This window comes from Toxotes jaculatrix, chromosome 1, assembly GCF_017976425.1.
Source record: "Toxotes jaculatrix isolate fToxJac2 chromosome 1, fToxJac2.pri, whole genome shotgun sequence".
NCBI classification, from domain to species: Eukaryota; Metazoa; Chordata; class Actinopteri; family Toxotidae; genus Toxotes; species Toxotes jaculatrix.
Genome location: NC_054394.1, coordinates 26,574,552 through 26,680,372, shown reverse-complemented (window position 1 = coordinate 26,680,372; position 105,821 = coordinate 26,574,552). Strand labels below are relative to the sequence as shown.

General features: G+C 40.5%; 2 protein-coding genes across 5 annotated transcripts; both read right to left on the bottom strand.

Moving 5' to 3' along the window:
* Positions 1-438: 438 nt before the first annotated feature.
* gramd2aa (GRAM domain containing 2Aa) lies at positions 439-23,289 on the bottom strand. Of its 3 annotated transcripts, none has more exons than XM_041044406.1 (12): positions 23,044-23,289; positions 17,322-17,426; positions 11,572-11,629; positions 9,682-10,000; positions 8,348-8,451; positions 7,676-7,774; positions 5,935-6,006; positions 5,778-5,834; positions 4,791-4,968; positions 2,894-2,987; positions 2,132-2,236; positions 439-2,054 (listed from the first exon to the last, which is right to left on the bottom strand). In XM_041044406.1, the coding sequence occupies exons 2-12, from the start codon at positions 17,414-17,416 to the stop codon at positions 2,051-2,053; spliced, it is 1,185 nt and encodes a 394-aa protein (XP_040900340.1). In that variant the 5' UTR covers positions 17,417-17,426; positions 23,044-23,289; the 3' UTR covers positions 439-2,050. The 3 variants fall into 3 exon arrangements, with proteins under 3 accessions (XP_040900340.1, XP_040900349.1, XP_040900357.1); XM_041044415.1 differs by lacking the exon at positions 23,044-23,289 and adding an exon at positions 18,552-18,590; XM_041044423.1 differs by having other exon boundaries at positions 441-2,054; positions 9,682-9,754.
* A 4,253-nt stretch (positions 23,290-27,542) lies between these two features.
* LOC121183196 (zinc finger protein 609-like) lies at positions 27,543-97,494 on the bottom strand. Of its 2 annotated transcripts, none has more exons than XM_041040139.1 (8): positions 97,088-97,494; positions 75,484-76,369; positions 50,151-50,376; positions 38,034-38,121; positions 33,663-35,973; positions 33,157-33,526; positions 31,522-31,899; positions 27,543-30,472 (listed from the first exon to the last, which is right to left on the bottom strand). In XM_041040139.1, exons 2-8 carry the CDS (start codon positions 76,240-76,242, stop codon positions 30,429-30,431), a joined length of 4,176 nt encoding a protein of 1,391 aa, XP_040896073.1. In that variant the 5' UTR covers positions 76,243-76,369; positions 97,088-97,494; the 3' UTR covers positions 27,543-30,428. The 2 variants fall into 2 exon arrangements, with proteins under 2 accessions (XP_040896073.1, XP_040896082.1); XM_041040148.1 differs by having other exon boundaries at positions 33,157-33,523.
* Positions 97,495-105,821: the final 8,327 nt, after the last annotated feature.

Sequence of the window (105,821 nt, the reverse complement as noted above, 5' to 3'; positions counted from 1 at the left end):
CAAACTAAAAATGATATTAAATGAGATTTTAACAGACTTTTAGAAAAAAAAAAAGCTGATTGATGAATGAATTTTTCAGGTAAATAAAAGGGGGGAACTATATGTTTAGGAGTTCTTCCCAGCAGTCGCTCATTGTGTTACTCAAGTGTTGCTCTGTTCAAAAGCATGACAGTTTTGATCGTGACTGAACTGTAGCGTGGAAACAGTGTGAACTGACTCTGTCTAAGGTTATTTAGCCAGTCTGGGCTGCAGATGTCCTTTCAAATCAGACTGTATTTGTCAGGAAAAGGGACTGATCCAGAAAATTTGATCCATAAACTTTCTCTCATGCATTTTCACACCTCTCGCTTTCTCTCTTAGCCTGAGTATTTTACAGTTTCCTTTATTTTAAAAATGAGACAGGGCCCAAGCCCAGGGTCCAATGTCAACAGTTATCACAGTCTTACTCAAATACTTTCTCCAGTTTCTTGAGTTTATGGTGCCTTTTCAGGCCCCATCAGATAACATCAAACATGTATTTGTATCCATGTATTCATTGGCTAAAGTCAAGGTTGGTGGAAAACAAACATTTTTAACCTATGAAAACTGTGACAGGTTTATAAGTTTAAACTGAGACATCTGACATAAAGCCAATGCCACTGGTGTACAGCCAACGCTCCATGTGTAAGTTGTTGAGCACTCTGTGCGTCTGCCAACATTATGTTCCAGTTTCATAATTTATCCCGAGTTGTGCAGGTTACTAAAATTTGATGTGCTGCTGGGACTCATTCCTTTTCACGGTGGTCCTGTATGTAATGCCAATATGATAGGACAGAACTTTGGACAGTAAAACCTTAGAAACCAAAAGGACCCATAAAGAAATTAAAAGCCACAAACATTTTTTTTTGTTTGCCTATATTTTGTTGCCAATTTAATTCATAGGGATCACACTAGTCTATGACTACATTTCGCCCATCTTTGCAAAATTAGTAAAATATCTTCCAGCAACCATAGTACATCATGAACACTCAGAACCTCGACACTTCATTTTTGAGTCTTTGGTGACTTCATTTGAAATGTATAAAAGAAAGAAAATACCCTGGGCTTTCCTTTCAGACAGCAGATTAGTACAACTAAAAACTAAAAGTATGCATGTCATCTAATAATCTCATTCACATTATAGTTAACACCCATGAGTGGTGTTATTGCTCCAGTATATTACAGTTTAATGACAGGTAGCTTCAATCAGTCAAGAGTCTGTAGTCAAAACATGACTTCCTTCCATAAATACTTTCAAAAATGACAACTGAGTACCTATTAACAAGAAAAAAAATAGATCTAAACTCTTAAAACAGTTACAAACATTTGAAATAATGTGAGACATATTTAAAAAAGTGCATTGTCACAGCTAGTTTTAGCCGTCCTACTGAAAGCTATGGCAAGATCTCACCAGGAAGAAAAACATTTGGTTCAGTCCACTTGTTGAGAGTCAGAATATGTTGACGAGAATATTAATTGATGAGTCATGACTGCTAACACCACGACTCACCTGAAATGTCTTTTGCTATCAGTCTTTTCAAGTAATTAATGTGTTGAATTATCGCTTACCTTTCCATCGTCCAACACCAGCCTCACCTCTAGTCTCTCTCATCGCTTCTAAACTTCATCAGTGCTACAAACAGCAGGTTCAACTGTTATCTGCTCACTATTTCAGGATGTCTTTACACTGCAGCATCACGTAGTTAAAGATGAAATGTCTGTGAGAGGGACAGGCCATGGTAAACAATCATTATCTAAAGTAAAACCTACTTTATATTCAAAAATAAATAGACAGTCTGTTTGCATAGTCTGGAAGTGATCAGTGAACAGGAACTCATTCCGTGGTAGGATGGTCCGTACGATTTCCCGGAGTTGGGTTGATGCTGCTCCTTCGTGTGTTGCAGCTGGTGTAGAGTTGATCTGTTCTGGGCTTTAAGCTGTTCCTGGATCTGTGCAGGAGGGCATCAACAACTCCAAGTATGAGAAGAGTAAAAGAGCAGGCAATCCGATAGGTCACAGCTGAGAGCAGTGGTTACCTGGACGAGAAGAAAGCAGCCGGGTTAGTGGACTCTCATATTATAAAGTACTGAGGGTTTAGCTGATGCTGTGTTACCTCTCTCTCAGGGGCAGAGTCGGGTTACTGAGGAAGGACAGTTGTTGCTCCAGACTGCACACGCGAAAGGCCAAGTAGCACGATGACAGGATGAGGAGAATAATACTGAGGAAAGAGGAGGAGACAGTTAAAAGGTTCAGGACGATTATGACATTAGAATCCTCTGTTGTGGAGGAGGAAAGCTGCAGTGTCGCTGGCTGAACACTGGGAGGCAATGTTTGACTTTCTGTCAACATGTCATGCTGCTACACTGTCCTTGAACAACCCAGTTTGAATATGTGTTAAAGGACCATGTCTGTGTTTTTGCAAAAACTAAAATCAATCAATGAGCTGAAACCTTCACATAGTTTTCATTGTAATTAATGTGGTTTATAATCTGTAATATACCAGACAGAACTTTGTCTTTTCTCAGGAATAAACAGGGAGGGAGGGAGTCACTGCTCTCTCAAGGTCACTTCAGCAGAGCGGCTTCATGCCCTCTGGGTGAAGGACAGTCACCCTGCCATGCCTGAGGGCAGACGGACTGAGAAGAGCATGACAGGCAACTTCTCTACATAAAAACTCAAACTAAAAAGTCTTTTAATAGCTCTGATCCCCTTTGTTCAGTCTGAAGGGACCGAATCGCCCAGTGTTTCTTTCTCCATGTTAGCATGCACAGTGTGTGTGTGTGTGTGTGTGTGCGCGTGTGTGTAGGTGTGAGTCAGCTGTAGGAGGAGGTGAAGGTGGTGTTGTTGGTGCCTGTGTGTCCCTCTGTGTACTCACAGCAGGGTGAAGAACTTGAGCAGCTGGTACTCCATCTGGCCCAGCTCTGCCACTGGCTCTGATAAAAAACCTCTGTCTGTCTGCAGGGCTCGCTCTGTAACACACACACACACACACACACACACACACACACACACACACACACACACACACACACACACACACACACACACACACACACACACACACAAACATAAAACCATTAACAGTGCTCGGCTTCACTGCGCTACATGTTTCACTTTTAATAGCGCTGACCCACCTGTTACATCAGCTTCAACACACTTGGACTCAAACAAGCACAAAGCGCTCACTCGCAGCTAATGTTGTGGCAATTTGCACTTTGGAGTTCAAGAATGAATCAAGGTATTAAGTCAGTCTTATCAATCACACCTTCCAAAGGGTAACAGTGCAGTTATATCATATTAATTAACACTGTGAACTGTCGGAGACCTCAGCTGCTGCCTGCATGCTGATTTTACAAAGAATTAAACTTTGTCGTTGTCATGGGGTAAAAAAATATTAACCAGCTGAAGAGTCTGAAGACTCTTATGTTGTTTTTTACTAAAAAATATTGCAAACACTGACGAGTGTGTTGTCTATATAATACAGCTAATTACTTTGCTTCCCCACTTTCCAGGTGATGATAATGTACACAAAAGCTGACAATGATCAAATATCCAACGACATTAATGTCGGCTATTATTTAGAAATGATCTAAAGCCTGTCAGCACACAGCCGTTAAACTGTCCTCAGACAACTCTGACAGCAGACATTGTTTGTTTGATAATCTCTATTTAATCTGCATCCGCCCAAAGCTTTTTAATACAAGCCCCCACATGATTTAATCTCCATTTGGAGCTTAATGTGTCGTTGCGTAAGGGGGCGCGTTGCCATCCAAAAGCAATTACTCTGTCTATTGCTATCTCTCGCTCTCTCTCTCACACACACAGGCAAACAAAATTCAAATGAAATGAAATATTTTTAAAAAACCACACACACGCACGTGTGCGCGCACACACACATACAAACATTTGCATCCAGACAACTTCACTACTCGTGTCTCACAGCATAAGTATGATGTGACAACAGCAAACATTCACGATATTATCCTACTATAATGTAAATGACATTTTGAAGATGCAAAGCTGATTTTGTCCACAGTTCACTGACTTCCTGTTTCATCTAGGTCAGACTACAAACTGTTACTTATTACCTATTAAACTTGTTATGGATTAACACCTCATTCCTGGGAATAACTCTTTTATCTTTCATTGTCTTTTATTATCTATTATCTTTCTTTTCTTCCTTCCTTTTTTAACATTGTATTGAGACACTATTTGATTTTACACTCACAATAATCTTACTTACTTACATTTCGGTGCACAGTAACAAAAATGCTCATGTGGACTTTCTGATCAGATGAAGAGAGAGCAGATGTCTCTTCAAATTGGCGACTGAATACAGCCTTGCAGGGTGAAAGATATTCCGTTGAAAACTGCAGTATCTACATATGACAAATGACTTAAACTATTTAAGTGAAAATATTTCTTATCAAACAATGAAGGATTTTTGTTATATAACTTTTCTTTCTACTTCCATGATGCCACGTATTTCAGCAAAGTGTTAACCACGGAGAAAAAAAACACATTCAAAACTGCTTTTGAATTTGAATGAACTACTCTAGAGGTACAGATTGATTTGCCTCTCTATCCACAGACAGTAATAACCAGCGATGTGAATAATTCTCTTAATAGACATAAGCCACGTCAGCAACTTTCTGCAAACTACGTGCAACCTTGAGCCAGTCAGTTCCAACAAGCAACTGAAAATGTGTGACCTTGGATAAAGCCTTGGACTTCGTAACCATACAGTGACATTGTATGGATAGTTTTATCACCTTCCAGCAGCTGCTCTGATTTGAAGGGTGTGTCTGTGGCGCTCAGGCTGCTGGTGGAGTTCCCCAGGAGGTCAGGCAGGGAGGAGGACACAGACACCACTGAGGGTTTCCTTCTCCACTTTAACACTGATGGGAATTCATCAACCACTGGGAATTCGTCTGGAGCTGGGAACTCATCCTGTGGTACAGCGGAAAGAGGAGAATATATTGGAAACACGGGACAGGGATCCAAATGAAAAGGTGTCTGAACATTTCAGCAGGCAGGAGATGAGTAACTCACACATGTAAAACCTCTCACATTGTTTGATTTGAATAATTTAGAGTTCATCAAACATGAAATTTTCCTGCATTTAGCAAGAAGAAAAAAGCAAAATTTTGAAAAAGCAAAAAAATAAATAAAACTACTGTGTGAAAGTGTTTTTTTCCTTTGTCTTTCTCATCACAGTCACTCGGGGCTAGCTGGCTTTTCTTTGTATGGTATTAGCAAAACTCCCGAAAAACCTTCAGCATAATATACGGGCAACATGAACAAACCCCTTTTTTTTTCTTTGAATACTGTCAGTATAGATAAGAACATGATCAAGGACGGGGCATGTTAACAGAACTTAATTATTCCTTAATACAAAAGCTGATCTGTTGCCGAGTGGCCTGGGGTATACACACACAGAAACAGACACACACAAGGTGACTTCATAGAGCTCTTTGATAGCATCTTGCCGACTCAGGGGATGATTCACTGCAAGGCTGCAGCTATAATAGAATGATCTATTGATCCTGTCTGTGTAAGAAGGGAAGTCGGCCTTCGGGTCAGGGGCAGTTGTAAGTGAGAGTTATCAGGCCAACATGAAACACGACTAGGAAATGTTAAAGTGATTTTAATAGCAGTGGATTACCAAATGTTGACGTTCCACCCACTTTAATCTTCACAATTATATGATTTTTATCATGATTTATGAAAAGGTGTTTGAAAGACAAGTTGTCACTGACCAACGATAAGGTCGGCTCCTCCATGAACTGCTTCAAGCTCAGGCTCTTTCCATTGACCTGGAAGAGGGAAAGGAAGTCACCTCTTTAACAGACATGTACACCACACAGAAAATAGACTGAATGAATAGTATGCATGTATGTGTGTGTGTCCTCTGACCTGTAGGTGTGTGCAGATCCTGCGAAGGACGTCATATACACTGTCTCTTGATAGCAAAGACACAAAGACATACTGGGGAAATAAAAAAAGAGAAGCAGTGGTGTAAATATCAGCATATACAGAAGTAGAAATAAATAAATAAACAAACAAACAAAACAATCTCTTGAACCTAAAACATTAACATTGGTGGGCAAGAGTTAAAAATTTGCTAGAAATCCTTTGAGGCGAATAACACGTCCGGGATTCAAAAGCTTTAATCTGGGGCACAAAGAGGATATTTCTCTAATCACATTTCTGTTCCAGTTTATTCTTTCATGAATAATGATGAATGACAGGTCAGTGACAGCTTACCCAAATATCTCTCTGACCTGGATAAACATCACTGTTACCAAAAAAGTGCTTTTAAATTTATTTGTGAACGTTTGAAACACTGTGTGTTACTGTGTGTGCACTTTATCAGTTGTTTTTGTCCATGTCAGGTCATAAACAGCCCTGTTGTATCTCTCCTGACGCAGTCATGTGGGTAAATGAGCAGAAAAAAACTCAAATGAGCCTGAGCTTTGTTGTTGCAGACGCAAGATGCAAATGTTTTATCTCATAAACAGACGAACCAGCTGCAGTCATTTTTCAAACATGCAGTATACCTTCACTGTACAGGGGCATGTATGTATGTGTGCATGGTTATGTAACACATATTACATAAATATGCAGACATATAAGGATGGAGATATTTGTCCTTGTACTGTATGAAACATTATGTCTCACATGCTTAGACAAAGGTGATTTTGTTGGGAAGTTGCTGCTCTGACCTGCTGTGTTCGCCGGTGGATCAGATTCTCTGCAGTTCGGGCTATGGCTTTGACTACGGCGGTGTAATATTTCACTTCTGAGGTGATTTATTTGCTCCTTTTATAGCAGCAATATCCCAACCTCAGACCAATTTATTAATAGTGTTTTAGGATGTAAGCAACTGTCTTTCACTGCTGGGTGGAGGTTTAACTACCTGAGTTAACATGTAACCTCGATTAGAGAAAGGGAGGGGAAGCATGTGACCACGTGAAGGTGAATACAGACACATTTATGTGGAAAACTACGTGTTATCTAATGCACATATAGTAGACCTCAGAGCTGACAGTGTTAGAAATGTCAGAAATTAAACTTTTTCTTTTGCATTTATCTGGTAAAAAAAAAATCAGCCCAATCATTCTTTTGATTAATAATTAATTCAGTTAAAACTTAATTAATTTAGTTCATTAAAAATTGCTAAAATGCTAACATGCCTGTGTTTTTGAAGTTCTGAGTGGTGGAGGTGGGTGGTTTTGGATAAATAATAGCTTCAAATGACTTGTTTGTGTGCTTAATATTGTTATTTTAGCAAATTGTGTTTTCAATTCACTTAATTTCTCCTCTCTTTTCTCTCTTGCATTTGAGCGAACAGTTCATTTTAAAAAAATGTCATCCTTTGGGATACATTAAGACTAGACTAGACTTTACCACATGCTAATGTTGTTTACTGACTAACATTATTCATGGGTTGTTGAGGCCAGAACAGAGGCGGAAAGGCACATTATGTCTTTGAACACTGCTGCACTCTCTTGTCCTACCAGGCTGGGACTCCACTCTGCTGCTATCTATAGTGCGGTGTTGTTTCTTCCATCACACCTCGCCTGGAAAATACACCCATGCTGCGCTAATCAGCATAAGTATTTTAATTCACAGCAACTGCGATGGAACTGTTTACCTTCTGGCCGGTGTCTGTGGTGATAGCCAAGCCATTGGGCACAAGGCCCGCTGTTTTGTGCTTTTTCACCAGCCTCACGGAAGCGACGGGGATAGCCACCTAGAGACCATGGAAAAAATAAAAATAACATTTGAAAGGAGACGCTCAGAGCTCAGGAAGCAAACTTAAAAGCAAGACGATGAGAATATGCTAGGTTGGCTGAAAACACCAGTATGATTTAAGTAAACGGTGACAGGGAAGACAGACATTGAAGTACACTCAGGGAAAGCTCCTGATGAAAATCAGCAGAGGACATGAAACGTGTCTTATTTCAGTCAGAATGTAAGGAATGCAGCCTGAATAAGTAGCTTATTGTCACTAAGATGTCAGGAGAGGTTTGGTTTCAAGGAAATGAAGGAAAAGGAACAATTCACAACATATCAAAGAGAAAATCACATACTTAGCTGAGGTTAAAGGTTCGGGAAGCCTACCTGTTCTTGGTACACAATTTCGCATTCCAAACATACAGAGAGAGGCATTTTCTCTGTGGGGGACTTAAGACTGTGACACCGAAAGTCGGGCCATAATAATCCTGACTGACTTTCAGTCAAATAATTTGTCAAGTTGTCCAATCAGCTTGTCAGACTGTCACGGGAAGTTTGTGACTGGTTCAAGTTTGTCAATCATTTGTACCTTGATGTCTTTGCCAAAGAGGTTGGCATAGAAACACAACCAGTTTCTGGAAATGTAGAGCCGGCCTTGTAGAAGGATGTCTCTGAGAAGAGCACAGGAGTACACTGAGAAGAGAAGAGGAAATAAAAAAAAAAAAAACATTTCTATTACTCGTTCAACAACTTTAAACTGGATAAAGAAGAACAAACAGGTTTAATAAAGCAATGTCTCTGAACCCTCACACTGCTTCCTTGGGAATCATTAATCTTTAAAGTTTCACATCATAGGTTTTATCTTGATGGGCTGCACACAGCATCAAAGTTTATGGTAAAGCAGGCTGAACTATGCAAATAGAGGAGTTGATACTGTGCAGAAGAAATTAGTCAAACTGAAATCTGACAGGCCAAGTGTTTCTGAGATTAACCAGATGGCAGACCTGAAGCTAGAAGAATCAAAGCTGGATACAGTATCAAGATAGACACTTAAAGACGAATTAAAAGTGGAACAAAAGCATAATTACAAAAAAACCATAGCCAAACCAAATCAATATGGCTTTTGGTACACAGATGAGTACCAACACACTGAAGGATTATTGAACCTTTTCATGTAAGATCTTGAAATTTTACTCTTGCCAAGGTGGACAGACTTCTTATAATCCAAACCCTGACAGGACACTTCAACAGCAGTTTTTTTAAAGATACTGTTTTATGATACAATCTTCATCTGCTGTTTTTCTTCATGTTCCGAAAAACTCTGGCATACCTGAAATATTTGCAAGAAATAAGTGGAAAAGAAGATTTAACAAGACTTTTTCTTTTATGTAGCTTCCTTCATGTCAGCATTTGTGCACCGCAACTAATGACTAACGATTTATTATTGAGAATATTTGTGACAAAGTTAAAGTTAATCAGTGAGAAAATCTCAGTTTTTATTGAAATGAAACAGAAAAGCAATAAATCCCCCACGTCTGTAAAGAAGAGGGATTTTGTTTGATAAATGACTTGATGATTAGTTAGATGATCAGTTATCAAAACTGTCCCGCAATTAATCTCTGTCGACTGACCAACTGATTAACCGGTTCATCATTTCAACTCTCGATCACATCAACGACCAATATTTAATATTCATTAAAAGGCTAATATCAGTCTCATGTTGCATTCGCAGCTTGCAAGAAGAGCTAAATGGAGTAGAATCAAAACAGGCTGAGTGGATCAGAAAAAAAGAAGCAATACAAATGCATAACAGGCAAATGACTGAAATGAAATGAGTGAAGCTGAAGAATGACACGTCCAGGAATATTAACAAGCTGAATAATAAAACAGAGGCTGCAGTAAAACAAACTTAAAGTACCGTACCTTTCATGAGTATCTCATCCTTGGGCACGCCCTGGAACAGTTTGTGGTACTGCGAGTTGTACTTGCTGACAGTCTGTGCAGAGGGACAGGGCAGAGTCATGAGCAGCTCCTTGGCGGACCGGCCTGCCTGCACAGCACTAGCACCACCGGCACCACCGGCCACTCCGCCACCACCGGCCACTCTGGCTCCGCTCGCCGCAGACACCACCCTCTCCCTCAAAGGACGCGAGCTCTGCACCAGGCTCAGCACGTTGGCACCGTACACACACACACACTCGCGCACATCCAGGGCCTGGAGCAACCCGCTGCAAGACACACACTGTTCCCCTGTCGCTGGTCAGTACAGGGCAGAGATGGAGGAGGACTGCCTCCGTGCAACTACCTCTAGTCTACATGCACGTACAAACACACACCTGGCTCTAATGTGTACACCTACACACACACACACACGCACGCACATAGACTACTACAGAGTTACAGCAGCAACGCCTCAGTTTACAGCCACTGAGCTCTTTCTCAGAAACTACAAGGCTCTCTTTCTCTGTCTCAAATACACCTCCAGTGACTCTACACTTTGCAGCACCCAGCTGACACCCTCCCTCTCCTTCTCCCTGCTCTACACACATACACACACTCTGCCCTTCATCATTCTGAGCTGAAAAAAACAACACACACACATGCACACACACACACACTGGCACACACAGGTACTTCTCACTACTCTCAGTTGAAATCCTTTTCTTTCTCTGCCTTTGCCTTTCCCTCCCTCCCTCTGTCAGTTTCTCCTCCTGTCTGTGGTGTCAGTCTGTGAAACCTAAAAAATCCTCACTTTTCAAGGAAAATCATACATTTTTTCTCCCTGAACACACAAGAGGTCTCATTCATTCCCTGCTCTCCTCCCTTGCTGCTCAAACTCACCTCCAGTTCTTGATATTTTTCTGCCACCAAACTACGTCTCCCTATCTATCTTTCCTCCGACTCGTGTCTGCTCAGTTTGCTGTTGTCTGCCGCTCCTGTTTTTGTCTTTCTATTAATAGCTCATGCTCGAGCAGCTTCTGTCCTCAGTGATATGGTGCTTACAGTAGCTTACAGTAATGCAGAGGACTCGATCACCATTGGAGGAAAGCCCAGAGATAATGTTGGCTACTAAACATTTGCTAAATGAATTCATAAGTGAAATGGTATCGGATGATATTGGATTTTTTTTGGTGTGTTTGTATTATTTGTACTCGAAGGTGATGCTGTTTTGTGGTTTATGTCAAGGCTGCAATTTTGAAAAAGTCTTGAGAACAGAAAATGATGGAATTCTTAGTTGTTGAAACTATGGGACAATTTGGCACCTTAACCATATTACTTAATTACTCATGAAATAAAATTCTGAGAATCTTCGAGAATTTGTTTTCTGCTTTCTGTTTTCTGACAGGTGATGATATATGAGAAAATTACTGGTAACCCATAGAAAACAAGGTAAATCATGCAGAGCTTCTATATATATATTACAGTATGAGACAATAACCAGATAGTAGTGCATGGGTATAAAAAGCACTGCTGAGCTATTGTCAGTAATATCTTGTTCTCCTTTCAGCTTCAGAAGTTGAGTCTAAAACATTACAGATAATTGAGCTTGAGAAATCTCACATCAGTGTGAGAGTGAAAGCTAATATTTATTATGGCAGCATGTTAGTTTTTCTGGATTGTTAGTATGCCATCAGATATGATTTCCTAAAAATAAATAAATAAAATATTGATCAAATTGCAGTCAGACTGTGGCATACTGGTTGCCACCTTTTATTACAGATTAAATATTTAGGTAAAAATAAATACAACTGGTTGGGCTCAGTCTAGTCGCAGACACACTAACAATTAGCATCAAAGAGAGATTAGACTCACCGAGCCCCTGTAACATTTCTTCACATCTTCATAGGACAGGTCTTCAATCAGCTGAAACCTGTGACCAAAGGAAAAACACACTTCACTTCATATGTGTGTTGACGACTCTGCTGTATGCAAATTATAGCATCAATGTGCCACTAGGAACCAAAAAAGTCTTTAAAAAATAAAGTATAATTCAATATATTCATATATTTGAAGGCAGATTAATATGTTCATCTGGCCCAAAGACGGCGAAAACAATTCTTGGCAGCATAACAAATGGTGGTTAGCTTGTGTGCATGTGCACAGTGCATCTGTGTGTATCTGTGTATCTGTGTACATTGCATGAAAATCTCAGCTGAGTCAAAGCTTCCACATGACAAGTTAATCATCAGTGTGTGCATAACTGCAGGGAGACGAAGGCTGTCACAAAACAACATAATCAAAGATAAATACTGAGTTATTTAGTGACCATGCCAGGAGATTATCCATGTTGTTCTTTTTATAGTCAGAATGCATAAACACACACACACACACACACACATCACTGGCATCACGCTCGCCTTGGGAGGAATATTCAGAGCAGTGCAGCAGATGTCACAGCACGATACCCAGATCTATTGCTAATGCAGACAGAACCTCCCAGCAGATAAAATACAGTATAATCAGCCCTTTAAAGCAAATGTCATTGAAATGAGCTGCTGTCACAGTTAAGACGCTTTGAAGAAGGAGACATGTATGCAACAATACAGTCTGAAAGGCATGACGTTTCTCAGGGATTATTCCCTTAGACGCTCCCCTTTCTTCCCGTATCTTTCAGGGAGCGCAGGGTGATTGACAGCGAGGACAACGTACAGAGGACAGCACAATGCAACGCTGATACGAAAACACTCCTGCTCAAGGAGGCACTGATAAAACAGAATCCCTGGCAGACCCGAACTGCAGCTTCATGTGTGCTGTGATGTATTATCTCATTCTGTCGAAGCCATTTTTCAAAGACAGAGAGCCATCAAAACAGGGAGGAAAGTCAGAGAGAGAAGAGAGTGCAGAGCCTAACAGGAATAATGTGACAGAGACAGGAAGACTGTGGTGTTTGTCACACGCACTGATTAGCCTTCATCCTCCAAGCCTTTTGTTTTGTAATGACAAAAGTGAAAACATGCTAGAAAATACAAGAATGCAAGCAGCCAAGATATATTGGTCGGACACAGCTTTCCTTAACACACTTAGAATCATTACTTAAGTACTTTACTTATAATAATTTATACTTATATAAATTAATAAAATTGAAATCATCTTCTTGTTAAATAAGATAAAATAAAGTTTTAACAAATTTGAAAGTGGTTTTCAAACTTTATTAAGGGTTTAGCTAGGATGTCTATTACCCAGTCACAGCAATAAGAGAAGCAAAAAAAATGGAGAATTGATCACTGCGTAAGCTTCCCTTAATGCCTTAATTAGGAATTGGACACAAACTTATATTGCTAACGATCGCTGATAAAATCTGGCAGAGACAGGTCTCGTGTAAGCCATCAAAATCAACTTTCATTGGCTACAAATGAGAAGCCTGCCTTCGTTTAAGTTAAGTTTTGTAAATCCATTTTTCAACATGGCTGATTCAGCAAGAGACTGTAACATGATATTATAACAGCATGACATTTGTATTCTCTTTGAACAATGTCCTTTACTGTATAGAGCGAGGTGCCATTATGTTAAAATACCCGCCAGTGCTGCTGTTGTAGCAGCAGGACTGTCAGAGTCCTTGCTCTGATGAGAGATTGTCCTCTGGGTAAGAAGATAGCGTGACCTATGTCCCCAAACAACCCTCCCTGACTCTGCTGCTTTTTTCCACATTGCTCACAGCACAGTGGAAATGAGTCTGTCATGTTGACACCTGGATAATTATGTCAGGGAAATGCTGCTTTCTCTGTCAGAGTGCAAGTGATGGTCAATGTTCATTTAAGTCCTGTTGTTCATCAATTAATTTCAAATGGAAACTCGTAGTGACCTCATCAGGTGATGCCAGTCTTAAATACACAACACAAGTCATGGCAATGTAGTAAAAATGAATCTTAAATAATTATTTGAATATCAATATGAGGCAACAGCCGCTAAAACAACGATTAAAAATGTCGCATGCATTGTACTGAACGGAGACTAACTTTACAAATTCACTTATTCTCAGATATGCAAATGCACCAATTCTTTGCATCACCGTAATATAATTCCCATGAAGGTGGCCAACAAAAAAATTTAATTATAGCCGAGCCTTATGTCAGTGTGTGTAGTGTTGAAGCCGACAGGGCAGCAATTTCTATCTTAACTGGAAAGTGAAAAGAAGGAGAGAGTGAGACTAAAAAAAAACATGGTAAGATGAGGGTGAGAGCAGCAGCTGTGAGAAAGAGTGATGTGTGTGTGTGTGTGTGTGTGTGTGTGTGTGTGTGTGTGTGTGGTGGCAGGAGAGGATAATAAGCTGTTAGATTCTTCACCTGCTGCTATAAGACAAAAAAAAAAAAAAAAAACGCAACACACTGCACACATGATGCAACTGCACTATGTCCAACATGCAGGAGTTTGAGAAACTGATCTCACCCTGAGGTCCACTCCATAGTACCAACTTTCAACTGTATGACATGGTCTTTGTCAGTAGAGAGTTTGCTCAGGTGTTGCTGTTATTGTTTTCAACAACTGTATGAAATGTACACAGAACTACACCGGAAACTTCATTGTGCCCCAGTGAACATTTCTTCAGTCATTAGATCATTAATTCTGTTGTCTCCCAACTCTGGGCTGGAAAAAGACCCGAGAAGGGTTAAAGTGGCAGAGAGCAGAGGAGGTTGACAGATGCTATGGCTGCCCGCCGTGTGTGTATATATATATATGTGTGTGTGTGTGTGTGTGTGTGTGTGTGTGTGTGTGTGTGTGTGTGTGTGTGTGTGCATGTGTCAGATCAGGATGAGGCAGTTGTTTACAGCAGAGCAGTGCAGCTGTGAAAGAGCTGCCAGCTCTCCTGCTGGATCGGCTGAAAACCTTACAGACACTTAAAGTGATACAGCACTCAGTTTACATCACATATTACCTTCAAAACAGCAGTAAGGAAATTCATCCTGCGCCCATCCAAAACCCCCCAAATGACCAAGCTGTCTTTTCCCTGCTGTTAAAAGTAAAAAGTGAAAATATTCCTCATGCTGTTTTACCTGTTTCACATTTAATACCTTTTGTTTTAACATCATATTGTGGAGTAAGTAAAAAATAGTTTTCAAAATACATATGAGATGTGTACCTGTATAGGTCAGAATTCCTAGACAATTTCAGTGCTGTTAAAATAAATTTAGAAAACAGGCCATCTAATAATTAATCCATTACCAAACTAAATTACAGCAGAAATCAGGTCATTAGAGCAGTGAAAAACTAGCCCCTGTTTAACCTCTAATTATTTTATGTCGCTTGTCCTAAATGTGCAAATTCATCCTTTTCCCTATTAAAATCACCCTCCTAGAAAAGACATCCCATTAGCTTGTGACCATGTTATGAACAATAGTGCATGTGTGCTGCTCTTCCTGCCTGCTGGTTGCTGCCTATAAATAGGATCCACAGTGGCTCTGCATTCCCAGGTGGAGAGAAGTGAGTGATTATTAAAAACACAGGCGGCTCTGTGGGGACTAACTGGCTCTCTAGTCCTCGCTCTCACTCTCCATCTGTCTCTCTCTTTTACACAGGATCCAGGTCTTAATCAATACTGCTGGTGCATGTAGGTGAGCGTATAAAGAAAACTGCTACAGGCAATTCCCCTCGTGGCGTTAGGAGAGCTGTGAACGTGGTGTGTCAGGGTAAAGCGTTTTTTTACACTGGGTATAAGTAAGGTCATGCTGGGATGATATGTGGAAAACTGATAGACAGTTCTAAAAGGTACAATAGTGAAATCAGCCTAAACGTAGTGTCACTGACATTATTCACATTATTCAGCAGGTTTCGAAATTGATTCACAAGCCCAGGAGGAATCAGCTGAGGTAAAAGCATGAAAATCACTAAAGAAGGTCTTGTAAGGTTTTCACACAGCAATAAAATATGCAGCCCTCTGTGGACCGTGGATCCCATTGTGTGAACCTCTCTGAGTCCTGCACATAAGGTATAATAAGGCAGAATAACCTAAAAATCCTCACAAAGCAAAAACAATTCCCTGCTGTCCTTTCAGAACTTGTGGCTCGGAGATGAAACTAAACCTGTGTATCAGATTATATCTCTTATGAGCAAAGCGAAATGTTGCCTGCCATGAGTGTGTGTGTGTGTGTGTTTCCTGTACACGCATGCGCTGTGTATTTCAGTGCCCTTGGCTGTGAGGCTGAATGGTGAAACTAATTACTGCCTCAAAGAATCCTAAATTGAATCCCAAATTAGAAAGCGAACACCTCCCATCGGTGGCCGGTGTAGCAGTGGACTCCCAGTCAATAATTTAACTGGAGGAGAAGAAATTGGGACTGAGAGTACTGAGAGAAGTGGATAGACTCCCTATGAGACTGTGAGAAAGATAAGAAAGAAGCAGAAGAAATATTCAAATAGTCTCTTGAGTTTGAAATCAAACCATCACATCCATAGATCAGACTTCTCTTTGGGAACAGATCTTATTTTTAAAGAAAGAGTTCATGCAAATGTGAAAATGACGTCATCCTTTCATCTCCCCCGTGTCTGTTGATGTTTTGTTTGTACAGCCAAATGACACATACTGAGTGAACACCTGTCACTTCATCTCAGCCTTAAACTACAAAAGATACAGACATAAAGGACAGAGGTGAATCTTTTGCAGCATTATCCAAGGTTTTATGGTCAAATACTGAAACACTGTACATTTTTTGCCTCTTTTAGCTCATAGTTTTGGTTTTACAGCACATTTAGTTTATGCTTAGTCTTAGCCTGTATCTCTCTGATGCCGGTACACCACCGGCATCAGAGAGATACAAACAGAGATACAAACAGCAGACAGACAAAAGTTAAATAAAGTAAACATAAGTTGGTGGAGACCAAAACAGAACTAAATAGTGAATATTACACTCATCAGTCAGCCAGATACATGATTCAGAGTTAACGTTAGCGTTGCTTCATGTGTACTGGATGTGTAAATGATCACTAAAACAAGTCACTAAAGGCACTGGGGGGGGGGGGGGGGGGGGGGGGGGGGGGCAAAATTACACATTGCTTGCTAAGTGCGTGCCTAAAGCACTCGAGTCCCCTCCCATTCTCTGGATCTACCAGCATACACCATGCTTCAGGGCTAAATCCCATCCCAGGACAGATTCTCAGGATTACACTGCTGCTGCCTCGAATCCTTCTTATATAACATACAAGTATACACACATACACTCTGTCTGCAGACATAAACAGACATTGTGCATATGAATCCATTACAAAAAAAAATTTTTGAAATTGATTAAAACACTTTATTACTAGTATAACTGCAGCAATTTACATTTACCATCCGCATTGATTTTTCCCCAGGCCTTTGGAGGAAAAGAAAAACCAACCTTTGTAAATCGCTGTTTGCGGTCTCTTTGTGTGCATGTGTGCTCACATTTGACCATTGTTTGACATCAAATACAGCTGAAATAAAAGCACAAAATAAGTGCTGTGAAAACAAATGTCCTAGGGCAGTAACCCATGACCATGCACAGGATACAGATGGTGTGGGGCAAAAAAGAGACTGGAAAGACAGCAAGTGTTGCAGAGCAGCATGTGTTTGTGTACGTGTATGTGTGTGTGTGTGTGAGATTTGCCTGAAGTGGCCGTGTGTGTCGTCGTCCTTGGAGGGGTCCAGGTCCTGAGTTGAGAGCAGGCCTGTTTCTTCGCTCTGCTCCTGCTGCTCAGTCATGCTCCTGACCCTGAATACACAAACACACAGCTCTGTGTTAACAGCAGGCACCTCTCCGCTGGACTTTCATGTGCACTTGTAAAAAAAAAAAAAGAAAAAAGAAAAAAAAAAGATGTTTGTGTTTGTCTCCAGGTTTGGCTTCAAATAGAGCTCTTCCCCAGAAAGTTTACAGGGCGAACAAGTGGACTCTGTCTTCAAAAAATCAACACAGCGGTGATGCAACATTCAAAGTCTGATCCTGCTGGTTTACACTACATTAAAAATATCAACTCAGCAAAATGAAGCTGTGTTCTCGTGCTTGTGTAAATGGGGTCAGTGTCTGCACAGATGTCCACAAAGAAACCGAGCACCTGAGAGGTCGTGCAGATGGCTGACCTGATGTGCTGCTGTGAGCTGACTCTAACGTTTTTAAAAATGTTTTACACTTCACACTGAAATTTTACAGGACCAAGTGAACTGCTACGAAACCCAAAAGAAAAAGGACACGGGAACAATTCAGGTGAACGTCTGAGGGAACCAAATCACAGCTTTGTGTTTACTGTGATGGATTATCTGGCTCTGGGGTTTGTTGACGCTATTTTGCATACAGTTTGAAATGGCAGCAAATGACTTCTCGTGGGAGGGAAAACAAGCCTAACCCTTCTACAATGAGGCCTTAAAGTCAGTGGAAAAACACATAGATCACTTGACCAGACCAGATAACCTTTTTTGTTTGATGTACCCCCACATGAGCTCAAGTGCCCCCTTAACCAACGCCATGTCCGTTTTTATTTGTGCTCTGTTTAACGGATTTTAAACTGGATGTCATGTAATAAAACTGTTTACATAAAAGTGGATTTTGTTCAAATATTTTTTCATACAATTGAATTGTTAATGTTTGCTTACTGTTAGCTAACAATCTCAACTGCTTATTCATTACATTTTAAGCTACTCTCACCTGTGCATTAAATGTTTCTTTCTTTTTAAAATGCACAGACAAACACACACCTGCCCTGTGCCATATTTTCCTCTGGGAGAGGGGAAGTCGTTACCACCTGTTCTGGTGTAATTACAGGTGCTGATGGAAGTAGGCTCCCGCATGCAGTTTCCAGTGTATTATCTCTAATTGGGCAGAAGCTTTACGTCAGCCACTTACCTGTTCAAACAACAGGGGCTTCCTGAAGCTAGAGGTTACATCTGACTGGTTATCTGTGATCACAGAGGGTTGAATGGGAGATGAAGGGCCTGTTGTAATAGATAAGGAAAATGTTTGTGGGGTCTTTTCACCTTAAGCCTAAGGTTAAGTGATTCAGGAGGGGTATGTGTTCCCAGATGTGGGCCTAAGGGCAAAATGGAGGCTTGTGGTACTGCTGCGGTTCCCTTGAATACAATGTTCAAAGAAAACCTTGTAGTTGTGTTTGACTACTCTTTGAAAGGAAATGGTTTGGTTCTAGTAAAGAGATTCAGTAGATCACTGGCGTTTGATATGAAGAGAATATAGCCCTTAAAACTGTACTTCATTAATCCCTTAATCGCTTCAAGTGCTCTCATTTAGATTGTAGAAAAACCCTTTAGCTTTAGGTCGTGCATTTTCTAATAAATACAAATCCTGATTGAATTTACATGTAAACATGCAAAATGTAAATAAGTCGATATTTTATTGAAGTTCAAGCCATTGATTTTACAAATTTGAGACCATCAACCAAAGGTTTTAGATTGCTGCTGCCCATTTTCAAAAGCAAAGATTAAAAAAAAAACCATTATGACTGAGATCTGGCCTGCTAGACAGCTATTTGTTAACCTTTATTTACTCAAATATGAAAACCAGCTTACAGAGACATAAATCCTCAGAGAGACTGTGGACAGTTTGTCACCTTATTTTTAGTTTAGGTAGAGAGAAAAAAAAAACCTCTTCATGACCTTTTACCTGACAGCTGGGAATTTTTTTTTCACCAGACTGTGTTCTTGTCTGGGAGAGGGAACAGACTTTGTCTCTTTGGTTACCTCATTTGCAAAATGTTTGCTTTCAGTCTAAAGAAACTTATGAAACACATCCCAGACCTGATCACTGACACAATTGACACAAACAGCCTTTGGATTAGCGTTCTCATTATATCACTGCAGTCATCTAAATTGGGTCTTATATAGTCTGTGTGAGTTTCCTGGAACTGGAATTAAACACCTGATGAAAAAATAAACAATGAATGTTGCCTCACCTACACCATAACCTGCAATTTTCTCTCCGTCATCTGACTATATTAACAAGACTGAGACAGAACCTCACAAGGTAAATAAGCAGTGAGAGACGCTCGTGCATTATACTTCATGCAATGGACAAACAACCTCATTTGCAGGTTGATCTTATTTGATACTGAATGATTTAGTTAGCAAACTGTTCAGCACAGGAGACTGCTTCCTATCTGGCTATTTGATTAGAAAGTTACACGGAACCAAGTTTCTCTGAGTCAACAAGCAAATGGTTTGACCCTCACGGTTCCCCTTAAAAACTGGTGTTTAATAACAAAAATTAAAATTCCCGGGAGGGCAGGTGTGTGAGCTCTTGTGCTGCCATTTCCTGGGAAAAAAACACCTGTGAGAAGTTGAGACATATCAAAATGGCTGCATGTGATAGATATTCCTTTCCTGCCACTGCATGAATAAAAACCCCCAAGTCATATCTTTAAAGATGACCTGATCCTCCCATAGAACAATACAGATACCAAATAATAAGTAAATGGCTGGGAATGGGTTTTTTTTCCAGTTCAATTATTGTGTATTTTTAGGAATAAGTTTGTTTCCACAAATATTATTTCCATACAATCTAACAAACATATAAGAATAACTTTGGAAAAGTAGCATGCCTGTCATCTTATGATTGTTCATCTTTCTGTTTTTAAAATAAAACTTAATCTGTGTTTACATCCTGGGAAAATGGCGACATATTCCAGTGAAAGAGTAATCATGAGATCACAGAAAAACCTTCGTCTCTAACTGGAGTTCATTCCATCTCGGGTCTTGAAATGATCGACCACAGAGTGTATGGAATGACGGGGCGGTGGGGCCATCTTAATCCTGTCAACCTCTCATACCTCCCCCTCTCACCTTACTCTTGAAACAGTCCATGGCCCCAGATTTGCTGTGCCATATTTTCATTAAACACAAAGTAATATAGGAATATGCACCATGTAAGCAAAATATCAGCACAATGTTCATTAATCTGTCATCTTAACAGTCCTAGCACACCGTGGACACAGATTTTATATTTGCCTTATATCATTTCATATGAGTTTTTCCCATGGCAACACTCACAATACATGTGTGACCCAGTGTGACACACTATGGCAGCACTGTCACGGTTTTCCAAAACAAACAAGTACAATGTCTGTGCTTTGGAACAAACAGGTCAGTGCGCTAAACTACAAATGAACAGCACTGATGGCCCTACCTCCAGATCTGTTTTGCTCAGGTCTAACTTTTCTTTCATGAATGTAAACTGAAAATCCCCAACGTCTCCACCTCTCCTCCTCCATGTCCTTCTTTGTCTCTGGAGACAAACATTTTGTGGTGTCACAAGACGTCCTCCAATCCAATAAACTGTAATCTTGTTACGGTTGCTAGTCACTGGGATAGTTGCTGGAGAATCACTGCACTCTCTCTGCGTCTGGTCGCTCATTTCCTGAAGCCCTTTGCCACTAAGTTGTTGTTACCTAAAGTCAAGTCCATTTTTCAGCCAACACCCTTCTATATGAATTATAAATGTGATGCCTCCCAGTTCGTGTACACATACAGTACAAGCTACTATCACAGGTGCTATTGTGTCAGTTTAACAGAGGGTATCCACATCACAGAAAAAATAGACTAAATCACACATTACAAAAACTGAGATGAGTCTCCATTAACTCAGGCAAGGTCACTAAAGGCCAGTGGCTTTGTTTTGTACAGGACTGTCATGTCTGTCCCCAGGAAGAAAGCAGGCAAACAGCTTCGTAAGCAATGTGGACTTGCTTTGTTTATCTGAAACATTTAAGATGTCTCAGTCTTAGGTGCAGTCCACAAAGGAGGTTTTCCTCACGTGCGTGGGTTAAAACTTAGATGACTGTGCCTTAGGCCTTTTGCCACTTTTGCGTCTAATGTAAATAATTTTCAGACCTTTGTCACATCACTTGGGACCATTATGAGTTTTATCCCCTGGTGCTAGTCAACCCTGGATTTTCCTTATTGTTGTACATTAACGTTATCTGGTCTTTCACAGACACAGACACAGTCTGTGGCACGGCAACAGAAGCACAGCCTTTGGACTCTGAGATACTCTGCTTGAGACCTCCTGAAATAGCCTCCCCATTGTGCAAGTATGTCAAAACAGCCTTTGATGACAGATGTGTGCTTGTAAGCCGGCACAAGGCTCTAAATGTTCTTCTTATTGAAGGCCACATGGAGCACAATAATTGCTGTTTGGTGTGAAATCCAGATAGGATTTTAGGGGGAAAGGAAAATTAATAGTTTTGTTAAAAGCCAATTTCTTGTTGAGTGTTTTTGTTGTCACATAAAGACACTATAGACATAAAGAAACTATAAAGCCATTTGTCTATTCTTAAAATATATTACACTTCTAATGGGAAATAACAGGATCTATATCACTTTTAGTTTCAGTAACATGACTGACATAAACTACAGTACTGCCAATAAGTGTCAAAAAGCAATGCTGGGCAAAAGTCATTACATTTTACTAAGTTAAACGTGACTACACACATTTTTTTCTGGAGGCACAGATGCATCTGTAGCACTTTCCTTTTTAAATATGCCTTTTAATCATCAAAACCAGCAACAGTGTCAAGTTTGTCGAGAGAAGGCAGGTGGAAATTGGAACAGAGGCAATTCTTCAAGTTAAGAGTGGAAAATGGTTTCACTTATAGTACAGAGTCTACAGTGCAACAAGGGGCAACACAAAAATGATTCCTGTTGAGTCACACTTCACATATAATGGAATGGCTGATGAGAGAAAATGTACAGTTCTACTCTGGTGTAATTTATTACTGACATATTTTACAGCACTCTCTATGTTTACCAATTTAAGTATGAAGCCACATCACACCGGCATTTGGTTTGAATATGTTTCAGGTAGAACTGCTTAAAAATGAAGATATAACAAGGTCTGACGTAAGAAAGAGCAGGTAAATGTCAAAATTATTTTCAGTTTTATGTCTTTACTTGATATTTGTGTGCATTCACCACACAGCTCTTCCTGACACTACTAGAAGAGCTGCAACCAACAATAACCTTTATTATCAATTTATCTAATGATTATTTTATCGAGTAACTGACTAATTATGCAATCCAATGTGACTTAACGAAAAGAAACAAAAGACTAAATAAACCAGCAAGCCTTTACAACTGAGAAGCTGAATCTTGAGCATTTTACTAAACAATCATGCAAATGGTTGCTGATAAATTTCCAGCCCATTTACTAATTATTGATTTAGCTCTAGTCACTAAACGTAATGTCCCACTTATTAAAAAATAAAACACATTTTCATGCCTCTTCTGCTCCGTGACACCCAGAATTAATCGTTAGTGCTTTTATTTTGAAATCTTTATCGGAAGCCCCCGCTCTCCCTCGCGCTGACCTGACACCGGCTACCGTCTCCTACCTGTAGCTCACGAGCTGCTGCTACTTTTTCCGTTGTTTTGTCGCCTTTTGGCTCCACGAAACTCCTCAGGTGTGCGCGCCATTCCTCGGTGAAATCATTTTTACGTTATTTATCCACGAAGCACGGACGAAGAAAAAAAAAAAAACCCACACACACAAAACAGCTCGGAACAAACGATTAAAGCTGAAGCAGAGAGTCGCGCTGGCGGAGCTGTAACCTCCTCAGAAGCGTGTCCGACTGTGAAGAGGTGGGGTTGAGCTTACCTCCAGCCCAGTGTGGGCTGTTGAAACACTGCCGGGGGATTAAACGGTGGCTATTTTCTCCCCACGGCTTCTCAGAATAACCTAACGACCGCTCATTAACCAGGGAAAAAATACGGCTGCTCAGGTGTTACTACAGAAAGGCTCCATTGGTTTTACGGTGTTACGTGTCCGGTTTTTGATTTATTTTTTGTCATACTTTTCAAGTCGAGGATTTTGTAAATTATTTATCTCTAAACGTTTGTTAAAAAAAAAAAAAAGAACAAATTCTGAAATGAAGGAAACATCTCAGTATTTGAAGTGGTGTAAAGTAACTGACAAAGCTGTACTTAAGTATTTCAGTCCTCTGCTCCTATTTCTACTCTATCACTTTATATTATATTACACTTTTTACATTAAAAACCTCTAATAAACTCATAAAGCACAACAAAGATTAACCTGCCTACCTGGTTTTCTTTCATATAAGTAATTCAATAACAGCAAATATTAGAGAAACGTCTAAAAACAAAAAACTGAAAAGAGATTTGTGTATCAGAACTTTTTTTCCTTTCTCATCAATCATCTCACAATCACCCAGGTTTATATGACCATTACATTGGGAACCACTGAACTAAACTACCTAACTGTATATGTACAGTAGTTAAAACTACCTCCATATACAGCACCAACTGATGAATGTTGCTCACAGACAATTGGATGATGGATTATTAAAGTAGTAGGTGGATTATTAAAGTAGTAAACCCAATAAACTATTCAAGTCTGGGTTGTTGTGATAAAATATACCAAACTACTGATAAATACACACAGATGCTGCTGGCTGACATGCTCACCCAGCATGACCCACCTCTGCAGTGCTAATTCAGTCCCTTCACTGCCTCCTCCGTTGTTTCTCACTCACTTTTCAAAGTGAGTGAGCCTGCCTCTCATCCTTGTACCCATCTGATACTCAAAAATCACTCAAACTGTTTGTCCCAACTCATATTGTTTATAAAATAATACAATATCACTTAGGGGCCAAGTATCTCCCTGCGTATTTCTGTTGTTTTTAATTTAATTTTTTTGCATTTAAATGATAAGTCTTTGTTTTTATATACACTGAATGTATATATAAAAAAGAAAGATGTCTTCCTGATATTAAGGTTTGCAGAATCCACATCCCACCTGGCCCAGTTTAAACCTGCTCCTCTGAAACATCTGACTCACATCCTCCACATCTCCTCCTCTGTGATTGGCCGTTAACTAAGCATCAGTCGCCTTTTATCTGGATTCACCTTGTCAGTGTAATTCATAATGAAGCACAGCAGATACTCAGCACCTTCTGAGCTCCTCGTGCATGCTGTTGACTGACCTGGCTCTGCTGGCTGCTATCCTCTGGCTGCAGTTACCATGAGGCTGGCGGTAGTTGGGGAGCTGGTAGTATCTGTCCTGGCCTGGGGGCTCGTCCGCGGGCAGGGCCTTAGGGCTGGCTGCGTAGATAGTGCATCCCATGAACACCTCCTGGAAGTCAACCTTAATGTCCTACAGCGAGCGGAGGAGAGTCGTCCTCAAGGTATCCTTCCTCTGAGCGGCCTGTCCTGTCCTGATGCCAGCCAGCTGCTCTGTGGAAAAGCCACTGGCTCAGCACATTGCTGTCTTAACCCCTCCTTCCTTGTGAATCTGTGCTCCAGCCAACCTCGTCCTCTCTCTCTCCCTCTCTCTCTCTTTCGATCTCTCTGCCTCCCCCCCCCCGGCCCTCCTCCCTTTGCAGGGCTGAGAGCAGAGAGGATAATCAGATTTCACATTTACACTCAACAAAATCATCCCCAGCGTAATCACTCGCTGTCACTGATGTTGCATTGTGCTAATGCACAGAGCGTACTCTCAGTTCAGGAGCATTAGGGGCAGTTAAAAATATCCTAACTGCCTGATAGAAGTGAATGCCACAGCAGAGGCAGATAAAGTTGTGTACGTTAAGTGATGAACTGTTGACAGGCAATAATGCTACAGCTACAACTAATGATGGTTTTATTTTTCAGTCTGTTATTGTCTAAAAATGGTCATGACTTAGCGAACAGTGCTAACCGTAATTTTCCAGTGTCTAAGGTAATCTTGAAATTGCTTATTGTGATAAACAGTCCAAAGCTCGACTAGGATACAGTATTCAATTTTAAAATTATAAAGAGCAAAACAAAAAAAAAAAGCAGCAAACATCACATTTGAGGAGCTTGTGCCAGCAAATGTCAGAAATGTTACATGTTTCTGCAGGATTGCCGACTTAAAGATTCCCCAGTCACAGTCACATTTCAAGAAATAAAATATTACATTCAATCCTCAGCTTTAAATAATAATAAAGACTTGTCTCATAGGGTTTTCCCAAAAATAAATAAATGAAATCAATCACTAAACTACTTACATATTCTTCAAATTACACAGACTCCTTCTCCCTAATTGTAAAATCCAAAATCTACGAACGACGACTGGCACAAAATCCTGCTGCTGTGTTCACGTGTTAAACTCGAGATTTAAACTGAGCACAGACAAAACTTCCCCCTTCAGTGCATGAATATGAAAACAGCCCTCTAGTGTTAAACTCTTAACATACATCACTCTGTACAGTGAAGGTCAAACATCCACGTGAAGTAACAATAAGTTGTTGTTTTTTTTTTTTAGAGGAATCGAGTGACTTTAAGTGATTAGTTGATGATCAAGTTAATTCTGTTTCCTGTCAATCAACTTGTGGTTTCAGCTCCACAAACTGCCTCCTACAAGCTCACAGGGAGGCACTAATATTTCCTCAGCAGCATATAAGTTGTATAATGTCACATTTGTACTGTGTTAAACTCCTCAACCACTGTAAGCTATTTAGCAATTAAACTCCCTAAAACAGACATTTGCACTAGTTAGGACAGACTGAGGCCTCTTCAGAGACACTGCTCTCCTGTGGCCAAAACCCTCAGTGCAGTTTCCATTTCTTAATATAAATTTCTAACATTAACTGTTAGAAATTTGTGTATTTTGGACTCATACTTTCTGGTGACTTTTTTGTATTCTATGAAATAATGATGAAAATATAGAATAAAAACTCTAAATCAGTTTAATGTCCACGACCCACTCAACAGAAACTGACACTCTAAACTTCACAAAAGACAAACTCATTATTTAAAATAAAAATTTCTGCAAAGTAGAATCATTGTTCCATGACAACTTATACTTTTTTTCCCCTTGGGCTTTCAATGTGAAGATAACACCACTACAAACATGCTGGGATGTTGAAGAGCAGTTGATCGTCTTTAAATATGTAGATTTGTAAACATCTTCATTTTCATGGTAGCGTTTTTGAAAAGAGGAAAATTAGAGGATAGGATAGAGGATAATTACCTTTGCCAAGGAGGCTATGTTTCCACCCATGTCTGTTTGTGAGTTTGTTTATTTATCAGCAAGATTACACAAAAACTACTGAGCTTGGTGTAAAACAGGGATGGGACATGGGCCAGAGAAGAAGCCATTAAATATTGGTGTGGATCCAGGAATTACTTTGTCACTTGTGAAGAAAATGCTTAATCCGTGCGACACGCACTATATTTCATGGCAAATAAGTCATATATGTTATCAGACTACATCTTTTTCCCTTTTATTTTTCTATTGTAAGAGCCAAACAATCCAACGTGTGTAGGATTGTTTGGCCTTTGCAGAGGTATGAATGCCATTCTTGTTTCACAGTGTTATCTTAACTCCGCAGCACTGATAGAGCAGGAGCCATTGAGCAGTTCCCAGGACAGATAGTCTCATAAAAAGATTTATTTTTTTTTTCCAGCCCAAATTTACAAAGGCAAGTTACAGAGTATTGTATAAAAAAGAACCATGGTAATGTACACTTTACACAAACTCCTGAAGGGAAGGAGAAAGGAGGAGAGGGGGAAGAGTTCTGAATTTCTCACACAGAAAGAAAATGAAGACATTGTAAACATCCTTGCAAGCACCAGTACTGGTACTTTGGGAGGGGGGAGAAGGAGGGGAGAGGGGGGTGGGTTTGTGTGACAGTAGGTGGGTCAGGAAAGGACAAACGAGCAAGTGTCTCTGTGTTTTCACAGAAGAATGTTCAACTAGGCACCAATTGAGACAACTGCTGGCCAATAAATATACTCTTCACCATGAAACAAATACAGTCCTGCAAAATACAAGAGCCAAGCACTTTCCAATATGTTGATAGCAAACATTACTTTTCTGGCTTTTCATACACTTTAGTATATATGATTTTCACTGGGCTTTGCTTACTACTGAGATAACATTACTACTCTCAGAGAGAGAACAAATGCACTTGTCACAACCATTGTCTGATAAAACTATATGTATGCAGTCTGCTGGTACTAAAACCCACTGACTTTAATGACAACATCACAGCTGCCTAGATTACCCTTACAGATTAAGTACAAGTCAAACACCACCACATTCATCTTATTCATGTCAGCCATTCTTCTTTTAAAAATGCGCAAAAAGTCAAAAGATGAACTATCTCGCAAAAATTCGTGGGACGAGAAACTGGCAACTTATTTACTTGGAATGTCCAAGAACCTCAAAATGAAGAGCTGCAGTTTCATGATCATGAGTAGTGTCTCAACAACCGGCTAACATCAGACTTCAGAGGGCGTTAGACATGAGATTAACTGGTGGCGTGATCACGTACAGTGTTAAATGAAAAAAGAAAAAAAAAACTACAACGATGGGAACATTAAAACCAAAAATCAATAAAATTAAATTTAATGACAACACGGTCAATATTCTATTCTCATTATAATGCTTTAGAGGAACGTAAAGACTGTTCACAACCCACAACAGTGTGGTAACAATTCCCTGTCCTGAGCCAATTTGTCATTTCTGAATGAACCACTGCAGCACACCCAGCTCAGAGCGGAAAATGTGCTTTTCTCACACCCATAAACAGAAGCCCTCTCAAATCAATGCAAATAGCGTATGGATAGAATTTCACTTACAACCCCTGAGGTATAGGAGAACTGTAATTTAAGAGGGACCTCTGGTAGAACAGGCCGCGCCGACAGTCGCTCTTTGTGTAGATTTAAAGTTAACCAGACGCGGTTTAACTTTTACACAGTGGCACCAACAGTTTGAGATCCAAAGGAAACCCCAGAGCAACGTGCTTCTGTTCAGCGCTGATGGGAAAACTTCCTGCTTCAGTCGTGTGCGACGATCGAGGTCCCACCTCGCGCGTTTTACCATGTTGGCTTTTGCTCCAAGCTTTTCACTGGCTCGCCCTTCCTTTTTCAATTAAGTTTATTGTCTGCATCGGATTGGTTCATGTTTGTTCTGTAAGAGTAACAGCAGAAAAGAGTTTTTTTTTTTTTTTTTTTTGGGGGGGGGGGGGGGGGGGGGGGGTGTCATTTCATGCACTTTTGTTTAACGTGCCAGTGGTTGACCTTACAGCACAGGCAGCAACTGAACAAAAGCAAACTGATGTCTGAGGTATCAGACTCACTGGCCCAGTTTTTTGGACTGATCCAAAGGATAAAAAAAAAAACAACCATGCTAAAAACTGAGGTGAATGTGTGTTATGGTGAAGTCACACAAGCAAGCGAAGCACCAAGCCAAATTTTTTGGCGTTTTGACAGTGCACAATACCCTAAAAATCAGACTGATTCACCACTTTGCTTTCTCGTAATCTGACTGAATTATCACTGTGAGTTGTCACTGAATCGCTGAAAAAGATCTGAGATGTGGACAGAGGCTCAGAGGTCTGGAGGAACCAGTCTAATCGCACACTGCATGTTGAGATGAATGGAGCGGGTGATGTGTTAAAAAAAAATGAATAATATAATAAAAAATGTTTAAAAAAAAAAAAAAAAAAATCTGCAGCAAGACGACCGAAACCGGCGCAAACAAGAAGCACACCGAGATGTCCAAGAAATCTGCAACAGCAATGATTCTGAGCACAAAGTGTTAAACGCTATGAAGGCCGAAAGCTATTTAACAGTGACAGTTTTTAAACAGTTGCGTGCTGGGATAAATATAAACATTTATGCACATAAAAGTAGGCTAAAAGTCTATATTACAGCAGAAAAATACATGAGTTGAATGAAATTTCACATTGTTTACAGAAAACGATCAAACTTGATGAGCTGAATGAGCAATCTTACAGTAAAAACACCCAAAAAAAACAAAAACCAAAACACCCACAAGTGGCCTAATGCAGTGATGACAAGCCCTGTGAATTCATTGCTTGCTGATGTGGCTTCACCGTTTGAGTGAGCGTGAGGACAGATGTGACCCTTCCAATGAGAGGAAAAAACAGGACTAATACCAGCATCAGACACATTCAAAGATGAACACAATGATATGGAGTAGAACTAAAAGTATTACTGAGAAAAGAAAACATGAATAGTGTTTATTCTCCGTTGAGGTGTACGCGGTCCCTTCGCAAAACATGACAACATCATCCCTGAAACAAGAACTGAGGGTTCAAAGAGGATGGGAATTAACAATGACGATGGAAAATGAAAAACTTCAGTCTCAGGCTCTAAAGTCTCTGAAGAAAGCAGCTGTTGCCATATTCCCTCTCCCCACAAAATATAGCCAAACATTTGTCAAGTTAAGGATATACTGTTGTTTCACGGCATACAGGAAGCCAAAGACATAGAGTTGAAATCATTTCAATATGATTCACTTTTTTTTTGTCAGTCTTTAATTTAGTTTGACTCCCCTTTCCCATCAGCCACCCAAATCCCCAAAATCACTGCCAATTTCTTTCTGCGTGCGACAAAAACAATGCAGTCAAAGGAAAAAAAAAAATAGGAAGAAAAAAAAAAACACAACCAAAAAAGCTGTTCTGGCAGTCCAATAGTCTCTTTTTGCATTGTATTTGTTGACAGTGCAAAGACTAAATAATCAGCGGGTTGGTGTTTCCTCTGCATGATGGAGCAGAGTGATGGCTTTGAACCTGGGTTATTATCAGTCCTGTTACAGTCCAAGGTTTGGAGAATTTGGGGCAGGAGGGGGGATTTACGAGGGGAGGAGAAAAAAAAAACGACAATCTGCCTTGCCTTTTGGCAGAAGAAATAAAAATATAGATAGAAACACCATTCAACTGATGTCTAAAAGGTAACACCCAGGAGATCTTCTTCTCATGTGAGCCAGTCACATGAATCTTTGCAGGGTTGAGGTGTGACGGTCAGGTTTCCCTGCAAAAGACACAAAGGAAACACTTATTTATTGCCACATTATTTATATAAAACACAGACTCAAAAAGAAAAAGGTTTAATAAACACTTTGCACACTTGTGTAACTCTTCTCCATGTGAGGTAGGCAGTGGTGGAACGTAAGAACATGTACGCAGGTGATGTACCTAAGTACGATTCTCAGGTGTTTGCATTTTAACATTTCAGGTTTTATAATACTTGTAGTTCAGAACATTTCAGAGCACATGACTGTACTTTGTGTTTTAACTTTCTTACATTAATTTGAAAACCACATTTACTTTGAAGATTAGTTTATTACTTTTAAGCAAAAACTGAACCTTTTAACCGTCATGAATGTAGGATTTATTGCAGGACCGTTGCGTTGGACTGCATTAGTTTCAGCTGTCATGCATTTATTTATCAGTTGTAATATAAAAGAGCTCCCACTAGATGTCAGTGCAGCCTGCAGCGGCTTTGTGTCTTGGCGGGCTCCTTCCATGTCTCTATTATCGACATTGTGATCCACTTGTCCTCAGAGGACCCACTTAGAATGGATGAGCTGAGGGGCTAAATGCTGCACTGCATATTGTACTAGATTGCAGCAGAGCAATAAGGGTTTTCTTTGGCCAGGACTTGTTTTCTTTACAGGTTGCTGCCTCTGAGCCTGCAACATAAATGTAATAAAGAGGAGAGCAGGGTGTTTTTTTTTTTCTTTTCACTTCAAATCCAGGACAAAGAAACATAAGGTTTTATTTGTACACGATGTTCTACATCTGTGCCAGTGCTCATAACTCATTGACTAAATATTTTTAACTACAGCTACGTGCATTGTTTATGTGAAGAAGCGTGTTGACCACCTGCATTTGTCAGATTTGCAAACACAGCTCTAAGTTTACCTATGTGTCTCTGTGGGCTTGTGTTTTGTTTCATTGTTAGTCTTTTGCATGTCCCTGCTGCTAAGGGGATTTGTTTGGTATGTGAAGTAAGGATGGTATAACATCTAGCACAGTGAATCCTCTGTCAAACAGGAGAGATGGGACTGGCTGACTGACCTGTGGTGTAGGACAGGTCATATTGCCCTGAGAGCAGGGGGTATCCCAGGTGGTGGTGAGAGGGCATGATGCGCTGAGAGGGGGAGGAGCGCGGCCGGTCCACGTCTCTTTCTCGTTCCCTCTCGCGCTCCCTTTCCCGGTCTCTGTCTCCAGCAGCTCCTCTGTCCTGCTCCCTCTCCCTGTCGTGGGGTGGCTTGTCACCTACTGTGGGGGATTTGCTCTTGTATTGACTGGCGTGCTGATGCAGGATATCAAGGGCTTTGGAGTCTGTTGCCGTTTTGGTGACAGTAGGGCTAGCGCGAGATTTGTCGCTGCCTTCCTCACCTCCTATTTTACTTCCGTACGGAGAAAACGGATAACCTCCGGGTAGGTAAGAACCTGAGAGTGATGAAGAAAATTGGTGGTTCAAATTTAGGCTCATACAGAACACAAACGTGACAGCAAATGACTGATTAGTCTTAATTAATGCTCACGTCTATCAAACTTAACAGTCACCAACCAGTCCATTTCGACTTTCACATCATTCAGTTAATAGGTCTATATCCAGGTACTGACAGTTTAGTTCCAGCATATGTTTTTATACATGAGATCATTTTGTTCTCATAAATTAAAACATACACTGTAAATATTGCATAAATATTGACCAGATTGAGCCCAAATGCAAAATATGGGGTTTCTGTTTCATTTACATAGGAAAGTGCCTTAAGCGTCGTGCCCACATGAATGTTGTATGTACGGTGTTAGTAGTACAGCTGCTGTGTCTATTGGGTAGTTATCAGGATTGTTGGTATTACACATTTACTAAACACGTTACATGACTAGATTCTTTGGGCTACACATTTCAGATCCTCCGGGGATTTGTGGATTAACACAAAATTCAGCCACTCCCAGCAGTATTTATAAGAACATGCAACTTTGCCAACCCCTTCGATATTTCCGATAAAAAAAAAAAAATTCTTAAGAATGACAGAACGCCTGCGGTTGTTTTTACTATGTGTCATTTCCCACAAATAACAATCCTATTCAGAACCACTAAATGTTGGCCAAACCAAATCAATCCTTGATTGACTTGACCCGTCAAGTAACTTCCCATGCTGTGTTTTGCCCCCGACAACCTCCACCAAACGATCGCAATCATTTCAAGCTGCTTTAAACATTAACGCACAAAAATTGCTGCAAATTACATCAGACCTTTTCATGCAGAAAATTCATTCAGTTCCGAATGAAATTATTACAAAAGCACTTGGAGATCTTGCTGAGACAGGTAGATACAGATTTGACAGAAAATCTAAAGCTACCCTAACAATTCTCTACAGCCATTGTGTTTTTAAAAAGCAAGACCATTAAGTCCTTTAAGACATGTTGATTATGTTGCCTTGTCATCTCATTTAATAGCCATCATACACAACAACGCAGGTAGGGCCAACAGCTTAATCACTACTCTGAATCAAAGCTCATGTTAGTCTTCATGTATTTAACCAAAAGAAACCATGGGAACCACTGATGACAAGCACCAAAGCCAAGCCAAAAGAATATTACGAACTCTGTCACTAATTTAATAAGGGTGTGAGAAAATTATTTTAACTAATAGTGTGTTAAAAACCTCTAACATTCACAAGTGCTCTAATGTCATACCTGGGTAATTCTGCATCATGACTGAGGGCATGCCCCTGTACCCTGGGTGGTTGGGGTCATAGCCTTGTCCATAGGGGTAACCATGCATGTAGGGCATGTAGCCTTGGTGCTGCGCTAGTGGTGATGAAAACTGCATGTGGGGATTAGAACGAGAGTCTTTGCTCATAGCCCGGTGGTCCTCAGAAGTGATTCTGGGATCGCTGCCCTCTTTGCTGTCCTCCTTGGGCCCACTTTGACTGTCCTTGGGCCTTGGTCTGTCATCCTTTAATTTACGATCACGTTCCCGTTCTCTATCCCTTTCGTCTTTCCATCGAGGCTGTTGTTGCTGGTGTTCGTCCTCTGCTTGGGGCTTCTGGCTCTCGGGGTACTGCTGAGGGGTGGAAAGAAGGTCATAATCAGCAAAGAAAAATTTTTTTTTTTTTTTAATTGAAATAACTCTAAAACATTCTCACAACAGATTCATAATGTATATATATCTAGCAATGCTATACTACATTGGTATTTACCTGTCTGTACCATATGGCCTGCTCAATCCCTGCCTGACCTCTAGACTCCAGTGTTTGCTTGGAGTCTTCCTTTCCATGGTGGCCCCCTTCAGTCAGCTTCATTTTTAGCCCCTCAGCTTGCTGGGACTTCTGGTCCTCCACCTTTATGCTTCCAATGGATTTCAAGGAGGGCTCAGAGGGCGAGTCCCTGGATTTTCCTTGGGGCTGCGAAGTCTTTCCGAGGTCTGACTGACTAGGGGCTTTGGAGAGGCTTGGTGGCATTGGGCTCTTTTGTTTCCACTCCTCCTTCATGGAGGCTTCTCGTTCTTTTATGGCTACATCTGACTTCTTCTCAGCAGCACGATGTTGTTCAGCCATCTGTCGCTGCCGCTCCTCGTACTGTTGCCGGTAGGCTGGGTTGGTGTTCATTAAGTGGTTATGGTAGGCTTGATCGGGATGGTAAGCATATGGGGGGACATAAGCATACTGGTTGTAGTAAAGAGGTTGCATGTACATGTTGGATCGCTGTTGAATGACTGAGGGTTGCTGTTGCGGCTGCTGGCCAGGAGCACTGCTGTCAGGTTTGCGGTCTTCATGAACTTCAACCTTGACTTTCTCCTCACCTTGGTCCTGGTCATCATCCCTTTTGATCTTAACCTGACCTTCAGCCACTGGAGCGCCTGGATTGGGTCCACTGGGACTAGGGTTGACGTAGTTGGGTGAGTAATACGTCTCATAGCCGGCATAGTACGGGGAATCTTTGCTAGGTGTCTGGTTTGGAAAGAGTGCTTTTTTGACACTTTCCCTAATGGCTTGGTCCTCTGTCCTGACTTTTACACCTTCTAGTTTCCCTTCACCATCCTCACCAGCATCTGAAATGTCTGAATATGCTGGGCTATTAGTTTTGACTGAAGAATTGTCAGCACCATTCTGGTTCACGACATGAAGTGGCGTGAGGGGCTGCGGCATCCCACTACCATCTATCCGACTGGCTACACCAATGGAAGGGCTCGGGGCATTGTCAGAAAAGCTGTAAATCTTGTCAGCTTCAGCCTTGATACTGGCCAAGCGACTCTGATGAGGATCTGAGGAACCATTGAGGAGTCCTTCCCCCTTATTTCCTTGATCAGAAGGCTCAGGGTATGCAAGCTTTCCTTCCTCAAGTTTCCCTCCTTTTCCTGGAGGCTTGGGGCTGTCAGCCTCTTTCCCGCCATCTTTCTTCTTCTTGTCTTTCTTCTTCTTGTCTTTGGAGCTACTTGAGGCAGGATCTCCAATGGCAGGGGGTTTAGGCTGTGTGCCTTTCATTTGTGGACTCTTGGGGATACCTTGTATCATTGGGGTAAGCCCTGGGGAGGAATTTGGGTTTCCAGGAGGAAAAGAGTACATCTGCTGGGATGCTGTAGAGCCAGGGCCAATAGGCCGTGGTGACTTCATATTTTTCTGGGCCATTTTATCAGCCTTTGTGCCAGTCCCAGCCTTTTTGGACTTGTCTGATCCTCTTTTATCATCTATACCATCGTTACTGGCCTCATCAGTGAGGCATGGCCCATCCTCACACCCATCCATCGGTGTACCTCCCGTTTCTGGATCTGTCTCAGCAATTTTCTTTTTGCTCTGCTTTGAACCAAACTTGCCAGGAGATGGGGAAGGACTTTGAGCATCAAAGTTCCTGCCTTTTGGAGTAACTGAACGTGCTGGAGACAAGGATCCCTTCTGAGAGATAGATGCTCCATTACAGTTCCCTGGTTCAGGGTGGAGAGTTGAGTCCTCTCCATATTCACTGTCTCCATCTAAGTCCAACTTTATGTCATCATCATTGTGGGCACGGGCTTGGTGGTACTTGAGACCATTGATGTGCTTGTACTTCTTGTTGCAGTTAGGGTGTGGGCAGTCAATAAGAACTGGAGAGGGGCAGCTGCGATCAAGGGGAGGTGGAAGTGGCTCAGTCTTAATAGAAGGGATAGGCAGACCTGTTGGCCCCACCCCTCCACTGTTGGAGTTTGTCCGCATACGTTTGTTGCCTTTGGTGTCCTCTGAGCTGGAATTCGGTTCCATGTCTGAGGCTGGTTTGGTCTTGCGTTTTCCAGCAGAGGAAGGACTGGCCTTGATGTCCTCTGTGTTGCTGTTAGGCGGGGTGCGGCGCTCTGATGGCGTCTGGCTGCCCCTCCGGCCCTTACTGTTAGAGGCAGCACGTGTTTTGTTGTTGGTAGTGCCCTTGTTGTCTGATGAGTTGCTGTTCTCGTTGATAGGGGTGTTGCTGTTCGGCCTCATTCTCTTGCCTCGACCACGGCCATTCCTCATCTCCAGATCACTTGTAGGGGATTCGCAAAACCTGTAGCAGTGTAGAAAATCACATGTAAGAATTTGTGGTGTCACAGCATCAATGGTTGATTTCAATACAGATAATGGAAATGCCACGACTCATTAATTTTGAAATTACCATAGCTGTGGGGACTGAGTAGTACACTGGCAATAAGAACTATTTGCCCCACTTGGACATTTTCGTTTTTGTTAATTTAGCACATTAAATCGCTGTGGATATAATAGGCTTTGACAATAATCAACAGTCTTTCATGAAGAATGACAACACATTTCTACAACTGATGTCAATAGGAGCAAAGATAAAACAAAACTAAGTGTTTAAATGAAAAAAAAGGACAGGTTTGGAAATTGTAGTGCTCTCCAAAGGCCTTTTGTAAAATACCTATGCTTCTGAAGACATTATTGTTGACATCTATTCAAAATGTATGTACAGGATTTCTGTGGTTGGTAATACCCTTTCTAAAGCTGATTCGTTATACAGAGGGTTTGGGTATATTTTTACTAAGAATCTCACATATTCTGTTATTTACTGTATTGGCATGCCAAATAACATGCTACACTCCCACATTATCTCATGGGAAATTCATAAAACAGAAAATAATTCACAACAGTAATACCAGTGATGACAATGCTAGGGAGTTTAAATCCTTTTGAGTCCCAAACCCAAAATAAACAGCAAAGGCGATGATGGCAAGAATATGTACACAAATGTTCTGTCCCTGTCCTACGTAACAATCTGATATTTTGCGCACTATAAGTGAGTAAGCACTTTAGAGAAAGCCACGACTTTCCAAACGACGACGTAAACATCATTTGAAAAGACAGCAGTGAACATTCAAGCTGCTTTGTAATCAAAACATACATCCATTCAAATACTTAAAATAGCAGTTTGGCCTTATCTCTCCATAACAGTAATGTAATTATCTTTCTGCACAGCAGTGAAGGTTAGCAATCTGTGACAAAGAGAGACATGGGGCTGGTATGACTCACAGCTTCCTCTACAAGTCTCTCCAAACAATTTTAGCCCCAGCAGGGGATGTGAATACATCCGTAGTCTGACAGTGGTAGAGGAATTTAGACTCATTACAAGCCCAAGTTTATATTCAGTCCGTTGAAAGGTTTCTGAATTATTCATGGTGTGTCCCTAATGTAGTCGTGCTGCAAACTGTAAGACTATGTTGGTGCAAATACAGCCCAGCAAACCTCACTTACTGTGCAAACCTCACTTACTGAACATTATTGTGTTATACTGTGATACATTAGTGTGATACAGCCTCTCCTTGTTTTCCATTAGCACTGCTTTAATCTTGATTTTTTTTTTTCTATTGCACTTAACCGTGCATTTCAAATATAGATTTATATTTACATTTAGACACAGTGCTGGAGTTCTACATCAAAGCAAGTGCCTGGAAATATATTTTACCCAACCTGTGCATTTTGCATAACAAAGGCAAATATCCAGAAATTACAAACACCTTAAGCTCTTACCGCCCACATAACACTGATCTAAGAAATTGCAGCCTTTGTGATAGAGAATGTTATTCAGTGTTGAGGAAAAGCTATTAGTCCAATAACTGGATTCTGCAATCTGGCTTGTTAGAGTAGCTTTCTATTTCCACTACTACCTCCTGGGACGTCAGCTGTTTGCCAGTGAATCTTGTTTCCCCAGGCTTGAGATAAGGACTAACATGGACTTGGAAGGTCCAGCTGCACACAGGCAAGTTGGTGCATTCAGTTATATATCCTTTTGGCTGATTCTGCTGCAGCAGATTCATATCACACGGAATATGAAAAGGTTAAGAGACCGAGTGCAGCTCAGATAGAGAGACTGCATCAATGATTCATAGTAATCATGAATCTTTTCTTCCTCAACATTTACAACTACCATGTGTGACAGTAAATCCTTTGTAAAGTGCAAATAATATGCAAAATCTGTGCACGTAGCCTTAGATTTAACTACACCAAACAAGTGATATATCATTAACATAACAAGTGCAGATTAGATTATGCATATTTAAATATCACTGTGCCTCCCTGCATTCTGCAGTGAAAATAAAAAAGATCTCTTACCTGGGGGGAGCCCAGTCATGCCGTGTACAGTCCAACAGGGTGCCCACATATGTCTTGTTTCTCCAAGTAACATTGACCACCAGCATGCCTGTGAGACAAAGAATCATAGAGCTCATTTACTTTGTTAACTATGACAATAATGCAAATTACACAGGAAATAAAAATACAGTTCATTTACAGAACACAACAGAGAATGTTTTACAGTGAGATTCATATATAACTGTCTGCACAATGTGAGCATGAAGTGCTTCGTGTCTGCTGCATCCATATGTGTCGATCTTTGCTAAAGGGCGTCATATGCAAGACAATTATACAAGTCAAAGATCCTGTTTTAATCTTCTTCACACAGTAAAGCCGCAGGTGAAGGACTAACTGATATCCTCTAAATGACTTGGAACAGACTCAACTGCAGTCAGTATTGTAAAGCCTGTGTAAAATACTGGCAGAAGGTCTCACTAAGAATGATTATACCGAGGTTACCAGGGAATACTCACTCACAGAACACCCTCTCCATTTAAATAAGCCATCTCATAGCACAGGAGATCTCCCTGAAGGAGAATTATTTGGAGGCAAATATTATTTTGCAGTGCTCTGTCTCACTTTGCAGCCCAGAAATCTGCTACTTAGGGTATAATATGGATCTACTACTACAGCTTCTTGAAAACAAGCAACACGCTCCTGGGTGGTTGGTTTAACATTTCAATGGGAATGGTTCAGTTTGACAGTCTGTAACTGAGTGTGCAAGAAAAGCTCAGTGACTTCACTGGAATTGCTGCAATCTGTCACACTTAGAAGCTTATGTGTTGTCATTTGGCTAGTGTGAATTTGGTAGCACTCAGTGTGAGCTACACAATCTGACCTGTGCTGAGTGTGATACCTGACCTTGCATTTAAAATCTAAAATTAGTTCCAGACGATCACACGACTCTCTCTGTATGTTTCTCCTTAAGAAACCGCATAGTCTTCATTTGGCAACAGCTCGCATGCCATCGAAATGTCACGAGTATGCAGATTTGTACATTACGAAGCTAAACCCTGCACTTTGTACATTTAAGTGCAAAAAATACAAATCACGTTAATGCAAATAAAAAGGACGCCACCGAGTGCAGATCTTTTGCCCATAAATTCCAAAGTAAATCATCGACCAAACAGCTTCGGGGGATTAAGAGCAACGGCCGTGCGGAAAAAACACTGTGAATTTATTGCCCCCCACCATCCCCCTCACTCCCCCGGTGGTGACCTCAGCTTGCCACTTCAGCACTGCAGAGAAACTGGAGGCTGCAGTGAGCTAACTTATCTAATGGCACAGGAATGCTGGCTGGCAGCTTCCATCCCTCCAAGCATTTTATTAGCTTAGGAAACCTCTCTTGCTCACCCTATTTTCCCTCTCTCCTTCACCCTCATTTCCTCTTTTCAATGGTATAACCATCCCTGACTTACAATCTTTTTCCCTCCCACACACAAGTCACAGTTCAGACCTCATTTTTCTTTTGCTGCCTCTGGCATAGAGCAGCGAGTGTATAAGGTATTTATATATGTTTACAGGAACCTGCTGACACTTGGCCACAAGTCTCTTCCTTCACTTTAGGCCTAAAAACATGAGTGCTTGGTCAAGGCCAGATCCAACTGCAAATGTCGTTTGTGTGTGCGCAGGGTAGTGGAGAGGTCCTCGAGTTCAGATTTTCTGTCACATTAAAAGAACCCAGACCTTTTCTAAAACGCCTTCAACAGCCCGCCCCCCTAAGCTCTCCAAACACTCCAACACAAAATGGCTCTGGCAGCTGGTCGTGGCAGGATGTAAATCAAGGCAGGGGCAAATGAATGACTAGCCTTTCATGATGTGCTTTCTCTAGTGAGGGGTTTAGAAATGATATCATGAGTTGTTAAAAGTCTTTAGTGATTTTAAATTTGTTAGAAGGTCTCTTCACTACAGTAGCTGTGACACTGGATGAGCATGAAAGGGATTTTAGTATTAATGTTGAAAGTAGTACTCAAAACGTTTTACAAGAAACAGTTGAACATTTTGGGACATTTGTATATTTGCTATTTTTTCATCTGTCGATTAATTATGCCGGCGAAAGGTGAGGTACCCCCTTCACAGTTCACCTGTCTATCACAGGGCAACCGTTCATGGTCACATTCACACCTACAGCGAATGTTTTTTGTTTTTTTTCCTAGAGTCACCAATTAACCAACCCTGCATGTGTTTGGACTGTGGGAGGAAGCCGGGGGAAACCCAGAGGAAAGGGAGAACAAAAATCATGCAAACTCCACCCAGAAACGTCCCACTGCATGGCAGGTTCAAACCCAGAACCTGCTTGCTGTGAGGCAACAGTGCCAACCGCTGCACCATTGATACCACTCATATATATATATATATATATATATTTTTTTTTTTTAATCTCTGCCACAGTCTGACATCATGGAAGCTTTGTATTGGGTACACTTAGGAATTTCCCTGTATTTCCCTTAAGTACAACTCTCAGGTATCTGCCAGGAAAAATCAGCCCACAGCATAAAGCTGCAGACACTTTGCTTCCTAAAAGCGACAGCTGATGAGAAGAGGTGAACATACACTATAAACACGCTATGCTATGCAAAATGAAAACCAATTTGCAGATTTTAACAACACAGTTGTTTGTCCATCTATCGCTATTGGCTACACAATGTTTTATTGTTGGTGCAGGAGGTAAAAACAACTTATATAAATTTGTCTTTCAAGCATATAAACAAATTATATCAGTTTCTAAAAATGTACAGCTGAACTAAGGACATTATAATTATTATATTGCCGCTCTTTTCCACTGTGGCTTCCTGTTAACTGATCGAATTAATGGATAGGACATGCTGCCAGTGTTTGTGTTCTCTCTCCACTGGGGTCTGTTCGGGTCGACCACGTTTTGGATCGGGTCTAACAATCCCTTGGTCTGTTCTGGCTGAGTCCCACTTGGATTGGGTCTCTGTTCTGAAAGTTAATTTATGAAGGTCAGGGTCTGGTAGGTTTTCCACAAGTCTGTTTAAGAGCCTTATTTCCAAATTGAAATGTACTAAAATATACTGCTAGCATACATACAAATCCACCACCACTAATAAATATGATTCAGAAGATCTTGTAATACTTAACATTACAGGCCAATAGCTCAATTTTCACTTCATCAATTTCTTCGCTTCAAGCTCAGACTCTCTGACATGCCTTTTTGCAGACTCTTGCTGGCTGCTGTGTTGTTTTTTTGGCTTCCCTCTGGCCACCCTCCCATGCTGAAGCCAAGGAACTCTGTAATCCTGTCAGAGTAGCCCTTGGCCTCTGGGTCACCTCAGATCTTTGCCTCTAAGATACTTTGTGTGACTGTTAATGAAGCAGTTCCTTTGAAGTTATGTGGGACATCTCAAGGACATTCAAAGAAAATTGGAAGCATTTTAACTCAAATGGGAATGGTGCTAAAAAAAATTAAAATAGTTACTGACTCAAAATATTGCTGCAGTTCATGTTTAATTTATTTTAAAGTTTATGCTGTTTAAGGCTTTCAGTGTGTATGCGCTGTATTGGCTTACAGAAACGGAAAATGACAGGCCAAGTTATTATCTCATACTCCTCATCTCGGGGTGTAAGTGAAAAGGATTTTCATTGCTGACACATAGGAAGTTGCATCAGAGCTCTGAAATTAAATTTCCATGCCACACAGTTTAACTCTGAAAAGTCTGAGGTAAATACAGACTGCATTGCTCTAAACTAGCAGCCATAATGACAGATATTTAAGAATAATTTTACATCATTTTCCTCAATTCACACTGATTATTTTATGGAGATAATAATTCATTCTGAGCACAGCATCAGTTCTACCCTACTGCATTAGCAGTACCTTGTATAGTTTCTCTGCATTAAACCGCCATTATTGTGTTGGTACCGATTTGTTAAATGAAATATGTTTATTACTCAACCATTAGACTGTTTGGAAAAAAAAAGAAGAATGGTTGGCAGTTTAAAATGATGTGATGCTTTGGCTATGCTCACTTAAATGCTGCAGTGGCCCAAATCCAATTTTTTGGCCTCAGGGTTTCTCAGATCTGATTTTTTCAGAGAACTGTGAAGAAATCAAATCTGATTTATTTTTTTTTCATATCACATCCAGGCCACTTGCAAATGTGGTCCTAGATCTGATTCATATCCAGTCTGTGGCTATGCAGCCGCCGTCAAGACAGTCAGATTTGACATAAATCACAACACAGTGTTTTCACTGGACTGTTTAAGTCATAGAACTATGATAAAAATATGCTCAAGGATACACAAAAAGATCAAGATTAAGTTTCGGTGCTAAAAGCCATCTGAATTACTCTGTACACTTTCATCCTAGGAATAATTTTCAAGCCATCGAGACAAAGATGTCAAGCCAGCCTAAACATGGAAAGCCCTTGACAAAACAACCCAAACAAATTTCCCTGTGGCAGAAAGCAAATTACACAAGAAAGTGAGATGACTTTCCATGCATGATCATTTGTTTATACACAGGGAATTACATATTTTGTTTTTGTTTTGTTTGTGAGCCACGACTTCTCTGTTTACTCACTGGATCTGCTTCAGGAGATGAAACAGGCTGGAGTTCAAAGATCGAAAAATAAAACTTGCTCTTCGGAAGTGCAGTTCGTTTGGGGATTTGTTCGCTAGGGGAGTGTTGCTGCGAGGTGAAGGAAAGGGGTCGGAGTGATTTGGAGCAAACCCAGTACCCCCCACCCCTCCGCCCATTCCCCCTTTTGTGACAGCCTTATTAGGGTCACTCAGGAAAACTGAGTGAAGCCCACATTAATGAGAGGAATTGGCCTGTAATTTTACCACTCATTTCCTTTCAGTGCTGTCGAACAACAAATGGCAGCCCTCCTTAGGCGCCAAACTCCACTGCGTACTTGTGTAGGATTACTTGAACAAGAGGGTAACGTAAGGGGGGAAATTAAGTCTGGAGAAGGTTGTCTGCTGCATGGGTGACTGCCCCCCTTCGGCCCTCAAACTCCCCTCCTCCCTCCTTAACACATTTCATTAGGCCAAAAATATCAGGTCCTCCACTGCTGGTGAGGGCCATGGGTTCACTGGCTGACCTCTGCTCTGCTCCAGCTCAACAGGAATTCAGTGGGGTTAATGGCATTTTCACTGACTGACCCTGTCAAAATGCCTTTTGTTATCTTTGAAAACGGCAGATCACTTCTGTGTAATGACCGAGTGAGACATTATATGACTGTTCTCACAGATATCAAATTAAAAGGTTTCTATTCGTCTTTAAATATTTCCGATATTTTGGAGTAAAAGCAGGCTTGGAAAAAAAACAATTATGTGAACAATTAACAGCGCATTATCATCTTTTTTACAAAGTCAGATGCTAATGTAGTTATTGACAGATTTTACAACCCTTGTTGTATCCTGCTGGAAAACAGCTCTTTTCCCATCCCCATTTTCTCTGCTCTAAAAGCACCACTCATCAAGGTTGCATGCAGACAAGAAAGTGAGAACAATGAGAAAAATAGTGTCAGTATTCATTATGGAGAGAAGATAAAAGATAGCCGGGTGCTGCCACGAGCAATAACTGTAACATTGATAAATGAAGCGTTTGAGCATTCAAGTGTCTGAGCATGTTTCCAACAGTCCATTTTAAGAGCGTTTCTGCACTCATGGTGCATAAAATGAAGCCGAGCTTGTCCGGTTATGTCAGCGTCCTGACTGACCTTATCCGAAATCCTGGCCAGACAGGAATTTAGTACGAATTGTACGAGCCACTAATAACACCGGAGTGGTTACATAGTGGAATGTACTATTTGTAGTATTTTAAGTACCGTGTTGATTTACAAGTAACAGTGAAACTTATAATGCTAAAACGATAAGTTGATTAACTAATTAGTTGATCAACATAAGTTTGACCAGCAACTGTTTTTATTTACAGAGTGACTAAACCCTAAAATCCTGCTAAAACACTCTCTCTCTACGTCGCCATGTGGTCTCATGCCGACGTAGTGTGAGAAACTGACCACCGCTCAGTGTGGATGGATGGTGATGTAGTGTTAGTTGGAGTTAGCCAGAAACACAGGGAGTATGGTGGAGCGATGACAGTCTCTCGGAGCACATTTATAGTCTTTGAGAGAGAGAGAGTGTCACTTTGTAGGTACCTGTGTTATAGCTGGGACTCCACTATGAGAGGCACTGCGGTGTGTGTCTCTGTGTCAGTGCATACCCATAACCCTGTGGTTTATGATGATTAACATTACTGTTCGTCGGCCCTTAATATCTTTCAATGCTTGGAATGCAGCACAGTTACTGGAGGACCTGCGTGTGGTGTTTCCTGCCACTGAAGGAATAAATCGTGCATCTAAATGTGTGGTTCATGTACAATGTTGTTTTCCCACCTGCATTTATCAGGTTTGCTGATGCTACTGATACCAGCCATGTGTGAGAGACGCAAACTAGAGCTAAAGTTAGCCAGTGCTGCGCTTTGCGTGCTTGACACATGGTAGCTGACAAGCAACACACACTTAGAGATAGATGATGGATGCATTATATACACTGGATACTGGACTCAAACACAACACCCACTGACTTTAATGAAAAGTGCTCGTCTGGTGCATGAGAACGAAAAACGTTTTCTAGCTTCCACGTTTGCTTCCGTGTTGTGCAGCTTGCTGCACATGTGCTATAGTGTTTCCCCGCTGGCCCCTGTCTGAGCAGCTCGTAGATGATGATGCAATGGTTACACCATATCCACACAGACACACACACATATATACACACACACACACACAGCCACCAGCAGTTACTTCAGTCGAACATTCTGCTGCTATAGAAACCACTGCTGCATCTGCCATTTTGTGACCAAGCAAATACTGACAGAAAAATTTTATCTACTCCCCAAATTACCTCAGCTGTTTTGAGATTGTTGTATTTGTTAGTGTTAAGGATCAGTTCACCGCTAACCAAGCTAGCCCTTACACTAGCTGTCCAAGGCTAATATGTTGCTAATACCACATTCTCAGCAAGTGTTTTAATTCTTGGGCTACCTGTTCTGTATTTTACTCTTACTCTATATTATTATTTTTATTATTATCGATTTTTATAAATTTCTCGTTTTATCTTTATTCTTACCATTGTGAGAATAAAGATAATTGGGAGTGTTCAGCTCACTGCACAGCTGTGCACATAGTTAGGGAAAAAACGGTAAATTGCGATTGCTACTTTTAACCATTTCCTGACATTTTAATGCAAAATGATTAATCTATTAATCTAGAAAAATATATTGGCAGAGTACTTCATAATAAAAAATACTCAATTAGTTGCACCCCGGTGACACTGAGGTTTACCAATAACCAGAAAATGAGACAAGGGTATGGTCGATGATTTTATTTTTGAATTTTAGGGCATTCGAGTGAGCGCTATCTGAAAAGTTCAGGCTGCATCCCGGTTCATAAGAGGTAAATGTGCAAAGTCACTCTCACTGACAAGAATAACAGCCTGTGAGAAGGTCAATTCTCTCATACCACTGAGAGGCAAAGGAAGGGAGCATTAGTATGCTTTCCACATCGAAGCAGCATTATCAGCCGTATGCAGCAGCTTCTCCCTCCACAAAATCAGTACATGTTTACTCTTACAGTGGGAGTAGATCACAAAGCAGCAGCCATGCATGTAATGGCCTAAAAATAAATATTTGACATCTCAACCAACTTTACTTGCATTTATTACTGTAAGAAATTTGTAGTGAGGCAAGGAGCCATTTCCTTAAATGTCACCTGAGTAAATCTGCAATCTCTCTGTTAAAACAAACCCTGTGGTGTTTTTCCTTAAAGAAGATGGTGCTGAGATTATGAGACAAGTCTGCCAAAGGCGCATTACTCAAGCTCTCGTTGACGTGTATATAGCAAACATGATATCTTATGACAACCACTGGCAAAGCTTACAGTTCCTCCAGGCATATGATTTACGTTTCAAAACCATTTAAGCGCTTGAAAAAAAATGTAGTTTTTGGCCAGTATGAATAAGAACCAAGTTTCTCTTAGGAGATTTTATTCACTCAGGTGCCATCTTGGTAACACCGCCCGGGGACAACATTTGTAACTGTCAGGACAAGCCTCCTGCCGTAAAGAATGGTGATACATCTATATCTTAGGTTCCTTACAGGGTTTTATTTCAACCACATGTTTAGGAGCCCTGGTGAATTCTTTAGAACATGGGAGTGTTCACTGGCGGCTTCCACTCATGCACACTGAACACTGATGAGGGTAAAGATTGGCTTGGTAGGGTGGAAAGTAAATGTGGCTAAGGAACTGGCAAATGAAAATCCACAGAGTGCGAGCTGGAGAAAGACGGAGGCATATCACTCTTTGTTCTTTTCTTTGCGAAATGTCCTCCGCTGTTATCAGAAGTTGGTCCTTTGTGATTGATTTTTCACTCCATCTTCTTCTTGATCATTGGCCTGGCAGAGAGCTACAGGCCTCCTGACAATGCTCGCTCTTATTTCAAGGACAGTTTCTATGGCAAGTTCACAGAGAGCAGCCACCGCTCGCCTTTGTAAAAACATTTCAATGAGGCCACTGACAGGTGGTCTCCAAAAGAGCAAGGAAGCATAGCTGGCAAGTGAGCTACAGACCCAAGTGCTCCTTTCATACAATATTCCCCTTCTCAACTCCATGACAGGCTTGGAGAAATAAAGAAAAAAGAAAAAAAAAAAAACATCTCTCAAATGTTTATACAGGAATATCCGTTTCACACTGACCTCTCCTCTATTCAGATGTCTAACAGCTTTTAACTCCTGTGCTAAAGCCAATTCTCGCAATGCTACAATGATGTAATGTGTGTTGCATAAATAATCCATGAGACAAACATTTATCACAAACAGCCTGTATTATTTATCTATTAGGGAGCTTAAGAAGCTGTGGGACCTGCTTGGGGAATAGCCTGCTGTGTACAGTAGGGTCGTGTGTATGAGGCTGGGGTGGGGGGGGGGGGGGGCGCTACTGGCATGGAGCTGCAGTGTTTGGCCAAAGGGGCCCCCTCTGTGTTCCCTCTACCCTGGAGCAGGAGCCAAGGCGTTCTGGGCTGTGTTTCAAGAGCAATAAACTTCTCCAGCATTTTAGAGATGACATTTGGAGGTATCAGCATGCTAAGCCTGGGAGGGGTTGGCCCATCGCTCTGCCGACACGACCCTGGGAGCTGCCACTGCCTTGTCTGCGCTGAGGGGATTTGTGTCAGTGCCGGGCCTTAAAATACCACAGCTCAGCCCCCCACCCCTCCTTACTTCTGTCTATGCTCCACTCACTCCTAAACTGACTGAGTGACACTGACTCACTTTCCCTCACCTCATATTATCCTTTTTTTTTTTCCTCCTACACCGAACTAAATGCATTAAAATTGTACGCTTTTTAAATTGCAAAAGGTTATTTTGTTCATTCAGCAATCCACATATACAGACCACTTTCCCATCCACTTGAATAGGAAAGTGGTCTCAGACTTCTGGACCCCACTGTACAGTCAGGCTGCTAATTAAATCCTGCCATTACGAAGATTCGGCTGAAAGGGCTGCTACATCTGTGCTCAGATTACACAGGATGAAAAATTTATGCGGCCTCATCAGCCAAGATTCTTGTCAGCTCTGACCAAAGGTGCAGCTTCTGTGATCGCATTTTGTTGGGTGTCGCTTGCTTCCTCCTCATCTGTTTCTTTCCCTGGCACTCAGCGAGTCGGGTGAGGCACAGACAATTACTGGGAGCCTGTTGTTCATTTACTCCCACAAGGCCGAAAGGCGGAGGTGATGAAGCAGCTGTTGGTTGGCATGCTAAATGAAACGCGCACACACGCAGTGCATGCCTAAACAGCTCTATATGAGACTTGTCATGCAGAGAAGAGGGGGACTGCTCAACTTCAATGCTAATCAGGATGCCTCTGCTATGTCTTTGGGGCCTGTGTTTGTTTCTCTTCCCTGGTACTCTGCCTGGATTTGCTTGATTTCCTCATTTGGTTCTCATTTGTTCAGTTGCCCCACAATGAGAGAAGCCTGCTCTCATAGGTCTCTTAGGGAAAAACGGCAGAATGGCAGTGCAGTTTGATGTGAGCGGCATCTGTGTCTCTTTCATTTTAAGACTAGCCAGTGGGTTGTTAGGGGCTTTAACCATTAAAATGATGTAGAAGGAATACACATCTTTGTGTTGTTTAATGTAGTGTGCAAAATCCAATACAACAGAGGCCATTGAGAAATGCCTCCTTAGAAACCCAGTCCATATTCACTCCTGTCTCCCGCTACACTGATGGCTGTATAAAACATAAAACTGTATATAAAACTGACGACTGCATTTCTAGTAAAGATTTCTAGTCACAGCAGCCTTTCACTTTAAACACAACACCGTAGCTCATCTTTTCAGCAATTAGCAAGCTGTGATATCTTCAAACAGCATAATAAATTCATAAAAGACAGAAAGCCAAACAAAGAATAAAGGTGTATCTCAACACAATGTGAGACACAACTGAGGGCCACTTCATAGTTGCAGTTATCAAATATATCTCTTCACCCTTTATCGCATGATTTTCTGCCCTGGCTGTGTCTACTTGATACAGGTTTTGTCTGAGATAAAAGACAAAAAAAAACAGGCTTCAAAGAGAGCAAAGGGGGTTGGATTCTGGAAACCCTGCTGGTCTCTACAGCTCCGATGGCCATAACAACCTGTACACTACACCTGCAGAGCGCCCCCCCCACCAAAACACACACACACACGCCCCTACCTTTCCTCTCCACCATACCACTTTTAAAACCACTCAAAAGCTCCCACCAGCCTCCACCCCGCTGAGCCAGATAGAGTAGAATCAGAAGAAAACACAGCTCCATCAGGCCAAACCACTACCTCTTTCAGCCAAAATAGCAGCTTAGAGAGACTGAGTGCAGGCAAAGGACAGACTTGGATGGTGAAAGGGAAGGGGGCAGGGCGAGGGGGAGGGTCAATCACTCTGTGGGAGGCAGAGAATGAGGGAGCACAAACATAGTACTGGTGTTGGCTCTGAGCCATGTTTGTGTCACTAACAGAAGTAGCCTTGTCTATCTCCCCCCCCTCCCGCCCCAACCCCTCGCCTTGCACTCGCTCTCTCCCAGTTTGCTTGGAAACAGAGTCAAGGGGTGACTGGGTGGATGCTTGGTAACAGAAAAGAGCTGCAACAGAGAGGAGAACAGGGGTGAATCAGACACAGCCCAGGGCTGAGCAAAAATCAAAAAGGGTTGGGAGGGGGGTGGGGGTGCCACTCAATAGCAGGGACTGTGCTTTGGGAATGTTGATGAGGCAGGGACCTTTTCTGTTCAGTTCCTCCAAGTGAACCAACAAGCAGCACTGTGGATGTGTGGGCGATTTGTACTCAGCATGCCCGCAGAGCGACTGAGCGTGAGCTGCTTTGAAGATTAGGTGTTTGCATTATTTCACATGCACAACAGAAAAAGAGGGCAGTTTTTCAGACCCAGCAGAACCTGATAGCGCGAGTGATACATCTTAAAATTAAGCAAGCTGAATGCGGTTTCGATCAAAGGGAGGAAAACCGAGAGGGTCTAAGATTTCACTCGGACTGCGCTGCAGGAAAGAAGCCAACTCTATTCCCAACTGGCAGGCTTGCAAAAAAAAAAAAAAAAAGTGCTTTGTGTTATAAGGCATGTTGTTGTTCAGAGCAGATATCTCTGTGCAACAAACCCCCGTCTGCATACTCCCGAGGAAAAAAATAAAAACAAATCAAGGCCACCTAAGAACTGCCTGCCAACTACTACTCTTGTTGGCAATATTATGCAGCATGTGTGCTGTTAAAGCACACATTAGTACCATCACCAGCTCCTGAGGCAGTCAGGGCATATCCAATTACATTTTAACAGGCAAAATATGTATGATAATGACAGCAAGATGATGATTTTTTTTTAAACGACAGAGACTTCACTCGAAAAACCAATATCTCTTTGATGTCTTAATGGAATCACACAGGCTATGTAAATAAAATAAAATGAAAAAAAAAAAAAAACAGCAACCCCATATGTGTGATGCTTTTTTTTTTTTTCTGCCAACATCCAGGACTCATTTGTCTCACAGGGAAGAGATTTCCCGAAAAAGCATGTTAAACCACTTCACTCACCGTCCTCGGTTTCCTGCCACACAATGCCTTCGAGATTGACACTGGTACCAGGCTCGCAGGGCCCCAAGCACTCAGGTTCGGTAGCCAGGGCCACATCGGATGTGTTCACTGCCACCGAGCGTGTACGCACCATTATCTGCTCACACGGTGAGGCAATCTCACTGTTGCCCACTGTGGCCAGGAGGTGGAGGGGGGGAGGGGCTGGCGTGGAGACAGGAGATTCCATCTGTGAAGAAAGAAGTGGGGGTTGAGAGAGAAAGAAACACATGAGACACTTCAGAACCACTGTATAAACATGTACCGAGCAGATGTTGAGATACAGCCAACGGATGCTAGAATGAGAGGAAGTGAAAAAAGCGCTGAGCGCATGAAAGACATTCTGGTATTTCAGTGGTCTTTAAAAAGGGTGATGCAGCAGTTAGTGTTTTAAGCTTGCCACTTTGTCTTTGCTCAACCTTAGAGGTGATTAGCAGACAGGGATAGCCGGGAGGGACATGTGAACCGCTCTGACGGTCTCTGTGGAAGGACAGAATTAGTTATGCAGGGTGGGTCAAACAATTCCTCCCCCAACTTTCTTCCCTCGCACACAGCTGAGCGAGATCCATGACACCAAATTATCTCACAGACTGATCACTCATTAATTCCCTCAATTAAAGAGCTAGTTGTGGCAGGGAGCAGGCTGCTGAGGGTCAGTAATTGATTCCACCTGTTCTGACACACTGTGACAGCAATGAAGAGAAAGTGGGCCTACGTGGAAAAACGAAAATGAAAAGGACAGGAAGGGAGGGAGACGAGGAGAGCAAAGTGAGGGGAAGCGCGAGAGAGAACAGGAGGTAGAAAAGCGTGTAGGCGGAAAAGAGAGAGAGAGGAAGACTGATGGTGATTTAAGGGCCACAGTGACACCAGGCTTAGTGCTCTTTATTCAAGGCAGTCGACATAAAAGCGCTCCAAGTCATTAGCACTGAACTGCGGGAGGAATGCCACGATGCAGCCAACACCACACATTTATTAATTGGGCATAAACCACTCAGTGCTCGGGAATATGCTGCCAATTCCGGATCCAATTAGACTTAGAAGACAAAATAACAATTGACACGTTGGATTATAAGCCTGTACAACCTTTAAATAATTGTTCTAATCTACGTACTGCTCCAAAGTATAATGTGGAGAACTAAAACTGCTTATCACTGCAGATATCGAAGTCGCAGCTTAATTTTGATTCATCTAGGGATGGAAATGTAGGCCTGTCGCTAGGCTGGTACATCCATCACTGAGTTCCAAACTGAAATTTCTCAACTATTAGCACAGTAGCTTTTTATGCACAGAGAATCACTCCTAAGGATTTTGCTGATCCCCTGACTTGTTTTTTTCCTTATACTGAGAAATACCTCAACATCAAATTTTATATTCGTGGTTCCCAGATGACGAAACCAACTTTTGATCTGTCCAGCACTCACTTTTGACCAAATACCTACAAAGCTAATTACATTCCCAACAGTCTCAGCTGTATTCAGTGCTAATTAACAAATGTTCTCCACAAATCACCATGGTGACATGTTACTGCTAAATTTAAATTATATTTTTTCCTGCTTTTCCTTCTTTTTTTGCCAGGAATCCATCCAGTGTTTTGGGATTTCACGATTGCAAGACTCAAAGTCACCTTTCGCAAGCAGGCTTAGCAAAGCCTTGCTATAAATAATTTAAAAAATAAAAACATGACCTATATATGTGTTGTTATTCTCATTACATCTTGTTCAAGGTGGAAAAACATTTTTGATGGTATATTAACTAACGATTATTTGAGATTAATAAAAATGCTATAATTGATCATGATTAATAAAACTAATCATTTGAAAGTATTAGCACCATAAATTATTCCATGTGAGACGTTTCAGATCAATCACTGAATGGGAAATCTCAATCACTGATGGACTGAGTGCTTCGAAAACCAAACATCAGTCCCTGGTGAAATTTAATATTAGCTCAAGACTTGTCATCACAGAAGCTTCATATTTCATGGTTTACTGAAATGAGCGTGGATAGCCCATTTCTCCCGGTGCTCAGAGGAAGAGCAAATTAATGTGTGCAGAGAGCAACAGAGAGTCAGGCCTAACGACATCGTAATCACCGTCTGTCAGTTTCTGATGCATGATGTGGCCAAGCTGCAGGCTGGCTGAGTGAATGAGACAGGACAGGTAATCACCCGAGCTGTCACCACACACTGTTCCTGGGCCTTATGGAGACACAGAGGGCTGCAGACAAGACCACACAACCGGCCCTCCTTCAGAGTGACAGCAAACGGTGAGAGGTGCAAACAGGCTCATGCAGAGCCTCCTCTAAATTGACTCGACTCTTCAAACTGTTTGTGTCGACATTTTGGGAACTGACATTTTGGGTATTTTTGTGGCCAAGATTCGGTGACAGAGTAATGGCCTGAAAATAACCTCCCTTTACACAATAAAATCCTGGAGGAATCCTAAGCTGATTTTTATTACACTCACATTATCAATTACCTTCTTTCTTTTGTGCTTATTAAACTAAGGGACCCACGTTTTTAAGTGCTCACAGTGGGTTGTTGCCTCTGTTGAGCTACCTTTTGCCTTGTTGTCTTTTGCTGAAAGTTGTTAAGCCGGAGACCTCCGGAGATCCTCCGGAGATCCTCCTCAGATTTGTTTCCTTTTTTTTAACAAACTACAAACAACAAAACCAGCCAGCCTTCAACTTCTTTCCTTCAGCTAGTACTATTTTCTTTCACTCAGACAACTGCACATTTTAGCCTAGACCAGAACTGCAAATAAAGATGATTTTGATTACAGATTCATCTGTAGACCATTTTCGTCAATAAAAACACAGGTTGAGGTCGATCAACAATTTCAATTAACAGTTGCTCTTGCCTACACACTGCCAAAGAACCAACTGTCCGTCCTTCTCAGAACAAAATACATTTGTGATAACCTTGTGATAAGCAGTAAACTTCAATTTAAAATGACAGGAGGCTAATAACACTTGGATGAATTAAGGAAAAATGACAGGTTAGGTGTGAAGGTAAAGTTCAAGGATTCCTCTGGTTTGCAAGGGTCTTAATTTAAGAAGATTTTTTCCCTCTAATTGTTGTTTTTAAAACACTGAACACTGGTGATTCCCAGAACATTTCCATCCTATATTCCTGGGGTTAATCATTTTTAGTAATCAAATCATTTGAATGAATTTCACAGCGCTGTCTTAAATTTCCAGATTGACTATGACCATGTCTGGTTGAGTTTTAACTTTATTTTTCCACTTAATTCTTGTTACCAAGCAAGGAATTATTTTGTTTCAGTTGTCACAAATAAAAGTGACAAGCCAGACTAGTGCCACTCCACGACAAAGGCACCATTTACTATGTAATGGTATAAACTAATTAGAAAATAATCAAAATGGAAATGGGACCAGTTTACAAAGTGCATGAACAATGCCGCTCCATGTCCAAGTTCTATCAATGGATTGGGTGAACAAAAGGACTTTTTCTCTAGGGCTGCAGAATGTGAACCCACATAGTGAAATGCCAGACGTTGTGTCCGGGGGTTCAAAAAACCACATGCGACTGAGCTACACAACTTGTCAGATTACACAAGGCTCTGCCCGACACTCAGCCGATGCCAAATTCTAAGATTTCTTCCCTCATTGCAAGACTTTACAGACAGATTTTGAAATCTCCCCCAAAACCACAATGATTGACTGTCACGCAAACCTTTTCTTAACTAAAACCCCATGCCAGCTCCTCGAGAAAGCCACACTGGCAAGAGTATTGTTTAACTGTTGGACAAAAAATTCCTCTGAATCTTGGACTGGTGTTGAGCATAACTTACAGTGCTGACACAGGGGGAACTCTGCCTGGATTTCCAGTGATCACACAATAATTTGCCCGTGGCAGACGGACGCGTGCTGCACTTTTTACTGGACACATTAACTTCAGCTTTAACTTGTTTATTAGAGTTAGGATTAAGAAACTGAGCACTGAGCTTGGGTGAGGATTAAGAAAGGATTACACTGTAGTGTCATACTGAGACACCTGTCTAGGCTAAATGCATGTGGGCGGTGTGGGGCTTGAATACAGTTGACCAAATTAAGCTTTGAATCTTTTATTGTACAGTATACTCAAGTCAGGAATACGAGTGCCTTAACTGGACTTTCAAAAATTAACAGAATACGAAGAAGTAACAGTTCTAATGTTATGTCAAAGACATCTATGTGTTGTGTTGCAAACATATCTACTGAAGTTAGCATGCTAACCAGCTAGCCACAGCCAGTCCCTGCCTCGTAATACCACTTTGTACCTCATGAGGCGATAGTGAGTCACTGTAGCGGTAATCTCCAAAGAAGTTCTCTGGAAAGAACCATATAATTTGCCTCCAATTCCAGCTTCCAATTATTTATTACAACATGAGCTGGCACAACGTTGATATATTTATTCAGAGGATAGCAGGTGAGCATGACGCAAAATGTGTACAATAATAAAAATGAATAAATAATAAATTAATGAGTGATAAATATTCAAATGGGTTTAAATGGGGCAGTTTCTTTTATGGAAATTTCTCTGGTAATCAATAATAAACCCCACATAACTAACAGAACAAACTAATATTATAGTCCCAAACAGTACCAAAGCACTGAACCAGGAGACTTTCACCTGTAAAATAAAGCATACACAGTTTGTTTTGTAAATTCATTTGATCTGGTAGAATTTGTTCACTGCACAAATACTGAGCAGTGAAAAACAAAATCACGTGATCTTGTGATGTGTGACACAGATATTATTGTTTGTAAAATTGTTATAGGCAGAAAGCCAACATTCAATCTTATAAATGGACCAAAGTAATATCACTTTCATGTACAAACCACATGTTGAACACGGGATTATGAATTTATGTTCTGGTCATGGTTTAGCCATTCATTCGAGACTACTGTTACAGGTCTCAGAGAATTGTGCACACAGCCGTGGTTCAATACACATCACTGCTAAACCATAGAATTGAGTTTTTTTCTTGTGCTTCTTCTGCATTAGCGCCTGTAATAAAATAAACACCATGAGCAGTTTCTCCACAGCCTTACTTGATTGTTTGCCCCCGCTCATGCCATTTGTGTTTATCTTGCACTTTTTTAAAGTCCTGTTTGGTAATCGGTTACAATGCTGTTTAAAGACAGATACCCATGTCTGATACAATTCTGTGTTCACCCTTTCAGACCTGTATTTAACCCTAGCTGGAGGTAATGTAGGATTCTGAAGTCAGGTCAGATAACACACACCAGGTCAGTCGGATTGACCCCAGATGTGGGTTTATCGTCTCTGTGTCTGACCATGAAGTGTAAATAATTCACAACCATAATGCAGGTAAGCTACCTTGAAAGCAATGGAGCATGTCATTGACTCAAGCTGCCTGTTAACATACTTCTGTTGTATTGAGAAGTGAGAATGCACATAAATTCATTGGTATCACTTTGTTTTGAGAATGAACTTTTTATAAATGGTTTATGACACATTATAATGTAGTTGCATGCATCATGTACATGGACATTTTTAAAGTGTTTATTATTTTTAAGTATTTTTAAGTATTTTAAGGATTTGTCAACAATTTAACTTCTCTTATGAGGACGTATTTTATATATATTATTACAACTGTGTTTTACTACACTGTCATTATCTGTTTAAACAACAGCCTCCAGTTATGGGAGCCCTCAGGAGGAGTTACAAATAATTACTAAACATTAATCTCTCCATCCAACTACTTTATTGTGTGATACACATCGTTTATTAAATGTTTATGTGCTCCCTGTAAATATGAAATAGGGGAATTAAAGTGCAGTGTGTGCCCTATGTTATTGTGATGTGGAACTGAAATGATAAGTCAATTAATCGATTAGTTCATTGAGTTCATGCGCCAGCATTTTGACAATCAAATAATTGTTGGAGTCATTTATTTAGTTAAAATTCCAAAACTTTTCACGTTTCCACTCCTGCAATGTAAGGATTTTCTGTTCTTTTCTGTTTTCATCTTTGACAGGATAACTGATAATGAAAATGACTGTTAGCTGCAGCCTTGTGGTGAATGTTGTCAAACAGTAAAAGTCACAAAATCAAAAACAACACACTGAGAATCGTTTGGCAATCAAATCAAAGTGTAATCAAAAGGTGATGGTGTGTAGAGTTTTCCAACCCCAGTCTGAAAAGACTATAATTGATTTAAACCGGCACCAGTTGATTGAGTAACCATTGAACAGTATAGATTTCCCAGTTTGATAAAGCATGGGAAATTCAACACCATTTTCAACATCAAAAGAGAGAAAACATCGGTCTTGAAAAGAGAAAATCTAATTCTTCCTGACACAAAGGTGCATAATTACATAAAAAAGGATTCCTTCCAGAAGTGCTATTAGTTGGCCGAGTTCAGTGTTCCCGCTTCAATATGTAATTCTTTTTTACTCCAGGGGAAAAGCCTGTGAACATCTTTGGTGAGTTACGCAGGTCAGAGGCCAGCGGAGATTACGCTTCTTGCTGGCTCTGGTCGGTGCCTCTTTCAGCACCACTGACACCCAGTTAAGAAATGTTAGAGAAAAAAAAAAAAAAGAGCTGAGACCCTTTATTTGGCTGTCATACAAACAATATGGGCACTGGTAATCTTGCTGAATCCACATAACGAATTTAAGAACAGCAGCATTTAAATTCTAACCAGTCGAGACAATTGCAACGCACAGTCTCGTTATCAGCGTACAATCACATCACTGGGTAGCTTTTAAAGTGAGCTGCATTATTGAGGGCACTGAAGTAACATGGTTATTAGCATAAAGCTACAATTGAAAACAAATGCACAAGCCTCATCTAATTTGATTACAAAAATGTTCAAATCTGCCAAGGGACATGAAAAAACAAAAAAACACATAAAATGACTGGATTTCCTTTGAAGTCCTGAAAGCCCACTCGACTGTTTTCAAACACTGCACAATGGCCTAATTCCTTTACTAAAACCACACTGTCATTCTCTTTGAAGCTCAGAATAATCACAGAAACTGAAAGAGAAAACACAAACAGGAACACCTGACATCTATTGTAGACCACCAGCTGGCAAAAGGCGCTCAGTTTCTAGGCAACTCTTCTCAGTTGCTAATTGTGCTTTCAGGAAAGCATAACCACACATTAATAATACAGAGGGGAAACTGAGCTGTGATGAAGTCGGTCACCCGTGGCCTACAATCTCTTAATGAGTAAGCCAGATTTCTCTATAACTCTAAAACAGTTATTGTCAGACAAAGAACTTGTTTGCCATATGACTCCTTAACATTACAATTTTTCATATGGCAGACTATGGGATTTAAAATGAAGATAGTTTTAAGGTAATACATATCTGTATTTTATCTCAAAAGCCTCAAAAAAAACAAACAAAAAAAAACAAAAACAACAACCTTTACACAACATCTCATTTTTAAATGTCTCCAGGAAATACTGATTAGTATTTGCCCACGTTTTGACACTTAACTTCACAGCTCGTTTTTTATGATACAACACAACCTCCAGGTTCGGAAATAGAAAAGATAAGAGAAAGAGACATAAACATGAAAAACTTCTGTAAAAGCAGCAGCCTCATATGCAGCACAGAGTAAACTTTCATTTCACAATCTGTGGCAATAGCTGTGAATTACAGCCTAACAGTTACAAAGACAAGTAATGCTTTCACATTTGCTGTAAATTTCTGTAGTAATCAAATGTGATATATTTTTTTTTCAGTGACACATTATATAGCTGTATGCCGCAAATCAGAGCCACTGTTCTACCAAGGCCTTTGACTATACCAAAGCAAAAAGGTACACAAAGCTGTTTCAAAGAGAAACCTCTTCAGAGAGCATGAGAAGCTTTACCTGTGGAGACATCTGCACTCCCAGATGAAAGGACAACAAACATTAGTCAAGAGACAACTCCTACAGCTACCAGCAACATGATGGGAAGTAAAAGTGATATAAAAAGACAGAAGGCACAGGGGACCGCAGGGTAGAGGACTGAGCCAAGAGAAGTGGAGCTTACCAATTTGCTCACTTATGAAGCAGTGGCCTAATTTTCCTATTAAAGCAAAGTCACACAGAGGAAAAACTCCTCTCCGTTTACTACTACTACTTCTCCTGCTACGACTACTATCAAACAGCTAAAGCAAATCTAGACCAATATTTAGTAAAACCGGGGGTTTGTTTAAACCCCCTCTGACTCCTTGTATATTTTGTGCTGCTGGCAAAGTCGCTGCGTCCCCAGATTTTCGTAATAAACTCTGTGAGGAAAATATAAAAACTGCAAAAATAAAACCCAAGCAATAAAAATCCTGAATTTGCTTTTAATGCTTTTTGTGTGAATGGTAAAAATTCTCAAGTGTTAAAGAGCAACTTAACACCTTGTTTTAGCTTGAGCATGCCCCCCCCCCCTTTAGATATTTACCACGATCACGTCCTAGTTTAGCATCTTAGGACAGAATAATTGCCACATCTAAAAACAAGCACAGCTGAGATGCAGAGGAATTTGAGAGGAATCATTAGTTTTGTACAAAATTTAACGGCCATCCATTTGATAACAGTTGAGTCATTTTACTCAAAGGGACAAATGTCAACCTCATAGTGGCACTGATACATCTTCTGGGGACCATAAATATCTGTACCAAACTTTCTGGCAATCATGGATTTACTTTAGTATTAAGTTACACTGTCATGTTACCTGTTATTCGTAACCTGCGCAGTCATTAGCTCATGAAACTATCCATTTTAGCAAACACTTTGTGTGTCCAGTAAAGCAGGTGTAAAGCTAATGACAAGCAAGTTAACTTCTCAGTATTTCTTGTAAGCTCAGCTAAGCCTTTCCTGTTTTCACCATCACCCCAAGCCAAGCTGTGAACACCAACTGAGGCTAACAAGCAGACGTGGCTGGGAAAAATTACCTATTTCATTTGGCGGGCACTTCGATTTGGCAGGAAAGCTGGGTAGCTGGTAGGCTGCCTGGGCTTAAACACAGCAGGTGGTTTGGTACACTTTTCTCTTGGCTTGGGTCAGCTTGACCTTGTCAACCTAATTCCTTCCTTTCCTCTCCCTGGACCAGCCGGCTGCCTTGAGCCTACGCCTGGTATTGTTTGTTGGATGACAGGGTGGGGGTTGGGTTGTAATTGCACTGGGGTGGGCTGTTGGGTATCATGAGGTCTAACAGCTCTCCACACAGAAGAAGGGCAACCTGAACACGTCCGTTTACTGCTATGAAAACATGCTGAATGCCTACAAGAGGAACTTTCTGTACATATTATTTCTGTACTCTATTAACAGGAACAATACCATTCTGTTTGTCTGGTTGGTTTATAAGCTGAATGTTCGTAGCAACACATAATGAACACACATAATAATGCAGCTTGAGTGTCTGCAAAACTTGAATATATCCAATCATATATCACAAAAGAGGAGAATCAAATCCTCACATCTGAGAAGCTGGAACGAGCAAAATGTTTTCAAAACAATGACAAAAACGATTATCAAAATTACAATTATCAAAATACTTGTAGATAAGGAAAAAATTATTCTTTTTTATCGACTAATCTGTTGATTATTTTTCAATTAACCGATTTGGTCAAATCGACAGACTAATCGATTAATGGAATAATCACTGCAACTCTAGTCTGGTTTCACTGTTCGTCGGTAGCGGCTGGATGTTCTCAGCGGTGCATGATATTGCCACTTAATACTGCAACGCTGAACACTTGTACAATTAGTCATTATAACACTGTGAATGTGTCAGAAGCTTACGTTCTCCTCAGCTAGGATGGATGAGAACTTAATCCTATCTCGACGCTGATTCTGCGAGGTTCTGTTGGTGATACTCTTCCCTTTTTCCCTGTCTCCCATTTCTCATCCTCCCACTCCGACCATAGGTCAGTTGACAACAACAGTATCTATTACAACAATAAGCCACATTCTTGTCAAGGTCACCCACTTGCGTCCGACAGGCAGAGAGGGTGTGCTGGGAGCAGAAATCCAGATAAGCTAAGCTGAGCCTACGAGGATTTCTCTCTCACCAGCCCTCTCCATACTCATAAATCTTATCTCACAGCAAAGGGAAACCTGACAACACACAGAGAGGCTGTCATCAACAGCTCAGCCACCTAGATTCCCACCCAAATACCAATGATTCACTCTTTGACTTCTTACAAGTCTGTGGTTTTGACCAAGGCTTTGAGATCAGACTGGAAAAGAAATCTAGCTCCTTGTGTAGTGTACTCTGTGTTTACGATTCACCATATTGTTGACAGCTGTGACCAAATCTTCAGTTTCCGGTGCCTACCTTCCAAGAGTTCGAAAGCCTAAAGCAGTCGAGCAAAAGTAAATGCTCCTCGACATACTATCTAGAAACCTTATCAGCTACGTAACAAACGACATTTTACTAGTCCCACATATGATACAAGGAAAACAAGTTGTTATTCAGGCAGTGAGATTTCCCCAGAGCTCCTAACCTCAAACTATTTATAGATGTTCTCTGTTAGTCTGTTTCCCTTGTGTTGAGGCTCTTCTGTGGGTGGTGCCTTCTCCAAACATTAGAAAGACAATCCGAAGCCACACATAAAGGAGAATTATGCCAAATTATTTTCTATTCTTTTGTGTTTCGAGGACACAAACAACGAGAACACAATGAATATTATACTTGAATTTGGGCAACACGGCCAAAGTACAAATAATTAAACACTGATAAAATGTTGAATACACCGACATTACAGTCAGCGGATAAACGTTAGGAATCTCTTGAATAGCTTCCAAAATCCATTCAAGGCTTGCCAACGTGAAGGAATGCATTCAAAGTTTCAGCTATTCAGACTGAACAGCAGATGATAAAGGTGCAGAGGGCCGTAGAAGCAGAAATATGTCTGTGGATGTGAAGGAGTGTACTGCGCTCTGTTCTGCAGACAGTGCTGGAGCTGCACTCACTGGGCTGTCCCTCATGCTGCTACTTTCACTAGGGCTTGCCACTCTGATTGACCTCTACTGCTGGCTGTCTCACAGAGCTCCTATTGAACCATGTCTATCTTAATGGACGGTGATGTGCACTATTACTGAGTGCCAGTAGTTCCTGCACTACAGCCTCAAAGCCCTATAGGCTTTTGCACCTTAATACGCCTTGGGGCAATGAGCGCTGTAGCTCGCACCACATGACATTTCAACACTCTTTTCTGGTGAGGGGGGGAAGATGGTTGAAAAGGCGGGTCACCATAGGAGCGTAGCAGGGTAAGTTACACCACAGTTTATTTTCTGATCCACGAGCACGTCTGTGACTTGTTTTGATAATTATAGTTTGAAAGTGACTTAGGTATAATCCAGGGAGTTACGTGAGAAGCCTTTTCTGGAGTGAAAAACATGCCAAAAACAAGCTGACCTGGAAATAAATCTACTTAAGCAAGTATCAAATCAATCTAAAAGCTGTTTGAAAAGATTTAAAACTACTCAGTGGATGCACTTTGGCATAACAACAGAAGCAGACTAAGCCCTCAAATGTTCCTAAGACACTTGCTTAATCAAAGGACATGTGGCAGTGTGTCGGCACAGTATTGTGCAGCCATCATCACCCTGCAGCCGCTAGTAGGGAATCTCTAAACAATTTATATCTCCGTGCCCTTCAGATCATTAAAAGCACTAATAAGTCAGACTGTGGGAATGTCAAGGGAGCAGGAGTAAAGCGAAACACACTATAACAAACCAAATCTCCCCTCTCTCTGCCAGCTGCTTAGCAGAGGTCTGCTGCTCTCAGCCATCAGAGTTTGATGACCTTGTTAGTTTGAGTGCCTAATCTGCTAATGCCCTGATAAAAATAAACAGTCAGTGCAGTCATTGTAGTCCCCCCCTCCGCCCCCCTCCCTGTCTGCAGCTGCTATCCATAAACACAGATGATACCTCCACCGTTATTTATCCTGAGGACTTAGTGTCAAACTGACAATCTTAAGAGCCAGCGAGGTCAGCATTATGTATTTCTAGTTAAACGCCCTTTAACATACTGTGGCTATTTTCAATTAGAGACTTAACATTTAATGAAAATCACAAAAGTGTACCCATGTCTCAATTTAAGTATTAGTTAGCCACAAAGCAGCAGGCAAAAACATATTTTTCATGCTATATTTGCCTTTTACTTTAAGGTTTTTCAAGTACATTTATTCCAAACACTCTGCCTCTTCGGAGCTTAATAATTCATACACAATACTACATTTGAGATGAGATCGGAATAAATAATTAAACTCTCAGTATATATTAGAAATTCTACAAAAACTTCCTTTGACTAGTCACTGATGGTTTTTTCATGCTTACTTCTTGACTTCCACAAAGAACAATCAAGCCCTGCAGCTAACAGCTACACATCTAATACAGTCTACAAAATATGTATGATCTACATAAAACCAAGTGGATGCACTGTATCATCTCAACCAGTTCAGGACAAAACCCCATATCATAATAAAGAGGAAGTGTAGTCTGAAGGTCAAGCAGAGCTGAAGCAAAGTCTATTCATTCTTGCATCAGATTTTTAAAGTATATTAAATGTCCCATTATTCAGCAATAACCAAAATAGAGGACCTCTAGAGTAATATCTTCAGCTGTATTACTAACAATAAAAATACCATAATAATTGTGACATATGACTTGAGTGAATAGATTGAACAGCAAAATGTCTCACTGTTTGAGGGATATATAAACCTAATGGATTAGATTAAATATAATTTAGTTTTCCAGATGGACAGAGAGGCCCTCCTCACAAAACATAATTGAATGTGCAAGCTCAGCTCATCGCCAAGGACTAAACAACTCCCCAGCCTCCACTACAAAGAGGAGCTCATTTCCATATTAACTTCACCTTTATTGATCCACTAACACATTCCCTCCACTTGCCACTACACCAACACCTTGAAGTCCTTTTGGGATATTTGGAAATAGTGGTGTTAACTCAGGAATATTTAACTATCCTAGAAAAAACAGTGCTTGGTACCTGGTAATTGTCAATGTTTTGGGTGGAGGGTGAAATGTCACGTCAGGCAAAACAACAACTACATGGACCACAAATTCAGAAAGCGTTCCCTGTGCATCAAGTAGAAGAGGAATAATATCTAATATTAATGTGCTGAGCCTTCCACCCCTCATCCCACCTGTGCACCAGTGAAGTACTCTGAGACAAAAGTCTCAGCCGACAACCCAGCGGGATGCAAGCCTTTCTTTTCATTTATTTACATTCCAAAAGGATTTCACAGTTACAACAAGGGGATCTAAAGGTGCAGATGTAGTCCAAAACCAGTTCGCGTCCATGCAAATTCAAAAGAATTAACACTTAAAGCTGCTATTATCAACACTTGAACAACAACAGTGCATCAAATGCAGGGCTCCATACTAACTTTTTATATCGGTTACACCGGTTTATTTAGTACACAAAACATTTTTCACTGTGCCTCTTACTAAACTGCAGAATTTTAATTTTGATTAACCTCAATTTTATTATACTTCACCAGTACATCCCTTGTAAACAGCACACCCTGTATTAATTCTTTTGAGGCTTTACAATTTGGATTGGGCTTGGATAGTATTTATACCATGTGAATTCAGTATTGAAACAGTTTTATCATATCTGAGCCACGGAAATTAGACAAGCCATTCTTTGATGAAGGCTTGTATTTTGGCTTTGTTTTTGTACGTTGTAGGCTCTGGAGTCAGAATATTCTGGGTCTGGGTCTGAGCTGGGCCTTTCAGGGAAGAAGCATTATAAACATTGCCGAACTTTAATGATATATAACAATCTTTAGGGGAAACGATTGCTGTTGTATGGCTTTGTTGGTATCCCCATTGTGTCAACCCTCTGGTGCCATTCATATGAATAAGGATTTAAAGCACCAGCACTTTCAACACAGTGCTAGGATGCTCTCCCTGTATCTGCATGGGTTTCTTCCAGGTGGTTTCTCGGTTTTATTCCAGCCCAGATACATTTATTTTGCATGTTCTGGGGAAAACAAAAACATTACAAATGTTATTAATGTGAACATTGACCCCAGGAAAAAGAATAGTTGCTGAGGTGTTGGCCAGTGAGGAGTCTGATATACAGTAATATCCACCTGGATTCTTAAATGTTTTTTTTTTGCTCAATTACTTAATCATTTCCAGCAGTACTACACACACACCACTGCCTTACCCGTGACTGCAATAAATAAAAACCAACTGACAAGACTGCTGACCAAATGGGTCTGGAACAGGGATGGGATAAAAACACAGCAAAACAGGATGAATGCTATTTTGACAGGGGACTCTTCTTCTGCCTACAACAGGTAATGTAACGCTTCTGTATTCAAGGACACTGATGCAGTCCCCATCCAGCATATCAGCATTCATAGGAGGACTCTGCTGTGGCAGGGGTGACTTTGATGCATGTGGTAGTCTTGTTTAAGGGAAGGAAACAGCAGAAGAAAATCAAACCTTCATACACTGGAGACTAAGAGAGTCACTGGCACACAACCAATTTTTGAGGAGAGGTATAAGCAGAAAAGAACCTACATTTATCACTTACGGCATTTAAGGATTTTGATGTAGTAAATCATGCAAATACAATTAATTTATAAGACACAGGGATCAAAAGTCTAGTTTGAATATTTCCCAAACTCAACGTGCACTTTGAAGTCAATGGTTGGCTGAGTCGTCTGGAGTGTAGAGCTGGTTTATATGGTTATTCTGCTGATAATAACTTTTTCATAACTCTTTATATACTATTATTTTAATGCTCTCGCCCCTCCGTGAGCCAAGTCTGGCCCTGATCAAAAAAACACTGCCAGCTGCATAAATTTATAGTGTCATGTAAACAGTGACCAACTCCTTGATGCCAAAGTCAAATAGTTCCATGTCATCGAGTTTGAAAGAACTTGGCAGCGAGCAAAGCGAAACTTTAGTTAGGGCAGGGGAACAGTACAAACCAACAGTGTCTGTACACTTAATGCATATATAGTTTATTTATTTATTTATTCCTCTTGAAGAGCAGTAGATTGGGGTGAGGATTTAAAGGATTCAGTGGTAATGAAGCGTGAAGTTGTTGGACTGAGGCCCAGGTCAGTGAGCCACACGATGCTTTGCCTCATTCTCAAACAGTCTCTTTTCTCAACATGTTTAACATGAAGGGCTTCAGTGTAATTCCCTCATGAGAATCATGCTTTGGCGAATACATAAATCTAAGGCAAATACAGCAGAGCAAGAGGAATAAGCCTTGAATAAAGCACTTTGCCTATATTTTTTTCCCTCTCATCGATGAAGTATGTTTTGCCTTTATACCCTAATGACATCCTAATTTATGGCAATTTAAAATAATTTATAAATTGACTGGAACATAATTTCTTCTCATAATTGTCAACTTTAATGACACTCTCAGAGGACATCAATAAAAAAGTCACTTTCAGTATTATAACAATGATGAAATTTCTTCTTCTTCTGTTAAAAAAATGCAATTTGCATAATTTGAATAATAGAGCATCCACTGGACAAAAAAATTCAATGGAAAAAAACAATTTCATAAGAAGATACTATTCATTTCTCTTGTAAACCATCAAATTTCATGTGGATGTATGTTGTCTGCATGTCATGGATCAACAAATCTTTGGGAAATTTCTCAGTAACAACTACTGCACATCAATAGTAAGTAATAATTATTAACAACCTTTTCAAAAATATTGTTAATAAGCCATCATATCAGTAGTTTGGCATCAAAACTTCACATGCAAGCCAGTAATAACTGTTCCAAATTCAGCTCTATATTGTGCACGGCCCAGGCATCCATCGAATCATGAATGTTTGACATTGGTCCCAAAGGACGGACGTGTTCTCCCTTTAATTTCTATCAGCGGCATAATCCCCTTTTGAAACCCTTTTTAGGGTGAATTAGAAAGGCCCTGCATTCAAAGAGATGAGTGGAGAGAAGGGGGCAGGAATAATCACAAGGGCCTAGCTGTCTGTGTGGATTAGAATGGGAAAGAAAATCCTTTCATCTCAGATCTGTACTTCCAAGCTTGGAAGCAAGCACGCACGCTCACACGCACACACACACGCACACAACGAAGCAAATCTCAAATGCATACTTGTCATAAAAGATAGAAGAAGACCTCTATGTTGTTAAATTCTTTTCAATATACAAGAGGAGAGTTATTTATGTTTAAACAGATGATATTCAATTATGCTCCAAATGGGCATGATAGTCACTGGATTAGAGCAAAGCTTGTATAAAAGCTTTGCTCTCGAGGCTGACCTCTCAGTTTGGCTCTTAGGCAAGACGGAGTGCAGAGGAAGGCTCGCACATGATCTAACTTGCTTCTCCAATTTCTCATGCTGAAATGTGGACTGCTGCTCTATTTTTGGCAGACAGTCTTCTGACATCCAGCAAAATGTAATGAGAGGGATAAGCCCGGAGAACCTCCTCAGCCAGAAAACAACAAACTAACAGCCCCAAACAACACCATCTGACAGATAAGAAAATGGATTAGCCATTATGTCTGTTTGCTCAGTTGTCTACCTCTGTGAGGGTTTAACTGCGTGTAAAATGACAAGCCTAGTTGTGTGGAGCTGACGCTAAAAAGTGTGTGTGGCGGTTAAAAACATAAATATCTCACACATACCTAAAAGATAAACATTCAAGTGCACCAAATTCATAAGAAAATTCTGCTTATTTTAATCAAACAGTAACACGGTTTGCAAAACCCTTGTGTCACCACTGCTTTATTCTTTTACTAAGGAATGGCTTTATAGTGAAAAAAAAAAACAACCTGTCATCGTCCCCTTATTTTATTCAAAAACCACTGAGGACACTTCACCTTCACTAGACTTTCTTCTGTCCAATAACTCAGAGGAGACACTCCAGTGAAACTGCATCACGAGTGCCCAAAACTGAAACAGTCAAAAAAGCCAAGCAGAAATGTGTATACTTGTTTTCCCAAAAAGGCTATACAACCAAGTAGTATTTTTAGGCCAATTATAGATAATGACACAGTGGGAGCTGGTGCACAGAAGTTAAGAACCTGACGGGCCTATACAGCAACACACTGTATTGTTCCAAAGCATCTTTTTTTATCCAAATGTCTTCTGGTATGTAAAAAATGACTTTGTGATTCAAGTATATCATTTAATTTTTATCATATATATCACATATTGTCCTGTTTAGACTAGATGCTCTATAACAGCAGGCTGTTAGCTTAAACCAGCGGCCCAGCAGAAGACAGACAACAACACGTTTCTAATTACACGCATGCATATTTGCAAATTAAAAGATGCAGTTTGTTGTGGGACAACACGCAGTCAGATGTGTTTTGCTTCAGACGTGATCTCATTCTTTACCTCCCACTCAAACAGAGGTAAAGTAAGCTTTTGCCCACTTGATAGTCACTACAGATCTACTCAATTATTAATTAAAGCAGGTAAAACTTGGCATCGCTCTGGTCGTGGTCGTGTACTGGTGACATTTCATTGACCAGAGACACAAGTCGCATGGTGTAGCAGCTAGAGAATCAAACTGGGAAACCACAGGACTAGCTTATTCTTCATAGGACCTATCCTAGACCTCATCTTCAATATTATCCAGAAGTATCCACTAAACTTATTGGTGTAGGACAACGGAAGAGGCGACAGCAAGCAACGGCGCAATGAGGTAAAACATTAGTGATTCCCAGAACTTGTTCCATTTAACAAACTGGCTGCAAACAATCCCCTTAGAAGAGTATTAGGGGGGAGGGCAAGAAACGTAATCCTCTCTATAATCACTCTTGCTCAAACACTGCCTTGCTGTTAACTTCCTCTTTGTTAAACTAAAAACCTTTCACAAGCAGTTAAGCTCTCGGGACCACAAATGTTTCTCATCCAGCGTTTTATGGTCAAACCTGTTTCAATATTGATGATTAATTTAACATGTTTGCCAGAAAACATCCAAATTTAAGGGTCGAACTACCATGAGCAAAGAATTAAGAGGAGGAAATTCTTTTCACATGGCCAAAACAATAGAGACTCAGCAGAGACAAAAGCCTTCAGAAACAAGTGAGAAATCCCCAAACATAGTCCGCAAACTCTTTTACAACCGTAGCAAGGCAGTACAAACTTTGAGCCACCTCTTCCCTCGCTGGTAGAAAATTCCAGTTCGGTGGGGTGGGGGGCGGGGGGGCTACGTCTGCTCCTCCCCACTGTGTGGGTTTTGTTCTGCTAATCAGACCACATGCCTCAAGGATTCAGGAATCCAAGAGCTCTCAGCCAGCTCCTCTCATTCCACATACAGCCGCAGCAGCCTGTGACAAACTATTCAGTGTGTTGGGGGGGGTTAAAGACTCTATCCATTCATAACACTGTTCAACCCTCCCTCCCTCCTCTCCTAATCTCAGGCAGTTCTTAACCCCCCCCCCACCTCCCCTTCCTCCTCCTCCTCCTCTTACCCCTCATATGCCCTCTCTCTCCCCTCTCACCACAGCAGAGCCCTTTTTATCTGTCTGCATACTGCACACTGGGTCTGAATAGGCTCATGGTTTATTATTAGACCATGGTCCAACCACACACCCACCACGGTTTTAAATAGAAAAAAAAAACTGAACAAGGCCTACATCGAGTTAGTGCAGAGAAAGTCTTGATATTGGCCTCTCTCTTTACCCGCTTGTTTCTTCCCCTCTTATTTTGGTTTGTTTCCTCTCTGTTCTCCCCTCCCTGGCTCTCTTGCTACTCACGCATTGAGAGGCGAAATGAGGCACGCTGGAAATTTGCAGGCTGACAATGGAAGACAGCTGCTCTTGCTGCATAAGTCTTTCATGAGCTGAATTAGTTGTACAAGCCTTTGCTCCCTTCCCCCCACACATGCCTCCCTCATAGCAAGCTGATCCAGACACAGCACAACACACCTTGTGGAAGGCTTAGGAGAGAAAGACGGGGAGGAAAAGACAAAGCATGACAGAGGCTTTGTTTGACAGATCTGTGATTGCTTTTTCGTGAAAGTAGCCCGTGTTTTGTGTCCCGGGTTGAAAACCTTAACATTAATTCTTAATGAAGTTTTGTGTTTTATTATGTTGTTTTTTGGTTTAAAACAGAAGGTGAAATCCAGTTTCTGAAATGATACTGATGTTAAAGTAAACTATTACCAAGTTTCAATGGGGTGAATGCCAGAGGCTTTTACAGACTGCAGATATGACCTCCCATTATGTTCTGAAGCTCACATATTTTGGATTACACAGAAATAAAAGGGTATCTGGGGTCTCTATTCATGTTACAGTATATGGACTCTGAACAAAGGACTCTGATCATAAGCAATGACGGATAAGACAGAACCATCAACAATGACTTTTCACATTAAAATCTAAAAGAAAAGAAATTAACACGTTTTATGCCACAAAATACAAAAGAGCTGGTTTTCAGATCACAACTAACTAATGAAAGCAAAATCTGTGAAAGTGGGACTCACAGGGTGCTATTACTCTCTGAATAACCAAGCTGTTCTAATAAAGGAGCAACAACATGGCGCTCACATTCCCAGGAGGTCTCTCAGTTTATATGCACCTTGATTAGCTTCAGGAAAAGTGTCAGGCACTGCTTTAAGAATATTATTCTGCAGGCTCTCAAATGTGTGCATTATTCGGTTTTTCTTTGTCATGTCATGTCATTGCAAACTGAATATCTGTGGGTTTTGGGCTGTTAGGTGGAAAAAAATGAGACATCTCAAGACACTACCTTGTCCTATTTTTGACATTTAGTAGGCTATAGATTCGGCAACAGTTCTGATTCCTGTTATTCTGTTGATCAGGGTTACCTGTTATGGAAAGCATTTGTTATAATTATTTTTTTTAGATAATCTAAAGATCTACTCTTTGGATGTAACACATGCCAATGCCTAGTTAATATGACCACACATTAGCAAATGATAAATTCATAATCTGCCTCGTAGTGTGAAGCTTGGGGAAAGAAATTTAAAGAAAAAAAAACCCCTAAAACATCAAAAGGTTGATGCTAAATTGCCAATGAGACTCTCGCTGCAAAATTCCAGCCACACTCATTCCTACCACAACGCTTTACTTCAAAGTTTTCATTTTGCCAGACTGTACTTGCGGTAAAAGCAAGCTTCCTTTATACTCAACATCAGAAGTGACAGCAAATCCCAAAAGCCTTCATGAGGCAGAGAGATGGGACACAAAACAACCTTACAAAAAAAAAAAAAAAAAAAACCTGCGGTGCCTCTTGACAATGATTTCCTGTGGAACAAGACTATAAACTTTGTGAGCCAAGGCATTCTTCTTCTAATTCAATTTCTGAATCTGTGGTCTGCAGTGTGGGCTGAGGAATCTGGTATAATGGTGGCTTATGCTGTAACGACTCTCTAACATGGATTTCTAGGGTTAAGGTTGATGCCTCGTAAAAAAACAAAGAATAAATAAAGCAGCAGTGTGAATCTGAAAACAGTTTTCAAGTCTAGGTGCAGAAATACCTGACTATGCTCTACATAGGCGCCGGCTACAGCATGCTTATTACTGTTTTGATTTGCACTGGCATGTCAGTGAGGGATAGGACACTGTAAACCTTGAAAATGTGTGGTATGCATGGCATCCGTGCTAGTCTACCGGGAAAAAAAACAAAAACAAAAAAAACAAAACAGTATCCCTGGGACATGGACATTCACATTTAATGAAAATATAAAAGACTCAACCAATATTACAACTGCATTTTTCTATCCATTCAGACAGCTGTTCACTGATCAAAAGAGACCCGATAGTCAACATGTACATTAATAACTTCCTTGATTTGACTAGATTTTTTTTTTTATACTCGATGTAGTCTTTTGTTTTGCCTACAAGCTCAAAACATTTCACATTATTGTGAAGGCAGCGGCTGATGTCAGACGTGGGAAAACAATTAGTGTCAAATGTTTTCTTCCTGTAGAATTGAGGGACTCCCTGAGGGTGAATGCTCCAAATGGGCAGAGGAAACAACGCGGAAATCACGACGGGTATGAACCGGGGCTTGTAGATAATTCATACTATCATTTATCAGCTCTCTGCGGATACGTTGTGTTATTTGTTTAATTCTGATGATCCCAAGAAAGCTGTGATTAAGAAACTAACAAGCTGAGTTATTCAGTTATCATTACATTGAACATACATTTGGGTGTTTCATGTGATTTGCACACACTTGCCATATAACGATACACAGTATTGAAAAATATCATCATTTTCTAGCATCATATTGAGTTCAACCATCTTGGTAAGCCCTGCAGTGAAACTCCGATAAAATTCTTCCCTTGATGTGTGTAAGAGTCCGGCCGGTTATGATCAAACAGAACTAGTACATAAGGTGCATTATTATCTGACCACATCGGAAATCAAACGGGTTTACAGCTCCTGGAAGGCGTGCATAGTGCCGCAGTCTGTTGTGCATGTAAGATTATTGTGTAAGAAATGAAAAAAAGAAAGCTCGAGAGAGAGAGAGTAGCTCAAGCCCTGGCCCCTGTCTCACCTTTGCACAGCTGACCAATCACAGCAGGAAGTGAGTGTAAACGTCCAATTGTCGGTTTTGTAAGGTTACAGAAACGGTCAGACGCTGCTGAAGATCATATGAGAGCATATTTGAACAATCATAAAACACTTCAGCTTTTATTAAATAGGAGGATTAGGAGAAATTAGATTTTTTTTTTTTTTTTTAAATTCTGCTGCTTAATTGTTCTGTTAATAAAGCAACAACTCAGCTCATCTCTACAGAATTAGCCTTGCTGGAGCACGGACAGGTAACAGCCTCACTTTGCAGTGAGCTTCTTGATGTAATTTGCTCCTCTTCTTAAAATAAGTCACAGTCTTTCTTCTTTTCCAGAGCCTTTAAAAGCCCTGGCACTACTTAAAAGGAATGAGCTGTAACACAATAGCAACAGTCAGTCAGGCACAGGCAGAGAGAAAGAACTCAAGCTAGCTCTCATGAGATCCCTCCACTCCCTGAGCTGGACATCAGCAGCAATGCAGAGCAGTGGCTGTGCTCTTTCATTCAAGTGCGGCCTTTCCTCCCCCCCCCTTTTCAAAGTAACATTGCCAATGTAATTTTCCATGAGAGCTGCTCCATTTATCAAGGCCAGGGGCACATTGGAGCAGCTGATGAATGCCTTACTCCTCTAGATTTGTATAATGAGAGGTGGGAGAGTGAGACACACTCAGAGGTGGTTAGCACTTGTACGAAGGAAGTAGAGATGATTTATTCAGCATCTGAGAGCCAATGCTTTGGGGAGCTTTAACTTAGGACACCGACAATGTAGCCACACTATTACACCTCTACCACAGAGAACAAGGTTGCTACTGAGACACATACTGATTAATGCTTGGATTACACATGGACATGGGGACAGTTAGTTGTTTCAAATTAACAGACAACTTGTAATGAGGCTGACAAATTTCCAAATCTACTTCCCAATAGCAATCGTCTCCTACAATAATGATGTTTTGTTGTTATTATTTCACTTAACTATTCATAACATACACATTATACACGCATTTAGAACTGGATGTAATTCTGGAAATAGGCAAGATGGACATTTATCTTTTAAATTGACCTTTTACAGGCCACAAGAACTGAATAAATGGAGCATTTTGAACCTCAACTCCCAAAAAAAGGTGTGACAGGATTCCCTGATATGAAGTTGTGAGTCAGGTCAGTAATCAGTAAGTAATCATTTCCACTGAACTAGAGCTGCAACGATTAATCAATCATCTGAAAACTAATCAGCAGTCATTTTGACAATCAAATAATCATTTGAGGTATTAGCAAATATGCCAAACATTTGCTGTTTTTACCTTCTCAAATGTTGAACTGCAGGTTGTGTGACACGCATGGGTCCAAAATGACTTTTTCACATACACAATCATTACAAAATAAGTCAGTGTAGAACAACATACGTTTTTCAGAGTGTAGCAGAAACTTTGAAATGAATCTTTTGTATTATCATTATTTGAGCCAACGGGCTAAGTTAGGGATGCAACCAATGATTATATTCATTATGAATTGATCTGCCGATTATTTTTCAATTAACCATTTAATCTATGGAATATTTTTTAAAAATAGTCAAAAGATTTTGCTGATCTGAAGGTGACATCTTCAAATGTCCTGCTTTGTTCAACCAAAATCCAAAACCCCCACATTTTCAGTTTACAGTGATATGCTGACAGATAATCATTGCTATCAAAACACTAGTTCTTTTTCTTTCCGCTGACTAATCGATTACTTAAGTAATTATTACAGCTTTAGGTCCAACACACATTTAAAAGCCACAAAGAGCCGTATCAGTATATTATCCTAGTTTTTTGCTGAATGACTTTCGAAGGAATGAATGGCTGTCTTCTTAAAACTTGCTACAATCTACACAATCTTACAACCAGGATGTTTTCTGTTCATTACAGTCTGTGATCATTCAAATATGTGTGAGTAGGTATTATCAACCTCAGTAGTGTCAACACTAGGTTTGGGTCCATCTTTACTATTGCTGTCCTTGAGCTTGCCCTGTCCCTCTTCCTTACGTGATGAAACCTTCCAGGTAAGCACGGAAAACTGACTTACAAGTAAATGTTTGTATATAAATTCATATATATTGTTCATAAATTCATATCATTTTGTTTGAGAAGAAAATGCATTCAAATGCAGCTTTAACACATCCATTAACCAGGGTTGCCAACCTAAAAACTGCTCTTCAAGCCAAAATTGTTGTGTGCCGCAATGTAATCACATCCTTTTTTTCCATCACGTTCTCAAGGATACATTTCTCCAGTTAGCTATTTGAAAGCAGTTGTGACCTCTCTCCTTTATTCAGCGCTGTCAACCAATTCATGTGGTTCTCCCTCAAAAGCCTTTTCATTCTAAATACATTGTGATTACAAAGACTTCCCTGAAATTTCCTTTCATTGCAGTCGCTCCAAAGAGACTGTACAGCTTGTGTTCATGACTGGGTGTCCTGGATTTAAGGAATCAAACAGGCTTCCTCACAGCCCATCCCCCATGCCACTTTCAGAGCAGCAGGAAAAACGACGAAGGCGTGCTTTGCACCAGCTCCCTCCCCCACATACTGCTCCACCAGGCATTACTGGGGCTTGTGGGATTAAGAATGGAACACGATGACAGACAAAAACAGTCCTCAGCACCTCCCTGCTCTGCTGTCTTTTATACTGCGAGAGCATGAAAAGGCTGCTATGAGGCATACAATAGACACAGTGATAGATCAACTCTGAGTGAACAAGATAAGTGTGGGTGAACAGCTACACGGATCTTTATATTGTTCTTGTATGACAATGTCAGCGTTGAAATTGTGTGAAGGAAAAAAAAAAGTGGAACACGATGTGACATTTACTTAACTTCACAGGCGTAATGTGATGTGTACGGCTGACATTATCTATTATATTCAAGTCTGACATTACTACTCGGTTTTGCTGGCTCATGTACAGTACATAACACTTTCAGAATTAATTGCAGCTGATGGTATGGATGGTATTTATTTTTAACAAAGAATAAGAATTTTCTTTTTCTTTTTAAATATCAAGGCGCTTATGCACCTTTTAAAATGAATCAAGCCTCTGCTGATAAGAGGGAAAACATACAGCACTGTGTGGGCTATTTCCTGTATCTGGTCTCGGCATCATATTCGTCAAGGGTGCCTTTTTTCACCGTGTGGTAATAAAAGAGAAAACAGCAGTAGGTCTTTTTATGCATCACACGTCAGACAGCTTCAGAGAAAGGAGTGCATCTCTCAGCCTGCTGTAGCGGAGAGGCGATCACAAAGCGCAACTTCAAGAACCCTACAACGCTCAGTCCTATTGTGCCCTGCTGTATTAATTCACACCATGATAATGAAACTAACGACAGTCAGGGTCATTTCACAGTCAAATGCAGCGCCACAGTTGTTGGTTTCTGGAAAAGAAACCGGGGACCGAGGTGAGTATTATTGCTGCTAACACATGTCAACAACTGTGCCTGTTCAAAACAAGGAGTTCAAGGCCCAATTTAACTATTACGGCACTCACAATAAAATAATTTACTTACTTTCGTATAAATTTATTTAGAGCTGCAAATGACTTTATCAACTTTATATAAACTACTGACTGTCAACACAAACTTTATAAGCATTAAGATCATGTTGTGACATGAGCCCACCAACCGACGACTGCTAACGTCCCCATTAAAGCCAGGAATTAAAAATTGCCTTTGACATTGACAAAACATTAGACAAGACTAATCCACAAAATAATAACACGTGACAAAACCAAACAAACAACCCATGCGGCATCAAAAGAGAGTAAAAGGAAACGCTTACCTTTTCATTTTTCACCTTCTTTAACGTCTTGCATTCGGTATTACCATTTTCCACCTCCTCTGGTTCAGTTTTTGTGGTCAATGCTGGTACTATCCCAACAGGTTCAAGTGCAATATTCCCCATTTGATTGGCTTCTGCCAAGTCTGTTGATTGTGTGTTCTCAAATGACGTATTACGACTATTCCCCAAAGCAACTTGGGCTTGAGACACAACATCCTTCTCCGCAGCACCTATTGCCACGACTGGGGCTCCATCTGTTTTGTCCTTCTTACTTTTCCCACTTGCCCCTTCTTTCTCTTTTTTACCACTCAGAACACCCCGGGAGGCTTTGCCCCCTTTTTCCATGTTCCTCCCAGAGGTGGAATTACTGCCAGCAGCTCCTGCGCTCGCTGCTGTGCCTGTCGGCTCCCCCTGAGTCCGTCCTGTAGTTTCTTTTTTACCCCCATCTCCAGCTGAAGCTTTGCTACTATTGTCTTTAGAGTTCTTACTGCGCTTGTATTTGGATTTGCTTTCCTTGCCTTGAGAGCCTGACACTGGACTAACAAACCTGATGTTGTCAGGCAACGCTGCCACTGCACTGGGTGGTGCCGCCATGCTGTCCTTGGTACCAGACATCTCAAGTTTGTCTTTCTCTAAGTCAGCGTCAAGGTCAATAATCAGATTTCCAACACCGATATCCCACTCATCCCCGCTGTCGTAAGTGTCCACCGCATTAGAGTCCACACCTTTCCCGCCTGCAGTGCCACCACTTAGGGACATTTTAGTGCCAACGGCCCAGGATTGCCTCAGTGAGGTCCGACACCCTCTCAGACGGTTGGGACTCCGGGGCAAGGGTTAGAGAATCCTCACGGTCTACTCGTTCCTGTCCCATTTAACCACATATTCCCTAGGGAGACATAAGAAAAGAGTTATATTAGTCTAATAATTCACACGTAGAAATAATAGTAGTATAGCTCTGCCATCACAGAACAGAGCATTTCATCGGGTAAAGACACACACACACACACACGCACACACACACAAAAAGCGTTTGATCATGAGCCAGTAATTCTCTGATGATCACTGCGCAAACCACTATGGTAATACCCACTGGTGTGACAGCACTGCACCGAAACCCTCTCTTCATAATCACTTCCCACAGTCGTCATGGCAACCATGGGAAATGTAGCCTAAATCCTGCTTTGACAGCCAAGGTGGCCCCACTGTTCTGAATGACTGGCTCTCTTTTCACAAGGCACCGCTGATAGTGTCACTGCTGATAAATAAGGAGTATCTGGCCTCACACACCCCCGCATGGTTTATGGAGCCGTGCCTTTTCAACTCAAGAGCACAATGGTAATCTTGCATTAACAGAGGAGCTTAAAAACATGAATGAGCCAGTGTGCGTGTCGGGAGAACACCGGTTTTGCTGTATTTGCTTGCACAATATAGCCCAAAGGTCATCATGTTTCATATCTTTTAGCAAATAAATCCAACATTCCTCTACAGATTGCAGCTTTATCTAATTTTCGATGTACTTCAGATCAACACAGGCATGAAAAAAAGAATCTTGTTAACTGTCGCTTTGACATCTTTGAAATGTTTTTTTTTTTAGTTATACGCAACATTTAAAGTATGTAAAGCATACTGAGTTTCCCTTGTGAATAAAACGCTTTATAAATACAGTTCGCCTTGGCAGCTGCGTCATTACCATTACCGCTTTCTAGTATTTGTCGTCGACATCCACCGATTAATTTGTCAATTTAAAAAAAAAATCACCAACCAGTGGTATTTGGAGTAGTAACAACCTTCTGTGAGTGATGAAAAAGAAGAACGCAACTTGTCAAGCCAGAGTTTAATGTGAACCATACGTTAACAATGACCTAATATTAGGTTTTAAAAAGCTCCCTGTACAAATAAAAGTTACTGACACACATATTCATGTCACTGTCTTATTTCATTGTATAACACTGCTAACAGTACGTCTGTGAAGATTCTCAGTCATCCAGGTCACGATTATCCCAGAAGACTTGAATCGAGGGCAACCGGACTTGGTTATAGATCTGAAGAACTGAAGAAGCATCTTGGATGAGAGGTAAAACGTCTTCAAGGTCCTCAACCAAGTCCAGTTGCCCTCAATTCAACTCTTCTCATTGCTAACACTATGATTAAGTACTCATGATAGAACGGTTAGAAGGCTTGAGCCAATCCATAAGCTATTATTGTTCCTTAAGGATGTTCTACTTCTTAAATTAAGAACTTGCAGTACTTTCAGACCAGAGGCTCAATTTAACCCCTCAGAAGCTGTAAATAACCTCGGCTTGATGATGTAAAACGTGAGGATGAACCGGTACCAGATAAAGAGCTGGACCATTTTCCGAAAATCTTGCACTTCCAGTCCCCCGAGAGCTCACTGCATGTAGGCAAGTAATTAAAACTCACATCCGTAGCTCTCATCTCCCCTTGCCATGAAGAACGTGAAGGATAAGGAAGCCTGAGCACAAAAGACTCTGGGGTGGTGGTAAAGGGTGATGAGATCGATACTGCCTCAAACAGGCATAAATTCTGAGTGATTTTCTTTGTGCTGCAGAGACTCGACTGACAAAATACAGCCAAACACAGTGAAGCCCTATAAAGACATGAAAATTGGTTCTTATTTCTGTTATTTCTTTTAGTAACCGTGGTGTGTTTACTTCATGTTTTACAGCTTAAGCAATGACTCCTACATTTTCTAATGGATATGTGAAATATTTTCTTACTAGACTTCCAGGGTTTTGGTGTTTAATGTATCCACATTCAGGCCATGGCATTTTAACCTCATCATAATTTGCTATTTTAACATTGCATTAGCTGGTTTCATTCAAAATGGAGAAGTTTTTCTTTTCTTTTTTTTTTTTGTTACTATTTTTCTGACTTTTTTTTTTTTTTAGACAAAACAATTAATGAAAAACAACAGATTAATCAATAACGAAAATAAATGTTAGCTGCAGCCCTGTCAGAACCCACAAGTAACCGAACACAAAACAAGCTAAAATATTTACTTGTACAGCTGATTAATTGGTAAACTAAATTGCTCTGAGACTACACTTTATAAAACATGTTTTAAAATGAGGATATTCCCACACACTTCTCTCACAATAAGGACAATTAATTAAGTGGATTGCCCTTTTTTTGTAGAGATATTAAGCTCCACTTGCTAAAAACTGTTGAATATTTAACTGCCTTATCTATTAGACTTGTAAAATTACAAACACAGAAGACTTGCGCAGCATTTTAAAGCACAAACTCTGAAATGATTTCAAAATTCACTTCACATTCCCGGGGCTATTAGCCTCGTGTAAATACAGCTCATCTGTGATGGGTTTATCAAGTCAAATCCTGAAGCTTCTCGAATAACTATGACAGCATCCAAAGAGATTGTATGGGGATATCAGCATATTTTCTGCTCCATTACTGTTAGTCGTACAATTAAATTAATCTCTCTATAACGGGTGAGCGCAAAATATATTGTATAAGCCCATTTGTCTAGTTATGACACTGCACACCACACTCTGTTCAGTATGTAAAATACAGCAAAAGCATCTCACTGTTACAGTACAGATGTTAATACTCTAGTCTTTAAAGCTGGCTTGTTCCCACCGACTTGACAGAAAAAGGAGTCATTTTGCATCATCTACCATTACTCAGCTCTCATTAGAACAACAGCCCAAAATGGCAGCTGGACCACATAATGCACAGAGCTCGTGCTGATTCAGTTACAGGGGCCGTTTAAATCACCCCCAGCAGTGACAGAGGTAAAACTGTTGAACAATCATTTGATCACCGTGCCTGCTTATTCCTCACAGATGGCTCCCCAAAGGAACAACAGTCAGTGGCAGGTTTTTGGAGGGTGGAGAGATGCAGCTGTCCCTGTTTGACTGGGTAAACAGTTGTGAGGTCTAATTTGTCCAACACCTCCACAAAAGAGAGGTTGTAACTCTATCAGCAGTTGACCTACTGTACTGCCCTTAGCTGGAACTGCAGTGCAAGCCCCTTTTGAAAAAGCCCCACTGAGGAAATGTCCCAGTGAGTGCCCCGTTGAGCGAAAGGCATGCAGGCTGTGCAACTCCCAGAGTGCTTGTCCTTTTTTCCCAGATCCAGTTTCATTCAGCCATCTATCACAGAGGCCACATCCACTGTTAATTTTGGCAACTGGCTTTGATTTAGTTTCGCTCTTGGCCCTTTGATGAAAACGTGTCATAGTTTCAGTCAAATTTTAATCTTTCAAATTTTGTTGAGGACACAATCATAGGATAACATCAATACTGCTGATCTTTGTTTACCAAGCAACTGGAGGACAATTTAGTCGGACTACTGACATTAATCCTGGAACTTACTCACTCCTAAGCCAAAGATAGCCGACTGAAAGTAACATCAATGTACAGCACTTTATATTTACATTAGCTTACCTTTTCTTTTTTGTTTTATAAATGTCAGCGTGCTGCCTGCATGTTTTTGTAGTTTGTCTCAGCTGTTTTGTTGCTGCCTCTTGTCTAATTCTCAGTGGATTGTAGATGAATTTAGTCCATAAATCTGTTTTTCTCCCCAAAAACAGGTAACCTCAGATAACACTACTGACAGACACATAACTTGGCTATGGTGTTTCCCATTAATAGTAGTGGTCGACAGGTCAAATGGCTAAATCATCTTCCAATCAAGAGATATTTTGGGCAGTGGAGGAAACTGTTTTACTAATCAGGAGCCGCAGAGTACGATTCCACAGACACAGGCTGGCGAATAAGACATTGCATGAAAACAATTCCAGTTTTCAAAGGTTACTTTTCATTTAGTTTGACCTCATTTTCTTGTGAAAAACTGGTTGCCAAGGAATATTTTCATCATAGTTTTCATTAACAAAATGAACACTGGCCACACAAGGGTCAGTCTGCCTTTAAAGTGCAGAAAAGAGATTTCTGCTCGATTTGTCGAGGAACACACTTAAAATTGGACCCGGCATAATGTCGTTTTGTGCATGTGGAACACCATCTGTGCATAAAACAGAAATGACCTTATGAAGTTCATCTTTAAACAAGGTTCTGAAACCGACTCTATTCAGACACAAGCCAGGACGCAGGACTCATTTAGCTAAATATGCTTATTGTATATATGTGACAGAGGTGAGGATCCAGAGGGGGTGCAAAAGAAAGGTGGAAAATAACAACATACGCAATGGAAAATTCAAAATTACAGTTTGAATTGCAGTGTTAAAAATCAACCCCTCAGCTCAGGCATAAATGAGATATGCCCTCACATAAGGCATGTGTCAACATGAAAATTTCGTAGTGTGATTACCTTGGCCTATCTCCGTACATGATTGTATGAAAATCTTCAAACTGTATGAAAACGCAGCTACTTTAATGGCAGAAAACATTGTTTTTTAAATACATTTAGAAAATACCTTCATTCAGAACAATAAATGTCACAAGCATTGTTCCATCATGATAAATCCATATTTACTGGAAGCAACTGGGCCCAGACCTTTATTCGTAGATGTTCCTGCAATAATTAGAATCATAAACACTTAGGCTATGCTATGATGCTTTTATTTTTTATGGAGGTGTGTATAGTTATAATGATTCTTGTTATTATTATTATTGTCTCATCTCTGCTCCCAGTGCTCCAAAACTCATTAAGGACTGAAAAAATGCTTCTCCAAAGTTACTTTAAATCGTCTTGCAGAGATGCAGGGAAGAGTCGGGTTTACCGCAGCTCACAGAGGAGATTTTAGCGCTTCCAAAATCTCAACTACATGCCCTGCATAGCTGTGGCTCTGTGTATCAAACAAGCACTGACTGGTTAAACAGAGAGGGATATCCAGGAGCACTTGAGCTGGGCCAACACCCAACACATACAGTAACTAAAACAATAAACCAAGTGGCCAAAGCAACAGGATGGTTTGTTTAACTTCTGTTAATTTCATATCCTTTTAAATTGAGAATGTTTAGATTTGTTGACTTTAGTCATACAAAATACACACTTGTATATGTGCAATTTTTTTTTCTATAAACAAAATAACACAATGGATTTTTTTTGTTTTTCTTCGCTGTACAAAATCTCCCATAAGACACTTATCAAATGGTATGAGTTGTTAGCAGGTTAAAAAGCACTAACATGGCACTAACTGTAAGTAAGAAAAAAATAAACTTTAATTGCATGTGCAAGGTCTGGCAATGTGCATCCTTTCCTCTGCAGGTCATTTAAAAGGCAGGTCCCCATTCAGAGCCCCACAGTAACCTCCATGTAATTGGATTGTGTGCTTGAGCTGATTACCAAAATAGAAATGCACCCAGCCAATCCAGGTGATGGGAATCAGGAGTCTGTGGGTCAGCCAGCATCTTTATCAGTAAATATGTCAACGACAGGAACTCGCGTTCGCCAGCAAAGGGTGACCTCACCAGAGCTCACATCAATGCCCTCAGTGTGCATGCATGCTTTTGTTGGTGCTCCCAACATTTTATGAAAACCTGTGTATTTTTATAATATTTAAATCAAATTAATATTCAATATACTCCTAGATTAGGAACTAAACGAGGTCACCTGAACACATAAAACGTTCAATTCAAAATATCACCGTCTTTTATCCCCAGCAGCTTTCTGCATCACTTGGACTGGCATCTGTGTGACTCAAACCGACACCAACCAAACAAGTGTGAAATATGCATTTGCTCTCTGGCTGATTAGGCCTTAATGTCCAGGCAATGGTGTGATGCAGCAAAAAACAAAGCTCTCACACAACACTGCCTCAAACTGCATCATTCTCCATGTTAGTTTTCAGTAAACAGAAAAACAGCAATCTGTCTCTTTTTTGTTTTTGATAAAAAAAAAAAAAAGACAACTGGTCCTATTGTCGGCATCTTGCGTGCTTATTCACTCTGACGTGAAGACTACGTCCACAGTAAAGGTGGACAAATCAGAAAATGCAGTTTACCTGTTTAAATTACACATCAGCACTAGGTCCTTCAGGGCATTTGATTTGATCACAGTTCATAAATGCTACCTGTTAACCAGGCTGGCGGTAACTGCAATGTTGTGTGACATTAAATAAAGAACATGCTTTATGTGATTGGCTACACTGACACTCAGTATAAGCGTACAAGGAAAAGGTTAGAGGCATCAGAAAATGTTCTTCTTGACATTACACCCTCACGGCACCTAACCTTGTCTAAGCAAGCATATTACACTGTTTACAAAATCCAAAACCAGCTTCTTTTTTTATATTCATGAACACTACAGAGTGTGTTTGAAAAGCCCAAGTTTTTGGTGTGCAAAAACAGCAGCTCATTATGGTCTAAAGGGCAAAACAGAGGAAAAAATAAATAAAATTTAGCAACATTTGTACGGACATGTTTAAAATCCTAGGTAACATCTTGAATACCCAGTAGTGAGTAAGCAGGATAACTGCCAACAAATGCTATAACACATAAATAAAGAGCTATTCACCCAGTGCTTGTTAAAGTCACTGTAATTATGTTGTATACTTAAACAAATTTGTGAGATGATCCATCCAGCACACAGAAAAGACGCCAGCTTAAAATGTGAAAATGGTCTGATGGTGAACTGCTTTCAAACCAACATTAATCTGGAATCACGCATAAAAGTATCCAGCTAGACAGCCTGTGATCCCTTTGATATTGATTTCAATAGATTAAATGAAAGAATAATGACTTGCTCTCAAGGTTTAAGCAGCTGAACACTGAAGTCAGATGAAGTCTGTGTGAACTGTGATCAAATTGAGCTAAATATCACTCTAAAAATATTAGAAGTAAACAAACATTTGTCGCACATGAATCAAAGCCACATCGAGTACATTTACTGTCATTTGAAAGAGGAAACGCTTGCCACAGTAAACTCTCATTTGTGTCTGTCACAAAGTACTTGTTCTGTGAAATATCACTAGTAATAACTTCATTTTCAGAACAGTGTCAACATCATTCCCCACTGTTTGTGGAAAGGGAAATATGGAAAAATAAATGACACTAAGACCACCATAATTTTGTCAAGCCTAATATTGCTGGCCCGTCTAAACTGTGAATTTGACCCACCCATGAGTACAAATAAATTATCAAACTGTGGCAACAGTTGATGCAGAGGTCAGAAAGAACACTTACATATTGGCCAGAGCGTAAGGAAACCCTGATCGTAAAACACCGACAAGGTGTCAGATTGAATTTTCCTGTGCTCACAGAGAACTCCAGCAGAGACAGGCGCAGCTCCATTAACATGCTCGGCCATTCCACTCTGTCATGATTTCTGAATTACAAAAGCCAGTCACTTGGATTCTCGAAACACTTTTAATTATCTTTGGTCTCTTCATTCTATAATTGAGACGTTCGGTCTCAAGGCAAGTCAATATAGTAACGGCGGCAGCATCTACTGTGACACACTCGAGTGTGTCTGTGGTCAACTGTGAAGTGAGCTCAACGAGTGCATGCTTAATCTCTCAGTGGACAGACATTAGATTGAAATTTGTGATGAATTTTAATTAATATATCTTCATTATATCCATCTATATGGTGGAGAGTGGTTAAATACTAATAAGGCATATTACTGTGGTTGGAGAAGCTTTCAATACTCTGCTAGTGAGAAATGCTTATCTAGTTTGTCATCTGTAAATGCCATCTAACCTCAGCAGTTCAACAAATAATATATTTGTGTCTGGTCTTTTTCACTGCATGCCATATGTGTATGTTCAGCAATTAAATAATAATAATTTCAGTTTCAGGGTACTTACATTTACACAACCACAGCGCAGAGAATTGCAGCAAATGTGTTGTTAAGGATATTAATATAATAATAATCCCACCGACCATGGTGACATCTTTAATGGTCTTATTTTGCCTGACCAAGAAATCCAAAACTACTGGGTTTGCTATCGTGTGTGACAAAAAAAAGCAAATACTAATATTTCTGTTTAAACAAGTGACTAAAATGCTTATTTACTTATCCAAATAGTTGCAGTTTAATTTTCTGTTGATCACTTAATCCACTTATTGTAGCAACCTTTTTCTCCCAAAACCAAATTTAATACCTAAACTGCAGGTAACTTCCAATACAGAGAACTGATCCAATACCAGTGCTCTCTTTTTATTAAACTAACCACAAAAGCCTTGTAACTTATGGTTAGGGCTGCACAATGAAATCTACTTTATTTCCACAACTAATCAGAGTTTTGTTTTTTGCTGTGGTAAAACTTTAATTGTCCTGAAACATAACCTAACATACAGTTTAAGATATAAAAAGCAGACGGTTCTGAGACTTGAAACTTTTTATGAAGCCTTTAAAGTAAAAGCTGGTGTCATCTGCATAACAATGCAACACATATATCATCCTGACTGCACAGATACTGAGAACAGAAAGGGCCAAGGAATGACTTCTGTTGTAATGTTAGGTTGATAAAGAGGTACATATTATACCGACAGACAATCGTCTGCTTGATGTGAACGTTTTCACACAGTCCAGAATGAAATTTCTGAAATTCCTGTCCGCAGCTAAAATCATGTTATCAAGATTAAACTAATTTGGTTACAGTCAATGAATTCAGCAATAAAGTGCAGCAGTTTAGCAAAACACTGAAACAGAGAAATCACTATTTCATCATTAAAAAGACCTACTTGCCGACAATATTAAGGAATAAAAGAATAGAGCACTAGATCAAATAAATGTCCTACAGAATGGGGATTTTCTCTCACAGAATAACTTGCACAAAATCAAGTGCAATATTTAGATTCTATCAATTTGGATATGCAAAAGGTCAAAGCACTCTTGGATGAAAAGTGTTTTTTTACAGGGTTTATCGTTTGGAAAATCTACTGTAAAAATAGAAAACAAAGCAAGGGAACCACACCATTAACCATGAAACTGAATTATTCATAGGCAGGAAAAGCACCAGTGGAGATAAGGGAGCTCTTGCAAGTGCTTCGTGTTGACTTTTGTGTCGACAACTAAGCCCCCTCCACAGCCAGATATTAGTTAGTTAGTATAAATAAAACTTAGGGGTGTCGTCCCATCAGGCTGTGCTGCAAAGGTGTTTCAGACTTAACAATTGGTCTTGACTATTGGTCTTACTTTGCCATCAAAATAGATGGATCGTCTACTACTGTCAGCTAATTACAGTCCAGTCAATTTATGATTTTGTTGTTTCTTTGCTCTGGTTACAGCAGCTGACGACAATGACTGACCGAATTGTGAGCAAATAAACAGAAAGTTAAGCACAACATATTCCCGCGCAAAAAGGAATTAAATACTTTAAATAGTTACTTTAGAAATAAAATATTGTACATGAGCTAATTTGCAGCGGGTATTGATGGTAAACTGCAGGTCATGTTGATGTATGCTCATCAGTGTGATAATGGTAAATATTAGCAGGATGGTTAATCGAATTAACTTAATTCTTAACCATTTCAGGAACTCTGGACTGCACAGGAAACATTACCACAGAAATATAACAGTGGTTTGCCAACAGGGCCGTTGGGTCAGTAAACTCCATGGAGCCTGTCTGCCTTCAGTTATTGCGACTGAAGTCAGGCTTCAAATCAGGTTTATTAACTAATGTGAAAACACCACTATGCTAAACCCACAATGCACGTTTTCCTTTTGACTCAGAATCAGCAGAAAGTCCCTTATTACAGAAAATGCAGCTATCAAACGCCCATACATGGTTCATTTTTGCACTAAGAGCTTCACAACAAAATGGGGGGCTTACCAGAATGGAAAAAGATGAAAGAAGTATCAGACACCAAAAAATGAAGGAAACACTTGCTATAACGCTTAACATGGCAAAGACTTTATGGTTTTAAGGTGGATTTTCTTCCTGAAACACTGCAGGCAAACATTCGCCTACCATTCATCACTCTCATCATTTGAAGCATGCAAGTAGCCTAATGTTAGCATGCAAATGTTCAGACATGTCTTTCTTTTTTAAAAACTCATTACAAGTTATCGTGTTGCTGTTACAGGTTGTGTGATGCTTTGAAATACATCAACAAAATGCTCAGTCTCCTTGCAGGTAGTTCTGAAAAATATAAATGTAAATAATTTAACTAATATGACAAATATGCAGCGACTAGTCATCCCCTAGCTGGGGATGTGTTTGTCTGCATGTTTATGGGTGTGTGTGTGTGTGGAATAGAATAAGATAAGATAAATCCTTTTTTTTTTTTAACTTCAGTCCTTTGTGTATTGTTTATAACATGCATTCCTAGACGAGCAGCCTGCCAGGCAGGATTCCAACAAATTCTTACTAAAATCTGAAATATCCATCTGTACACAATACACTGAGTAAAAAGCTAATGCTCTCTACATATACCTTCTCTTCACATTTCAAACTGTTTTAGTCTAATCTATAAGGAAAGTTCTATTAACCTAATACATTGTAGACGGCTGACTTGCAGAAACCTGTAATACAGCAACAAAAGCACCACACAGAGCAGTGGTGTAACAACAACAGGCCCCTGCTGAATGACTAATGCACTGCGCTAATGTTTGTACCATGGACAGTTGAGGTGTTGCCATGTAAGTGTCTAACTAGAGAGGGGGCACGGACAACCATTAACCTCAAATAACTGCCAGCCTCTCTTCCAGCAGCTGCTTAACAGAAGCCGAGTCAACAAAGCGAGTCTCAAATGCCATTGTCACTCTCACATGGTAGCTTTCCAGAATCAATGCAGCAGTGATCTGTTCCGGAGAGGCACAAGTGTCACATTCAAAAACTGATGACTATCAGGCGCAAGAACCAATTTAGATCCAGTTCACGATTGATTGAATACAGCAAGTTTTTGACAGCGCTTGTATCAGTTACGGAACAATTAATTCTACTATATCACTTTTTTTTTTTTTCACATCACATTGTAGTAAGTGCACCTTCTTACTTCCACCTGATGTGGCTCCATCTTGCAACTGAATCTTGCTCCCAAAAGCACAAAAGTAGGCAACAATATCTGACAGCGAGCGCTGACATTTCTACGCACTCAATCCCTGCTGACATTGGAAATGCTAGAAAACTTATATTAGGGAGCGGAAGAGTGGTATGCTGCATTTCAGTGATGGTAAAGTATCCCCATTCAGCTTTGCCCAGTGTAGTAATAAAACTAGACTTGTGTATTTTGATGCTTTCATATTTATTCCCACTCATGTACAATATAATTAACTCGTTGGAGTTGGATGTTTGCTTAACCTTTTCACCAGTGTTTCACTCCCACATTTCAGCTCACATTCATCCTCGTCCATGACTTTTAGACACAGCACAAACTGAGCTCTGTGTTCTATTTCACATGGTCTCAGACTCCTGGAACTACACTGCTGCTGTAAACAACCACAGTTTCCATGCTGAAAAATAGCGATGCAGGGGTCTTGGGGTGGGTGGGGCAGTTTTCCTTATGTTCTATTTTGAAAAGTAATCATGAAACATTAAAAGCACCACCCAATGTTAGCTGAAATGCATTTGCCTTATTCATACGTCTGACAGCCTTGTTTACATACTTGCTGCCACCATGACCACTGGGTCATCCTTTAAAGGAAATGACAAGGCTACATGTGCATCCACAGCCAAAAAAATGCAAGTCGGCTGGGTCAGAGCTCAAATGCTCTGTCATCCTGAAAATTAAAAGAGCACAGGTTTGCTTTCTTTTTCCTCACATTGTCACTAATGTCAGCTCTTTTCCTCCAGTCATCAATCTACGTCTTCTGTTCTGCATGCGTGCCTGCTTTCATTTTTTCCACCAACACTGTCAATCTTCTTTTACAGCGCCTGCCAAATTAAAATGCAAAGCGAACAGATAGACTGTCAGACATTACATTCTCCCTTTAATGTCAGAATCTAATCTATTTTCTTTAGCGGATTACTGTATGGCACAAGTATAACCTAAGATATTCCTAGACAATGGCACAAGTGTTCTTTTTCAGCAGTGCCATTCTGCATATTCGTACTTAGTCTGACATATTCACAGCTCGGAGGATCTCAATATTTCACTTTACTACTAATAACACTAAAGCTGAATTTATGCTTCTCTGTCGAGTTGTTTCTCTGCTCCTGGTGTAGATGCCTACGGCGTGGGAACTGATTTATAGTTCAGCGGAGGATTTAACCCGTAGATTGTTGTGGCACCCCTACCTCACAAGATGGATGTGTTCTACATTATCAGGACGTGTCGTGCATTTATTACACAGCCAAAGTAATTGGGTTTACCTTCATTTATTCCCTTTGTTATAAACAGAGCTGATTGTGGTTAGAGGAAGGCTTCCAGTGGGAACGGCTTTGTAAGATCTCAAAATAAACATTTTGTCTAGCGACGCAGAAAAGAAGCATTATCGAGCATTTTCTTCAACCTGCTCCACGTTGTGTTCTCTATCAACAAATACCACCAGCAATGGAAAAATGTAGGACAAAACACAAAGCAGACCAAGCTGGGAAGCAATTTTCGTTGTCTCCGTGTAGCTCATGTAGCCTCCGCTGCCCTGCACGTAGATACCACAACATCTCAACACAAAGGCATAAATCTGCCTTAAGCTGTTGAGTGAAACGTTATCCACCCATATTTTTCCAAACCAGTCAGGACAGTCCGATCCACTCATGTTAAAGCCCCATGACTGCTTCTCTGACTGTTTAGACAAACGTCCACACCGCAGACGTTTTTATAATGTGCAGTAAACATCACTGCAACGGCACTGAAGCCCGGAGAAATCAATATACACTGCCTGCAGCTACACAGTGTGATCTGTCCAGCATCATTACTGTTTTTTTTTTCCTGTAATGGGCAAGTGAAAAGTGTATGATTACTGCAAGTGATGCTTAATTTGCTTGTATTTGATTAACTGCATTCTCAACGTTTGTGTTGGATCTCTACTCTTCAGATTGGCATGTGGTGTTTTTTTTTTTTTTTTTTATGTGAGACTTTCCTGGATCCTTTGTCAAAACTGCAAAGTACATGTTTATGAGAGTACGACATAAATTCTCTGTACAGATATCTGGTTCCATCACCTTGTCCGATTAATGGGAAAATGAACAGGGACAGATAATAACTTCCTGTAGCCTGATCAGATCAGCAGCCTGCCACTTTGACCAGGAGAACCAACAAATGGGTTCAGTCTGAAAATGTTTTGATTGTTCTTAGAATTTGTAGCTAACGGTTTTCCGGGATAACCTGATTTCTTGCATTAATATTTCAAAGCATCGCCCATTCTGTGCATTCCCTAGTGATTTCTGGCTGTTTTTAATTGCTGTCTTTAGTTTTATATTAATCAGACCTCATTTAAACATGGTACTGAAAGATTTTTTTAAAGCCTGCATGCTTCTACTACGGCTGCAACTAACAACTGTTTTCACTGTTCATTAATCTACCATTTGCTCAATAAGTCAAATTATTGTTATAGCTATAAAATGTCAGAAATGTGCCTAAAAAAAACTCTGTTTACTGCCTCACATGACAGAAAAACAGAAAATGCTGATATTTGAGAAGCTGGAAAGAAGAAGTCATTGGCTTCGTCTTGCTTGAAAAATAACAACTGATTATCAAAATAGTTGTACATTAATTTCCTGTCTATTCATCGATTAATCAAAAATATCATTAGAGCTCTAGCTTGTAGTTCTCTTTTGTTAGGATTTAACTCTCTTTATAACTGTGTGAGCAACTGTCTTCTGGGTTTATGGGTGACTTTTTTATTTAACGTGAACATATTTACATATATTAACATATTGTGCCACTTCTTTTTTGCCTAGGCGCAAGATTTTATGTCAAGGACAAAAGGATCAGTGTGTTGGTTACCAAAAAGAGCAACACCAGACTACACAAAATGGTTGACAGAGGTCCAGATGTGGTTGCCAAGGGCAACTGGCCAACCATTACAGTCAAACCTTGAGGGCCCTAACACGATGTCCTGTAACAACATGCCAAAACCGACTATTTTGCTCAAGATTGGTGGATTTAATGGGGATTTTTTTTTTGGTAACTGGTAAAACGGGTGTGAACCAGTTTAAGTTGCTATAAAAATATAAAGCAGAGAGAAGAAAGTGAGAGGCGGCACTGCTGCCAAAACAAAACAAAGTACTAGTTTCTTTGGTAATGCTTCCACTATTAAACAGCTGAAAACACACATCGTCTAATAAACTGACCCCATTATTTTTACAGTAAATGTCCTGGAGAATCGGATGAATAACTGTAACTGTAATCCCAGTTAATTCTTTATCGATGCACAGTAAAAGCAAGTGGAAATGATCACTGTGAGCCTGAAATGACAACCCTTCAGTGGTCTATAAACTGAAGCTGCTCTGATGTGAATATGTTTCAAACTAAAACGCATATAAAAATTCTATCAGTCCGTTTTCATGTGCGCTCAGGCAAGTGGGAAGACACAGGACAGCAGAACCGCTAACATTAACACCCGTTTCGGACAGAAAAATAATTACGACTTTCTTGTAAAAGTATTGACGTTTTGTTCCACGCGACCGCGTGTTTCCACTTTGGACTGCAGCGACTTTGCCATCTGTGGATGTTCTCTCATTTACTCGTCAATATCACAAGTGAGGCATGTGTCATCCGAGAGAGACAATGTCACTCTTTGATTCCACAGTGGATCCTGCAGCATGATCAGGGCAATGGGGACAGTGCCTCAGAACCACCCACTCCCTGCCACCATGTTACAGTACTGATGTGCTCCGAGGAAATCCCACACATCACATCGTCAAAGAGCTTTTCTTGCTCTTACACTAAACTCACCTCAGAAATGTTTATTTACAAAAGACCACAACGTTCCTACAGATAAAATCAAGGTTACAGGATCTAGAAAGACAATAGACTTGACTGCTTTCTGTCAACAAATCAATGGGCTGTATCTGCTGTAGAGCAGCAACAATTTCATACCGTTTTCTTTGCTCTGGTTTACTAATCAGCCATTTGTAGATGGAAAATTGTTGTGTGCGCCTTGCAGTGAAAAGATCACCAGTGTCAGGAAAAAGTGAAGCGAAAGTGGCAAACACATTGCTTATGAGTGGGTGAATAACCGCAGTACTGAAAGCAATAGTCTGTTAAACGTACTAATGCAATTTGACAAGGCTTTATTATTACCACAACAACAAAAAAGATCTCATCAATACCAGCCTGAACTGACACATAATTTCTGTGGCTTTTCTTTCCAAGAACACAGAAGACGATGCTTCAAACCAAAGGGAAATGAGACAGCATTTGTCCTGCAGCACCCGAGACTGTGCAGCACCACAAAAGCTGACAATATCTTTATAGCTGGTGTGGCGGAGAATTGAGTGTAACCTGGGCTTGCATCCCAGGAAAAGATGGATCACCACTCTCTGGCAAAGCAGCAACAGTGCAACAAGCATTCAAAGTGTGCTCTTTTCTGCTATAATTGGCAATTTGCTAGAGGGAAATCCAATCAATGCTATTAAAACTAAAGCAGAATTACATATTCTCTGACCCATGATACGACTTTACGGTTCAAATGACAACTGTCACATCTGCTCAACTTTTTTTCGACAAACAAAACAGCAGCCCCAGGGAAAAAAAAGGAGGTAATGTTCTCACATAGCACAGCAGATCACACACAGATACATCTGGCCCCACAAGAGGTGTCCCGAGCTGGTCCACAGACTAGATGGACGGATCAATACTGACTATAGAAGCACAGATCCATTTCACATTCTTTGTTTACTTTATGGCATTTCAAGAAAAACCGCAAGCTGTCAGAAAAAACGCCTCACTGTGCTTTGACGTTTGAACAAACAAATAAAACAGAAGCAGGCCGTTTTAATTAATGATATTTACAGACAGTTTAGGTCTGTGAATCAAACAAAACAAGATGCTTGTTGCAACATTTAAAAAAAAATTGTTTCCATTGCTCCTATTTTTTGTTTTTTTTCAACAGAATTATTTCTCAGGTGCACGATGCCTGTTTCTTAGCTGATCACAACAACTGAACCTCAACATTTTGCCTCTAATGGAGACAAAAGAGACAGTCTAAATCTGCTCCATATGGCACTTCGCTCTGCACCGGCAATTTTTATCACGTTCCTTAAGAAAGGGCATTTTTCGCCTTTTGATTTTTGCAATCTGCAGAGTGCCACTCCAGTTCTAAATATTTTTAGTCACTAATTCTTCCTTTTAAATATCTTCCTGTTAAATGTAGTTGGCTGTGCAGATTAGCCAGTAAAAAGTCTGCTGCGTGCACCTGCATGGACTTGAATTCACAATTACTGACTGCTAACTGGACGTCAGATCATGTTTGTTATGCTCTTTTTCTGCAGACGCTGTAGTGCCTGATGTTGGGACTTCCCACCAGCTTTAAAAAGCCCAACCCCCATCACTTTAGGTGGACCACTTCAAATGACGGTAAACCTTGGGGAAACACTGTGTGATGTTTTAAACTACAAAGATCCTCCATCTCATCTCAGTCTGTCAAACGACGCTAACTGCATTATGAGGCTTAACATGGACTCAGCACTGCACAAAGGAAACCAAGAAATGCAGACGCTTCTCATTAAACATGTCTATTACTATTTCTATTTCTAGGCCAGAGTAAAACAACAAGAAAGCAACTGCATATGGGTGTATATATTCATAAATGGCTTCATTCAAGTGATGCTAAGGTACTTTAAAGGATATAGGGCAAATCCTTTCTTAGTTTGTCATCAGCTGGTGTGTGGCCATGAGATGACAGGAGCTTTACAAAGCCAAAATAATCCCCTTGTCCTGGACTAATCTGATGCCCTGGACCTCTAAACAAACACTGATAAATTCTCTTCCTCCACACTGTTTCTTGGATGTCCAGCCTGACGTGGGGCAGGTTTTAAAAGGGTGAAAGGCTGGGCAAAATTAACAAAACCTAATGCGACACTTCCACTGGCTTGAATCATTCTTCTAGTCACGTACTCAGAATACATGTTCAGTGAATAATCTCGAGAATTACTAAGTGAAAGCCACAGCACCATCACATACATTAGTCACTTTTATTATCAGTTGTTTCCATGCTCCCCCATTTAAAAAAAAAAAAAGCATCACATCCAAGCACTTCAGTTATCTCAAAAATCACATCTGGTGAATAAGAAAAAGGGTGTTTCCTCAAGTGGCATTGCTCTCATGTTCAGCTCAGGCCCTCATCCAAGCACTGGGCAAAATTTACACATCTCTGACAACTATAAAATGTCATGTTATTGTACAGAGCTCACAGTCTTAAATTTCACTTCCACTTTGCAACTGATGGCGCTGTCAGATTGTATGAAATGTGCCTGGCATGCTACAACAAGGCAATGATTAGAATCGTTACAATGATTAGAACAAATTACTACTAAAAGAAACGGTAATCAGATGGAGCTTTTGAAAAGGTAGTCAGGTGGAAAGGAAGCACAGTAAGGAAAAGCTGAATTTTCCTTGTTACAAACGATACTAAGGAAAAAAGGGTCTGCTCTGAAGAAGTATTACAATTATTAACAGTACCACCAGTGCTCCGTCATCTAAGTTTCCAGCTACATAATTTCAATTTAGGAGGCAAGGCCTTGGCAACGTGAAATCTTCTGGGCTTAGAATTGTTTTATTGCTATGTTTTGTACTGATTCCAGTATGAAAAGTACAGAGAAGAATAAGTAATACGTTTCAAGGCAAAACCCTTTAAAAGCATAAAATCAGCACAAAGAAAGTCAGTGATCAATCAGTGAGTAAAGGAGTTGGTGGTTTCAAAGACTGGAATCAACATGCACAACACTTTACTATTAAGTTTGTGTTCCTATGTGTGATTGTGTGTGTGTGATTTTGTCTACTGCACTGACATTACTTCCTGTATGACACTTGAAATCTTTACCAACTGCCCAGTTAGGCTACAATGGCTGCACACCAAGTGACTCTGAGCAACCCAATCGCCAGAGTCTGCTGACGTCTTTGACAAAATGTTTGTGTACGAAAGAACCACAAGTCTGCTGCTAACTGGACAGTGTACAAACCACTACCAACATTATGCACATTACCAAATACTAGATAAATACATGGTGCTAATAAGCCATATGCATTTCGTGACAGGCTGGAACAAAGTGGATTATCAGGACAGTGAAGTGTTGCTAAAATTGTAGTGTAGGAGGGACTCATAAAATACCTCACACCAGCATTTATGTTAAGGTTTTCTTTTATCTGTGTCGCCAGCTCAGGGTTTTTGCCACTTCCAGAAAATGGAGCAGCCAAAATGCAGGGTGGCCAAACTGGTTTTCAACATTAACAGCAGCATTTAGCCAGGAACGCTTGAGGCTCTTTAGGAAGGAGTAAAATGCCTCACTGCCAAATATTCAGTTTCCTTTGTCTCTTGGTTACTGGTGTGTTTATCTGAATAAATTGCATGGACAGCATTTCATCAAACAACTTACACTAACAAAGAAACCACAGATTTCAACTATGTGGTTTACATTGAAAACAAGTCTTACGGCAGCTCTGATCTACATTTATGGACAAAATTAGCCAGTCCTTGGGTTGGAACTGCTCCATAGCCCAACCAATACTAGATTTTTTTTAAGTCAATACTGACACTGGGACATTAGAACTGCAACGATTAGTTGATTAACCAATTGGCTGATCAACAGAAAAAAATTGGCAACTATTTTGATAATCCATTCATCGTTGTGAGACATTTTTTGAGACAATCTAAAAATTCTCAGGTTTCAGCTTCTAATATATGACAGTTTATTGGTTTTCGTAGTCTGCTATGATAGCAAACTCAATATGTTTTGGACTGTTTATCAGACAAAAGCAGTCATGTGAAAACGTCACATTGGTCTCTGGAACGGACCATTTTTCACAGTTTTCTAAAATACTTTTGACCAAATGACGAGAATTGAAATCTCGAATCGAGAAAATTAACTGCTGACTGCAAATATCAGCCTGGGGAATTTATTGGTTTAGTTCTACTACACTCTAAGTAAAACTGAATTTGCCGCTTTCACGCACAGTGCTGACATTCTCTGAAATATGTCCCTGCGAGCTAATGCTAAAAGACTCACTGACACTAGTCCACTCATTAAGTCATGCCAGATGGACGACTTAGGAGTTGCACTGTAGGCACTGAGCACAAGTAAAAACAGAAATATGCAACACAAACGACATATGTGAACAACATATGATAACCAATCATATTTGATTAACTGATGGCAGTGGTGTACTAGGAACAATGAGCAAGGATGTGCAAAACCAATGACAACTTTATCTTGTAAGCTTGCTTGCACACAGGCAACCAAATCTCACACTTTTCCCCCCACAAACCTGTCAGTCTGCCTCTGCAAACATGGCAAATTCACATTACTTTAAATGAAGACTGCTCCATTTAAAAGGCAACCTGGAGGGGTTAGATATTTAGCAACTGTTCTGAAGAAACTTTACATTTTGTAATTAAACAGAGAGATAAATTGTGCACACTGGACCTTTTTTTTAAATGCAGGATTGTAATCTGAGATCTTGACTAACTGAAAAATATGTTAATGTTAATGTTAAGCCAAGTCTTGGGCTGCAGATAACATGGCAAGTCTTTAATGTGGTACTGTCATACTCCATGGAGCAGCACAGGCCACAGGGCAGAGCACAGGGTTAGCCCATAGTGGCCTTGTAAAAAAAAAAAAAAAAAAGTGTTTTAATTGAATGACTCACTTCACTGAGACAGGACAGCCCCAACCACATGAGCCAAAGAAAAGAAACTGACTAACCTGGAGAAAAGGGTCCCATTTTTTTTTCATGTCCTTAACTAAAGGTTTATTAGACCACAATCCACCATTTCATGACATCTTGTCCCCTTGTGTTCTATTAGAGGAGCCTTTATTCTACATATAACTGGTTATATAAGTGTGACACTCTATCCTCACACTGTTGTTACAGTGACACCAGTATAGTGTAAGTGAAACACAGGGTCGCGTATATTCTCACATTCTGCTGAAACCACAAGACTGACACGTTAGTCAGAAACGTTTCATTTTCTCTCTTCCTCAAGATCCTCAAAAAAAAAAAAAACAACAACAACAAACAAAAAAGAAAAACCCTCACAGATCCCCCTGGGGTCCCCGGTACTCAGCTTGGAAAACACCGTAGGGACTACACTGGGGGAATCTGCAGCTTTAACTCTGCCCAGCTAATCTCTCCTCACAGCATTGTGTTGCCCAAAATTTAACTTAACAGGGAAATTATTAGCGAAGACAAGCAAGTGGTTTTCCAACCTACAGCCACTGCTTGGGGTGAAAGCTGACCGTTACCACCCAGCGTACTAAAGATATTTCACAGGGTGCTCTAACGTTACTCCGAAAAAAAAAAACGAGCAGGTTGTTGAGTTGCCCGTTTTACGTGTTTACACGCTGGTTGAACTTCAAGAAGCTAACGGGGCTAACTTAGCTGGGTGTAATGAGCTAATCTGACTTGTACGCTAGCTGGCAGAGTGAAACAATGAGCTCAGAGTGCAGTCAGCCTTGGCTAGCTTCTTGCTGCTGCATGCTGTGTTGGCTATATGGTGAGCTAGCCAGCTCGCCTTGCACGCAAGGCTGGCGTTAAATGGCTATAGCGAGTCGTTGCATTATCAACAATAAGAGGAGAAAAAAAAAAGGAGAGAGAAAAATGTACTAACTTACCGACTTAGCTAGCCACTCCTATTCCAAACCCTGGTCTGTCCATGGTGGCGTGCACTCCATAAAAAAAAAAGAACAAATCAGAGCAATGGGTTTGAATTACAATAAAACCTCTGAAAAAAGAATCTGAAGCACCAGAAACCAGTGGCAGCGCACCCCCCAAGACATCCAACACAAGAGAGGAGGGGAGGCCAGCGATTCACTGGACTTCTGCCATCACACTTCGAGATATCGTCCACATCGAAAACAACCGAGTCCGGAACGCATTTTTTTTTATCGGTGCGGTCTCGAGCCCGACACAAGTCCAGTCCTCTCCCGCGACCTTGTGGCGATTAATCCCACAGTGAATAGCTTCCCATCCAGGTTAATTCCTTCGTATTCACCGTTTCTGGATGAGCGCCGTGGTGGTTCTTCGTGTGGGAACTGATACAATGTAGCCAACCAGCAGCAGCGGGAGCGGTTAGGAAATCCAGGACAGGCGGTTCCAGTCGGATTGAACTGTCACACTCCACGGAGCCCGGGCTAAAGATATGGAACTGGATTAACCGCACTGAATGGACTGTGATTTCATTTGCTCGTTGTTCCACGAGGAATATCCACCAGTCAGCCAAATGGCACGAAATGTGTTGAGCAACAGACTGGTTGCCGGTGGTCAGGGACAGGGTCACAGCCAGGATTTGGGAAATACTGAGGTCATGAGTCCAAGTCAAGTCCCCCACCGACCCCTAAACTCCCCCTATTTTTTTTTTTTTAATTTGTTTAATGATTTTAAATTTAATTCAAACAAATAGAGAGAAAATACTTTATTATAAAATACCATACAATACAAAATTGACTACTTCATATTAAGCTAACATAAAAAAACCCAAAATGGGAGAAAGGAACAAAATAAATACCAACAACAACCCAATATACTGCATTTACATATACATACATATATCCTATTGCCTCTCAAACTGTGGACACAAAGAACCACATTCATTTCAGGTGGGGGTGGGGGTACTTCAAACGTCTCTGTACATGAATTGCTTCTATTAGGAATCATCATCATTATCATTTCTACCGGTGGAACTCTTGTATCTTCCATTTTAAGAGACTGTGCTCAGGATTCCCATATTTCCTTAAAGGAATCTTGTTTGTTTCACACTGTCATTTTTTTAATGCCACACATGATCATATCATACCCTTAATCCACTTACAGTTTACAATTTAGAGATATCAGCCTATTTTCTTGCAAAATACCCATATTAATAAGTATATATTGGCTCTATTATAATATTAAAATACTTGGGATATAAACTGATGATAAATATTAGATGTTCAAGAGGGAGGTTTACTTAAACCAAACGTCCAACAGTACGATGTAGCCTGCCTCTATCCAGAAATTTCTTATCAACCCATCTTCCTCATGAAGGAGGAAGATCATCTAAAAAAGATAGTGTCATGCTGGAGGAGGATGATAAATACCAGCAAAAGGGATTTGTCACAAGCTGGTAACCCACACGCTGATCATATTAATGGCTTATAATTGATCCAAAAAGCCTTAGTAGATGAAGAATTACACACTAATAAAGGTGTTAGTTACAACTCAGAAACCCTGTGTAGATGGTGCATTGTTAGACAGCGGTATCATTAAAGCAGTCTATTATAAACACTTCATGTAAGATAATCTGTTGACCATGAACGCTAAAGGAAACATTCTTTTTAAGGTAGTTATTGATATTATCTGTACATAATCAGTTTCATTCTCTTCCAATTGTGCATCTTGTTGAATGTCAACACTTTAAAATCTGTTAATTGTCTGAAAAACGTGTTGTGGCCAAAACTCGATCTTCACGCTTCGGGGTAAACATGTTACCTTTGTGACTGAACTAAACCTATTAACAAACAACCGAGGGGAAATTCTCAGAAAACAGTGAGCCAGTTACAAAAAAAAAAAACATCCAACAATAAGACCTTTTCAGATATGTCACAATTCCAACTCTCTCAGTACCGTGGATAACCTTTCATGTTTTCCAGCTTCAAACACCATGAAGGCTTTAAGTCGTTGTCTCTCTCAGCGCTGGTTTCCCAGGCAACAAGAATATGATAATGTTGCCTTTGACATGACAGAAGGAATCATCTCGCTAACAAACAGAGACAACAGGCACAGGGAGGGCTGGGGGAGAGGTGGGGGGGAGTAGGAGGGGGGCTGAATTAATGGACTCATTTTCACACAGAGGGAAAAGCAGCAGCAGCAGCAGCTACTCACCATCCTCCATCCATCCTCCATCTTCCTCTATTGCCTCGGATGCATTCCTGCTGGCAGGCACACTCATGTCTTCCCAAGGGAACAGCCAGCCTCCATTGGAAAGCTAAATAACAGTCAGTGGCCAGTGGGGACTGGAGGGGACAGATTTCTGATGAAGACTGCCCTTCAAGGCTGAGGCTCCAAACCAAGTACTCTCGCTGCTGAGCGTCACACCAACTAAAACCTGAAATGAACAAGCTGTGTGGACGCCATGTGTTTTCCATCAGTGAAAAAGGGGCTAATCAGCCAGCCATGTGGAATCACAGAGGGGCTGGCTTGATTCGTGTGATCATCTTTCCATTACTCTATAAAAGAAACTGTAAAGCCTTGGAACCCATCTAGAACAGACTTGTTCTTCAGCACTTTTAAATCAAAGATCTGTGTCAGCTGAGAGCAATGTTGCAAATTCATCAAAGGCAGTTAACGAAGATACAGTAGAATAAAGTGATATTAAATAACATAATTATTACTACTGTTACTGCTTTACATCAACATGTAACCCTTATTTACTTGTGTTTTCCCACTTTCGGCCATGCTAGCAGCATGTCTTTATGGATGTCGATGGGTTTTCCACTTTGATCCATGCAGAAATATCTCAGTACTCGTTGGATTTCCATTAAATTTTTTTACAGATGGTCATGGTCCTGAGAGGATGAATCCTAGAGACTTTGGTGATCAGCTGACTTGTCCTCTAGCGTCACCATAAAGTTGACATTTTTGATTGTTGGTGTAATATCACAAATATTATTGAATCGCTTGCCGTGAAATTTGGTACAGACATTCGTGGTCCCCTGAGAATGAATCTTAATGACTGACTTTTCCTCTAGTAGCACCAACATCTATTGACTGGATTGCCATGAAACTTGGCACAGACGTTCATTAGACTGTGTCTGAAATCACTCCCTGTTCACTTTATATTGCCACGTTCACCCTCTGACATCTCATTTGACTGTATGAATTCAAAATGTTCCACAAAGGAATAAAAGAAAAAAGTATCTATCTCCATGACATGTACACTACACCCTGCTAACTATCCCTCCACAAATTACCACTGTGCAGCTCTACAGCTGACAGTGATATCTCAAAATGCTGATCATTAGCAAGTGTCTGAAATCTCAGTTCAGAGCTCACTGTTGAGTAAACGAGTGTCTGTTGTACAGGGAGCAGCAAATGACTGAACGAGGGGGAGTGATCTGGGACAAGTCATAGTCTTGTCACAGGAGATTCAGATGAACAGGGAGAAGAGCTGTGTGTATCCTTTCTTTGCCCTGAGTTTCGATTGTCTCGTTATAGCCAAGCAAACACCAGCGAAGGTCATCTGCCATTAGTGCTTAATGCACGGGAGTCACGAGACAACAACATGCATTAAGCTTAGGAGGAATCTGTGCTCTTGAACATGAGATCAGCCACAAGCCAAGAATCAATCGACAAAGAACAGTGACGTCAGTAAAGTTATACTGGCTACATTTTGCTGAGGGGATTGTTTTAAGGCCAAATTGTAGGACAGGTCTGGTTCCTAGAAGACTCTCAGGCCAAATATGTGACTTGAATATTGCATGAAAAGGCAAAATCAAATCTGGATTCACAGACTGTTATAGATTTTAACACGTTTCATGTCCCTCCTCTGTCAAAAATGAGATCGAGTTTGAAAGTAATGACATTTTTTTTTTTCCACTCCATGTTCTAAATTTGTACGAAACATCTTATTTGGGACAAACTTGGGTTTTGACCCAATTAGTCAAATAGAAATCATACAACAGTCATGAGGCATTTGCAAAAGATATCTCTGAATGTAACAGCTCTAGAAAGAAAGATTTACTGTCAGCATGGTGTTTGTAAGGTTTTTTTTCCTGACAGTGTTCTTTTGCTATCTCTCCAGCTTTAAACCGTTTTGTCAAATATCTATCCATTTGTTATATCATTACATTTCAGCAGTCACCAGAATAAGAACACGTTCTGTGAGCCCGTGGCAAAAACGAGCTTGCATTTATTGTCTATCATATAGCAATATGCTAATAGTTAATCCAGAGTAATCATGTTATGTATCAGTTACAGTGCCTGCTCCTAAGAAAACAGAAGCCTGGAAGGGACTATTTTACATATTCAAGAGACTAAAGCTTGAGAATGACTGTGTTGAGAGATTTACCCCCGCCTGACAGAAGAGGCCTTGAAGACAGCTATGATCCGAACTGTCTTCAGTGTGGCGTCATGTGTGTTAACAAGCTCTGAGAAACTGTGAAGACTGTTGGGAGGGGGTTCTATGGACAAGGATTATACCCTGACATGAACGCACAAGAGTCTCTTCCATTTGGAGTTTCTAATATTTCACTGAGCGTTTCTATGGGATTCACTTTGGAAAATTGATGTGGCCATAATTTCAAATATCTGCTACTACATTTGTGTTGTTACAGGTACCATCTCATTCAGCAAGGTCGAAAGGTCATGGACTAAATTGATCACTTATCAGTGGATCTTTAGAAATGGCAGCGAGTGAAAGCCATTTGTGATGGAAAATCCATTTTTAATTGAATTTATGCATCTGCTCTCCTGTGGAGAACCATTCTCCCGACAAGGCAGAATTCTTTTGTAAAGTCTGTTTGGTCTTATACTGCAAAGCTTTACTGATATTTGCACAACACAGATTTCCTTTGATCTCAGTCTTTTGTGGAAATAAGTTGGTGATACAGTCTGCAATTTTACAGTGTATGAATCAGGTAGCAACAAAAGACTTAATGGTTCCTACTGCTACTTAAATACAAGTTCAGTGAAGAAAGTTGGAGGGACTAGTTAGAATGAAGTAGAATAAGTTAGTAGGTCAGGTCTAATAACTGGTGTCCGTGTGACAAAAACAGCAATAGAGATGTAGAATATACTTAAAATATATCCGATGGACTCTTTGGCCTCTGTAATATTACTTTAGGTGTGTTTTAGTATGTGTTTCCTGTTTCCTGATTCTACCTATGCAAAGCGTTTTAGGATCCTCATATCACTGCAGCAGCTGTTGACACAGAATCGGTTCAGACTTGCGGTTATGGCTCCAAAGTGTTTTCCACATAAAAAGTGCGAATACAGGCTTTATATTCCCGTTTATTATGCCAAAAAAGAAGGCGAGGCAAAAAAACCCAAAACAAAACAAAACAAAAAAAACCCCCCATTTCTACCATGTTTGTGCCTCTGTAACTTTGGATCATTGTCGCTTGTACTCATTCTTACTTTTTGGGTTGTAAAGGTTAAAGAGTTACCCTCAAAGGAGACCAGGGTTATGACTGTAATCAAAAGGGTTGAAGAACAAACAGCGCCTTTTTTTGGGGGGGTACATTATTTTTGGGCTTGTGCACAAAAATTGTTTGCTAGCATGTTAATGTTTAAACAGGAACCTGGTTATTATGTTTTTAAGGATGTGCAGGCAATAAATGAGAAGTCTTCACTGCTCTCCCCTTTTTCATTTACACAATAAAACAAATCATGCGAGCTGTAACATAAAATGTTGACTGTCCTTCCCTACTGTTTTTCCAAGCTTTAGTTTTGTGTAATGGTACTGTATCCTGTATGTGCCCAGTACTTGCAAGAATACCTTTGATTATAACTATTTTTCCCTTTTACTCTAAAATGCCCTCTCGTTACTCCCTTGTTCTCCATAGTTTCATTTTCTTCTGCTGTACCTACATTTAAATACCAGCTGGAAGAAGTATTTTATTGGTACCTGATTCATATAATGAAATTACACTGTAATTCGTGGGCTGTGTTATAAAGTTAACAGTGTTGCTCACACCTCAGGGAAAAACAGGTTGTAGTTCTTCGTGAACCGAGAACACACACAGACATCCACGTCTTAGAAAGCTCTCTCTCTTTACTCAGTTGTCTTGAGGGACCCCTCAGATGGGGCCCACCTCCGACCTCTACACTAACCAAAGCTGACAAACAATGACACACATTGAAGACAGTACAAAAGCAGGCAGGGAAGGATCCCGGCTCTACTTAGAGATTCTATAAATCCTTTTTCTGGCATCAAGGTAACCTATCACACGTACATGTGTTCGGGAAAGTGCAGAGATTAGCTCTCGTTGGCTGGGTGATAACGTTGAGCCACTGTATGTGTGAAGTCCTGAGATATTGTTGAGGTAAAGAGGGACTATTGTGATGATTTCAGTGCATCAAATTGTCTTCAATGAAGCAATATCCTTTTCTAAATATTTCCTTTGTACATCCACCCTGTCTCGACAGGCAGCGTTCTGTGACAGATTATAAGATGCATGAGCCACAAGCCGTTCCCAGGTTGTATTGTTCCCCCGCCTGCCGCCACCTCTTCTAAAGTCCTCCAAAGCCTAATTCATCTTCCAGGCCTGTGGGGATGGGGGGGGGGGGGATGGGACCCTGTGCCCTCAGTCCAATCAGTCTCTCAGCAAGCACACAAAGGTCCTGCTGCTTCTACAACTGGAAACTTGGCTTGACGGTGAGGAGGGCACATTGTTGGACTGGAGTCAATTGCGTTTCACTTCAGTCAGGAAATTCAGCTGGGCATCTTTTTCAGCCCAAATGATGAATAAATACATTACCTTTTTTTTTAATGTTTAATTTAATTTAAAACCTTAGCTAACTGGATGAAAGTTGGATGGTGACAGAAATTTCAGTTGGGGTTCTTACGCCTGAAACAGGTGGTGCTCAAAATTGGATGACACCCTGCTTGTTATATTGCTTCATCTACTCTGATTAGTTCCTCTCCCCTATCCACCAGCATCATTAGCAGCAGGGTGGCTGGTTTGTGATGCGGCAGAAGAAGCCTCAGGCACATGACCGGGCATAAAAACACCACTGAAGGGAAGTTGGTGTTATTTAAAGCAGAAGTTTAACATTTTGGGAAATACACTTATTTGCTTTCTGGAGGAGAGTTAGCTGTTAGCTGGTTGGCTTAGCGCAAAGACTGAAAATTGGGAAACAGCTAGCCAGGCTCTGTTCAAAGGCAACAAAATCTAGACCTAGTGTTAAATGTAGTCCCTAACAGAGAGAAAACACAAACAATGGCAGCAACATGATTTGTTATTGGTTGATTAGATCAATCAACAAGCTGCCACCATGGAACAATACAATAACTATGATGTGCTAAGAATAAATGTAAAGTAATAGAAACTAAAATACTCCATCGATATGCTTCAAAGACAAATTTATATGATTAACATGTGACATTAAAACGAGACCCTACTTGACCCGATTTGACTGACTAGATTTTGGATGTGGTCAGATCTCTGAGTGGACCTGTGAAGACATCTATTTAGTGCGTGGATTTTTTTTTTTTTTTTTTTCCAATATTCAATCTAAGCCAACTGACTCCAAGCTGTAGCTTCATATTGAACAGTGGTGTCAGTCTTCTCATCTAACTCTCTGCTAGAAAGTCAATGAATGCATTTCCCCAAATGTTGACCTATTCCTTTAAAGACAGGATAATTTGCTGCTTGCATTGCTGTAGCTCAGACAGCACGGCTGTTTTATTATTTAAATGGATCACCTAGATCCACACAAGTGCATCACATCATCTTTTGTGCATGAAAAACCAACAGCACATGATCTCATGGTGTTTATCTAAAGAGGCTTAGTAAAAACTGCATGTGCTTAATTGTTCAGCGTAACAGAACAGAGCCCTTGTTTATGTGAACTTGGATGTCTGTTCTCATCCGGAGAAATGCCCCAGATTTTGAAGAAAGAAGAAAAGGCCACCCACAGGGCAAGTAGCTGTCATCGTTGATTCACTGGGGGCTGAATTTAGTAAATTCTTAAGCAGCCTCCCTGAAAAAAAAAAAAAAACACCTTCTATGGAGGAACTTTACAAAAGAGACCTCTTACATTCTCTGGGTGGGAGATTACTGGGAGGGCTTGGTGCAATTATGCGTTCTCATGCTGAATGGAGTGGAGCAGAGAGTTGTAGCTAATCTGCAACTCAAACAAGAGTAAATCTAAGCTAATCAACAGTGAATTACAATGCTAGGCACAGGCAAAAACATAACAACTCTGGATGGGTGTGTGTGCTGGTGATTCATGCTATGCTTTTCAAACCATGGTGAAATACGCCCTCGGGCAAGAAAGAGCTTAGTCAACGAGCCACTCAATGCATTTGGAAGGAAGCAAACACACAGCAATGCAAGAACAGGTAAAACGCTGAAACACGAAATTACACTATGCTGGAAGTGTATCAATCAGAGCCTGTCACAACAGCACTCGAACCAGGAGGAAGACAAAGAAGACCTTCAAGCAGTCTACATAAATTATTTTAGGGGCAGCAGTCTGTGAATGTGAGCATCATCATATCAAGCACTGCTTTTTGATGCTATTCATGGCTGGCATTTATTCTGTCATAGAAATCAACTGTATGTACACTCATTAGTTACTTCTCTATTAAGTGTTTGGGATCATCCGTGGTGGAGTCGGCCATTTCTGTGCTGGATTCACCATGCA

What these genes read in the sequence shown, in the direction of transcription:
- gramd2aa (XM_041044406.1), bottom strand. Translation starts at nt 17,416, where the DNA reads ATGACTGAGCAGCAGGAGCAGAGCGAAGAAACAGGCCTGCTCTCAACT. An exon ending in GACACACACGGCCACTTCAG is followed by an intron (nt 11,630 to 17,321) that starts GCAAATCTCACA and finishes CTTTGGTCACAG; the next exon opens with GTTTCAGCTGATTGAAGACC. An exon ending in CTCAAGTTCTTCACCCTGCT is followed by an intron (nt 2,237 to 2,893) that starts GTGAGTACACAG and finishes CTCTTTCCTCAG; the next exon opens with TATTATTCTCCTCATCCTGT.
- LOC121183196 (XM_041040139.1), bottom strand. Translation starts at nt 76,242, where the DNA reads ATGTCCCTAAGTGGTGGCACTGCAGGCGGGAAAGGTGTGGACTCTAAT. An exon ending in GTGGCAGGAAACCGAGGACG is followed by an intron (nt 38,122 to 50,150) that starts GTGAGTGAAGTG and finishes TTTGTCTCACAG; the next exon opens with GCATGCTGGTGGTCAATGTT. An exon ending in TGACCTGTCCTACACCACAG is followed by an intron (nt 30,473 to 31,521) that starts GTCAGTCAGCCA and finishes TGTCTTTTGCAG; the next exon opens with GGAAACCTGACCGTCACACC.